At 37.4% G+C, this 144,179-nt stretch overlaps 1 protein-coding gene across 2 annotated transcripts; it reads right to left on the minus strand.

The window, feature by feature from the left end:
- Positions 1 to 12,179: 12,179 nt before the first annotated feature.
- On the minus strand, positions 12,180 to 105,505 carry KCTD8 (potassium channel tetramerization domain containing 8). 2 transcript variants are annotated; one of them, XM_066185679.1, is made up of 2 exons: positions 104,612 to 105,505; positions 12,180 to 13,496 (listed from the first exon to the last, which is right to left on the minus strand). In XM_066185679.1, the coding sequence occupies exons 1-2, from the start codon at positions 105,453 to 105,455 to the stop codon at positions 13,036 to 13,038; spliced, it is 1,305 nt and encodes a 434-aa protein (XP_066041776.1). In that variant the 5' UTR covers positions 105,456 to 105,505; the 3' UTR covers positions 12,180 to 13,035. The 2 variants fall into 2 exon arrangements, with proteins under 2 accessions (XP_066041776.1, XP_066041777.1); XM_066185680.1 differs by lacking the exon at positions 12,180 to 13,496 and adding an exon at positions 96,462 to 96,703.
- Between the last annotated feature and the right edge of the window lie 38,674 nt (positions 105,506 to 144,179).

Genomic DNA, 144,179 nt, shown 5'->3' on the forward strand with positions numbered 1-144,179 from the left:
GGTTCTAGGATTTAGAACTCATTACATGTACATACACTATATTTTGTTTCCTACAACAGGAATAAGTTTTTTCTCCATAACCCTAGGGACATGCCTTATGCTCTCCCTGTTGATAAGACTTTTTAAGTATCTGTATTTTTTCTTCTACCAGCTCTACTGCTTTTAAAAGTCAGTCTTAGCAGTTATATAAATTGAAGAGGGCAGAGAAGCAATTTTTTTTCTTGTTTCTCTGACAAACAGGTATTTCCAGAAGCATGCTGACATTTTATCATCCTCTGGACTATTGTATTCTGGAAGAAGGGCTGTATTTTGTGGGTGATTGCTTCCAATACACAGAGTTAGAGCTTCATTGCTGTCCTGTATTAGTTGAAGCACATAACCTATTTGTCCCAAACAAAATTATTATGAGCTGTTTCAAATGTAAGGAAGTAGAAATGAGCAGTAAGCAGATCTGTCCAAGGCAGATATTTGCACAGCTTCTGTTCCTTGACCTGAAAAATAAAGAAAACTTATAGAAAAGAGATTACTTTTAATCAACCACAACTGTAATGACAGACACACTGTTGCTGTTCCTGTATTTTTGTGAATATTCCTTTATATATATATATTTTTTTGTACTGCTTTAGCATTCCAATCTTATTTTTCTTCCTGAGAACATATCTAGTTGCTGTATGCATAGCCACTGTTAGGAATCATGGTGGCTCACTGGGCAATGGCAGGGCAGGAATGGGAAGCCAGGACTTGTCCCAGCATCCCAGCCAGGGAGCAGAGCAACCAGGGCATAGCAACAGCCCCAGCCCTGAGCAGTGTGCACCTCCCTGGGGATGCAGATGGACAGAGGCCAGGACAGCAGTCCACAGAGGGGCATTTGTAAAGAGGCAGACTTGCAGCTTTTCTTACAATCCTTGCATCCTAAGCTACTGTCAAACGCTAAATCACCTGCTGCCTAAACTTTCGGGTATCTGTCCATCCATCATCACCTACCTATCCAAATGCTGCAACCCCAGTATGCACCACACAGTCACACCCCAGGTCTTGTAGACCGGAACCATCCCCAGCTCATCCAGCAGAACATCTGGACAGTCACATCTGTCACATCCTAGAACTGCTTTGCTGCTCTGGATTTCCCTGAAAGCCTACTTTTTTAAATTTTTCTTTTCAATGAGGTGAATGATACAGCTATTATGCTGCTAGGAATGGCTCAGTTAGTCATGCTAGAGCTGAGAAGCTGTTCCCCATCATGAATCTGTGTCCAATTGCAATGCAATTGGTCAAAAGATGGCTGGCGAAGAAAGCACCATGAGCCTCTGGGAAAAGAGGGAAAAGGCAAAGTCTGTGCTGGGAAGCAGTTATCTGTGGAGGCCCAGGGGCCTGCCTCCAGGGTGGTTATGCCGCAGTCCTGGAGGGGCAAAGGCAAATGGGGAGAGATGCTCCTCTATGATACAGTGAGAAAAAGCCTCCCTCCCATGGGCCTTTGCAGTCATAAGTTAATGTATCATAAGTTGTGTTCCCTCATTGGTTTGTAAGTGCTACCACCCCTGTTCAGCCCCCATTTACCATTTATGTACCCTTTCCAGAATGTTCTTCCCTCCCTCATTCCTCATTGGCTTGTTTTTGCTGCAATGCTCCACCCCTGTTGCCCTATTGGTTCTCCCAACGTTTAGCCGCTCCCATGCATCATTTTTCTTTGCCCCTTTTGGCCATCGACCCTTAGATCTCCCCCTTTTTCCCCTTTTTTAATCCTGAGCCCTCAGATCAGTTGTAGTCCCTGAACCCATTCAAAGCAACTCACCTCCCTAGACCCCTTTGCTGTCCTTCAATAAACAGTCTTCAGATATTCACATGAAAACCTGTCCCTTTGCCTTGTCAGCAATTTTACAGCAGTGTGCTCTGGGCTCAGAGACACAGGTCACTTTCTGGGCCCATGTTAGGGCTCGTGCCGTAACAGTTATCAGTTCTGTGAAATGGTGGATTAATAAGAGAGAAAGCTTTCTGGACCAGACAAGGCTGGCAGAACTCAGAAATGCTTCCCTTCCTTTCCTTACTATTCAACTTTATTTCCTTTGGAAGGCATATTTCTATCCTTCACAGCTTCTGCGAGAAGAAATCACTGTTTCCGGTTCTATCCTCATCATCACCTTACTGAGCAGCTACTTCTTTTTTTCATGGCCTTGACTCCAGTCTAAGCTCCTTTTTGCAACCTCTCACAAATGGAACAGAGTTGCTCCTGGCTTCCCCACAGTGAATATGCTGATGATCTCCACCTGAGCCTAGGAAAATCATGGTTTCTGAGCACACTGTGCCGGCCTCTGCTCCCTCCACGATCCTCCTCAGCCACTGTCTCAGGTCGGCATTGTGGTGGGCGGGGACAGCCCAGACCCAGCTGGTGCAGGGGCTGTAAGTCCTCTCATCCTGCAGCTCTGTTCCCTGTAAGTTCAGGAAAAGCTGAGATCAGTTTATTGCCATCACCACCTGGGCTCTGCTTGGCAAGGGGCTGCACATCTGCAGGTGCCTGTGTCTGCATGGATGTTGTTTAAGGCTCCTCCTCTGGGGCAGCACCTTGCAGCTCACTGCATTTTGGGGCTTCATTGCGTGGTTGACATAAGTTGCTGTGTGATCTTCTGCTAGCGTCTCCACACTTCCCACTAGCTCTGTCTTATTTTTATTCAAGGAGAGACAAAGTTGGCTTCCAGCCCAGATTTGCAGCTGGTGTCTCCAGAAGAAAGCTTACAGAAGGGAAAAAAACCACAAACCAGTAAACAACCCAAATTCCATGCTGAATCTGCAGACTATGCAGTTGGCTTCATTAAGCCTTATAAGACAGAAGAGGTAAAGAGATAGACTGAGAGGAGGTAAAGGCTATAAGTACTTTTTCTGTGATGGGGAGAGCAGCAGTAGTTGCTCTCTCTCCTCCGGTGGTGTCCAATAAACTGAAAATGCCAGGTGGGAGCAATGCTTTTAGCAATGCTGTGCAGTGCAGGAGATAGAGCCTGTCAAAGGAGAAATGAAATAGGAATTTGCTGTGATGGCTTAGAGAAAATACACTCTGCAACTGACAGAATATATCCCTACTGCCAGAAATGGTTCTTTCCTTCAAAAAACTTAAAAAAAATGTAGCTCATTTTCCTGCCTGAACTGCATACAGAACAGCACAGCACAGAAGGTACAAGATAGGGTTATTCTCCAATAAGGAGAATGCACCTTTTCTGCCATGCAGTATTGGGTAACCACTTGGGTAACACAAGTGGACTTGCAGTGTTAAGGGTTGAAACAATTAATGGCAGTGATGGGTCAGCAAATTGTTTCAGACAAGTGCCTCCTGCAAAGGCTGGGCAGCAGCTCTTCAGGTTTTCCTTTGAGAAACTTAGGGTGGAACATCTGTTACAAAGAGCAGAAAAGTGCATCTCCAGCCACCTTCCCGAGTACTTCTGTCTGATGAATGGACTTGGAGAATTCAGATATGTGGCATTTAAGATGGAGAGACTCTGCCTTGAACCTCTGGAAGTGTCTGGGTCTCCATTCTTACACGTAGATGGGCTTTTATGTTCTTTTTTAAAATTGTTTAATCACTCTTTCTGAGGAACATGGTGCTCTTCCATCTACCCCTCTTCCGTGAGTTAAGATTCCCTGACTACCAGCTGCATCAGAATATTGTTCTGCACTGCTTGCACTTGAACAGACGGTAAACTTAAGGGCTCAGTTTTAAGGCAATAATCTTGCAATTGGATGCCCATGGACAAGGACCCAATTCATATGAACCTTTGACAAAGCACAGGATCTTACTTAAACATTAGGCTGCAGGGCCAAGGCCTTGGAGGAAACACCCTTGGCCATTCAGGAGCTTTCCTGCCTAGTAGTACACAATAAAACTTCTCAGCTATCAAAACACACCAACCAAAATCTTCTGATCTTCTGTAGGGGAATTGGTTATACATGAGAACTTTTTTTTTTTTTTCTATTTTGCATTCACATGATATGATTTCTAAGTTAGTTGATCCCACCATTGATGACCAAACAATAGGGCAAAGTAATTTGACAAGTCTTAAAAATGTGAAGGTGTCAAAAAGGAAGATGGGTAATTAGGAAGATTTGGTGTTGAAAAAGCATGCATGACTTGATTTAATTCACAGGGGGTTTCATTGATGTAAAAAAACACAAAAGAATATGAAGAGATTGTGATTACACCCCACACTGTAATAAAATTTAAACAGAAACATTCTAAGGAATAACAATAGGAATTACAATTTCTTTGAATTTATGTTACATTCGTTTCAATGGTCCTACTTCTTGTTTTGCCATTTTCAATTGTCTTGGGACAGGAGACAAGTCTTTATGCTTAACTGTACAGCATTAAACATGCAGCTCATGCAAAATAAATATAAATCATGACAAGCATTCTGGGATATTAAGTAAATCAGCACACACCTACTGCATAAATAGTTATTCCTTTTGAATATCCGTGGATGACTGAGGAGCCTGAAGAAAATGACACATCTTCAGAGCTGTGAGAAAACATCAACTGGATAATCATGTAAGCATGTGGCAACTTAACACCCTGGTATCTTACCAGCTGAAATGATCCTTTGATCATTTAATGGTTACAGTAAATACAAGATATAATTCTGGACATGGGCCCTGCATAATATTGCAGTTTTGCTGAAATTTTCTGTAGTCAAGATCATGATGGGATGTAGCACACATCCTAGAAACATATTTGTGGGAATAATACATTGCACTTGCACCATTGATAAGACATGAACTTATATCTATGCTTCCTAAGGTGGGGCATTGATGCGGTTCTGGAGATGAGGCCCTTGGTGGCTGCTATGAATTCAAGCAGGATCTCAGCTCATGAGCACCAGCTGGGAACAATTCAGTGATCTGGGAGCCCCAGTTCGCAGGATGGCTATCAGCAGATCATCAAGGTGGTCATGGGGGCATGATGAATTTAAAGCACATAAAGATTGCATTGCTCCCCAGGTACTTGAAGATGGGTCTCAAATCACTTTCAAAGCCATAAAGAAGTATTTTTTATCCTGTTCTTGACTTAATTTTCCTCTCTTTCCTCCATGATAGTTTTACTGTGTGTGAAGACTTACAGAGGGACAGAGAAGACTTTGGAAAATTTCTGTAGCTTTTCAGAAGCTGATGTACAGCTAATTTATTGAAGCTTGTATGTGTAAGAGTTCTCATTTCTGTACCTGACTGAGCAGCATCATTACTTGCCTCCTGCTGAGATGCCTATCACAGATTGGCTCAGGCAATTGCTGTTTACCACTGTGTGGGAATAAGACAGACTCATGACGAGTATTAAAACATAGCTCTTGTCAGAAAAACTTGATTCATTATTCCTTTCAAACACACCACAGAATTAGTGGATGAAAAGAATGGGACAGCATAATAATTCCTGATTTCAATGTCAAGAAAGCTTACTTGCAAAATTAATTCAAATTGATTTGGAGTGGAAGTAGGAAGCTGTGGTTAGAGATGATGATAGGTCTTATTGACATGAGGGGAAGGGCATAGGGATCACTGCAGAGATGACATGTGTTTTTCAGAAAAAAAAGGAAAAACAGTTACATGCTCAAATCTCATTAAATGCCACAGCGAATTTGGGATCTTTGTGTGCTTTTGAAGGTCTCTTTCATATGTTTCCTTTCCCATATTCTCAAAGTTAAAGTAAATGAAATGTTCATGACATTTGATTGAAAAAAAAAAAAAGACTCGAAAGTAATTAGAAGCATAGAGAAAAGTAAAATATGACTGAACATTTGAAGAAAGGTGCCTAGTTAGAAATAATTTAAAATCTGGGCTGTGTATTTCCAGGAAAAAGCAATGGGGGGGAAAAAAAAAAGGAAAAAGGTGACACAATTTGCAATATAAAAACAATTAATAATTCTATATACGGAAACATCCCATCACATTGCAGGAAGGGAATAATCTTTTTTTCCTACCTCTGTCCTTTCATTACTGACCAAAACTAGAATATGGCATCCTTTTTCCCAAAACACTACTGAACAGCTGGAAGAAGTTCAAGAAGAGTCATGAGACATATTTGAAACAACAGTCCTTAAATTGCCATGGAAGCTTCAGGTAACTGTTAACATAAATTTAGTGACTTCCGTGACAAAAATAGAAGTCTACGTCCTCATCAGAGAGCAAGAACGTGTTCTTTCATTTTTCCATGAGGATATTCAGGACTGGCATCATTAAACCTGTGAAACAGCAACTTTTTCCTGAAGATTGGTCTTAGTTCTGCAAGATGTTGAAAGCAAGCTTGCCCTTGGCAAAGGATACAGAAGAGCCCCTCATCCCTCCTGCTACAGAGATAGCATCACATGACATGACCTGGAGGGGCTGGGGCTTTCAATCCTTTGGGATGCCTCCAAATCCACAGTGGCATGGAGGACTACTTTATCCTTCTTTAAGTTCATTTCTCAGCTGTATGGCAGGTGTTCAATCACTCAGCAGTCACCTAAACTGCTCAGGTCAGAAGCTTACTAATGTAATTTAAATCAGGAATAGGTATAAATCAGAACAATTCAGGGGCACACTGTCAGTGACTATTTTGTGCTGCATTGAATCAAATGCTACCTTCAACAGAAAAATGGCACCTTGTGAAACACACAATTCACCTAAATGGGAAGAGAAACACGGAATAAAGCTTTTAAGGGTCATTGATTGATAGTTTTCACAATTCCTTCTAGGACGAACTAGAAAATCCAGAGCGATCAAAAATATTCTATCAGGTGTTGCCTGCTGTCAAAACTTTACATTTACTATGCACAGTATATATTTATGAAGAAAACGATCTTTCAGCAATATATCAGGAGGAATCTAAGTTTGGAGCACATTATCAATTGATTGGTAATAAAAGAACAAATTGCATCCATGCTAAGCAGATAAGAGGTAAAGTGATAGTATTTCAGAATTAAATGTTGCTTTTGAATCTGAAAAGATTCTTTATTGCCTATTTATGATTTCCATTCCTCTTATGCAAATTTAATTTACTTGTTACTGGTACTCATCTGTTCAGGGGTGACTGCTTGCTAAAAATTACACTGCACTGTAATTGAAACACTTAATGTGCTCACTGCTAGAACTTCATCTAATACATCTATGAAGGATTACATGAACTAGGGTCTTAGAACTTATTCCATCAAGCTATTTCTACATTTCCCTTTTATGTATATAAAAGAACATAAAGTAACATTAACACGGTGAAGAAAAAGAAATTTTAAAAGGCAATACAACACAGAGACATGGATATTCCCACTATATCTATCTGGTCTATTATTGTTTTTCACAATTCCTTTTCCCTATTATCTGAGGAGAAGAGATGGCCCAGTAAAAAGAGGAGGAGTCCTTAGGGGAGGAGAAAATTCTCAAATACTTTTTCTGTTATATTCATCACTAGCTGTATTAAGTCCATTTGTGCTTTTCCCCAATGTGCCTTACACAATATAATGCCTGCAGCTGAGGATTGCCAGGGTGCCAGGCTCCAAACAGATGGGAACACAGTCGGTGCTGAGTTTCTCTTCTGGGCACCATTTGCACTCTGTTTTCTCAGCACCTCATTTCATGCTGTCACAAGCCCAGTTTCAAAGAAGGAAGAGTGTGCTAAAGCAGGAGCAATTGCCATCTTCCTCTATGGCTCTACACATAGGAATTCTGGGATTTGGTTCCACTGAATGGCTGTTTTCTGAGCAAACTGTAATGGTCCACCAAAATAAAACAAGAATCCCACTTCAGATAGTGATGCAAGGTGTTCTGGTATGAAGGCAACTACCCACTATAGCAGCCTGCAACAAGTTGTATATCCCCAAGAATGGGTGTACAGTGTGAGAAGGAGCTCTCACAGCTCTTACTTGCCCCAGCCTTGTGCAGCCCAGCACCACCATCTCTGAACTGGGGTGTCCAATTTAGCAGCAGTACCAACACACAGCAGGTGTAGGCAGCCAACAGGACACTGACAGCATTAGTGGTTCATTTATCAGTGAATAATGTCTGTGGCTTGTTTCACTGGAGGACTGGTCTTTGCTAAAGCAATGCGCCACCTGACAGTCTGAAAGAGAGCACATGCTATAGGGCAATGTGACTTTGCCTTCCAGCTTGTGCGTTATGGCATCTTCTTGCCAGCAGTGCTGAAGTTATTCAAACCAGTAACACTGCCAGTGTGTCCAGCTTCCCCCACCAGCTTGAAGTGCAGTCTAGTCTCCTCTGAATTTGAAGATGTGTCTTCAGGCAAGGAATGGATAAGCTCTTGAATAAGACACTGTATGAATATGTCCATGGTAACAATGAAAAAGAGAGGAGCAGAGCGAAAAATATGAAGCAGGCTGAAAACCTTTTCTAGATAACAGATCCTGGAAAATGAGAAACTACTTGTTTGCTTGTAATATAAGCTGAAGTAATGTGGGAATGTTATTTTTATGATGAGCCACATCAGTGGTGCAATCCTGCAGAAACCTGAAGACTTCTTGATAATTTCTGAGCATCCCAAAGAGCCTGGTTCAGGACATGAGTCACTTGTCAGAGGAACCCAACTAACCCAACTCGTTACTAATTTGGGTTTTCCACCTCCAGTAGGAAGTATATTTTTAAATATCATTACTTGAACAAAGAAAACATTAGCAAGTCAAACGATATTGCATAAGCACTATTTTTTTACAGAAGGCCATAAAATTATTCATTTTATGCCATTTATTATATTTTATTCACTCAAAGGAAATCAAAGTGAATTCTAAAATTCTATTTTAGAATTAATTTTAATTATTCTAAGGCTTAAAAATTTTTGTTAATGGAATAATCCTTCAGTAATAGAGTAGTCCAGCATGTCATTCTGATCTTTGTTCAAATATTTTAAAGTGTAAACATCTCTGTATGGCAAAACTATATCTCCAGTCCCCATCATTCAGTTAGAACAATAAAAACTGGTGCATGCAACATCTGATGAGGGTTTAAAATTCACTTGACTAGCGAAGAAATATGGGCAATAATAACAACATTCGTTTGGCATCAGATGCTAAGACATTATTCTCATGAAATATTACCTTAACTGGGAGATTACTAATAAAGGAAGATTTTATTTTTATCAGTTTCAAATCTTTAATCTAGACCATACTATTGTATATTTTCGAACACATTAAATATTAAAAATTAAACTCATCGGTAAAACATAATGGGACATGTATTCCATGTTGGATTCTCAGTAAAACCATAATGAAAGGAATTGTGTTGACTTAGAAAGAAAATATGCAAAGATAAGAATTCTATTTTTTAAGATTTGCTTTCCTTCCAGAAATGTGCTTGCTTAATTTACAGGTTAAATTACTTCTTTGTATTTTTTCCTTATTTAAATTTTAAAATAAATTTTATCAAAGCAATTATCACTTAAACCTACCACTAAATTATTCACTCAAACCTACCTAGTATTTAATTACAGTAAACCAAATTTGCACCCATCTTTGAAAAGGATGGAAAGGAGGACCCTGGAAAGCCTCACCTCTGTGTCTGGGAAGATCATGGAACAGATTCTCTTAGAAGCTGTGCTATGGCAGACAGCCAGCACAGCTTCACCAAGGGAAAGTCCTTCCTGAACAATCCAGTGGTTTTCTATGATGGAGTGACTGCATCAGTGGACAGGGAAGAGCTACAGATCTGTCTCTACTTATGTAAGGCCTTTGACACAGTCTCCACAACATCCTCCCCTCTGAACTAGACAGACACAGATATGATAATAAGAAAATACAAGATTATAAGAAAGATGTGGACAAACATTTAGTAGGGCCTGTTGTGAAAGGAAAAGGCCTAATGGTTTTAAACAAAGAGGGTAAATTCAGACTAGTTATGAGCATGATATTTTTTATGATGAGCGTGGTGAGACTCTGGAACAGGTCTACAAGGAACCTGATTTAGTTGAAGATGTCTGTAATCATTGCAGGAGGGTGGAATAAATGACCTTTAAAATGTCCCTTCCAACCCAAACCATTCTATCACTATAATTTTGGATTGACCAAAATCAGTATTTGTATTTGTTTTGTTTTCAGAAAAACATTATCTTCATAAGCCTCAAACTGAGTGAATATTTAGTATACTGACTGTCTCTGCTGAAGCCCAATAAAAGGCACAATTCCCATGGTAGACTGTTCTAGTGTGTAACAAAGTGAATAGCTGAGAAGAAGAGAAAAAGAAGACTAAAATGAAAGAAGAAAAAGCAGCTATCATGGGAAAATAAGAAGAATGTAAGACAATAGGAAAAAAATCAACCCTCCAAGTGCTTCTAATACACAATTCTCTTGTAACACCTGTAAGCTTCCACGCAACCATAGCCATCTCAACACCCACAAGTTCCCCTGTTCCACTGAGTGTCTCAGCTTGTGTTCTCCCTAATTGTCTGAAAACTGTAGAATAATAACTACATAGGTAGGGTTGGAGCTCTTCCTGGGTGAATTGGATGAAAAGTGTGGTGGGAATTGGAGAATACAAATGAGGGATTCACATGACCTGTGGTTTCTCCCCTCTGTCTCTGACTACAGCACATTGGAATTTTTCACTCTGAAAGGAGGACAGTGTACACTGTCTAATTCCACAACCAAATCACTTTGTCTTAAGATGCCAAGTAACAGTAATATCATTCATCTGCCACATCACTCACGTGCCTCATGAACAAAAGGAAAGTGGTTAAGGTTATCAAAATTCTTACAGTACTCATGTATTAAAATGCATATCAACATAATACTCTATTCTCCTCAAGAATGAATCATTATGTTTTGAGAAATTTTAGGCAGTATAATAAAAGAAAAAAAAAAGCTCATAAAAATATTTATATACTGACAAATTAAAATAAATAGGTCAAAAAATCACCTGGGCATACCTCAGGCAGTTACTTCCTAGAATACTGAGAAGAACTAGGAAGGCAAAGTAGACCTCCAAATTCAGCAGCAAGGTTTACTAGGAATGCTCAAGATGCTGTTTGCATCTAAAATGTATAACCCCAGATAGAAACAAAGCTCTCAGTATTAGTCAAACTTTGGACTAAGTAAAAGTAGAATTGTATCCACTGGAGGATAAGGTATGATTAAACAGTTGAGAATTTCATCAGGTAAAGACTAGGAAGCCAAAGATTAGAAAAGATAGAAAGTAAATGCTAAAGTTGTCTAAGAAGCATTAAACTTTCAAAAGAAAGAATGGCTCTTTTGGAGGAGGAAGAAGCAAGGAAGGAACATAAAGGCAAGCCTGAGATGCCAAATGATCTCATACTGGTCTGCATCAGTTCAGACTAGACTTATCCCAAATACAGTCCTTCAAGTTATTAAAATGTTGTCAAAAATTAACTAAATAGAAGAACAACTAGTTCTAGATAGGTTAAGAAAAGAATTGGTGAATGAAGTGGCTTCTAAAAGACTACTAGAAGTTTTTTTAAAGGGGCCTTTTAGAGGACTAAAAAGTAATACAGGTATCAGGGATAACCTTGGAAATTATAATACAAGAAGTCCTCTTTACTTTAGCTAAACCATTTAAAATTACCATAAGATGTAAAACATCTCTTCTGCCACAACTGTGCAGTTAGTGCTATAGAACATATCTGGAGATTAACCTTTCTAAATGTGTATGTGTACATTTGTGTGCTCACAGCAATAATTTGAAATCTGTAAGAACTCAGAGGCTCTTTGGTGAACTCCAGCAGTCCTCACCGATTTCAGCTGTGGCTGTCTGAACCACAGTTGTCTTCTTGGTGTTTCTGTAATGAGAAAGAATTTATTTTCCCGTATCTGAGCTGAGATAACAGGTTTGCCATACAGAGCTGACTATTCACAGAAACTTTTCATTTGTAAATGTAGCACACTCTGCTGTGGTATTTTAAATCTTCTATTTCTAAGCTGATTTTTGTGAACTTGTCAAATTGGAACTGCTTTCCGCTCTGCTAGTAAAACCACTCAATATTTTAGTTCATCCTGTGCTGCTTCTTAGCATAATTCTGTTTTTTTAGGGTCTGTATGGCAGTTCCAATTAAATGGCACTGCCCTAAATATTTTTTCCCACTCTTGATATATGTTTTTGTTTTGTTTTGTTTTTTTTTTTATTTCCAGCAGAGTAGTTATGAAAATATTGAACAAAAAGTAAAACCTTGCTTGATTCTATTTAAAAAGGAGAGGCGATAACAACACCCAAGAAAATCTACCAGATTATTCTTTTAATAAATACATTAAACTCTCTTTTATTTTTCTCCATTTTTAGTGACTAACATAACAAAAACTTTCAAACCATCAAACCAGTTTTCACAATCTGCCATAAATTTGCATTTCACAGAAATAATCCTGACAAGCACTAATAGATGAACATTGTTGGTGCAATATTAAAACAATATAAGGCATATTTACACCATCCTTACATACAGAACACTGTACACACAAAAAAATCACAGATCCAGAACAAAGTAAATTCAATCCCGTAGACATTTTACGTTTATAGGCTTGTTATCAAACAAGTAATTCTCCAAGCAACAACCTCTTGTTCTTGTGTGATTTATTTGTAATATTGTGCTCATGCAAAATAGGTATTGGCTTTATTGCATTAACATTGAGAGAATGTTGGGAATTAGTTCCAAAACCAGTTCAATTGAATTTTAAACCCTGTTTCTTTTCATCCCTAGCAAGTCTGAGTCATTTTTAATCGTGACATAAAATGTGGTGTTAACTGATGATTGAGATTTTTATTTGTTAAGTTCCAAAACAATAATGAAGCTCAACTGACTGTGGTTTGAAAACCATCTTTCTTGACCATGCAATTTTTTTCTTTGCTATTATGAAGTGGTTTAGATGAGACACCTTTTGCATTTTTTAAGTTTCTATCTTTTTCTATATATATTTTTAAAGAAAAACATGTACTATCCAACATCCACTGTTCACAGAAAGAAATAAGCAGCAGGAATAGCTCTGGTGGCAGAGTCAGCCAGGAGGATGACATCAGTAAGTTAGAGGCAATATAACAAACATCAAATGCCTCAGAGATACGTCAGGAAAGAGTTGATTACTATAACCCATATTTCTGTAAGAGTTCAGACTGCCAGGGACGTTTGCGCTCTGGAAAGTAATCTGGAATGTGGATTTTTTTAAAATCTTGAATACATTTTCTCATTTCTTCCTCAACACTCAGCTTCTCACACACCTTCTTTTTGGAAAGATTTGTTTCTCTGGACTTGCTAATGAGAGTTTGAAAGAGTTCACTGTTCCTGCGTTTGTCTGGTGCTGGCATCCACTGCACTGGGGCCTTCTTAGAGGGACGATCCAATGTCAGAGTGTTTGGCTGGTGAGCTGTGGATGGCTGAGTGCTGGTGGCATTTTCTTGAGGGGTGCTCGCTTCCGAGTGGCTGTCACAGCTTGAGGTGGACAACTCGTTACAGGAAGTTCCACTTTCACTGCCCTTGTCCAGAACTTTGTCATGCTTCCTTTCTTCATGGTCTTGTTTGGGGGAAACGGTTCGCTGGGGGGGCCCTAATATAAAGCAGGAGAGAAAAAGTATTAAGCAAGCACAGTTTTACACTGAAAACAGATCAGATACCATTTAGAAAAACATGATTCAGAGTCTCAGCTGGCAAAAGTTGGTGTCATTTCCTTGCAGGCAACAAAACTACACCCAACTGGTACACAAATTGAAGGTCTGGTCCTCAAAATTCTCGCTCCTACAAATGTTTACAGCAAGAATGACTTCACTGCCTGCCTCAGAATCCAGGTAATGAAGCGTGCGTGGTTCTCACAGATTAGCTGCACTGGAAATCCTTGCATGCAAGTTTAAATGAACCAGTTTGCTATTACACTGCAAGAAGTTTATTATGACAAATTAGATTTTGTTGTATAATGGAAATACTACTTTACAATTTTCAAGCTCTTCATTTGAATAAAAATATTTCAATATTTCACTTAGATTTTAATTGTTTTTTGAAGCTCTTAAATCACCCTCCCTGAACAGTCTACTGATACTGTGCTCTGCAGATGTCAACTCTGCAGAAGCCCTGGACAGAAAAAGGAGTATTAAACGTAGGATAACAGAGAGATTGCTCACTGCTGAGAGTCTTTAGGGTTTTGTGTTTTTTTATCCTATAATGATTTCACTGCACTTCCTACTGCCAGTTGTTACCCAGACTTGGTGCAAACTCAGAATTCAGCTGTACACCTCCTACTGCACAGGCTGTCAGGGAAAAGGAGGTTATGAAGTTATGGGTAAAGAGGCACTCTGCCATGGCAGGGGGATCGGCCCACCAGACTCTTGGCAGGCACTGCTCAGCAATTCACATGCCTGAAAGTCAGATCTAGGCTCTTATTCCCTCCATATATCATTTTTGCTTTGAAGTGTAAGGCAGAATATGAATGTGAAATTTAAGTGGTAGCCACTAAATCTGTACGAGCATTTTCAGTTTTGAAGACTTATTTCAAAACTCCAGCTGTGAAGTGAAATGATGCTATGCTGACATCATATAAACATCACAATCTTAATTTAGGACACTAAAGATGACAGAAGTATCTATGGAGTTTAAGGAGTGTTGGACTGGACCAAAGGGAAAAAATTCAAAGATGTTTAAGGATCTAAATGAAAACATAGAGTGGGGATTCAGTGGCAGTTGTGTGTTAGATGCAAATCCTAAAAGCGTCCAAACAGGTTTGGTATCTAAATATCTTATGAAAACTAAATTATCCCTACAGTTTATCTAGACACCACCAGCATCAGTTAACTACCTTTGCCAGTACCAAAACTCAGAGTATGACTGTTCTACCTTAGGTCAATGGGACAGAGTTGCAAGATTTTTGATTCACTTAGCATTTCGTTGTTCGGATTTACAAATTAGAAATGCAATTACAATTACAAAGAATGAAAAAGCAATATGAACACCCCAGTGGTCTTTTTGACAGTGCAGTTCTGTGACTCAAAGGAACCTAAGAAGATTGCAGTATTTTATGAGACGGAGGAAAACAAAACAAAGCAATACACAAAGGGAAATAAAGATTAGTCTAACAATAGCAGCATTCAACAACCTGTTTTTCTTTTGCTTTAGCCAGCATCCCAGGACAATGTGTTCCACTTCTGTAGTCCATCTAGAGAAACCCATGAATAATCAAGAGCCAAAGAGAGACAACAGTCCTACAGGGCTTGTACTTACATTATGTGGAGTGAAAAGTAGAAGCAATTTTCTACTTCTTTATATTCAACCCAAATATTTAACACGTGGCTGCTGTGATTTCCCTCTTCTTTCTCTTTCTGAAGTATGATCACCTTCTTAAATAGATTTACATGCCTTCCTTCTATTGTTGTATCTAGCATTTCATTTCATACTTCAAACAATTATATGAATACACTAAATTGAGAGTCAGCTGGCATTATGGAACTACTCTGGCTTTGCAGCATGCAATTATAAAACTGAGTAGTTAATCAGACAGTGATTTCAGTATTGTTACTTTGATTTTCAGTAACATGATTAACATCAATATCTAATCTAGTTTACAATCTTGGCTTCTTCAAATATAACAACACACTCTATGACTAAGAAACTAAAGCTTTTTGTTTGCAGTACTCAATAGTCTTCAAGTCTCTTTGCCGCCCATTTCTTTTGCTGCAACTTCATGTATCAAGATGTTACCTCTTATTGGTTGCTTTGTACTTAGCTCTTTATTGGTACTCCTTGCTTCTCATGGGCTCAAACCTGCAATGTACTAAGGATCTATTTCAGAAAAGCACACTGAAATACACCTTCAAGAGTACAAAAAGATCCATTTCCTGCTATAAGATTATTCAGGAGCATGACAGTAAAAAGGTATTTAAATGCTTTTTTGGATCACAGCCCTGAGGTTCAGTATCTTACAGCACTGAGCTCTGTATGCTCCACTGAATCACCTAAATTCACAATGACTTTAATCGAAACACAAGTTTCTCCCACACCTCTCCTTTTAAAAATTAACAAATCCTCCCTCACAAAGAATTACTTATATGCCTCTGCACTGCTTTCTCAGTAGTGTGTTATTAACAGAAGCAGCAGTTCTGCTAGAGGGGAGGTTTTCCTCACAGTCTTTTCTGCCTGCTGAAACCCAGCAACATTTTAAAATATATACAATAGGATCTGCAAAAGATTTGTTTAATTTTCAACATCAGGGATTATCGGATAAATTTAGCTATATTTCTAATTCAAAAAACATCTCCTTATTGCCCTTTATGCTGCCACACTTTTCACTGTACCTCCTTCTGCCATTCTAGAATAACACCAAAGACATTCAAGCTGTTCAATCTACTTACTTTCCAGGAGTGCAGAATAGTTCTAAAAAAACTCAGAGAAAGTATATTTGCTCCACTTTATTTGCACATAGAATCATAGGATCATTTAGGTTGGAAAAAAATTAGTAAGATCATCAAGTATAACTGCTAACCTGACACTGCCAAGTCCACATTGTAATACTAAAAAAAAAATCACTGACTTACAACCTGTCTCTCCTGTTCTTGCCTGTTCCAGGACCTCCGCCAGCTGCTGGTTCTCCAACTTGGAGAGGCTGAAGTGAGTCACTGCATCTTGGTCCTCTCCAACTCTTTCTCCTCTGCAAAGATATGTCCAGTTGCTCTCTCCACTGCCCAGCTCTCCAAACAGCTCCCAAACAGCACTTCTCCTCCAGGCAGTTCCAGTAGACATTGAACTTCCCACTTCTTTTTCCTTTAATGCTCTTATATGGCTGCATCTCTCATAGAAAGTTAGAAAGTGAGCTAGTCTTTTACCTGGGCTTACTCATCACCTCTGCTATGGTGGTGTCATGGTTTAACCCCAGTCAGCAACCAAGTACCAGGCAGCCACTGCCCCACGAGCAGGATCCAGGAGAGAATCAGAAAGGTGAAAGCCAGAGAACTCATGGGTGGAGACATAGACAGTTCCATAGAGAAAGCAAAAGCTGTGCACATGAGCAAAGCAAAACAAGGAATAATTCCCTGCTTCTCAAGGGCAGGCAGGTGTACAGCCACCTCCAGAAAAGTAGGACTCCATCACACATAATGGTGACTTGGGAAGACAAACACCATCATTTCCAATATCCACCCTGATTCCTCTTTCTTCCCCCCACTTTATATGTTGAGATGATATCACATGGTCTGGGCTATCCCTTTGGTCAGTTTTAGTCACCTGTCCTGGCTGTGTCTCCTCCCAGTCTCCCACACAACCCAACTTCCTTACCAGTGTCGCAGTATGAAAAGCAGAAAAGGCCTTGGCTCTGTGTAAGCCCTGCCCAGCAATAACAAAACCATCTCTCTGTTATCAACCATGTGTTCAGCAGAAATCCAAAACACAGTTCAAGCCACTGAGAGGAAAATTAACTCTACCCCAGCTAAAACCAGCACAGGTGGCTACTAGACTCCTATGTCCAATAGACTTGGAAGAATATCTCGAAGATATTTCTCTGATCAGGAAGCCATATTACATTTCCTTTGATTGTATTTATTCCTCATCTGTGTTGCTCTCTGCACAGATTTTAGCCTGAGAGAACCAACTAATAAAAGGATCATTTTCAATCACTGGAAAATATGCATGAAAAATTATCTAGAAACTTAAAAACTTAATTCTCTGAAGTGAAAACCCGCTTCTATCAGTTATGACAACCAAAACAGAAACCAGAAGAATTTCTCTCTGACTCCCTGGTCAAACAATAACTGAGGAACAGAGTTCCAGTCAGTGAAAGAACAGGCCAAACACCACAGCAAATCATCCAGTGGCCAAAACCTACTGGCTGAAAATTGTAACCATGTATTTACATAAATTGCTGCAGATATTCACAAAGTGCAATGTGAATAGCTATTCAAAAAGTTTTTTAGCTCTATCTCCTGCATCAGAGAAAAATACCACACAGGAAACATTAAAAGCATAAAATAATGATATTCTGCTTATCTAGATTTCAAATTTTGTATATGCTTATTTTCTTAAATATTTGTACAACAAAGAAATCATATTCAAGCACTGTTACCACAGAAGGACTTTGCCATAAGCACAGCATGGAGTGAAAGGATGGTGCTGGCTCCAGGCCTGGTGGAGGAAGATCTGGTTAGCACATCCTGGGTAATGCATCCAGGCAAGAATTCCCGCTGTGGCAAACTCTGTAAAGAAGCAACTGCTCATATACATATCACACACCTGGAGTTTGGACTGTAAGATAAGTCACCACTGTACTCTTGTCCTGATGTTACCTCAGACTAAGGGGCAGACTAACAAGGCTTGGGGAGAAGGATGTATCACTAACAATGAACAAAGAGAATGCAGAATTTGCAGGTCACAGGGCAAGCCAATTCAGCAATTATGTTGAAGTCAGCTCCGATGGGGTAAAAGTTCTGGCAAGGGGGATTGCGACTGCCAACTCATGGCCCACTAACCCAAAAGAAGAACAAGACCGAGCATGGAATTAATTAGTATTAGAAATGAGGAAATCATTTAATCAATAGAATAAGAGAATTGTGTAGACAGTAAAAGGTTTTTAACCACCTTGGGACCCTGACCACCAAGAAGTCCAGGGTGAAGAAGGGCCAGCAGCATGATGCTGGATCTATGAGTGATGACTATCTTCTCTCATAGTTGGGATCAAGATAGCTTGATCTCTCTCTCTCCTCCACCCCCCCGCACCCCATTTTCTATTTATTTCTATCTCTCTACCTCACGTTTACTGTTAAATAAAATCTGTATTATTAATTTTGGCATATGGACTCATATGCATCTTAATTTGGGCAGAGGCATCGGATCTTAACATGCTTGTAGCTCAGAAAGTCAACTGTATCCTGGGCTTCATCCAAAGCAGCAAGGGCAGCAGGGCCAGGGAAGGAATTGTGCCTCTCTGCTCTGGTGAGACCCCACCTGGAATGCTGCGTCCAGCTCTGGGGCCCCCAGCACAGGAAGGACATGGGCCTACTGGAGTAAGTCCAGAGGAGACCTCAAGGATGATCAGAGGGATGAAGCACCTCTCCTAGGAAGTCAGGCTGAGAGAGTTAGGGTTGTTCAGGCTAGAGAACTGAAGGTTCTGGGGAGACCTTTGCCAGAATTCCAGTCCTGAAGGGACTACAAAATAGATGAGGAGAGGCTTTTTAGCAGGGCCTGTTGCAATTTGACAAAGAATAATGAATTTAAACTAAAAGAGGGTAAATTTAGACTAGATATAACAAAGGAAGTTTTTGCAATGAGGCTGATGAGGCACTGGAGCAGGTTGCCCAGAGAGATGGTCGATGCCCCATCCCTGGAAACATGTAAGATCAGGCTGGATGGGATTCTGAGCAATTCAATGTCGTTGAAGATGTCCAACCTTCATTGCAAGATGGAGTTGGACTAGATGGCCTTTAAAGCTTCCTTTCAACCCAAATAATTCTTTAGGATTCTCCTCTGTCTTTGGTCAGATACCTGGTTTCCTGTATGCACAGTGTATTAATTAACATGAATTAATTTCCCCACTCAGCTACTTTATTCCTACAGTGTCTCAAATATACTTTTTTTTTTTTTGTTTATAATTCAGTTTATTTTTACTGCAAAATGTAAAAAGTTGTGAACATATGCAGAGACTGCTGCAGTTACCTCTTTTAGTAACTACTGTGTTGAAATGAATAATGGAAAATCTTAGCTCCGGAGTACAATGGCTATAGCTGGATGCAAGACATGTAGATAAGAACTGAAGCTGATATAAAAATGGCCATTTGGGAAAAAATATAACTAAAACTTTATATGTATACAATATGCACCACCTCAATTAAGAAAGATGAAATCTGCTGAAAACGTGCTATCTTTTACTGTTGTTTCAGAAAATATGCATAGAAGAAGTGAACTGATTTGAGTTTTATGAATTCCCTTGCTAGCACTATAAAATAAAGCCTGTTTGTTGATTTAAGTAAAACCTAAACCAATTTAAAAAATCAAACCAAAAAACCCCAAATCCTGAGTCTTTCTGTGATGTAATTCTAGTGAAAAAAAGTTCTTGGGGGTATATTATCTTCATACTTTCCCGTTTCTTCAAATTACTTAAAACCCCAAACTCAGCTCTACTTGATGCAGTCTACTGAATTAATGAAATAATCCAATTAATTAAATCAGTTTATTTGAAATGATATAGCCATGAACAAAACTAACTCCTGCATAAGCAGGAGCAAACACTTGTACAAATAGTTTATTTTTACGTTTTGTAAATACTTCATATTATTGAGAACTACAGCAAACATCTTCACAAACATTTTTTCTTTCAAGAACATCTTCAAAAAATTGCAGCAAAATTATTATCAAGATTATGATGTAAAATACTGAAACGGTAAATAAATTTCATGTTTCTAGTAGATTTAATAAAAAATGAAAATAGGTGGGCAACAGGTTTTAAACTGACATATTGGATGGTTCAGGAACATAATAGCAATGAGAACAAAAGTTTTTTTATTTGTATCTGCAGAAGAAATTATATCTAATTCAACAATATTATTTGCAGTTTGATTGATAATTTTTGCAGTATGTGAGTTGTGCTTGACTTTGGTTAACATGCAATTTTTTCCACATTGTTTCACATAGTGAAACGTCCTTATTTTTATAGGCTACATATGATTTTTAGTCTTGAACACAGATATGTTAGCTCCTTAATGAACTTCTCCTTCCCCTGTTCTCTCAAAATTACCTTATAGACAGACTGAATTTAAGAGGAAACCTATTGTGTTTTATGATTTATTCTTTATAATCTAAGTAAAATTAAGTATAATTAGTATACAATCACAGAAAAAAATACTTGACTAATCTCACATTGATGACTTACATAATGTATCTCAGTTTTTTATTAACTTTCACCAAGACTGGAAGTATTACACTAAACTGAACGCTTAGAGAGAAGTCACCTGTGAAATCTGATGACAGATTATGGCTACTGTGGGAACACTTTCATTACCATAAGTTTGAGTACTTAATATTACACTTCAGTGGTAAATGATTACCTTTTATGTCTAATTTCACTTCATTTATAAAAAAGATTACTTTTAAGAGCTCTGAAAGGATAGCTCTAAACCCCTGACATTTACAGTGGCATATTAATAGTCTTTCCAGTTTTAGAAGAAAATCCTGTTCTTAGGAGCTCAGCTCAACACACGAATTCACTTTGAGACCTGCACAGGACTCATCTGGACTCTCACCACTAGAGCTGTAGGTTAAAACTGTACCTTTATGGTAGGCAAATTTACAAGGTGCTTCCTGACTACTGCACTCTGTCCTATTTATCAAAAATCAAAGCTAAATCCATTCCTCGGACCTAGCAGTAAGGGTTTATGTGGGTTTAACTCCATACATTTGGTGACAAAAAATTCATTACTAATTTTAGTTATGACAATTTACATCTAACTTATTTCTGGGGGATGGGGGAGGAGGGGAGAAGGAAAGACATTAAATGTCTATTTTAAGGCTAATGTGCAGGCCTACACATGAATTAAGTGATGTGCAGTCCTTGGCTGTCCCTTTGGCCATGGAGGAAATTCATCCATTATAAACATACCAAAGAAACAATACTAATAACTGAATATATAGTGTGAGAAATATCTAAGTGCTCTTGACAAGCTCTGCTCTAGACACCTTGCACTTATGGGAAAAATTGAAGAGCTCAGCATAGAAATTTCTCTAGAATGAAATTTTGTGTACGAGTCCTTATGCTGTGTGGCATCAAATTGCTACAAGTAAAAGAAAAAACCCCAAACATTCACTTTCCAAACTGGTTTTCATCTAGTACAAAATTTCAAACCACTTCTTGAATTAAAGGCTTGATCCAAAGAATGCATAGTCTATAATAGCAAAGTATTTTTGAGAAAGGATGATTGAAATTTCTTATTTTCTTCCTCCTTTGAGATGAGTGACACATTGTTATGGATAGCCAAATGCTCACATTTTCATGTTTTTTGACCCAACCGGGTCTTGGCTATAGTCAATGCAAAGTAGAATAGCTTCAAAAAACCTGAAAATAATGTCCCTTTCATTTTCAATTACTTCAAGGTAAAATATTCATTTGGAAGAAGTAAGTTGACTTTCCTCAGGCATAAGGGAGAATTTGTGTCTGTGAGGCTTTGACTTATTACTGTGCTAAGTTCTGAACTCTTGGGTAAAAGGCCAGTGCTGTTGACATATCAACTTCAGTACTTTGAGCAGAACCTGAATCATACGTGATTTAAGAAAGCCAAGCATGTTGGCCTGCAAACAAGACTGACACCAAGAGGCTTGTGAATCTCAGCAGGGCTTCCCTAACATGAAGAACAGCACTTAGGTTACTCTTACTTTATCAAAACAGTTTTATAAACATGCCCTATGTTCTGGCAAAACTTCAAATCTGTATCTACAGGCCATGTAAATTGGTTTGGCTTCACTAATAAGATGATTCTGAGCTGTGAGTCCAAAACTGCAAGAATTTTTAAGAAAGTTTTAGACATAACTGTTGATCCCATTTAAGTCAAAGACAACATACTCTGTGATCTTAAGTTACACAAAAATAATTTAAAAAATAAAGCCTTTTCATTCTAGTGTGAATGAAAAAAAAGACTTTATCAGAAAAGCAATTTAATGGAGAAAATAAGGTGAAAAAATACTGCCTTTTCTTAAAGAAAAGAAAAAAAAAAGAAAAAATAATTATAACTTTTCTGTACTCTACTCAGAGAGCATAGGTTTATTGGCATCCCTAGACAACTCATCTTTAGATGAAATGAGGCAAAATTACTGCAGATAGAACCTGAGTCCAAATATTTGAGAAAAAACATATGAATATTATGTTCTAAAGAAAACTTTACCACAGACCTAATTATCAAGTTTGATAGAATATAGAACCCATAATAATAAACGCAAGAAATTATGAGAAAATGAAAAAGAAATCATCATGCTTATAAGAGATGGAGGCAAAATATACTACTTGATTACTTGGAACTGTGTTACTACATTCAGAATTTAATAGAACATGCAAATTATCTGACAATATTTCCTGTCCTCTGCTGCCAAGCCAATGAAGCATCTTACATGCCTTGATTTCAACACAAAATTTCAAAGTGTGAGCTGAACACTGGAGTTTTCTTGGTAATGTTTCGGAGTAGTAAGATTTTTAGGAGTGTTTATTTTCTATTTCATGGCTATTTCAATAGGAAGAATATGTCTGTGATTGCACTTTTGATGAAGCCTTTTATTTAAATCTCCTTACCTGCCATGGAAAGATAAAAAGACACTGTGGAGACAGCATCTGTATCGGGCATAGCTCCCACAGGGGAAATTACCCTTTAATAGTGTTAAGCTTGATGGTGTGTGAATGGTTATGGGGTACTTGAAGTGAATGAACCAATTCAACTTTCAGATTAGGGCCACATGCCTGTAAGTGATAAGTGCTTTGTCTCAAAAGAAAAAAAAAGAGCACAACAACATAAAAATATTTTACTGTCACATTTACTACCACCTGATGTTAAACTAACTTCTAGAGAGGGTGCAGTAGAATGAGTAAAATAAATCAATGAAGAAAATTTCTTTGCTCCAGTCCAGTCAAGCTATATTTCAAATATTAACATTATTCATGACATAAAAGACGAATTAATTAATATATAGAGAAGGAACTATTTTTGTTATATGGAATGACAGAATAATAAATAATAAATTATTTGTGCCTGGCTTGAATTCATTAGATATTTCACCTGAATGTTATTTTGAACAAATAATCAATCCATGTTCTTTCATTTGTTACTTTTCCAGCTCAGTTTTGTGTTAAGCCAAACAGTACTTAAATAGGCGAGAGACAGGGAAATCCTGACATAGGCAATTTGTTGCATTCCAGTAAAACCAGTAAAGAGACCACAGTTTTTTTATTAAATACATTAATCTGAAAATTCTGAAGTCATTCTGCAAAGTGTCTTTTCTAGGCAGATAACCTAAAGATGACAGGAAAGACCACTGGTTTTCATATCTGACTGCAAACAGAGTCCAACATTTAAATGGTATTTTTATTTGTGAAGATAGAGATGGCTAGGACATTAAAGCACTGCTGGACATAGAAGAAGAAAATGAAAAGTTTGGAATAGGAAAGTTTGGAATACATAAGACAACCTGCATCTGTAGCAAAAGATCCAAAGTCACATACCCACCAATACTGCCAATACCCACCCACCAGGTATTATGCATGACAGATTAGCCATTTCTGGATTATATCCTTAGGTCAATATTTTGCAGCCAAAGATGTCAAACCTCCTGATTACCCTTGAAGACAGCACTGTTTAGCAAAGAGATTGCAGAATCTTCTGCAAAATCCTAGAAGCAAAATTTAAAAAGTCTATCCTAGTTACAGGAATATTGTAAAGTCACCTGCCAATTTCCTAGCAGGCAACACAAATTTCCAGAGTCAACCAGACGGTTCACATTTTCCATGTTAGGTCTGGGTAAATGATCACATTCTTCAGTGGTGGTCATGAGCTATATCACTCTCCACTAACAGCAGGGTAATAGCAATAAATACAAATATTATACTAGCAGCAGTATGACTGAGTGATTTGGCTATTTTAGAATGAGAGTAATTTGATATAGAAGTATTTTACGTGTAGAATGGTTGGGTTTTTTCTCTCTCCACCGATAAAAATATGTTTTCCCTTGCCCAAAATCTGAAAATGTAGGTACTTAAAAAAATTTTGATGCTTGAAGGAGAATCTCAGAAATTAATACATTGATATACATGACAAATGAGTGCAGCTTTTATAAAAAGCATGCTCTTTTCATAACTTTACTTGCTACAGTGAATAGGCCCAATTGCTTTATTTCAGTAGCATCTTGGCAACATCTGGCAGATGTGCTTGTCATTCATTTACAAACTGTAGTCGGTTCATGCTCAACTCTGATCTTGTCTTTTTTTGACTCATTATTTTTGAATGGTTATCAGTTAAGAACTAAAATATTTTGTTCTGACAATGAGAAATGCTTATTAGTTACCTATTAGATGCCGTATTTTCCCTAAAAGAAATAGTTAATTGATATTAAATGCCACCAAATTATAAATTTGGCCTTTGAAAGTCAGTAAGACTTACCTAATGATACTCTCAATACACCATAAAAAGGAGTTCAGGGAATGATCAAAGGTAGGATATTTGATCATGTTGCTCTTGTAAATTCTCTTAAGACTTTGGTGCTTCTTCCCCCTAACTAGTGCTGGCAGAAAGTTTACTTTGTTACTGCTGCTCACTGGAAGAGAGTTCCGTGACACAGACCCATCTTGCAGTTTCTACTCCAGCCTTTGTAGCTAAAAGCAGAGGTACTAGAGTCTAGGAGACTGGACATTACCAGGGAATCTCAGTGTCTAGAATGTTCACTGTTTTTAAGCTGTTCTTTCTGGATAATTTTCTTCACCTCAGATGCAGGCTTGAGCTACAAAAAGGGGGAAAAAAAAAAAGATTAAAAGCTAACAGCATACTTGCAAAAGCTCTGAAAGAGCAGAAGTGACAAAAAGAAAGACAATCACTCCACATTATAGAAACACATCCCAAATGCATCTCCCTCCCATGATCCACAGGACAAACTATAAATGACTGCTTAACCTGTAGGTCTAGATTCTCAGTTCTATTTCCCATTTTATCTGGTATTCTCAGATAACATTCAGAGAAAGTAGCTGTTGAGGTGGGGAGGGATACTGACTTCTGTATCCCTGTTTATCCCTGATATGGGCTCCCATTCCCTGGGGGTCCCTCTGAGGTTGCCTGCTATTATCATTCCCCTTTCTCACCTTCCCCTTTCTTCTAAGAACATATTTATCTTTTGCTCAGTCAGGCATTTCAATCTGTAGTCAACCACATTACTGGCTGCTGCATTCTGCTTTGTAAATATTAATATTGGTTGGGCATCTACTCAAGTGTGAAATAGTCTTTTAGGTACCAGGTCTGTGTTTGGCAAAGCCCTTATCAGACTTCTAGGCAACGAGACGCTGAATCTTTTTCCACTCAGATAAGCAACACTCTTCTTTGAGCCACTCACATTTCTTTTTTTCTCTAAATTAATTTTAAATTCTCAGCTGTCAGATGTGGCTTCCTGTGTGGCCATATAAATGTTTGTGCCAGAACAACAGGCACTGGAGGGAGGGATGGGAAAGTGTATTGACAGGAAAGGACTGCACTTCTCAGTGATGGCGCACGGCAATTGGAAACACGCATGGAGCAATTACTTACCTTCTTCTGACACACACAGAGATTAAATACATCCACTTAATAATGCCACAATCAAATACAGTTTACTTTCAATAAAAGATACATGGAATGTAAAAAATGCTATCTCAAATAAGGTCTACCAGTCATAAACATATTTCAGTGGAATTTCAGGGATTCAGTTAAGTCCAAAATCACTGCTTTTCTTAGAAGCTCCAGCATGAGTTAAAGCAGAGGGAGAGTGACCAACACAAAGTTTCAGGAATATTTGATTTGATAGGTTTCTTTGAAGGAAAGTGTATTCATAACTTATTGGTACAAACTCTCCTCTTTGGGGATTGTCAGTGGCCTTTGGCCTTTGGATTGTTCTAGCAGTATGAGCAAGAGGAAAAAACAAAACAATAAAAAAAGACAGAATTAACCATCATGTTTGTGGCTTGCTTCTCCATTCAATTTCAGATACTACACTAGCAGGTTTCCTTGATAATTTCTATTTCTGTTTTTCTGAGTATCATCTCACATAACTTTTCTTTGTCAATTACACTGTCAATTGCTTTAAAAACCAGGAAATCTTCATTGCTTCCTTCCAGCTCTTTCAATTTTCTTTTTTTTTTTCTTTTCTACTGGCATGCAAAAAAATTTAATGTGACTTTAGAGAATGTATATAAGCCATGCTACTAGGAAGCTGTCAAAATACCATGCACTGACTTTGGCCTTAGAAAAAGTCTCACGTAAAAGAAATATTTCAGACATCAGCCACCTTGGTGGCTGATACTGAATGATAACAGTCTATAAGCAAGTGCAAAACAATGGGAAATACACACTCAGTAACTTTCGGTTACCAAGAACTAGCAGTGGATAAATGAACTGGGCAAGAGTCCACAGTGAATTACCCTAAGTGTTCAAGCACTAAGAGTAAAGCAATTCAGAATATAATCCAGATCATATTTGTATAGTTTATGCCCTTCCTTGCTGCTCCATGGGATAACAGAAAGTTCTCAGTCTGCAAGAATTCTGTGAAAAGACCAGAGATATTTGCTGAAAGCTTTCCTTAAGTAACAGTGCTAGTCATCAGTGAGGTCTTTCTCACTTTGTTGTATGCAGCATGAAGCATGTTTGAGACTTACATTTCAACTACAGCAGTGCCATCTATTTTATCATTAAGGTCTGGTACATGAAAAATAAAGTAACACAAAATTATTTGTGTGGGGCATTCCATCCTAAACCATGTAAACACATGCCAATAATAACAACTGACTTTTTAAAGATCCAAATTCCTAGACTGCCCTAATGGAATAATTCAAAGCATTCGTTCAAAGCTACAGAAAATATGAATATATATGCAGAAAAAAAAATATTTATTTGGTATATATTTAAATTTAAAAATACTGAAAATGTAAGGGATAATGAATTCACTTTGCACAGAATACCTAATTTTTCTTCTGTAATAAGCAAAATATTTTGTAAATAATTTGTATATTAAAGTATTATGTGTATAGACAAACAGATAAAAAACTCTAGAGACTGAACTTATTAAATGAATTCTTCTTGGGAAACAGTGAAACAACACAGCCAACCAAACTGAAGTCTGTCTGTGATAACAGTTGAAGTGGTACTTCTTCTCTGTCACCAGTCAGAGGTGACAATAAAGACCAGTGTATGTGCATTTAGACTGGCAGGGGCAAACAATGGAACTTCAGTGACCCAGATTTCCAAGTGCAATCTGTACAGTGATTAATCAGGGAAAGGGATATCTGTGCCCTTCTCATTTTTAGTATTCCCCAGAAAGGAATCCAAGATCAAAATACTCCTCTCTTGCTATATTCACTGGCCTCAGTTTTCTTGTAATGTTTTGCTTCCTACATACTTGTTTTTCCTCTATCTTGAGTCCCTTATAAGCTGAAATAATTTAATCAAGCTTTACCGATGATAGTGTATCTTTCCTATTCAGCTGTACATTGGGCTTTCAAATTCAAGGCAATTACCCTGAACAAATTGGGGTTTTTTGCCTGAAAATGCAATTTTCTTTTGCTTTTCAATGTCAGTATTAAAGTCAGCATTCTTCTGTCTCACTCCCTGATTTTCTCCACCTGTAAAATGTAAGTCATCCCTTTCTGTAAAAAGCTTCAAGACCTGCTGCTGAAAATATTATATGACAACTGGATACTAATAATTGATAACATAAGTAAGTTAAATTGCACCGTTTTTTTACAAAATAAATTCCAAATTTATTTTGGGGTTATGGAATAAAGTACAGCTGGACCAAGAGAAACTAAAATCCAAACCATAAACTAGTTAACAGTTTGATCTCATGTGACTGTAAAAGATGTTGCCCTTTTATATTCTTAGTACTATTTCTGGTCTGCTAATGTGTGTGGTATGTCACAGTATTACTGTGGACTGAAAAATTTAGGAGAGCAAACAAAGTCAAAATCCTTAGTGGAAAAAATGAATGAAAGCCCAGAGATTGCAAGTTCAGCTCTTCAGGATGCTTCTGATAGACTTTGTCTGATTTTCACTCTACAGTCAAAAGCTTATTAAATTCTTCCTTCCATTTTTAAAAAATTAGACTTAAAAAGTGTAACAAATGTCAATTTAAGGAGGAAAAATATGCTATTATAGAGTCCTACATTCTTCTCACAAGATACTGTAACTTGCACATGTCAGATCTAGCTTTTATGTCATGCTTAGTATGCACAAATGGCAGAGCTTTAGAGCTGCCTGTGTTCCAGGCAAGGTCATAGATGGGAGATTTGCATTGGCAGGGACTTTTAGTGACAGAAGAAAAGCTTTGATATATCCTTTTATTTCCCCACAGCCAAGCTTAAGGGATCCACAGAGTGGGAATGATGCCTGCATTACGTTGCTATCCCATTGCTCTACCTGGGTGTGGTTTTGCTAATTATGCTAACATGAATTAAACGGCACAATCTTGGCTATAAGTTCTGTTTCTTTGGTGAAAGACTTTAAACTGGATTTTATCAACCAGTCAGGAAGGCTTTCTGACACAAATACCACCAACTGTTCCTTGTTTTAAAACAAGTTTTCTTCATAGAAAACGTAATAACTTTTTTGACTGTACTTTTCAACCTACTGAAAATGACACTGTTTATAATTTACACTCCTCAGTAGATGTTCATAATAAGAAAACAGAAAACACAGGGGTATTTTTTATTATCTACTCAGAGTTGAGATACTGCATTTTTAAAAATATATTAGGGTCTAGAGGACAATTGTCTCTTCTCTTGCTTAGGGTGGGTTTTGACTTCTGGCTTTTGTTTTAAGATATGTTTTTTCATTCCAGCAAGTGACATTCTTGTATTTTTATAAAATAATGTAAAATAAATGGGGAAATCTATGTAAGTTAAAAGAAAAAAAAAAAGTTATTTAATAGCTTTCAATACTTCTGGAAATCACCTGTTTCTCTTCTTAAAACTACCCTTCTTTTTTTAGGAAAAAAATTAGACCTATGTACTTAAAATACTTTAGCTTTTGATGAAATACATATTTTTCATTGAAAAAAAGTTACAGCTTTTTTTTTTGTGAACACAACTAGTTCTTTAAATATATTTTCCACATCTTACATCCCTTTACAGCAGTCTGTGACACAACTGAAACAATAGTTCCACAGATCCCTTTCATGATATTTGTCTGAAGCTATTTCAATGTCATTATATGAATGAATAGAAGGCAGAAAGGGACAAAAAATTGGAGTAATTTTAATGTGTATGATAAGGTAGTTAGAGTAAGGGTATCTCTGGATTATACAGCATCTGTGGTTAATACAGATGCAGTACTAGAAGTAAAGATACAGAAATTCACTTGTACTAATGGCAAAACACTATATAATATATCCATATTTCCTCAGCAGGTAGCGGCAGACAATTATTTCACAATCATCACCTCCTTTGTTTCCTACTGCTACTGTTGCCCTCAATAATGAGAATTTCAGTTCTGGCATTCATATGATTACATTTCTTATCGCATGGCTTGGATTCTGAACACAGGTACATTGCTGTGAATTCAGCTCCACGCCAGCAGCACTGATGAAGGTGCTCTGGTCTTTCATCATGCTCACACATAAGAACACAAGTCAGGTTGTGTTGTCTCTTTTATTCCTATACATGAACCTGAATACGTGCAAGACAGACATGCTCCTATATTCAGCGGTGCAACAGCTGGACCTGGAGGTTCTGAGCACCCTTTTCGCATCTGCTAAAACCTCTTGGTTTCCAAAAACTTGGAAACATTTTCACAATCATAATCGAAAAACTCTGTTAGGATTATATTATGTTAGGAACTATTGTGTTGCCCTTACAGTTCATTTTTTATAGTTTCTTTATTTAGATATGTTTTTAAAATATAGCTGTTAAAAAAGGATTCATCATTTTTAGATGAAGAATTATTTTCTGCCTTGTGGAACAACCTCAGTAGGCAGACCAGGCACACACATATGGACAGTGAAAAGCCTGGAAACCTGGAAATTCTGCTGGAGATTGCAAGTGTTTCCAGGGTGAAGTGATAGCTGAGTTGAGTGTCTTATGATGACATGCTGCACTTAGCTATCTAAGTTCAACCACATATGCGTAAATCTTCTCTTTTTGGTGTGGATTTCAGTTTTACCTTAGCTGGAATACAGCTTAGGGGTATTTGCCACTCTCCTGTCATGTAAGCAATGAAAAATTTCAAGGTTTATCCTCCTCATGTTTCTTTGATAAAGACTTTACTAGAGCACATCAAGCATTTCAGTTTAATGATAAAGTACAAGCAAAAGCTTATGTCTGGGAAGTGAATGAGTGAAAGACATTTGGAAATGGTATATGCAGTAGCTGATCAGAGACAAGGCTAACAAAAATAACACTGGATGAAATCCACACAAAAATCCTTCTTTAACTCATGCATAAGTATCCATAAGAGTGTGCCATGCTCCTTTTCTGCCCTGCCTGCCACTGCAGGTTCCTAATGTCACTGGGGGGTGCCTGTCCAACCCTGCTTTGACAGACATCCCTGCAGGAGAATGGGCAGCTGCTTCCTGCAAAGAGGTCCACTGCAGAGCTGAGCACGAGGGTGGGAACAGACATCCTGCTCATGTTTGATACATGGTTAAATGTGTCAGGACAGCACCACCCAAGGCAAGAGCCCTCAGGGAAGAGATGGGAGGTAACAATCCATGCTGACCTTCGAGATATGCTGCAAACCTGCTTCCCACTCCCTTCTGTTCAGGGACACAAGCCAGACAACCATGTCAGTTAGGCTCATTGTTTTATTTGAGTGTTTTTCAGAAATAAATGAAACTCTTGCTTGTATCAAGGGACACCCTGAGAATAGGCTCAATTTGTAGAGAAGCAAGTATTGTCTGATGTGCATGACTTCAAACATAAGAAACAGCGATAGTCACTGAATGGCAGTCTGCAGCATTAAGCTTATCCCCTCTGTGAGCAGCATGTCTTTTCAGGATTAACAATTTATGAAGTTAATGCACGTGTAAGTATGCAGCTGTCCTTTTCTATTTTTAATAACCAAAAAGAAAATGTCACCAAGTAAAGGAGAAAAAAAGCTGTTTCTCGGTTGGGACTGTACAGAAAAGAGTAGCAGAGTTATTCTCTGTGCTGTAAAATGGCACTAACAAATTTTGTCATGGAGTTTAAAAATACCAGATAGACCAAAAAATTTAAACTTCCTTCATTTTCCTCTTATGTTATTATTGAAGTGTTCTTTGAAAGAACTTATTTTAGCTCTGATTGTAAAATGAATAATACCCTATGTGTAGCTCTGTATAAACAAGCATTAAACAAAACTACTTGAGGTATTTCACTATTGCATTTTTTTTTCTGTTTTACACAAGACTTAATACAAATAATCTTTTACTTTTCTGGGCATTTATGTATGAAGAATCCATAAATGCTTTGCAAAACTACATACATGAAGGAAAAACTTTCAGTGTTTAAATGCAGTAGTCCTCTGAGGGAGTTTTTATGTAAACATGTATTTTTCATCTTGCCACCAGTTTCTTGGACTTTGGTAATGGATGTGCTATAAATACTTTGATAGGAATAGAAACTGCAGCTGCATGAAAAGATGAATTTTGAGCAACAAATATTTTGCTAGAATATCAGTAAAATTTCTTGCGCATTTGAAAAGCATTGTGAAACTTGTGCAGTAATGATCTGCAAAAAGCCGGACAAGAAGACGACTGATACAGGAATACAAAGGTGGCCATGGGCTTGATTACATGGGAAGTGAAGACGAAAATTGAATTGTTGAACTAGAGAAAAGTTGGTTCTTTCGTTCAGAACCATACTTGAGATGAGTCTCATTTAATATCTGTAGTAATGACCTTCAAGAATAAAGATACTGACCTTCAGATATGACCTTCAAAATAAAGAAGCATGCTGCAGAAATGTGGTGACACAAAGTTGTAAGATATTACAGAGTAAAAATCAAATGAGGTAATGCTGAAGACCTAAATAACAGAAACAGGATGGAAGGTAATGGTACAAAAACACATCTTGGAAATGATCAACAAGCTTTTCTTCTTTAAGCATTTGAGTGGAAACAAAAAGGAGAGCAAAGAATTGGTTGTTCTAATTGATCATAGTTCCCCTGAACAAAGTAATACGGTCATTAAGGAAGAAGTTGTATGCAATTCCAGAAAATAACAAGTGAGGAATACCCAGAAGGAAAAACTGTACTGCTCTGCAAGGTACAGGTAAGACCTGACCCAGAATACAGTGCTTAATTATGGCTTCTTACACTTACGAAAGACAATTCAAATTAAAGAAAGTGCTTCTAGCTTTTGTCCTCCTTTTTAAAATACATTTTTTTTTTTAATTTGAAAGCCCAAAAGAAGAAAAAGTAATACAAACAGAAATGGCAGTGTTGGTACAAAAATAAGTTGATTTTAACCCATTATGGGTTCAGTAGCTTTCTAACAAGCCAGAGCAACAAGGTTTTGCAGTTTGATAAGTTTATACATATGTGGTTGTTTGAGACAGTACAAATTCAGTAAACTGGGAATTGCCTTCTTGCCTTCCAGCCACATCTAAGATGAGATCCCCAAATTAACTACAGCTTTGGGTTGGATCTGCATAGATAACTTCCTTATAGGTACTTCTCAAAATCTTTTGATAAATTAAGGCAAAAAAAAAAAAACCAAAACAAACAAACAAAAAAACCCACCAAAATTAAAACCAGGTTTTTCCTGAATTGCTTGTGCTGTGGGCCAACAGATTTTCTTTCTGGGACTTGCACACTTAGCAGCTTTGCAGCTCACGTCCACTCTCAGTCAACCCAGTGAGGGCACCAGGCAGAAGCAATCTTTCCTCCCTTTGCCCAGCCTGCATAACAGTGCAATGCACCAGCTTATAGAAAAATTAATGCAACCTGCTTTCTGTCATGACTCACAATGAAGCTGTTCAGTTATACAAACCCCAAAATTTTATAAATCCTGCATTCTGCCCAGAAAAACAAGCAAAAAACCCCTACCCAGCAGGTCTTCCCAGGAATTTGCTCTACAGCCGGAAGTAACATGTGCATTGTATGCATGCTGCTACAAACATGGTGATTAATAGCCAAGCTCTCAGCGGACCATGTAGAATCAAGACAGTGTGCCATTCTGACAAGAAAGGGTTGCAAAATATTTTGAAGGCAGATGAGAATAATAATCCAAACAAACAAAAAAAAATTGCACAAACTTTATACTGGTAGGAGACAGGATGTGACTGTGTTAGAAGATCTAGATTCAAACAACTTTTATTTTCTATTTAAAACTATATATGCTGCTCTTGATCTTTTGGAAACTTTGTTAACAACTCTGTTTATGTGTAATGATAGCAGGTCCACCTTTTAGTAAAAACCTGTCATCATAATTGGAGAGTATGTACCCAGCATGCTGTTGATTTCATAAGACTTCATCACTTCCTTGGCTGTCAGTCTCAGCAATTGCAGTGTTATGTTCCTTCCTCCCACACTGTAATTTCTTTAGCACAGGGCAGGCAGTGGAGCATGATGTTTATGCTGCTATCTCCACTGCTGTTGCTACTTCACCAAATGCATCTGTGATACAAGTTGCTCAACCATTATGAGAATAATAACGTATTATGAAGTAGCTACATATTATGCTAGAAATATTCAGTAACAGTATTTTTAATGTATATTTAATTTCCATCATCACTACAATTTGCATAGAGCTGCCTACAAGTCTGGAACAAAAACAAATAATTGTAATCCAGAGTCATTAGTGCTACATTATGAAGTCAATTCATACACATATGAAAACCTTTATTGTTTCAGAAAGGTAAGTCTTTTGGGGTAGTGTTAATAACCTGTTCCCTTTTTTTATCTACATTAAGGATCAATTACTCTGTTTAGAAAAAACAATATACGGTTTACTTTTGGGACAACACGTAACATATTTTTCTCCTTTGAAGGTCTCAGCAGCAGCTGAATATTCACTGCCACCAGACCCTAAATATCTGTCCATTGAACAAGAACTTTTACGGTTTCTTCCATACTCGTCTTAAAAAACATACATTTATATTTATGCACCTGTGCCATGATTCCAGGAGGGAAACTTAAGACTTAAAATCCCTCTGCAAGCCAAAGCAATATATCTTTTTTTGTGATATATTTATAAGGCAGATATCTGGCATACATCAATGCAAGTGGTCGTCAACAGGAGCAGAATTCAAGGGACATATAAGCAGCAAGGGCAGACATCCTCTGATAAATTTTGCTGAAGTGCAAAAAAGATCTAAAGTTTAAACTCTCTGCTGTTCTCTTTGCACCTCTGGAAGAGGTTATTATCCCCTGAAACAGTAAAGAAAATAATGTGCTGGCACCTCTGGCACCTCAATTCACAGCCCGATAAACAAATCTATTAATAAAACAACATTTCAGTGTTGCATCAATAGATATCACTTTTGTTTAGTTCTGACATTGTAGATCAGAGATGTTCCTTTTATCACTGAGATACCATGTATTTCTAATGTAAACAACACTGCAGCCTTTTAATTCATATTTTAGAAGCTGTTTTGCTCAATAATCCTGTAGTTCATAGATAATATCCTTGGTGAGCAGGTTTCCTGGTATGTAGCAAATATTCTACCCATAACAGAATATATTTAATATGATGACTTTATATTCTCTATAATTTCATCATTAACACTTATGAAAATTAAAAGAAAATGTAGATAGGTATAGCACCTTATTAATTAGCATCACAGTGTGTGCAGAAAACGCAACATAAATGCAACATATCATACACTATGGAAAACTATTGTGCAGATTGTCTATTATGACTTTTATTGGGACACTAGATATAGTATCTAAGATGGTGTCCACATAAAGTAGTTTTCATTGATTTTACTGATATCAGTGCTGTTATAAGAAAAAATCCATTTGGACTTATTTTTCTTTTTCAAAATTTTATGGAGCCCAGTCCCACATTCCGCTACTCTGCACAGACATTTCAGTGTCAATTTTCTTCAGCCTAAAACCTAAATTAATGGAATACAGTGAAATCCTTGAATTGTAGCATAAGGCTGAACTGTGCAAAGAAAACCTGTACAGAAAAATATATAATAATAAATACAAGATAACTCATGGAAAACTCTACTGGTCAAGGATTGGCCAGATACTGTGTTTCAGCAGTGTTTCCTGAACAGTGATATGCAATGCTAACAAGCTCTTTTTCAGACAGTGTTCGGGCACAGCTTTAATGAGAATGTGGGTCAGGGTCTGTTCTCTGTGGTCAGTTGCACATGGCCACAGTGGTTTTGGGTGAAGAGAGGTTTAGTGTATAAGAAGAGAGGTTTAGTGTATATATGGGGACCTTTCATCTCAGAAATAGCTTGGGTTTTTTGGTACAAAGAACACGTTACAGATGGCCAAAATTGACTTAGCACTCACTTCTGCTTAGCTTTCTTCTATTCCTGTGCTGAGAAGCTTAAAAAATAGCTCATGAGGGATCAAAACCATACAATCTAACTGGTGTTGGACAAGCACTTCTGCCTGAGTCTGCTTTGCTGCTGTTTTTCACTAATGATGCAGAGACACAGAGCTAACAGACATTACATAACCCTACAGCAGCTCTGACATTAGGTTAAGCTCTCCACAACAGCACCCCATGCCTTCAGTGCTGCAATGTGCCACAGAGTCACTCTTCTGAAGTCAAAAGATACCTACTGGTGCAAGACACTGGGGACAAGAAGTGAGGGGACAGTCATTTCTCCAGCGGTATCTCCAAATGCAACACATGTGCATTACAGTTTAGCAAGACTTTACACTTGAAATCATTAGGAGTGTCTTGTTGCAAAATGATTTGGAACAAAGAAAGCAATTCTAGCTTGAAAGCAGATTTGCATACAGGAGCTTAATTTATCAAACTGTGGGATGTATTTTGGAAAAAGAGTGAATACAAACAAAGAAAAGAGAAGTATATTTAAGATGATTATGCCTTCCAATTACATACATCTTTACTCCCTGTACTTATCTTCTGACATGTAGAGCTTCTATTTTCCAAATAAAACACCTCAACACCTTAATTGAAAACAAATACGTTGAAAAACAGAGGAAGAAGCATTTCCTAATCCTGTAAAGTGATGCAAAGCCAGCAGAGAGCCCAATAAGAAATACAGCCTAATTGGTGATAAAATGTCAATATTCCAATAGATGTATACCAGCAGTCCATTAGATTTAATTAGGCTCTCCCAGCAAGCAATAAATCATGTAAAAGATGAATTGAGAAAGAAGTCAACTGACTGCTGGGAAACACTCATAAGTTGGTGTACCAAGGCTAATCTTTAGAGTAAATTAAGAACTAGCCTAGACATGTTAAACAGAGGATTTGAAAAAAAGAGCAATGTCTTCATATTAGTACAGGATTAAGAGATTACACAAAGGCACTGTTGATCTACTCAGGTTTTAATTATGATCTCACTTATTAATATCATAAAAAAGTATTAAGAAAGACTCAAATGAAAGGAAGCACTAGACTGCAAAACTGTGCTGGTTGCACACAGCCCCATTCTGAAAACTGGTAACAATTATTGTGCAGCACATGGACACTGCAGCTTCACCCTCTCTTCAGCAGGGCTCCATGGAGCTGACCCTCTACACTCCATCAGCTGGACTAAAACTCACAGTTGACAGGGTGTGCATGGAAAATGAAATGCAAATGAACTGGTGGTCACATCTGCAGGATCAGGGCAGAAGAGCAGCAAGTGCAACACACGCTGGCTGAGCACACAAAAACAATCAGGAAAAGGGGAGATGAATATGAGAAAATAAAAGCAGTAGTTCTTGTAGCACTGAAGAGCAAAAAATACAACAGAATTTTATGCATCTGTTAGAATAAAAGCTATGCTGTTTTTTTGCTGAGATCAATGATGGGATTTTATTTTTCCATGGCTCATCTCAGCTCTTCATTTAAAAGATGTCTGAAAAAAGCATGTGACATTTTAAAAAACTTTAAAAGCACCTGAAATACAGAGCACACAAAACAAAAGAAGGGGATGTTTTGGGTTAATTTTTGGTGGAGGCCAAGGCATGATAGAAATAAGATGATACAAGAAAACATATTTTCAGATTGGCTCAGAAAGTAAAAACTGATTTTTAAAAAATTATTTTGTTTTGGTTTTGCAACCTACTAAATCAAGTAAGTCAATTCTACTTATTTAAAATTGATCTGATGAAACTTGGATAGAACTGACATAAAGTGAGTGCCATTTCCCACAGGACAGACCTTCTCTTATCATGTGTAAAAAGAAAAAAATAGTCTTCTTTTATTCAAAAGTGATGCTATGACAGTTTGCATTATGCCTTGAGACAGGCATTTAGTTTGCATATTACAAATAGAATGGGATTCATGAGAGCGAAAGGTTGAAGACCAAGTTTCTATGATTTTTGGCTTTCAGGAAGAAATTCTACTTTTTTTTTTTTTTTTTTTTTTTTTTTTTTTTTTTTTTTTTTTAACTTCTGCTTCTAATCTGCCCTTGTGAAATTTTATAGTGGAAAGAAAGAGAGAGGAAAAGTTCTCCAAGTGTTTGTAGATTTAACCATCATTTCTTGTTTGCCATTTTTAACTGTATATCAATATTCTATGAAATTAGCTCAGTCGTAGGTAGGTAGATAGCCAGGAGTAGGGATTTATTTTCTTAACTTAGGTACAAAACACTCTCTACCTCTGTGCTACTCTTCAGTTTGAGACCATCCAAGCTACCAACAGCTAACACATTACATCAAGAATGATCCATGGCATATTTTCAGAGCTGCACCTGAGCACCAGGGCAGTACTAACATGCATCAAGTGTATCACTTCTGGCAGACAAGCTTCATCAGCACTTGCTGAAGATGTGCTCCACTGCCCTGTGTAGGCCTTTCCTGTGGGAGGTAAAGAGTGTCCACGATCCTCTATGCCTTCAGCAGCTCATTCTTCTTAATTTTATGTCTTATTAATTTGAAGATTAATGTTTTTAGTTTTTAAAAATTCAGAAATTTCTATTTTCAATTCTTAAAGATGGTAGAATATCCACGCAACACCTGCATGTTTGCTGTGTTTCAATGCACTATTACTGTGACAACATCCAATGAGTCCACACAGCAAGGGAAAATTTGCTCAATGATTTATTCACTCCTGTGCAGGTTTTGGAAGACTGGCACCTTTCCCTGGCATTTTCTGATAAATAAGGTCTGCTAAATGTCTATTTTTCAATAAATTTCCTGGTAAAAATTGGTGGGGTTTCCCTATGGATAAATATTTGAGAAAGGTTTAAATCTCCATGTAAATTTATTTGTTGGAATTTTTTTATTATTACCTTTTAGAATATAATTTAGATGGTAGATCATAGCCTTCTGGCAGTACTAAAGCACTTACTGTACAAATTCTTTAGTGAAAGGACTCTCAAAATCATTTAGGTAGTAACTGCAACCCAGACATGCAGCCACATCCTTAGACTCATGTAGAATACATATAGAGATAGGATATTTTTGGTAATAATTTGAAGATTTGTTTTATTAGCTAATTCCAGTTCAGGAGAGTTGACCTTGCTGTGACAGAGTGCTTGATATTTGCTCAGTTTAAAATTATGTACAGTAGCCTAGGTTTGCTGATGAGTTTTTGTGCTTTAATAAAACCTAATACTACCACTTTTTGTAAAATAAATAATTTGCTTTATAAATTTTGAGAAAAGAACATCAAGCTCTTACCCAAATCAGTCTTTGTTTCCTGCAACAACCTTGCACTGAAATTTTGAAGAAGCTACAGAAGAAGAATTAAGTATAATTTGATTCTTGCAAACCATCCTGTACATTAATTCAAAAAAATCAATCATTACCAATCATATGTCAAGTGGAAATTGGTTATTTAAGGGAGAATTTGACAAATAAATTTTGTTTTAAGCTTTGTGTAGAAGAAAAAAATGAAAAGAAACAGCACCCAACCTGATCAATACAGAATAAAGTAACCCAGCTGAGGAAGCACTTTGATGATAGTTACCCAAAACTGCTTACACTTCTGTTGATGCATACATGGAATATTTTAATAATCACAGGAACAGCCCAAAATAAATAAAGTTTATTTGATGTTTTCTGACACTGAGTCTGTATTTGGACAATGAACAGCATCTACCTCCCACATCACCTGTGTTGGTACCTTTAAAGTATTTGCTGATAATGGAAGAAATACTGTTTATGTTATAAAAAACTCTACACTGAATGAAAAGTGAGTCTGTATGACCCAGAGCTATCTGGATAACCCTTCAAAATCCCTAGCAAGACTAAAGTTAACATACAGGATTGCTGAGGTTAGAATGGATCTCTGGGGATCACCCAATCCAAACTCCCACTAAAACCAAGATCAACTACAGCAGGTTGTCTGGGGCCGTGCCCAGTCAAGTTTTGAGTGTCTCCCAGGATAGAGACTCCACAACCTCTCAGGGCAACCTGCTTCAGTGTTTAACCATGCCCACAATAAACAGGGGGGTTTGTATGCTTGAATAGAATTCCTTCTATTCCCAGTGGTGCTCATTGCCCTTACCCCGTCACCAGGCACAGTTTGGAAGGATTTGGTTCCATCTTCTTTACTTTTTTTTCCAAATATATTTATACACATTGATAAGTTCCTTCTTGAGTTTTTTATTTTCCAGACTTAACAGTCCCATTTGTCTCCAAGTCTCCCTATGAGACACTTAAATAATTTTTGTGTCTCCATATGTCCATGTCTTTCTAGCATTGGAGAGCCCACCACAAAACACAATGCTCCAGATGTGTCTCACAGGGCTGTGCAGCTGAGCAGTGCTCAGTACATATCCGGGGCATTCAGGCATGGAAGAAACTTGCTACTTTCCTTTTTCAAAAGAACACCTTTGACTCTCTTGATATCACAGGAGACAATAGGTGGCTCTGCAGACTGTGACACAATGCTTAACAAGGATGTGTGAAGATGCAGTCATTAATAGATTTGATTCTAAATCCTGCTCTTTCATTAGTTTTGCAGTTTCATTTAATGAATTTCAAACTAAATGACTGAAAGCATATTCTACTGCTTTTGCCCATGTTGCCAAAATTCCGTATCATTGTGACAAGAAATTTTAGATTCTCTGAACTAGGCAGTAAGAGTACAAGGGGGGCACTACTTTTCTTATATAAAATGGGAATCATCTAAAAGTATCATACAAACAACTTCCCAAAATTGATAATAACTTGTAACACCTGAATCACACAATCAGAATCAATGCTTCCCCAGTCACCTTCTGGATTAAAATATGACTTACTGAAGTTCTTTTTAGACAGAGCTTTGTTGTGAGAGGAGGGTGGGTGCACACTGCCCATGTGTCTAGCCTGATCTTCTGAATCACAAAGTGAGGGTTACTGCCTTGGCTGTAGCCTTGCTCCAGGCTTGCAGGGAAAGCCAGTGGCATTCAGTGACTTCCAGTCAACATCAGGGCCACCTTTGGCAGACAGCAGGTGCACAGACACAGAGCCTTTGCATTTCCAGTGCAGAAGATGCACCCAGAACTGGCATTAGTGTAAGAGCTTGGACAGGGGAAAGGAATGAGTGCTTTACTGACTACTTTCTCGTGGAGATTCACAACATAGTTGGTCAACAAAACAGCAGGTTTTTACCATTTGTTGGGTGGCTGGAAATTCATCAAACTTTACTATTAATGTATATTACTTTTGGGGAGACCAGGGAGAAGCAGGTTATTTTAGTTTCCATTTCCAGTACAGAACACAGGAAACGGTAGAAGATACAAGAGTGTTGTAATAGGTTATTACACTTTTGTACCTCAAGACCTGTACAACTTCATATACAGGGTCAGAGTTACTGTGTCTACTTCAAAGTTTTCTGTACTTCTGTTAGCATATGTTTCTACGCTGCTGTTAGTATTCTGTTAGTATCCCCATCACCTGTGATTTCGTTAAACTTTCCTTCAGATAAAGAAGTAAAATGTGTTGATACTTCTAATAACTAATAGTTATAAAGAAGAAAACTTCTTTCAATTTGTCATTTCTACCAAAATATTAAACCATTTGTAACAGCCATGCCTGATAAATACAAACATGAGGAAGATTATGTATTTTCCTACCCCTACATTTCTGTGTTTCACCAGAAGTTTGTTCTTCAGAAAAGAATTCAAAGTATCTCTAGTTTAGATACGTTCTTTCGCTATCTATCATACCATGTGTCACTGCATCACAGCCTATATGGCATTACTACTACACTGTGAAGTGATTTATTTACTAACAGAGGAACATGAGCAATAGACATCTATTTAGAAAATGGAAAATAAGTTACTCTTAATTCAGTGCCTATTGGAAACATTTTGAATGTTACACATAGCTATTCATTTCTTTCATTCATTGACTGTTCATCCAGATAATATGAGTATGTTCTAATGAAGCTAAATTTAACACCTATAAGTGTTCAGAAGGAAAGTGCTTTTCCTTTGGGATGCATATTCATTAATTTTTTCTACCTAACTAGTATCAGCATCCAGACAAATTTCATGATGAAAAATTGATGCTAACCATGTGTGCCATAAAGATGGTGATTTGTGACTGAATACTGATTTTAATTTTGTAGATATGAGACATCAATTTCTCAGTAGTCGTCTTTCTATAAGAAACTAAAGAATTCTGAAGGTTAGTACTTTCTGAAGTTCAGAAGATTTTAAATCTTAAAGAATATCGTGGTTTTTTAAATTGTAGGGTACAAGAAACCTGAAGAAAGATTTTTAGGCTGGATGACACAGATCAGGCTGCGGCCCATGACTTCAAAATTGTATATACAAGGTTGTAACTACTTAAAGATCACAGTTGCCTGTCTCAAAAAACTGCTAAGGCCACAAGAGGAACTGCAGTAAGATAAGCCACGACAGCAGGAACTTGAGATAAGCACAGATAGGAGAAATCTTCAACAGGAAGGCACTAATTCCAGGTCTAGCAGATGTGAGATCTGGTTGGCACATCCTGGTTAATGCATCAAGGCGAAAAATTCCCACTGTGGTGAACTATGGGAAAGAAAGCAAGTCTTTGTTTAAAAAACTGCTAAGTGGAAGAAGAAATCTCCACTCCTCCCAGCACAAATCAAGAAAAAATAATATTTAATAATAGCAGCAACTAAATCTTCTCTAAGGGTCTGATAAACTGTCTGATAATAGAAATTTATAGAATGAATCATAGTGAGCTTAAATTACTAAATTTTACAGTGAATACTATCTATGAAAAAAATCTAGTATCTAGTAATAATAATTTGGTCTCTTCCTCAGGAATTTTACAGTTACTACAGTTATATTGTGGATGCTGAAAGCAGCAAAATAATAAAACATGATTGGACTGAAAAACAAAAATGCTAAGTCTTTAAAACAGCTGAACTCAGGAGCCTGAAAAGCACCAACACACCAACATATGTTAAAGGCATATTCTAGGAATAATTATTTCACTTTTATCTAAAACAAAGCAATTAAAAATTCTTTTCAAATGATCTCACTTATACACACTTATCTATTTCATTCCTGCAAATATATTGTGCCAGTAATCAGCACTGGCAAACATATGTTTTCTGTTCCCATTTAGATGCAGAAGTACTTTCAGCCTATTTGATGAGATTGCGTGAAATACAACCTTTTCCTCACCTGACAACCATATCATCCCTACAGAGAAACTTTGTCACCCTCTGAAAAAAAAGAAATATGCTTGTCCATATGCTTGTCCTTGATAGCACATGGACACAACAGGATTTATTAATGAAGAGTCAGAGAACATCAGTCACCTTCTAGACCACAGCAGTGACGGGGAAATTAAGCTCAATAATCTCATGCTTTTTAGAGTCACCAAAATGCTTGATTCCATTTCTCCCCACTATTCTAGTGATTGCCAGAGTTCATTTGCAGCAAGTCAGGAAATAAGAACACCAATGGGAAGAGAAGTACTGAATCTCTTCCAGAAGACTGGCTACAAGTGAGAGTAAAAGTACTCTGCCTTCTTCAAAATCAGATCATTAATGCAGTACCTAAAATAGAGTTTGAATTTTCTGTACATAGCTTCAAATTCTAAATTTCCTGCTCTTTGAGTCTCATGAGCTCCAGTCATGGAACAATCTCTCCAGAACAGGAGAACACATGTTTCTTTAGCTATATTTGCAAATATATATCCATGGGAACAAAAAACCAACCAACCAAAAAAACCCAAAAAAAAAAAAAAAAAAAAAGAAAAACCCAACCAAAAACAAACCAAAAAACACAAAACAAAAAAACACACCAAAAAACCCCAAACCAAACCAAAAAACAAACAAACAAACAAAAAACCAAAAAACAAAACAAAAACAACAACAACAACAAAAAAAACTCCACCATTTCTATCTGATGTAACCTAATAGCAATCATGACCTACAGACTGAGCTGTCAGGCTGACTCAAGCAACTCTGCCTAACATACAGGTGATGCTAAACACTGCAAGGTTATGGGAAAGCCGCCATTAGAGATCAATACCAAAGTCAGTTGTGACTGCACTGTGGTTTAGAAGCACAGTTTAGCTTAGTTAAGTTAAAGCTGCCAAGATCCTATCCCACCAGACATTTAATTACATGTAGAGCTGAGCCCAGTCTCCCACCAAAGTGTTCCTTGAACAATGCTGTGAACCTCACAGCTACAAAACCTGTCGCACAGCCAGGGCAAGCAACAGCAAAGACTACGAAAGAAATAAATCCCATTCCTGGAAGAAGGCACTGAAGGTGTTAGGTTTACTAGAGGAATGAAGAGAGATATAAATCTTGCAGCATCATCTCAACATCTTCAGTTTGAGAGGCAGGAAAAAAAATTCATTTATCCTGAATTTCTTCCTGCTCTTCTTTCTGGTGTGGGAGAGACAACTATTGACTTCAGAGTGCTGATAAATGAACGAGTAGTTAGGTTGAAGTCTCTGAAATGACACTTTCTGAAGTAAATTCCAACTTTTATTGCAGTCAGAAGCAAAAGAGCTGCCAGAGAGATTTAACTCTCAAGAAGCAGTGTTTGGTAGGATGGTGCATTAAATTTTATGCTGTTCTCAAAACACACTAATTCAAAACTGATTTACACTTTAGGGACAAAAACTGATAGAGAAAGAATGTTTAAATTATCATAAGTAAATAAAACCCATAAAAGATGAATAATTCGGTTTCATTAATGCTTTAGACTGTCTTTCTCTTGAGAATTCATTCAGGAAGAATAGCTATTTGTCCACTCCCAGTACTACTGAAATTGGTTCTTATTATTCAAGCAGTAAGGAAGCATCCTCTCAGATCAGACAGTACAATCATCTGTCTTTTGGAAAAAAAAAAAAAATCATTAGTTCCAGTTTGCATAGGCAGGTTTTGAAAAGCAAATGACAAATTGATTATTTTTTTTCTAAATAATATTCTAAATAAGGAAATTATTATGTATAATTCATAGCCCAAATGATCCAGTACTTGGTAGACAGCTCTGAAACAGTGTTTCCAGGGTCTCTCTCAACTTCATTTTCCTGATACCCACTGTACCTTAACCCCAAACACATAACAGTCTTTCAGGTAATCAATACATTTTCACTCCTAAGTCAGAGTCTTCATGAATGCCTACTACTGCCACCTCAATACAGTCAATACATATTCAAATTATATTTAAAAAATTGAATTCTAATCCAATATTCACATAATCATGCAGTTATGCCATGATGGTAACAGGTACTGTAATCATAGAGTTCAATTAATAACTGCCCTTTTTATCTCTCACCAAATAATATTATGGCAATTTTTTAGCAACTTCATTCTAAGGAGGACGATTAACAGAGTGCAAGATTTTGTTAGAACTGGTGGATCTGTGACTTCTGTCTGAAAAGGAGATTTGTTGCAACTGGAATGAGAAATACTTCACATCCTCTCCTGTAGCATGAGAGGAAAAACATTTTAAGGGAACAACGTATACACAAGGAAAGAATTTCCTAAAGAGAAAGAACAAAAAATCAAAGATCTCAAACCATTAAAGAAAATAGGCATTAAGTGCAACTTAGACAGGATTATATTCATAACTCGTGAATGGATGATTCTGGAGTTCATTGCCTGAAAAGAAAGCAAAAAAAAACCCCCAAAACCCCCCAACAATTGGTATCTGCAGGCCTCCAGCAAAGCCAAAGCACTATAAATTTGTTAATAAGAAATACACCATTAGATATTGATTTTCAATACGCTATATGTATGACTTTGCCGATTTTCTCATGTGAAGCCTCCCTGTAAGAGATCAAGAACCACTAATGACAGACTGGCAAATTTCCTACTGATGCACAGTTGTGCACACACACAGAGCACTTGTCACCTGTGTTTTGAGACAAAACCAGGCAGGAAACTCTGGCATGAGAGGAGCACATGTTCCAGGTAAAAACCTTTGCTGAAAGAGTGTGCATTCCTGTTAAACCAGGCTCAGCAATACCAAACTGAGCAACGTTTGGATCAGAGCTTGTTGAACACTTGGGCTGGTTTCATCTGCATCAGCCTGATGATCTACCACCTCTGGCCTCAGAGGGGAAATTACCCTGGCACGGAGACCCCCTTCAATAGGGTGTGCAGACTAGAGGCTCTTTTTGCAGGGGCCTCAATGCTTCTACTCATCTCAAGTACCTGAGCCACCACCACCTGCCTTTGAACAGCTTCTGAAAATCAGCACCTCCACCTGTACAATTTTCAATACCAAAATACACAGTGGTAAAGATTTTTCTGTCAGAGCAGTTAGGTGAGTATCTCTTCACAGAAGATTAAGAACAAGTCCCAGCTGAACAGTAGTAAAAGCCATAGATGGCGACAAACATGTTAGCCCTAAAGTCTTCATATGCTTTACTGCACTAAAGTCCTAGTATTTTTCTCCTTATTTTGTAAGAAGATTTATGAGCACCCTTGAAAAATAGTATCACTTTCAGAAAAATTCTTTCTTTATCTACTGGAACCAGATGACAAATTTTAAAATCCTAATTACAGGCGCACAGATACTAGTCTAGATGCCAAATCAAACCCAAAAAAGCAATAGGGGCAGATGGCCTGAAATAAGAATTCTTTCATGCAATGAAAAATCTCTTAATCCTTAAAATGGAAAACTCCCAGGGTTTCTAGAAGTTTTTGGCCTAAAGAGTTATTTTTAATGTGTTAACTACTTCTGATGTTTTTCTTTATACAATCTTCAGTGTAGGTTGCAATGAATTTTCAAGTATTTTTTCTGCTGAAGTGGGAGAATACTTAAAGCATTTTCTCTGCAGTATGAGGTTTAACACTACTTCATAATATTACAAAAGCTCTGCCTCTGATAGCCTTTGTTAAAACTGCATTTCCTCTTTGGTAAGATTTCCCATACAACTTCTTTTTAACCTCTTCCATTTGGTGACATCATATTAAAATTGCAAAATATTTCATGAAGACAAGGCAAGATGCATTCTTGAAAATTTGGGATTTTCCCTAAGAAATGTACACCGTGGAAGGAGGCAAAAGATATGTCCAGCTTAGGACAAGCTTGGGAGAGGTAATTCATCCTTAATACAATGGAATAGAGCTGTGTAATATTTTTTTTAAAAGATATACATTGCTTGAAAATCATGGCCTAAAGATTTTCAAGCTTTTCAATCTATACCATATGGCTCTGGATTCCCCAAAACTTCCAAGAAAGTTTTAGATGAATTCAAGTTCTTATTGGGGTCTGAAGTTTATGACAGCAAAATCCTCATAAACAACCCTCAATTTACAAGTCCTGTTATATTAACTAAATAAAGTGAATAGTAATTACAACTGCTTGCTTAGCTAGGAACTGCTCTATCAAGTCCTTGTATTTCTTGAAACAAATGGGTGTGGTGTGCTAAATATTAATCAAATAGCTATATGACCATTTCAGATAATGAGACGGTTATAATGCTTAAAAAACCCCAACTGATCCCATGACATCAGGTATGTATCTTTGCAGGACTGAATCTAGCATGTCTAGAAAAGCTGATTCAACTCCTATCACCATCAGTTGGCAGGACTAGGTGAAAATGAATGACTGGAAGAGATGTTGTGTTTATTTGATATGATTTCCTTAAACATATATACATAAACAAATAATTCCTTATAATTGCTATGATCACCACAGCTCTGTAGAAAGGAAGTTTCAATATTGGACTCAGAAATTGACTTCTTTGACCTTATTTTGTAAGGAACAATCCAGACAGGGTAACCTTACTGGTGGCAGCATTTGAGATGAAGCTGATCTTAATTCCAGTTAAAGTCTTGCTTACTCTTTGATCACCTGAAACAAGGTCAAACTTACTTTACCTGAAGGTGTACCCTGTAAAACTCAGAGAAGTGCTACAAAGAAGCAATAGAATCATTCATAATTTAAATGACAGCATGTTTTATACAAAGGACTGTCAAGGAATATGATAAGGCTATGAAGTAAATTGAATAGAATTCAAGGAATCAATTGAAGGTGGTAGAGCTAAATGAGAAGATTAAAATCATAGTTAAAAGAAAGGGCATTGGAAATGAAAGTAATTAGAGATAGATGTAAAATCACTTTAGTGATTGCCTAGAATATTTCTAGTAATTTACAAATAAAAAAATAATTGCCTATTAGGAGGAAATAGTTATTAACGGCATAATAAAAAGAGAATGGAAAGAGAGAAATGTGAAGAAGGAAAACACGTAGTAAAGATGTGGCAGCCTGCAAATATACTTCAGTTGTAAGTTGAGGTGCTTTTAGTGATTGAAGTTTTCTTACTAATGAAAATATTTAGAGCCTCTTACAGAGCTTGCATAGTCTTGTATAAATGTCAGCAAAAAGATGCTGTATAAAGATATCATGTAAGGGAAAATGAAGTAGCTTAAATTCTGATTTTCCAACTAATTTCTTCAAAATTTTTTGTTGCAATACTGAGGGACATTGTCTCAGGTGTTCTATTTGACTTTTTAATGGTAAATAAATCAAATTCTTTTTCCTATCTCCAACGCATGCACATACACACAGCAGTGGTATAAAACATTAAAACAGCAGAAGAAATAATGTAATGTTGCCCAATTGTTTATCTAAATATAAACCTTTATGCTCTAATTACCAGCAAGCTTCATAAGAGATGAAACTAAAGTAGGGAAAATGAGAAGACCCACTGAAATGAAGCCATGTGACATCCCAGGTTTCTATCAGTATCCATGTCCCTGAAATGTTCTTATTGCCTGGCAGTATCTCATTAAGATGAATGGGTCACTTCACAAGTCTTTGGAGACTTTCTGAAAGGGCATACGGGCATGAAAGGGAGAAATAATAGCATTTACTTTCTGCATCATTTAATAGATATTTACTGGCATGGCAATCAGGTGCTTCACGTTTTAAAAAAATGACACAAAGAGACACTTGAGTTTTTTGAGATTTTTTACTTTTCCTGCACAAGCTTTCACACTTGAAAGACATACACATTTTTTGTGTTGCTCTGTTTCTTCTAGTTAACTAGCTTAATGTTTTGAATTCTTGGCAGTTAAAAGCTTCTATTAATATTGGTACCTCTCAAATATAGCTTCATGACAGGTAAGTGCTAACATATCTTCAGTGTGTATAGGTTTCTTTGAAAGCCTGTTAATGCAGGCCTCTTCCTTTTTAGTACAGGTGTACCTAATGTACCTTCTCCAGCTGCTCTGAAAGTTGTTAGTTTGTCTTCAGAAATAAAGTAATCCTTAAAGCAGCAGGATAAGCCTGCTGTTAGATTAACTTAACAGGAATTCCAGCCTCCTGATCAAAGACATGGGAGTAGGTAGAAAGACATGGTGGCAACTGAAGATCTGGTATACCTCTAATTAGGCCAATGTAATTTCCCAGGGAGCTGAGTAAAAGCTTAGAGAATTCCATGTCAATCTCCTATTCCAAATTTGCTGAGATGGTACGCTTCATCCACCACATGGTGAGGATCTAGCCAAGCTCCTTCCCCCTTGAACCAAACTGCCTCTTGACAAAGGTGAAGATTTCCTCACTGCCCAAGATAAGTGAAGCTTTCCTGATTCAAAAACCCCAAAAAGCCATTCCACAAAACAGTCACTACTGCATCTCCTCCTCATTCTTTATGGATTCTTTCTCTGCCTTCCTTCAAGGAGTTACAAAAGTCAGTCATGGTGCTACGCCTTCACTGCTAGTTAGTGGACAGGAAGGATTTTAGCAATACCTGCCATCTTGTCCAACGCCTGTAAAGGAGAAGAGATTGATTAACCCCACAGCTAGTTGATGGGTGATTTTAGTTCCATGTGATGGAACAAAACTCTTCCCAGTAGACACAGATAATGTAATAACATGATGTAATCTTGTAGCAACATGTTGGGACATTCAGGCTGGACATTGGGAGAAACTTTCACACTGCACAGGCTGCTCAGAGAAGCTGTGAAACCCTTTCCTTAGCAGTTCTCAAGACTCAGCTAAACAAAGCTGGCTGACCTCCTGTGAAGTTGGGGACTGTCCTGCTTCAGGCAGCAAGTTGAACTCAATGACCTTGGGAGGTTCCTGCCAACCAATGCTTACAAAATTCAGTGAGCACTGTACACTTGCAAAGGCCAAGCTGGATGCCTTAGGGCAACAAAAGGAGCTGAATCTGTAGAAGTGTCAGATGGTACAGAGGTATTTGAACCTGCTCCTTATCTGTGGGACCTTTGGGATTATGAATTTATCTCTAACTAGGTCCTTTAAGCATATCCTGATAGTCTTCAAAGAGTCAAAATGGTCTATTAACTTTGTTAGCATAATAAAGCTTTAGCTTTAAGGAATCTGTAGCTTCCTTAGTGACTTGGAGAACATGAGATCTATATTCCTTTCTCACATCTTTAAAAGCACTGCCAATGCCAAAGTGTGTTTAAATGCAAAAAAGTACCAGAAAAGCTTCATTATCCTGAATTGGAATTTCTCATACTCATATTTTAACAATTACTTAATATAACACAGCAGCCAAAGCCTCAGCTGATACCACCACCATTTGATGGCATATTTATCAAAATTTTAAATTTGCATAAAGACAATTTTTTAAATAGCTATATAAATAAGTTATTTGAAAAGGTTAGCTGAAATTTATCAACATTACTGGACAAAAAAGCTTTTCAGCATTTTCAGTCTTGCTCTGAAGGATCAGGTCTTCAACACCATAAGATTTTGTGACATACACTGCAAACAAAAAAAAAAGGAAAATGCAGAAAACATATTCTATATTTTATAATTATTTTAGCAAGTATTTAAAAGATTCAGATTTTTCTTGAAGCGTTTTTAGTTAAATGGTAGTAATTTTTAAATAATCTGAAGTAGCTAATATGTTATGAAGTTAGATGCTTCATAAAATTCCATTTCATAAAAAACAATAATCCACAAGATCACTTCTCTTATGCTAGTATTTTTTATTAATTTCTATTTTCCTTAAATCTAGTGTTACTTTTTTTTCTTAAAAAAAGTGAAGTTCAAAAATACTTTTTTAGTTTATTCTTTTTGAATAATATTTTTTAAACTGAGCATTAGTAAAAGGCTGTTTATGAAAACAAATTTCCAACTAAATTTATCAAAATTATCACTTGCTTTTATAAAAAATTTTTTTTTCCAAGACCTACATTCCAACAGTTTTATAAATACAAATTCACCTTACATAGACATAAATTTAAAAAAAAATACTTTTAAATTGTTTTGCATAGAACTTTATTAACAAATAGGATTCTTTCTCATCTCCCAAATATGATACAATATTTTTAATACCTATCATTTTTCTATTAAAATACAGACTACATGAAGTTTGCTCATCAGATTTTTTCATTTTTTAATCACTGCTTCTAATGTGTCAGTCTTTTCTGTAAAACAACTGAAAAAAAATTTAAAATATGCACATTAAGCCAGCTGGGTTTAAGGCACCTTTGCTTGATTAACTGGAGAAATTAGCATGTCTTAAGCAACTGAGGAAAACATTCTGTTTTAATGACACAAAGCCATTTATCTATGGGCATTAATTCTGTAATTAAAAGAAAGTGACAATAATATTGCAGAGCCAAAGGACACTGTTTACTAAAAGGGTGGTTTTGGTAACTGACAGATAAAGGAAGCAAAGTTGGCATTATCTTTTCTTCCCATCTTTTAAAAATTCTAGTGAAAAGAACAGCTCATATGGAACCATTTAACTTCTCTTTTCCTATGTTGATGTCAGCTTTGCAGTTATACTTGGCATAACAGCTTTGATTAAACATTTTATATAATTGTAAGCTTCCTGAGGGGACTCAGAATGGAACTATCAGGTGCTTGGGTGACATTCCAGATGGCAAGAGATTTGCTCAGCTTCACACTCCTCTTCCCACTGATGATACTAAACCACAGTGGAATTCATTTGCAAGTAATTCCAGGAACCATCAGGCTGAATTTCAAAGAATTTAAAAAAAAGTCAGCAACTCTGCTCTTAAAACAAAGCAGATGATTTGCAGTATCTGTTTTATAAACAATTCCAAGGCTTTTCCTTGAGTAATTTTTCAACTTGTGTCTGCAAGGGTTAGGTTCCAAAAGCTTTGCTGTTGCACTGTTACATGTGAACTGAAATGGCTTTCCAGAGTTAATCCTTTCCCACTCCAGATTCGATGTGTAGCTAAATGGATACTTGAGTCAACAACCTCTAGCAGCAGACAGGTTTGGTAAGGTCATGTTGAGAAGTCAGCCTATTGTCAGATTCATTTGGGCTACCATCACAAATGGCCACTGTCCAGACAAACTGCATTTACCACAGCAAGTTAGCTTCTGCAAGCAGTAAGGAGGGATCCAATCTCACCTGCAGAAATAGTGATACCAAGATACACCTTCAGGATGCTCAGGAACAAACCTGAGGACACTGCTGCTCTGTATTATAGAAAGCATCAGATGTGGAGGGCTTGGAGGACAATCACAATGACCATTCTCAGGAATCCCTAATATGCCTGGATCTGCTGTTTGCCATTTCCCTGTTTCCAGTGAGCTGTCAACTGTTCATACTTGTTTGTCACCTGCAAATAGAATGTTTTAAAGTGTGCTTATATATGCATAATGATCGAGCTGGACTGACTTCCGGAATTTTTTCTATCCCATTAAAGTGGACATCTAGAATGGGACTTGAGCACAGTAGAAGTATTTCCACCCAAAGCTTCATCTCAAAAATTCTCTCTGGGTACTGAATACTCCTAAGGTCACTATTCTGAGCTCAGACCCAAGACCAAAGCAAGACTGCTTCTTGTCATGCAGAAAACTGAACCAGGCTGAACTAAAATATCTATCACAATAACTAAATACTGAATTGAACTTCATTTCATTTTAGCATCCTAGAGGATTTTATCTGCTGGACTTTAGGCGCAACACTTTCTGCTTCCCATTCTCAGTAACTCATAGCTTGAGGATGCCTGAGGAAGAACAAACAGCCATTGGGAAATGAGTACTGTTTTGTATTTCATCAAAAGACAACAACAATAATTATGTGATTGTCCTGCTAGAAAACATTGAAAGAGTGGTTATAGATACAAAGTCAGAAGAGAGGAGTTTGAAAAGATAGTCTTTGTCTAACCTGGAACCAAAGTTTTGTTCCGTGTGTGGAACTAAATTGTAATGCAGAATGAGAACTGAAGTAATGCTAACAACTACAAGGAGTTACTGGCTAAAAATAAAGGCTCATCAGAGAGTATGTGCAGATTCACTCAAAGTTAGTGCAACAGCAGAAAAAGTAACTGCAGTGAAATTAATGCCTGATTTGTTGATCCCAATTCCTTTTATTCATCCTGTATTATCCACTTTTTTACTTCCAACAAGGAAAGGTAGAAGAGCAAATACACAAAATTGTATAACTTGATTCTTATCAAAAGTTACAGAGGAAATGAAATACTTTGGAAGGGGCTTCCCTGTTATGCAGTAAATCATAGTTTTCAAATGAAGATTCATCAAAATACTGTCAGAAGTCATCATTCTCTAAAAGACAATCAAGGAATTTAACTGTGGGTAGTAATTTGAAAAACTAACATCAGTAATCTAATGTTGCACTGTCTTAGGAATGTAAGGTATGATTAAGCACCTCTTGGATGTCAGGTTATTTCAGGACACTGTTATTTCAAACTCCATTTCATTCTGAATAAGGAGAATATAGAAACATTGCACTGGAGCATCTTAACATAACAACAATATAAACATGAACAAATTAATTTTGTGGAATGACCTCTGCTTTCTTATCAATAACATTTGCAGATATTACCTTTGACTGAAGGGATGTAAAAGTTAAAGCAGTATTTCACTATAAGGGATTCTTTGAATCAAAGCATTAAAGGTAATGTGAAACAGAAAAAAGGTCAGATGTATCTGACCTTGAAAGATAAGAATGAGCTGCAACTCTTTAAAGCTTCTGAAATCTCAAAAATAAATTTAAAAGGAAGGTCAATAAAGGATTTAGTCAATTTGCTTATGAATAACACTTTAATGAAAAGTACAGCTTCTGTTCTATCAGATGAGTAAAATGTCATGCCTGAACTATATTGCAGATCTAGCAACATAAATGAGAATTAAAAAGAACATTTTTTCATCTCATATATATAGGAAAACTATTAAAAAAAATTAAACAGTAATATATAGGTGTAAACTTTTTTTTTTTCATGAAAATAAGGCTTAGGAAATAACATTGTAATAATAGGAAAAGTCATATAAAGTTAATTTAAAAATCAATATATAGCCAAAAGATGTAACTTCAATTTCATTTTAAGTTTGAACTCTGTTTTGAAATTACCATGACAGGCATTTAGAAGTATTTGTTTATAGTACTGGTATTTTTGGTGTAGTTCCATTTAAACCTTAGTTCTGCAATTTTGATCAATCAGTGTGTTGGAAGGTTTTTTTAAATATTAAAATACCAGTCCTGAGTTTGAATAGAGTGAAGTCTTCAGGACATAAGCACCAATTATAAACCACTGTTCTTACTGTCCTATTGATTCAAAAATAAAAATGGAACAAACATTCAAGTAAGTCATAGCATAGCCTCATGGGATAGGAAGCAACACAACAGCAGTGCTACAAAAATTACTATTTTATGCCACTTCAGAGACCTGAACTTGTAGAAAATTCAGAATCCATTCAAGGAACAACTACCTGAATTTACATAACAAAGGATTATATGGTCTGTAGCTCTTAAAGAAATCTTTGTTCAAGAGAAGAGTCAAAAATGGACAGTACAACATTAGTCAAGAAGGAAATGTTCAGAAACACAATCACACATCACCTCTGCAAAGGATGATTTTGCTTATATTTCACTTGATTTACATCTACTCATTTCCTTTTCTATCCTCTACTTAGAAAATTCTTTACGAGACAAGTACTTTCAAAAGAATCTCTAAAATAATTCTCTTTCCATAAATAAACCTGCCAATAAGTATCTTATACCTACTAGAAATTGATGTGTAGTTATGTAACATCCCAAATTTTGGGAAGTTAGATTTCAGTGTCATAATGTCTGAGATTACTTGGATGTTCTTGGACTTTTAGTCTGTCAATAATATAATAGAAAAAAGTAGCTATTCTTCCTCTGTTCATGAAAAATATTATTCTCAATTCTTAATAGGGTACTCATAAGTATTCATAAAGTAGACACAAAAAAATAACTTTAAGCTATAGTAATTCTTCACATAAAGCTATTTTTGGAACCTGTGAATTATATAGCTGTTCATGGTCACATTTTGTCCCTGCCAATACTTGTCACAAACACCTAGGAAAGCTCACCTCAGAGCAATCTTTATAATTTTTATGAATTTATGCGTTTTCAATCTTCTAAAATGCTGTAAAGTAACAAATTTTCCCTGTTCTTCCTGAATGGATTAACAAATAGGTATTTTGAGAGGTTTGGGAGCATGTGAAATGCCAGGAAGTAAGGATGATAGGAAAAAATTATTTGCAGCTATAGTGATGCTACCATACTAACCTCTACTTAAGAAACAACTTTGTCATGCTGTTTATAGTACTTATTTAAATAATAAATACCTGAAACCCAATAATTTTTAAAACCTTAGCCACCTATTGGATGTATTCTATATTTTTAATCCAGGAAGGTCTCCTCTGTTCAGTTTTACAACCTTCTCCTTACTTCTGAAGCAGAAAATATGACTGTTCTCTACGGAGAGATAACATGGAAAGTCCCACCAAAAAAATTATTTATCATATGAATAATTTTATACATAGGTAAAAAAGATTTCTCCTTTCTTAGGAACTGTGAGAAATCTGAGGTCAAGACTGCCTGACTGACATGCTAGTCATTACAAGTAATCAGAAAATTTGTGGGCAAAGATGCATTGATGATGACACCATTTTAACGCTTCTAGATTTTGCTTTTCTTTTAGAGCAGACTTGTACTGCCTGTTGCTTTCAGATATTTCAGGCAACACACGTGAATATTTCAAATAAAAATGTGGCAGCTTAGAAATTTGCCTAACATATATGTTTCAAAAAGCAGTTATGGGTCAGATGGTGCCTAGCTGCACAGAGCTGCAGAAGGGAATAAATCCTCCTGGCTCCTCTTGTGCACCCATCTGGGAAGAACAGCGGCTCCGACACTGAAGAACACAGCTGTTCTTTCCGCATTTCTGCCCCAAGAGAAGTTTCTGGAGTGCTTGAAAAATCCTTGGGAAGGGCAGAAGGATGTGAATTTTCTGGTCTCTTTTAGCAGATGTTCCTTAAGGTGCATATTATCTGCACACTGTGCCTTTCTGAGGTCATTGAAAGGACATGGATTTTTCCGAAGGAATCTAAAGAAAAAAGGGAAGTAAACCAGCACGCTTGATTTGTTAAAATACTGTTCCTTTTAACAGTCAAGTTATTCCTGATCTTCCCCTTTAGCTTGTTCTTCTGTAAAGAAATGAGAAAGAAAAGTAAATTTCCAGGTACATTAAAATAGGGAAATTTGGAAGATGAGGAAAGAAGCAATTTCTTGGTTTCTGAGTAACAGAAAAAAGGGGGAACTCATCACTTCTAAATATTAGCATAGTATTTACCCTCAAGGCAAATGAGACAGCTCAGATCGACAAAAAAAAAACCCTCCCACGGCAACCAGTAAAAACAGGTTTGGCATTTTTAGGACAGAGGTTCTGGGACTGCCTACACAAAAGATTCATCAAAAATTTACTGAAGCTAGTAATAGGGCAGCTTTTTTCCTCAAACAGGACTAGAGTGAAAACTCACAAATATTCAAACCTTTCTAAGAAAAGCAACAATGTATGTTTGTTTCTGAATGGACTCTTTCATCTGTATCACCTTCATCTGTCAGAAATAATTTGATTATATAAATACAATGAATAGAAAGACTTAAAAACAAGGAGAAAATACAGTGAAGTGTAATGCAGCCAGGAAAGGGAGAGCAAGGCACTCTGGGATGCTATTTTAGGGCAATGTTTTTATTAATTAATCTCACAATCACATAGCATCTGTCAGCTATGAAAAAACACTAAGGAAGAATGAATGAATATTGTACTATAGAGAAAAAAAAGAATGCATAATAAGCTGATTACAAAATTATCTCCTGAAGACCCTCAGAAGACTAGTAGGTTGAATCAAGGAACAAACTAAATGTGTTCATACAACCTGTGTTGGGAATGAACAGAGCCACTACTAGCTGATACAAGGGAAAAATGCTACCTCATGCTTTTATTCTCATGGGCAGAGAGGATTGACACTTTGGGTGGCTGAAACCACAGAGCTAAATATTCATTAGAAAAGACATTGCAAATGCAGGTAAGCCTCTTTAGAAACAATGAACCATTTGGAAATGTGTGTTTCTCAAAAGTATTAATTTTTTTCCTGATTCAGACAATTTAGCTGGATATACATTTGCTGGAAAACAATAAAGAACAGACCACCTGGACTGTTTTTGCCCCCTATTTTTGGCACAATTCTTGGAATCAATAATGAAATGAAGGATCAGAAAACAGAGAATGGTTTTCAAGAGGTACCTACCAAAATACATAACATTAACAAATACATGAAATTAAGGTTTAAGACATGCATGTTCCCCTGTATAGACCTCTCCATACAGTGAATAACAGACACAAGTAATGTGATTTTGATATGAATTTTAAACAACAAACGTTCTAAAAAATATTCTCAAGTCCCAAGAATTTTCACATGCAAATGGAAATTTTCTGTGTAATCATATATAATGAATATTTTGACACAAAAATCACAAGAATAAAGCTTTAATTTATGGAGGTGTTTTAAATTTTACTTATATGTCTAACCACATAACTATTCCCTGTGCATCCCAGAGGTCTCTACCTTTTAATTACTTCTCATTTCCTAAGAACTAAAAAAAAGGTTAATGGTGCCCTTTCATATTCTGTGCACTTCTTTTTCCAGACTAGACAGTGATTTTAGTGATTTTCTTCAGCTGAGTCCCTGGCCATATTGCTTTGGTGTATTTGTATTCACGGTGCAGTGCCAGAAAGACTTCCACTGTCAGTTATACCATGTGTTGATTCTGTACCATTAAAAATACATAGAACCATTGTCAACTGAAGAAGATAATTAACTGAAAAGTTCCAATGCATTCTTAAAGGAGTGTTCTAGTAAAGGACCTCTAAATCTCAGTAACTGCTATGTGGCTATGACCAGGAAAGCTACTTCCATGGACTAAATCCATGGTGAATGGGACTGCCCAACTGGCTTCTCTTTTCCTTTCTGCCTGTTAAGAACAGCTGTTTTATTTTTGTATTTCTATTCTCTTTATTCTCTAATACATTGGAGATCAAAACATCGGGGAAAACATTTCTTTAACAATTCCAAATCAATTATTAAAACTGAAGTTGTTTCGTCCTGGCCTCAAATACAAAGCAGATGAATTTCCCTTAATTGCACCTGAGGAATTAAAACTGTGCTGCTAATGTGCAATTCTGCTATTAATATACTTTACCTAATGATATTTAAATGAAATATTTGGTATGCACTTTGTTCCTAAAAGTCAGGCTTACTTTTTATTTTCCAAGATAAAGAAATACTAGTTTTTTTAAAAGCAAGCATTGTAGCAGACAGTTTCCAGCTGAATACTTCCTTCTCTGCCTAGGTGTTTACATGTCCCTTGGCATATGTCTCCTTCTTGTAGCAGCTCAGCATTTCTCCAATCTATGGTATATGTCACAGCAGGTTACCAAATACTGTGACTTGAAGCCATGAAGGCAAAAAAGTAAAAGATAAGGAGGTTCTCATATGTATTTATATTTCTTATTATATTCTTTCTGTATTTCTTCTTTCCCATCTCACAAAATCATAACAAACTCATCATCCACCATGGGCCCACAGATGCTGGGAAGCAGATACAAGCAAACCAAGGAGTTTCAGGAGGGGCCATTCCCAGACACATGATCAGTGTGTTTGCCCAGAAGGCCAACACTCCACAGTACTAAATGCTTCTGAGCCGCTTCTCATAGGAGAACTCTACATTCAAAATCCCTCCCATGAGCTCTCATGCAGGATTCACTGAGATGCAGAAAAAATATAAAGGAATCTCACTTAAAAATACTCATGCAAGCAACTTGTGGCTATGTACAATGTTCTCCCATTCAATCAAGCTTTCTCTACAGATTTTTTTTTTCCATATAGATGAAACATCTTCCATTCCTGGCATGATTTGTTTTGAACACCTTATTATATATGATTAAAAGTTTAATGATGTTTTGATACAAAAGAGCTTTTGCATAATTACAAGAAAATGACATGAAGCTAATACTAAATATAAAATTTTGTCTCTCATTCTATACATGAAACTCAGTTAAGCTTTTACAGAGCATCTGCAAAGGTTTCCATGAATTCTCCCAGTATATTTGCTTTGGTGTGAACAGGGTTTATCCCTCTAAATTATGATAGCTGCCAGCAACTTTAAATTATTCACAGCTAATGAGGTAAAGCCCTCTGCACTCCTGAGGTTACAAGGACAGATGTGTTAAACTGGTGTTCTGTCAGCTGTGAAGGCATGACGCCTGTATGGCCACCAAAACAGCCTTAAACTGCTAATATGCTACTACAGCACTGAAGAGCACTGGTTCTGAACCCCAAGGTTTAGGTCATAATGTTCTGAGAATCCTGTAAACAGGGAAGTGGATATAGTTCCTGCTACAAAGACAACACTCTAATAAATTAACAGGTTATTATATGCAGCCTTTTAAAAATTGACCACTTTCTGGTCTCAGTTATATTGCTACTGAGCACCTGTAACTTCCCTGTAATTCATTTATCACTAGTTTGGGGTTTTCTTACAAGGTTCCAGAGTAGGTATGAAATACATATTTTATAGTCTGTTATGTAACAAGCAAATATCATCAATTTCCTATTAATTCTCATTAATTTCAAACACAACTATTTGGTTTCCTACCAAAATTTGTTTAGAAAGCATAATCCTTCATATATTTAGACTGACCTATCCTCTTTTAAATCAATTAGTTCAATTTTCTGGATTTCAGGATGCTAACAAGACATCTTAGACATCCATAGCAGAAAAGAAAGCGCTCATTGCTAGACTTGAGTTCATGCTAGACATGAGTGCTCTGGTAACAAACACCTCATGCATGACATCAATTACTGGTGACAGTGTCCATCCATAGCTCCGGGCTGCAGATTTAGTGATCCCAATTAATTTACAAGCTTTGTATTGTAACGCAAGACTATGAAGATACTATGATAATTTTCTATTCCCTGTGTGCAACCTTCAGTGAACAGTGTCTCAGTCATCTACTGTCTCCCAGCATCTGAGCATTTTTGTAGGGCTTTTCCCACATTTCCCCTTCTTCCCTTCCCAGAAATGTGCATTTTCTACAATAGTTCTTTTCCCCTGAAATTGTGAAACTGTACAGTAAAGGAAAAGTATTCTGAATACATGACACTACAAATTCACTACAACCTAAAAAAGACAAGTGAACTGAAGACAAGACACTGCGTAAAGAAAGATAAAATGATTGTGGGCCACATTGAGAAGGAAACTGCAAAATCATCTTTTTCTTGGTTCATCATCGTCTCCACATCCATGTGGGAACACCTGCTGGAATAAGTAGACATAAAAGTAAGTGCACACAGGATTGTTTGCAGTTCCTTGTAAAAAAAACTTTTGTAGTCCATTCTAAAAAAGTGATGACCAAGGAATGAAGTACATGATTTTACAGGTAACACTTTTTCTGTAGTAATGGAGATTTAATTTTTTAATTTATTTTTTACTTGTCCTGCAACTTGCAGTAAGATTGGCAATTTCTGTTAAGGAGAATCCTTAGTGTGTCATGTAGGATACCTTGACTATCTAAAATGGCCAAAAATCACCCTTTTTCAATTAGGATTGTAACAAGTTCTTTGCAATATTTCCATAGATCTTGAAATTACAAGTATGCATTAGAGAAAGACTGTAAAAAAGAACGTATATTTTCTATACATGAATCATGGATTGAAATAGATTTTTTGCTATAGAAGTTTAGCAGCAACCAGCAGGCTGAAAACTTATACATTAAGAAGAAACTAAAAAACCATATGTGATAGCACCAGCTAGTAATGCCTATTAAATCATGTCCCCATGACAGCAACATTACTGCAGAGTTCCTCAACACACGCCAAACATTTCATTAATAACAATGAAAAATCTCACATTCCATTTAATCTTACTACACTTACTGTTATTATTAATACTTTTATAATAAAGTCATTTCCTTTTGCTATAATTTTTCTAAAGAAGTGAATAATGCTTCCTTATGATACATTAGATAGATGCACTGTATTTTTGTTTTCCATTATGTTAGTATTTTATTCTGAAATAATTCCCAAAGGCCTGCTTTCAACGGACAGCAGATGTAACTTTATTCTTTTTAGTGGCTGCAAAACTTTCAAAAATAATATGTCTTGTTCATGTATTCATCACTCAGCTCTGATGTATGCTGACTAGTTCTCAAGTTAGAAACATACCTACACAGAAATGGAACTGAATATACATTCCCTTTCTAGCAAAGATTTACTCTTCCGAGAGGCTCAGGGGAAGCCCTGAGATCATTCCTTCAGCACTGCTGAATACAGCCTGTGAGGATGTGAACTCAGTGTCTATGAAGATGCTCTAGACTTTGAAGTTAAAATAGACCTTTATAATTAGTCAGAAGATGAAAAAAAGAGAAATCTATTACATGCATGAGTAACCTAATATTAATTGCCAGCAAATGAAACCAGCTTTTTCTTTTAATGCCTCAGTCTTCTACACGTTCACCGCAAAAAGCTGAATTTGTGGTACTTGCAGGCAACTGAAGGTCAAAGAAACCAATTAAGAGCAGTAGAACCAAATGGAAGAATTTTGATTTAGGCAAGGACGAACAGTGAAACAGTAAATGCTTTGATGGGAACCTCAGCTGGAGTAAGAGGATATAGATTCTGACATGTCATTACAAAGCACTGAATACGGCACTAAAAGTTCCAAGAGAAGGAGACTGGGTTCCATTCACCTTGATAAGAATGGGAGGATCGGCATTGTGTCAGCTGGAGATTTTGGGTTATTTTCACATTGGTCTCTAGAATGAAAGGTGCTAATTCTGTGACATTAACAGAACGTTCAAATAAATTTCAATTAATTTGGAAAAGTCCTATTTTGACTTCACAACCTGCCGGTTTTTCTGCATTTTTCACTCATTGCAGGAGTTTGTGACAACTTGGGTTCCTCTGTGCTCTTTCATAGGATTGTGTCTAACGGCCTTGATTTTGAGTAGGGTTTCTGGAATGACATTTTTTAAATTTCAGATTTCTTTTCCAAGAACTCTTCTGAATACCGTTCTCTTCTCTCTATAAATCCAGTTCTGTTTCCATGTGCATGCACGCCTTCCTGAAACCCCTGAGTTTCAGAAACCACATGAATATGGCTGCTTTTCAAGTAACTTTCAGTTTAGTAAGAATTAAAAAAAATTAACAGCAGGGTTTACTGTTTCAGCTTGGGGCAGGCTGTTGAACTTTCCAACACTGACCTCTTGGGTGAATACTAAACTATAGTTAGGTTCTCCATCCCCTTAAGTGAGGAAAGCCAGAAGCAAAAAGAGAAGGGAGAGACATAAAAGAGAAAAAGATGCCTGCAGCTAAATTTTACCTCTTGTTGCTTTCAAGCAACCCAGCATAATTTCTCCAAGGTTTTCAGTGGGTGACAGGTAGCTGGTAGCACTCACAGCTCACTACATTGCCAACAAAGCAGGGGGGAGGATGAAAGCCACAGAACTGTAGCACTAAGAAAGGTTAATAACCTGACAATTTTTCAGAAACAAAAAACAGCTCTAAATTTTTACTCCCTTTGTTGCAACTTAAGACAGTTTGCCAATTCTACAGAATGAGAGACATCACTGAACACATGCCTCCTCATCTGTTCAAGTAAACTTGAAGAGTTTCTCCCTGAAGGTGTAGCTACTCCCTAATAACTATTGTTCTTCCATGGTGGTTTGCCAATTTTGAATTACGAAAACATTATGAAATATTTCATATCTCCATACAGTGTCAATAAATGATTTAGCTATTTTAGTATAATTTAACAGATGGACTTAGTCAACAGCTGAACTTTTAGGTTTTATCTCCTTTATGACACATAAGGGGATACAAGTCCACAAAGGTGAACTGTACTTAATGGCTATTCCAGGGAGACAAAGAAGTTTTAAACAAATAATACTAATTCTGAGCATTCAAATTCAGAAGATAAACCCACAATAATAACACTGGCTTTAAAGCCTTGAAAAGAAAAAGGGAAAAGGATTTGTTGTCTTCATTTCATCCTACTGAGGTGAACTTGTCAATCACTTCTTTCTAACTTACAAAAGCCAGCAATCCCTTTAAAATACAGTAACAATAATAACAGTAGTAGTAACAACAACAACAAACAAAGCTTAAATTCTTAATTCTAAGGTAAACCCAGGAGTTTCATTGGAATTTTTTGAGAAAGAATACCAAAATGGAGTGGCATATGAGGATTCTTGGTAAATCAAGGAAACTGTCATAGAATTTAGGGTAGGTAAAATGTTACATTACTTTTAGTAAGGAGATACATTCATGTATGTTATAGCGTACTAACTGTATGTGGCTTTTAAAGACATCATCTCATAAATAGATATCAAAACGCTTCTTGACAATAATCAGAATCAGTACAGCTACTTTACAGATGGAAAAACTGGGACAGATGGAAAAACTAGGACACAAAGGACTGAAACTACCAGACAAAGGGAGCAGCCAGCAAAAACCTTGTATTGACCTTATAGCTCAAAAATACAACAGAAGTATTCCTTACCCAACAATATCCCAAAAGAGGCATTTCTACATTTACAGATTTTACTAGTAGACAATAAAATGTCCAAGATGAACAAAATGCAGCTTATTATTATGTAGTGTTTTGCAAATTTTCTCATCCTTTTCTTAATAAAAATCCTATTTCTATGCTTAGCATAACCACCTGACAAGAACCATTTTCTGAGAGCTTCAGATCTGATCTAAATATAAATACCTGTTCATTTTGCCTTTCTGAATATGTAAAGCCTTCAGGTCTTAAATTAGAGTGAAAACATACCAAATAAATTCAAATTGCTTTGACTCTCTGTCTCTGACACCCAAAAAATTAAGTAAAGGCAAAGTATAAAAAGAGAAAAGAAGAAAGGATGATTTCAAGGTAATATCAATGTTTTTGCCCTAAGCATGGAAAAAATCAAGGGGTGGCACATGATTAAAAATAGTTTATCAAGTACAACACTTTCGTAGCTTGGCAATCAGCACCTATATTTTATTATTTAATCTTGGGAATACTTATGTGCAAACCTAAATTTACTTCAATGCTTAAAGTTTATTGTGTACATAAATCTTCAGGGTCACATCTGAGTCATCCATTTAATCCTTGTGATATAAAACAGTGTGTCACCATATAAAATTATGCATCACTCATTAGTTTTGGAATTAGGAACTTTGGGAAGATCACTATGACTACATGGGATAACAAGGCATCATTTTCAAAACTGCACACAAACTCTCCATAGGGGAAAAGCTGGACATGAAAATAATCAGATTTTCAGAATTACAGCTCATGTTTACAAATCTCAGAGACTTAAAATATAAGATCATTTGGCTGATTATTCACAGATTACAACTCTTGCCTCGTTTCAACCTCTCTCACATATGATAAGCTATTAAGTTCTGAAAATGAAGAAAAATTTGAAACAAAGCACGGCCCTATAAAATAAAGCATAAAACTCAACTTATAGTTGCAAGCACTCTGAACTGGAAAAAGGCAGCATTCACCAACAGCTTCCGTTCACTGTGGAGCATGTTTCTAATTTCCTACTGCTGACTCACAGCAATTAAGCCAGAAAACACAGTCAAGATAGAATGACAGGCAATTCACTATTGGCAGATAAGCTTATTCACAGCGTGAATTTGGCTCTCAGGACAAGAAATGAGGTGTCACAAAATCCTAGAAAAGCAAAGATTCTGTGTGCTTTAATTTAAAAATTAGAGCAAATGGAAAGAGGTATATGGAATAATTAGACTGACAACATTATAGTTTTAGTTACAGCGGGCAGCAAAAACAGGCAGCTGAAAACAGAAGGAATATAAAGCACTGTATATTACTTTAGTGATGGAATAATATGTCACCTACATCAAAGAAAATGTTTGAGTAAAAAATTCATTGTTCTGACAATATTAAGCACCACATGCAAACAAAGAAATAAACAAACCAAATGTAAAGTTACAGTGGTCCAAAGAACAAAAGAATCTGAGTCATAAATGGGGCAATCTCATGAGCTAAGTATTCAGTGACAAGTTTTCAATAGCAGGGCAAACACACATCCACAGAGGCTTGGTAAATACTCTACCATAGTAATATCAAGCATATTTCAAGCCTGTAAATCTCAATCACAAGTTTTTATTTCTTTTATTCATTTAAACCAACTGTGAAACTGACTGTGCTCAGTACCAAATGAGAGCTCAGAACCAAATGAGAGCTCAGAGAAATTTCTGACAGTCACTTGCAGCCCCTCATACTAATGTTTGCATCAAGCCATGTCACACCTGGCTGTAGCTCAAGAGAGAATTCCAAGATCCCAAGGGAACTGCTGGTAACCAGAGAACTGGGATAAAAAACTGGCACTATCTTCATCACACTCTCACAAGCATGACCATGGCAAGAATAAATAACGGAAAGAGCTACTTCAAATTTTTCAGCTATCTACCCAAAAGTAACTTGTTAACTTCTTTACCTGTATCTGCAAAGGGCGGAGGAGAGTGCATGATCTTTAAGGTTCATTCCAACCCCTTAACATTCTGCATTTTAATATCTTCTCATCTGAATCCAGTTACCAAGGTATGCACTTTTCACTGGAAAATGTCTTTTAAACTGTGAGAGGGGACACCTTGCTTAACTTGCTTCATCCAGCTAATTCTTCGAAAGTCACTTGGTCTTCTATTTCCAGAGATGGCTTTTTAAAAATAAGTTTAGTTTTCAATGAAGGGCATTTCACAAAGGAGCAAATGCCCTGCATGTTACTATTATTTCAGATCACCAGTAGTACAGCATATTTGATGTTATAAGATCAACATTTTGAAGAAGACTAGGATTAAATTGTGTTACAATTGTTCTTGCAAGAATTGCTGCTGCATTCATTATTAAAGCATAAACTGCAAACTACTCGTCTGGGCAAGCCTTCCAGCACAGATGGGCTGCCCCAGAAGGCAGGGATTTTCAGCTAGCTGAAGCAAGATGAAATTATTTTCCACTTTGCCCTTGAGCATTTAGAACCAAAAAAAAAAAGAATCAATCTCTGATTGGTAGCTAAGTGAAGAAAGAAATACTCAGTGCTAGTGGAAACACAGGATAGGAGCAAACACTGTGGCTAGTTTTCTAAGTATAAGTAGGTGTCTGAAAAAAAGATACATAAAATTTACGTAACTACATATATAAGACTAGAGTTTAAAAGCATTTTTACAATGAAATGAAGAAAGGGTCATAAATTTTCTTCTGATGCAGATGATGTTAATGTCCTTCCCCATTTTAGTGCCATTTAAAACCTGAAGTACACAGCAACATTATTTAGAGCTTGGCAAGTATTTTCTCATTCTCAAGGTCAGATGCTTATCTACAATCATAAGACTTCAATCAGCACCACTTCTCTTTAAGAATAATATCTTAGACTATGGATTATCTTTCATAAGATGAAGAAAACCTGAGAGTGGGAAATTCCATCTCTCCTGCATTCTATAAAAGCACTTCTATCACCATCCTTTGAGTATTATTTTTTCTCTTCTATTTTTCATGTTGTCATTGGCCAATAAATTAACTTATTCCAAGTTTATAAACATATACATTTAATACTCCTTTTCATTGTCACAAACCTTATAATATTTCATTTTTAGGGGAAATTAAAATATATTCTATTTTACATGAGCATTCTCCAATGAAAGAATTTCAGTACCAGGGGTCCTCAGAACTCCAGACAAGAAATTACAGACAACTGAAGACTGAGATGCTAATGTCCACAAAAAAATTGTTATTTATTCTTATTCCTTCTGGAAGATGGGCATAGAGAGTCACGACTAAGGGTCAAAAATATCCTATTAGTCCAAACGTACCAAGCATTTGTAAATTCAATAACAGTTAACAAAAGAAAGCATACTGGCTCAAAATTATGAACTTAAACCTAACCCAGTTACCACACCTGAATTTTGACACTGGGAAAGTGTTCTATGTGAAGTATTCATGAAGGAAAGAAAAAAAAATTATAAAATCCTGCAGATAAATTATGAATTATTTTCTCAGCTCTTTTTCAGGACATCAAGTGACGTTCTTTGGTGTCTCCAAGTTTCCTCTGCTTTAAACATAAAACATTATCATATTTTAAAATTTAATGATCATATCATGAAGATATTACAAAGGATCTGTGAATAATAGTTACTTCAAAAGTATTTTAGATAGGTAAAGTTTAATGTCAACTTTAAAATAAAGAGCTTTATTATTTGTCAGCAAAATTGTCTACCTTTTCCTGGTCAAATTTCCTTTGGGCAAGATGTATTAAATTCTAGGGAAAAAAAGATAGTTTGCAAAATTATTTCCTAAATAATCCACACATCTATTTTCAAGGCACATGCTTTGATGTACCAGCATCTAAATTCCAAATATTAGCCACCAAATATTTTTGCACATTTATATACAAGTAGAGAAAGTACCACTATAGGATCACCAGAATCCATACACCTTTCTGGGCATTTGCTATTGGACATTGATCTTACCTATTCTTTATGACTCCCTCTTTTGTAGCATAAGCTTTAAGGCCATGTGTACTTCATTTTACTACAGGACACCTTCTGCCAGCAGACCTTAATTTTGATACTTTCAAACTCTGTTTCTTATAAATGATTAAACTGCTCATTTGCATTGCAACATTATAATTAGCTTCATATCATCACTTGAAAACATTTTAAACCCATTAAAAAGTTACATTTTTATTCAGATGAAGATTTAATTTTGAGGGCATGAACTTAGCCCCCTCTGAAATCAAGATAACACTAAAGGAGGTCATGTCATTATCTTAAAATAGATTGTACCGGGTTTGGCTGGGGTGGAGTTAATTTTCCTCACAGTGACTGGTGTGGACCTGTGTTTTGGATTCGTGCTGAACACGGAGTTGACAACAGAGAGATGGTTTTGTTATTGCTGAGCAGGGCTTACACAGAGCCAAGGCCTTTTCTGCTATGGCCACACTGGTGAGGGGACTGGGGGTCCAGTCTCAGCATGGGAGGCTGGGAGGAGACACAGCCAGGACAGGTGACCCCAACTGACCAGAGGGATATTCCCGATCATGTGACATCATGCTCACTGTATAAAGTGGGGGAAAGGAGAGGAGGATGGGGGTAATGTCTGAAGTGACAGCATTTGTCTTCCCAAGTCACCATTATGCTTGAGGAAGCCTTTCTCTCTTGGAGATGGCTTGAAATTACTAGTAAAGAAGGTCTTATGTGAAATGTGATGTAAACACAACAATATCATAGCTGCAAGGACATCAATTTTCACTTGGAAATGTTAATTTCAATTCATTAAAATTGTATCTGTGTACCTAAAAAACAAGTTATTGGGATGTAGTTGAGAAAGTGCTTCTGGATAAATATTTTAGGTATGAATAATATATTTTGACTTTTGTTTAGATTTTGTATATTGTGTTATACATTATTATTTCTTAATTATGTTTTGTCACCAGCAAGTAATTAATTTTCCTCATACTTTTCTACTTGAAAGACTTCAAGAACCTTAAGGCATTCTGTGAAAGCTTTGAACTTTAGACTTCCTTTGTACTTTCCATTTCTCTCCCTATTCTGCTGGTTCATACTTACATTTTGAAAAACACTGCGTAAAAGTGTCACTTTTTTCTGAGTGAAAAAGAGAGCTGTAGCAGTACTAAAACAACACAGCATTTGAGTAAATAGAATGGAAAGTAAATCTTCATAAACATAGTTTATGAAGGCAACAGAAACTCTTGTTGAAACAATTTAGAAAATTGGTTTTTAGTGTCACTGTTATCACTAGAATTTACATCTCAAAACTGATGCTACTATAGAATTGGGCAGCCTTGGTATTCAAGTTTTCTAAACCATGAGTCAAAATAATTTTTGAGTCATCAAAGCCCTGATGTTTTTCAAATTTTCCCAGGTATCTCATACTTTCCACACAAGACCCATTTTATTTATTATAGACCTCCTGGAAACAGAAACCATTAGCTATTCCCAACTAGGACTGTCATTTCATATACAGACAAGTAAAATCAGCCAAGAACCTTGAGTTTAGTCTTCTAAAAGGAAAACGTCACTATTTCAGAGCATTTCCAAACATTCATAAGTACATGATTCCCAGGTGGAATAATCAGCTTTCTGTAGCAACAATTCAACAAAGCATGTGCAATGTCTTCCCAAAATATTGTTATTTAGGATCATGGTGTAGTTTTGAAAGACCAATGGCAAGACTTGATATCTGCATAATTTATTGTAAGGATGCTGCTTTTGTTACACTTAAGGTAACATTGTGTACTACCTTAGGTGTATTTTGTATCTTTTTTAATTCTGCTGTGTTACTTTTCATGCAGAGCATGTGTTCAGCTATAGCAAAAACCTTCTGGTGTTAGTCAAGCATCTAAAAAAACCAGTGTCATTAATATTAACAACATTAACTTTTTTTCATTAATTTATAGAAGTACTGTAAAGTTTCAAAAATTACAAAAGGCAATTAGTAACCAGAAAAATTATCTATTGCAAACTATCTATCTTTTCAGAGCCAAAAATGCCATAAGTGCAAAGGAAGGACATATGGTCATAAAACCAGACAGGCTGATAGCTGGCAACTGGGTAAGTGAATAGTAAAAAGGAAAAGGTATAACAACCCAAGTCAGCACTTGCCATGCCAGGCTGTCAGTTTGGTTTCTAAAGAGATGCAATGACTAAAGAAAGAAAGCTTACGAAAAATCTCAATATTGACAAATGCAAAGAAAGATGCAATGGCAATAGTGGTCATGTTGGACTTGTTGGTTTTCTCTCTGAAAAAGACACCAGATTCCTACATAGTCATAGAAAGCAGAAGGCATAAAATTTTATGTATGCAAAAAAGACCACTTAAATTATATGGGGTATAAATATCCAGATAAAATGTCATTACTGCATATTCAAAATACTGGTTTTGGCCCATGAAAAAATTATATCACACACAGCTCCTCCCTTTGAAGGTGATTTTGTTCATACTACTAACCACCAGATGTCACGCTTGTTTGCTTGCTGGCTTCTTCATCAAGACATGTCCCACAAATACTTCTCTGGGGTTCTGGAAGGAAAGGAGTAATCCTGCAGAAGAATGAGCAGAACCAGCAGGAGTGTGGCACTGCTCCTTGGAGAAGGAAGCAACAGTCCTGAGAACATGCAAGAAGCACTCATGGCATCAAGAGCTGCTCCAGTCACTGAAACAGAATGCTTGGAAATCAGATCAGCATACCTGAGATGCACTGAGCAAATCAATATAAGTGCTTCTACAGCATGGAATTTGATTTCAGACTTCTCTGAATTCAATAATAATTTTGAAACAAGAGAGATTGTTCCCAAAACAAAATACCCTGTTCTTTCAATTGGTCATGTTTGCCATTATAGGCACTTATTTCCCCTGATGTATGGAGGAACAAGATATAAGATGAAATCATAGCCAGTTTTCTGTCTAGACATCTCTGTCTACATCCTCTTTCATTGACTGGATACTTCAGTTCCACAATTTCAGCACATTGATACAAGTACTTCTGCTTCTACTGTTGAGTTCTGAGGAATCTCTGAATGCTGCAACACTGGCCATTTCTTCAACCATGTGTTGGGGGTCTGCACTTCCTCTGTGCAGTATTTCATTCTCCATCCTTGTGATGTGCCACTGCAAAACGCTGCTGGATTGTGCCATTCCCACTGTAGCAAGTCTGGATACTCATTTCCCTCCTTCGCCAATCAAGTCTTAGAAATGACCACCACTTAGCCACCACCAGAACATGTTCTTCTGAATATTAAGAGAAAAAAAACTGTTTAAAAAATTATTCAGAAGAAAAAATCATGCCACTGTATTCTTGAAGAGATGGTTGTTGAGCAGCACTATGTTACACCATACCCCAAAAATTCTGTGTTTCAAAGTATATCCAGGAGAAAGTGTTAAATGAGTGAATCACCGGACTGATTACTCTGTGACATGTGAGGTGCTATCCAAGAAGCTGTTGTCTCAAATCTGTATTGATGCCTCTGTGTTTTTCAAAAATGAACACCCAGACTGTGGCAGACTCTTACTTGAAATGAGTCAAGATCACAAACAATTACTGCAGTAGTTTCTGCTTTTTGACTGGTGTGACTAATAAGTTATCAGGTCCTGTCATATCCAGCAACAGACCACCATTTCTAACAAATCTTAGGACTTTGCTAGGAATCTCATCCATTTAAGCTAACACCACCAATCAGGCTGAATAAATGATGTAGACAGTTAAAAGTGCCTTACAAAAATTGCCGAGGGAGACCAGCCAACAAGACTTGTCAGATCCCACAGCTGGGCAAAGACAATTTCTGAGCAGCAGTACTACAACACAGACTGCATCTATGTCTCTATTGAAGGTGTGGGATTTTATTCCACCACCAAGCAGCCCCCATTCACAGCCCAACTCTCCTCATTCTTGTTACTCAAGAAAGACACAGTGCTGCTGTGCTTGCAGTACAGGGGGACTTGCCCAAGAAAACTTGCCCAGTTGAGGGAGTTAGATATATCACAGATATGTGCTACATGTCCATGTTGTAGAGATGGGTATTTCATATAAGGAGAAGGAATGTGTATGTACAGGAGAGACTACAATTTTGGTGAATAGAATGAAAGTTTACAAGGCTTGTAGGGAGATAATACAAATAGAGATGAAAGAGTAAAATCTGGATTTAAAGATTATCCCAGAAACCTCATAGACAGACCAGGCAGTAGAGGCAGGAAAGGGGAAAACATACATACCTGGTATGTATATTTTTTCATGCTGTGAGTAGTTGTACAATTGCTAACCATCTCAGTGGTGGGTGGTGTAGAGCATGGAGTTACCCTGTGTTTGTGGCCCATAGCATGTGGGTTAATCATCAAGTTGCTCTAGCAAAACAGGTCTTTGGATTTATTGCAGAGACACTCTGTCATCAGTGGACAAGGTCCTGGGCAAGAGATGAGGAGGTTTTATTCTCACTATTGAAGGAAACCTGTCAGCATGAGCACTGCAAGTTTCAAAGAATCTAGGAGCACAGGGAAAGAATTTTAGGAAACTTAATTTCTTCACATAGTTTGGTTTAGAGGAATGAAAGACTTCCAGATGATTTTTATTCTTCTTCTGTACTTGTGTTAAGTATGGGAATACTCAAGGCAAGGATAGCGAGAATGTTGTCCTCTCCTAGTCCCACATGCTTTTCTTTCAGTAAAGGGCCTCTGCCAAACACACTGGTGAGAGATAGCTTTCAGCACATAGAGTTTCAGAGCCAGGAGGGATGAGCAGAGTTGAATGCGTCCCTCTTTACCAGCTGTTGGCAGGCAGAGGATTTTTGCATGCCTAAGCGGACAGAAACAACAGACAATCGCAAATCAAGTCCACTGGGCAGAACCCTGCAGCAGGCTTGAGAAGTTGCAACTAAAGGTGAAGATATGAGTACAGAGAGCAAGCGCAAGAAATAAGGAAGAAAAGTCATTGTTTGGAAGGCTTGATATTGATGGTAGCTTTTGATAAAATTTATTTCTTCATTCATTTTATCTGGGCTGCTCCTAAAGACTGGGAAAATGGTTCAGGGTCCTTAGAGCTCATATTTCAACCCTGCCTTGTCCCTTCTCTTTCTCTGTCCTGTTTTCCCTATTCCTAACAGTTTGGCCATATTCTGTACACTTCTGGTGACATCTTCATGGTGTGGAGCTCACCAGTCTGCCAGGGCAGTGTCCAATAGGTGAAGATGATCAGTAAAAACACAGTCCAACCCTCACTACCTAATTGCTGAGACAGAGAACTCCACCCTTGCTTCCTATGTGTTTTGTGCAAACTTTACAGGCTCATAGCTGCTTCTGCATTTTGGTGCTTCTAAAGGATGAGGTATTACTCAAGATAGATGCCTAGGTCTCTCAAGTACACCTTGTGTACAGTGAAACTGGCCTGTCTGGTCTTGTCTGAAGCAGCTTTATAATGATTAAATGTAGTACTTGGCTTGTGTGGATTTTAATTGCATATTAGACATCTAATTTCTCATCTTACAACATAGAGATATATACAGGCAACAAGCAAGAAGTTGCAAATATTCATGCTGGATGGGTACTGTTGAGGACAGTGCTTGGAAATTGATCTTAATGGGAGGGAAGAGCACAGGAAGGTGCAAAACATATCAAAACAATTTTTACCAACAACGCATGGAATGGAAGGGCTGAAGATAGAAGAGTAGTCACTAATGCTGACAGACTGTAAATAGAGATGGAAAAGGCAGATTAAATAAATGGGCATAGATGAAAGGCAGCTGGTTGTGCCTGGGAAGGATGATGATTTAACAACTCAGTGCTACTCAGCAAGAGACAATCTTTGTGAACGCACAGCTAAAGTGAACTTATTATTCACACTGAAGTTGCTTGAAACAAGTGTGAAAATAGGTAACAAATGCAACAGCCTAAAGTAATACGGGAAAAATGAGCAGAGCATGTTCTGCTGTGAAGTCTAAAATCTGAGCAATTGTATGAGTGAGAATTACCAGGGAAGTACTCTCAAAAGATGGATCTTCACTCCATTCTCCTTTTTATATACGGTAATTTGCTAAAGATCACAATGGAAGCATCTAGGAAATCGAAGACAAACACATCATTTTAAGGGCAGAAACTTTACTTGTGGTTGTGTGCTGTTAATGAGGAATCCTGAAAAACAAAGATTTAAAAATGAAACACCTACTTATCTTTATTGCCATATGTTTCAAAAACAAATCCTACCTATGGTGCTATTACCAACATCAAAGCTTTTGAAATTTTTCTGGAAATATTACATTTTCCATTTGGCTCAAAGACACAGAGGAAGGCTTTTCAAAGCCTTTGGGAATATATCACAAGAACAGTTACATATATTAATAAGAAAATGCCCTGGCCTTTTAACAAAAAGACCAGCTTGCACATTATAACCAAGTCCAGAGGGACATATGCAGGTGAGTTGAAGTACAGGTGGACTAATAAGCAAAAACACTGATACCAGCTCATTTCCATTTCAACAAGAGCTTGATATTACATATTAGATGAAAAAGGTTGGAAATCTTTCAAAGAAAAATGTGCTTGGTATTTCAAAAGCAGCTATCATTTTAGCATATTGTGTGAAACTAAAGGCCAGAGGAAAAGATTACCTTTCAAAATGCTCGCTCTTATTTTTTTTTTTCTTGCTCAGCTACTCCCCAGCAGAAATAGTGAAAATGAAGATTTTAACCTTTCATATACGTATTTCACATGATTTCACTGATCGTAATATTAGACTTTCATATTTCTCTGTGAGGCAGTTGATGATAGTGATGAAACAAATGGCATTGTATGATTACAGACATCATGCCTTTGACTGACCAAGAACTCAATTATAGATATTTCACAGAAAGAGTATGAAAGATTCCAAAGCTTTAACCTGGTAGGAAAAGTCATCATGTGCAGTGTTTTGACACACTTTCCATCATGAAAGTAATAAAAAAATGTAAAGTTTTTTCCATGAACTTGGTTAGATCTTAGATGCTGGGCTATAACTCAAACATAAATGGCCATACTAAGCATTTGAAATGTTGGCTTTAGCTAGTTCAAATCCTATATAATATTAGTAAAATACACAATTTCATATAATAACAACATAAATACTTCTCATAAGTAGATTTCCATTAGACTACTCCCAAGTGACTGAGTCTATTATAGTCTATAAACAGAATGCCAACTCATAAGACAACCACTGGATTTTGTGGTTGAGAATCAATTGGTCTGACAGTGTCAATGATGCCAATTAAATATAGTTAACAGACAAAAATTACATACTTGAACATATGTGTACAATTTGCACTCCAAAATGCACCACGTGTTATGGCTGAGCATTGGAAACAGCTGATGAGAAGTTTTAAATTCCGAATGTAGATGTGGAAATATCGCAAAATGGGACTTGCTGTGTGTCTTGGTTTAGATAGACAGGTATCTTCCAGGGAGGGTTGGAGTCTCCCTTGAAATGTAAGTCCCTCCCCCCTTTTCCAAATTATTATAGATTTGCAATTAAAAGGCTGTCAGGCAAAGGTTTTGGGAATAGGTATAGCAGTTCTTTACTAGGGACATAAAAATACAAATGTTGTAGTACAGAAGAATAAGCAAACAAATAAACAAACAAGAAATCCTAGAAAAACCCTGACAGAGTCAGAAATACACCTGACACCCTGTTGGTCAGGGTGTTGGAAGCAGTCCAAAGTAAGCCCTCCTGGAGTGGCAGATGTGGTTCTGTTGGAGTAGAGATGGTCCTGTTGAAGAAAAAAGGGTCCAGTAATGGTGAGATGGGTCCGGTCTTCCTCCAGGGATCAGGTGGACAAACTGGACACCTAGTGGGACTGTGGCTCCTTTTTATCTAGGTTAAGATGGTTTGGCTACTCCTCCCTGTGTGGAGCATCTTACAATAGTACGATGTAATGTGTCATGTCATTGATGAACTCTTAATGGTCCATTAGCAGAAGATATTCCCATGGAAGTAGTGAAACAATGAAGAGCGATAAGTAGCACTCCACCATCTGATAAGCGACACTGACCCATTTGGGCAAAGATAAGCAATTCTGCTCCACCCAGATGAAATAGAATAACATGTTCTTTACAAAACCCACGACACTGAGAAAAATTGGTGAATAAAACCCTATGAAATTTAAATCTCACACTACTTCCGATTCATTGCAGAGTGCATCTACTCCATGCAAAGTTCTGAAGTGGACCATCATGAATTTTGTGCAGAAGAACTACATTGCAGGAACGCTTTAAATTCACCATCTACCAAAAGCCAAAGGCAAACAAAACATCTAAATAAATAGCTGTAGTAATGTCTTTTTGACTCTAGAAGAGATAATGAATCCTGTCACTAAAACACAGCAGTAAGCCTAATTTAAAAGTCACATGTAAGTTATAACTTTGAAATTAGCATTTTTTATTTCATTCCTACTTTTAATATAGTTTCCTAGCAAATTGGTACATAAAAAATGTCAAGAGAAAACAGCAGGCAATCATCAGGTCTTCATTATACACTCTCAGACTCTGAAGGGGTTGGATAACCTGGGTAACTCAAACTCAAGGATAATGCAAGACAAATGTAAAACTTGGTCACAAGAACACGCTGCAAGGGTGCAGTGGGAAAAGGGCAGTGTTGCTGATGACTGTGGAGTGGGGAAATCCCCCGGCTGGCATTCGGCAAGCAGTCAAGAACATACTGTGCACTCAGCCTGGGCATGCCTGCACTGCTCCTGAAATGAAACCAGCTCAGGCAGAGCCAGCTCTGGTGTCTCTGCATCAATGGCACACTGAACCCTGAGCCTGAAAGATTCATCCCTGGATAATCAAGAGTTGACTCTATCTGGATGAGCTCAGCTCATTTATTAAACACGTCACCTCTAACAGTGGCTACAACAAGCAAAGGGAAGTTTTTCCTTGCCATATGCTGTTTACTGAATGAGGTTCAAGTCCTTGAAATCTCCAGTGTGTTAGCTGCTTGTTCAGCTAAGATAACACTTCTCATAATGACTTTACCCAGTACTATGGATGTTGCTTTAGCTTGTCATTTTGCTACTGTTAGTTTTTGATTTTTTTACAAAAGCTTAGCATGGAGAACTAGTTTGCACTGGAAAGACTAAAATTATTTTTCTTCTTTCTTTTTTTTTTCTATTTCGAACACTTGAATTTATTAATGTAACTCCTTACCTGTGGTTTGATTCTGCAAAGCATTACCATTTCCAGTTTCTCACATGCTTAGTGTAGCCCTTAAAAATGTTTTGCAGGTTTGTATTTTATTCTCTGATTGCATTACACTTTATTTAAAGGAAATGGTAATCTCATGTGTTCTGGAGATGATATGAGCACTAAATCATATATTTAAAGTGCATTAAAATCTTCAACTGTGAGGGACTAAACGAGTCTGAAAATATTATTACTAATACTCACCAAGAGAAATAAGACTAATTTCTGTTTTTTACCTTCTCATACCATTGCACTTTCATAGTCTCTGAGGACACACATTGCTGTCAGCCTATCTGTTTTAGCTTCAATCATCTAGAAACATTTTTACTACAAACTTTGGGAACCACTATGAAACACACAATATGACTGAAGACTGCTGCAGAAGTTTCTTCTAATTTGACTAAATAGTTTTTAATGTTTTTATTTACTCCTGGGAAATGTAGAATTCTGACAGACAACCCAGAGTGCTCATTCCACTCTAACACATACTAAATTAATAACTTCTCCTTCAAAATACTAATGTCTAAAAAATAATGTAATTAGTACTATTCTTTAACCTACCAAAAAAAGCATACTTTGCTTTTAAAACATTCAAATGTTCAAGAATTCTATGCAGCTAATTTTCTTGAATCACTAGAATAAAGTTCAGTAACAACAATATCCAAATCCAAGGCAACAGGCTATTACGTAAAAATTTAAAAATATATTTGAATCCAGGACAATTTAGATCCAAATATATTATGCAAAATCATTTTAACTCTAATGTATGTAGTTGTATGGCTACCATAGATAAAAGCACAGTTAAAAACATAATTAGACCAATCATTTTCTACAAAAAAATACGCTGCTGTTATCTCAGTAGGAGATAACCCTGGCCTTTAACTTGAAATAACCCTGCAAGTCACCTTCCTGATAAACAATGCAATATTAATATCACAGCTGGAAGCAGTTCTCTGAACACTCACAGCAGGTATCAAATTTGTCGCTTAATTTTTGTAGGAATAGTAGCATCCATTTCTAATGGATATCTTCAGCAGCAGGTAAGAGGAAAAAGTAGAGTCCAAGATATAATTAAAGTAATTTCATATTAAGCTAAGGGACAAAATTATCCACAGAGTAGCAAATATTAAATCATGAAAAGCATGAAAGTAGCAAATTATTCAAGCCACATTTTAATGGTATGATTAAAGATTTTTAGTTACCAGTAATAGAAAAATAAGCATATAAAAATTGTAAAAACCCAAATACCAGGGGAAACCCTTGTGTCTCTGTTCAGCTTACACTGAGATTCCAAGTCAAACTGCATGATTTATCATGGTGTCATGGATAAACTTTTAGGAGGGCCTGTTACGATAGGACAAGGGTAATTGTTTTACACTGAAGAAGGGTCAAATTAGATTAGAGATATGAAAGATTTTTTTTATATTGAGGGTGGTGAAACACTGGAGCAGGTTGCCCAGAGACGTGGTGTATGCTCAACCCCCTAGAAACATTCCAGGTCAGGTTGGATAGGCTCTGAGCAACTTGATTTGGTTGAAGATGTCCCTGCTCACTGCAGGTGGGTTGGAGTAGATGTCCTTTAAAAGACCCTTTCCAACTATATTATGATTCTATAACCCACCTTTTTTTTTTTTTAAGGAGATCTCTATTAAAAAAAATATGTATCAGTAACAATATTAAGCACTTTCTAGATTCTTAGAACACAAGAAACACTGTTTTCACTAGAAAAGGGCAAAAGCCTGACAGCTATTTCTTTGACTTTCAACACCACTAATGGCAAAATAACCATTCCACACCTTTTACTATGCACCAAGGTGAGAGGCTCTCTTTTTGACAAAAAGCACATTATTTGGTGACAGACTAAAAATCAAATGTAACAGAGATGTATAGCAAGCCATTTTGCTCAGTTACAAGACTATTCCAAATTGTATAGCCAAGGAATTATCTTGAAAAAAAACCCCCAAAAACTGTACTTATTGTAAGATTTCTATAACTAACATAATCGTCTGTTAGGAAGTTGTGATGAACGACAGCGAGTGTTATGCTGCTCTTTATTCTCAGCTTTATCTTACCTACAGTTCATTCTGGCATTCATCATGGCTTCTCTTACCTCCTGTTAACACTTGAGACAAAATCAGGGATTTGGTCTAATGAAAAAAAAATCAAAATAGAAAACTACATTTCCCAAGGAAAACCAAAACTGCTCTCAAAATTTGAAAAACTTGTTTCATGTTTCATGTTTGTGACAATCACATTGTAAGGAATTTTCTTTTACAGTATTTAGTTGTTTGGAAGTTTGTTGGGTTTTAAGTGTCCTCTGCTTCGTTACTATAGTAGCTCTTGCAATTTCAAAGAGCAAGGAGATTTTATAGCTACAGACTGCTCAGCAGTTTATGCACCAGAACAGTCAAAAAGAAACTTCTGAAATCCCATAGTCAGCAGCTCTAATCTATGTTTGCTTGTAATTCTACATAAAATAAAGTGAGATTAATGAGAATGTCAGCTGTCGCACCTGTCAGTGTTATATACTGATGGAATAAAAAAAACACCAAAAGTAGAGCCTGTGTGTTATAACACAATGATGTTTTGCTGCACAACCAAAAAATGCCAGTCAGTGATTTTCTGTTGCCATTCACAGAATCCTTCGTCCCAAATTTCTTTTTTAATCTTGGGTGTTGAGATCAGATACATATATGTTTACATACACACACACAAACACACACATACACATATATCATGTCCAAAAGTTATTCTTAAATGTATTCCCCAACACTAAACTTATATTTTTTAACAAACATAGGTTTATATTCTTATAAAAATAATGCAAAAAAACCCCAGTGAAGACTGACTGTCAAAAAATCTGCACAGTATGACAAACAACAGTGGATCTAAAGCAATACAAAAAGTGGGCTACTTGGCCCACTCAAGTAGCTACTAAAACCACATGTTAAAGAATAGTTTATAGGCAGGGAAGTGCTGGGTCCTGCACCTGAGTCACAACAACTCCCTGCAGTGTTACAGGCTGGGGGCAGAGTGGCTGGAAAGCTGATTGTCAGCAATGTGCCTGGGAGTGCTGGTTGACAGCAGCTGAACATGAGCCAGCTGGGCCCAGGAGGCCAAGAAGGCCAATGGCATCCTGGCCTGTGTCAGCAATGGTGTGGCCAGCAGGACCAGGACAGTGATTGTCTCTCTCTGCTTAGCACTGGTGAGGCTGCACCTCAAATCCTCTGTCCAGTTCTGGACCCCTCACTACAAAAAGGACATTGAGGGGCTGAAGCATGTCCAGAGAAAGGCAACAGAGCTGGGGAAGGGTCTGGAGCACAAGGCTTGTGAGGAGCAGCTGAGGAAGCTGGGGTTTTTTGGCTTGGAGAAAAAGAGGTTATTTTTACCATTCTCTACAACTACCTGAAACAAGGCTGTAGCCAGAAGGGGATTGGTCTCTTCTCCCAGGCAGCCAGCAATAAGATGAGTGGACATGGCCTCAGGTTGAACCAGAGGAAGTTAAGGTTGGACATCAACAGAAATTTTACAAAAGGGGTTTTTAAGGATTGGAATGGACTGCTTAGGGATGTGGCAGAGCCACCATCCCTGCAGGTGTTCAAGAAATGACTGGATGTGGCACTTAGTGCCATGGTCTAGTTGAAAAAGTCAAAGGTTGGATTCAGTGATCTTGGAGCTCTTTTACCACTTAAATAATTCTGTGAATTTATATTAAAAAAAAAAAAAAAAAAAAAGCAGCTCTGCATTTACCTGGCCACGCTGCCCTGTATCTATGGACTGTAGGGGCTGCAGCACGATTGCAACATGGTGGTAAAAAGACACAGCAGCTTAGAGACAAGAGAAAACACCCAGAAACAGAAGAGATCAAGAAAAATCTTCACAATAGAGGGTTCAGACAAGTTAATAAGCTAGGACCAGAAGATCATGAAGGAATCAAAGCAGTGTGAAATGTAATGGGGTGAAATGTAATACTACTACCAAGTGAACTGATTGCTGCACTAACGACAAGAAATTTCTCATCTGAAGAAAACAAGGCATGTGAAAGACATGACTATCTAATTGGATAAAATAATGTCTGCATGATTTGGCTTTGTGAAAATAATGAATGTTATCCTAAAATGTGTAAAAGCCACAGCAACAATAAAAGCTCATTAAATGTAATTTATATATACAATTCTCTCTTCAGAAAATGAACAGTTAAACAGAATCAGATGCAGAAAATACATCTACTAAAGATCAGTGGAATCAAAAACTAGCACATGACAAAATCACATCTTGTGCATCCTAGCAAACCAAAACACACAAAATATCTGATTGTTCTTTTAATGGAAGAAGATCTATGTAAATTGAAGCAGTAGCAGCACTTAAAAAGAATAAATTGACTAAAGCGAAGGCTGGACATTTTAAAGTGTTTTCTAACAAACAAAAGTAGTGATAGTGAACACAGTAATAGTTCCTAAATTCATGCAGATGTACATTTAAATTGATATAGGATGATGCACATTTACTTACAAACGCAAAATATTAGCTCTTTAGAATCTGGAACATCGCTCCCACACTTGCATCCTACTTTCCTACAAGCCAACTAGTAAAGCTGGAAGTTGCACAGAGAGAACAGTAAAAGAAAAAGCTAAAGGTCTCTCACTGGGTTACTAGAGAAAATCTGTTATTTTATCTTTACCCTTGGCCTTAAGATACAGAATGTGTTCCTAAATGAGGATTGAGAGAAGAAATATCCCATCTCACCCAATTCATATGATAATTGATTGCTTTCCTATAAAAGGAGATTTAAAGGAGATATATAAACGGATTATATATAAAATTGATCCACTACTAACCTGCAGAAGGGAAGACCTATCATGTGATAAGAGGAATATCTATCACTCCACTCCCACACAGCCACACTAGAAGGACCTGAGAATCTCTAATCTTTGCAGACCACACTACAATGACACAATCAATTATATTTTAGCTCACAGAAATAAAATTATTATTGTATCCCATTAATTTACATACTCTTTAAAGCAAAAAATTAATCAGACTGAGAGTGATTCCTAGCAGACCTCAGTTGGAGCTAATCCTTCATAGTCCTCCTCAGCAGAACTACTTGAACAACCATGAATGTGTGGGTTTGTGGCTGCTCTATTTGCAGGAATTATACCAGCTCCAGTTACTACTTTAGAGGGATTGCACTTCCAGAGAACAGAATAAGGAGCATCCTTACGTCATCAACTGGGCAACAAATATCACAAAGATTTACAATACCAATATTAAGAAAGAAAAATAAATAGGTTTTTAAACCTTACATACTAAGCTATGTTTTTCATAAGAGAACTGTAACAACATGAAGCTAAAGGTTGCTGCTCTCTTCACTAGGCTCTTCCATTAAATAAATACAGGAAATTAATAAAACTTCTGTGACAACGAGAAGTTAAACTGCCTCCATCTGTATGTCACTGATTGCTGCCTGTATTGCCATAAGGAGTCAGAACCCAGTAAAACTGAAGCAAAGTTCATTATGCCAGACTGGTCTACTCATACCAGAAAACAGAAGCATGTAATAAAATCAAACTTTTGCAAATATTCTATACATGTTACTATGGAAAATTAATAGGCAGTTTGTTAGGTTTTTTTTCCTTTTTCTTTTCATACATTTTCATTTACTAGAAAATGAAACAATGTCATAAAATCACTTAATCATTTTGGTTGGAAAAGACCTTTAATATCATGAAGTTAACCTGACAATGCCAAATTCACCACTGAGCTAAGTGTTTCAGGAAGATTCAAAATCTCTTGTAAAGTGAGGAGGTATGAGTATTATTAATTCAGTATTTATTTCCCTAAAAACAATCATACTCAGAAAGAAGTTCCACCCTCCAGTCAGGGGAAGGAGAATGACACACTCAGAGTACAAATTCAGCAACCCTTGCCTAAGGACTTTTGGCAAATGCTTCAAATAAAAATTAACATCACCCCCAACTTAAATGATTTTAAATGAAAACAAAAAGGAGGAAAAATACATGGTATGTGGTTTAAGAATGGAAGAAAATCTACAATGTGATTTGGAAAGAACATGCAGGAATTGGAGTTTTGTCTCTTCATTGTGTCAAACATATCTTCTCTAGCTGCTTTGAAAGATTTTTCAATTGGTCTCTCTGATGCCGTAAATAAATAGTGACTGGTACTAAAAGGTATAGATAAAAGCTAATGGAAGAGAATGTTTTAGGGTGGATGTTTCATTTTACAAGATTTAATTCCACTGATACTTTAAATGTCAAAGAGGAAAGTGAGTACACTAAGACCCAAAATGATAAATATCAGGCATGTCCATCAAAGTCCAAATTCCACAAGGAATGTGCTTGTGACTCCACTGTGTTCTGAGTTTTGTATAAGCAGTTGATCAATTAAGTCATTCTTAGCCATTTAGAAAATAAAAATGCTTTCTCTCACCTTGCCCTACTCTTGTTTTCAGCCTTCTATGTCTGCTGTGACTTTTTGTCTCTAAGAAGTATCTCACCACCCCTCCTTGGACACCAGCCTGCTTTGCCCATGCCCACCCCAGGCAACCCACTGCATCAAGAGGTCAGAAATAGAGAAGGGGGGAATGGCACAGCCAGTGCCAACATGCAGCATCCTAAACTGTAACAAGCTTCCAAAGGAAGAAAAGGAATAATTTTAATAGTGGTAAACAAGTTCCACAGGACCAGCCATTTTGGATATTTAAATTAAAATGACAGATCTGTTTTTGCCTTCTGTCTGTATACACTGCTGTGATCATTCAGATAAATATCCTGTGTCTTTTGTTGTTGACTTCTTAAGAAATAGCATGATGGAATATGATGTTCCCTTCCCCCTCAGACAACTCCTCTTGAATTTTAATGCTTCATGATTCTCTTGTCATCTTTGTAGAGAACAGTATTTTCCATAAACACTCACTTCAATATAAAATTTCACAAAGCTAAAATGACAATGAGGCAATGCTAAAATTACACACCTAAAACTGGAAAATCAAGTCCACAGGATACAGTACAAGTAATAGAAACAGCCAATAGATATTAAATTTTTAGGATTGCTTTTAAAATTCTTTTAATAGAGTAGCTTTCAAGCACAGTAAAATTGGCCATTTCCCTTTTATTTCTTAGAAGCTTTTTTAAAGATAAGAAAATTCACTACATAATGATGTAACAATATTAGCACAGATATTATTATATGTGGGAAGGATATCTACCTCAGTACCTTTGCTCCTATCATTAGACAGTACACTTACATAAGTTCTGATGACTTTCTGAAATAAGGTAGAAAGTTAAAAAACAAACAAAAAAAATGTACAAAAACATAGACTCCGACATCTTATTTAATCATTTGACTACTTTTTGTATGCCTGTCTGTCTTAAGAAATAAAAATGCACAAAGCTTTATCACTTGTGCACTGCAAGGCCAGCCCAATTTACCACATGCACCAACTTTTGAGTAGTATGCTTTGTCAATCCTCAGGTCTCCATATTAAAGAAGTGACATAACTGCTCAGCATCTGAAGGAAATAGGCATTTGCTAAATAAACAAAAATGACCCCTACACATAGATTTCCATAGTAGCCACAGCCTGCATGGGAAACTAGAGGGCTAAACACTTGCCTTGACCTACCTGGTGCAGGCATCTGCCTGTGCAGCAGGAAAACATTCACCAGAGAGCTGGGTTGGGGGGAACTTGGATATCCCAAGCCATCTTGCTGCCCAAAATCTCCTTTTTAAATTTTTTACAGAAATGGCTGCATCTGATGGGAAAGTGTCCTTATGCATCAGTGAGGGACCTGCACAAGCTGCTGACCAAGTGTCCTGACTGTGAACAACCCAGGGCAGTTGAAATGACAGCCTGAAAAATGCTGATCTGGCTATTGTTGTAGATCCCCCAGCAGAACATAGTCACTGAGCTCTGCAGACTATAGAGGTTTCTCACTTTTCCAGTTGCATCTCAATCTTCTCTCTAGCAAACAATTCAGGTTTTTTTAGCTGGACTGGGGATTTGTATCAGCAGCAGCAAAAAAAAAAAGTAGTAAATGATTTGGAGTATGCTGCAGAATTTTACTCATTAATGTAGTAAATTAAGAAAACATAAACAGTGAAATTACATAATTCAGCCCCTGTTTTTAAAAAACCCTATGAACTAAAAGTAAAAGAAGGAAGCATAGCATTTTATAAAGAAAATACCAATCTTTAGTTTCTATTGTGGCACACAAAGAACTTGCAGTTCTTCAGACCAGCACGTGACCATAAGAAGTTAACATTCCACTTAAGGAATGCCAGCAAGGGAACCAGGTGCTTTCCCTATGTGTGGCATGATGGAAATGAGAAAACAAAGACAATTAAGAAACAACCAAAGCTGATGTCTTCTAAAGTTTTTAACTCTGCTACAAATGAAACAGAATGTGCTAGAGTGGACTAAATACAAAAATCCCACAGTCTTCAACTGCTGGTAGAACATATTCCAGACAGAAAAAATTGTAGGAGAAAACAGAGCTTTTTTAAATACCAGTAATAAAAACAAACACCCTGCCACCCCTCCCCCCCAAAAAACTGAGAAAAGAAATGTAAAAGAAAAACAGCATCACAGTGGAAAGCATAAAGAATTAATTTATAAGCCTCTGAAGAGGAGTATGACCAGTATGACCCAGCAATGTGCATTCACAGCCCAGAAAGCCATCCTGTACATCTTGATCCTCCCTCCTCTTGGGATTTCTATCAGCTGAACACAACTGGAATCATGAGTGGTAGTTAATGTTCGTTCTTTTCCGTACCTTTTCTGCTTTTGTTTTTTTTTCTAACTATGTCTTCTCAGAATTTTGAGTAACATTTTGAGAAACTTGAAGTTAGATGGGCTTGGAGTTTGCTAAATTGAAAGGGCTAATCTAATGTTTTGTGGAATGTTTTAAGTTGATTGAATGCTGCTCAAAAGCTTTTTTCTGATTTTCTAAGTTGCCACTAAAGGGGTTTTTTGTTGTTTTGACCTCTTGAGAGTATCCTGTTGGTGCTTCTCCCATGCATCTAACTCAGAATACATAAAAAAAAGTAAGCACTTTTAAGTGTCTCATCAAGTGAGGTTTTAGTAGCCTTACTGCCAGTTGGGACAAGTCCAAAATCAAGCTGATCACAGGGCTGAAGCACCTCTCCTAGAAGGACAGGTTGAGAAACTTTGGGGGCCGTTCAGCCTGGAGAAGAGAAGGCTCCAGGGAGAACCTTATAGCACCTTGCAGTACATCAAGGGGACCTGCAGGAAAGCTGGAGAGGGACTTTCTACAAGAACATGTGATGATAGGACTAGGGGGGATGACTTTAAATTGAAAGAGAGTAGGTTTAGATGAGAATGAGGTATTGAGGAAAATTTTTTCACTGGATGGTGAGGCACTAGAACAGGTTGCCCAGAGAAGCTGTGGATGCCCCACCCCTAGAAGTGTTAAAGACCAGGTTGGATGGGACTTTGAGCAGCGTGGTCTAGTAAAAGGTGTCCCTGCTCATTAATGTCACTTCCAGTGCAAATCATTCCGTAATGGCAAGAGAAGAAAAAAAGCTGAATATGTCCAAGTAAGGGAGAGGAAAAAATCAGGAAGACAGCAGGAGTACTTAATGAGCATTTTTCAAGAGTATCTGACAAGAAAAGCCATTCAAAATTGAATTTATGATTAAGATGCTTCTCTGAAGTCCAGTGAGTCAGAAGGATATCTTCCAGGCAATGGTTGAAGTAATTCAAGTGCAATCCACAAGATTGTGGAAAATGCATCCTTGACCAAGAGGATGGCATAAAAGCTGCAATGAAAAGCGTTAACATTAATTTGGCAAGAGTGGCAGCTCTCTTATTCCTGTGGTGAAGTTACATTTTTAGAATCAGGAGGCCAACAAAATAGTGGGATAGGGAAGCAGCAGTACAAACCCATAAGCAGCACTAGCTAAAAAGAACATCTTGAATGTTTTCTTCATGAATGCCTGATTATCAAAACTAGACAGAGTTGGCATCCTGTTTGGGTTTGTTTTTCAGGAACACAGAGTAAATCCAAGAAAACAATCTAGAAGAGCACAATCATTTTTTTATGAAATAGAAGTTTTATTCAGAGGTGTTTACATTTAACAAACAAGAGTAATCCTTATGGCTTACAAAGTCCAGTTCAGGAAGACAAACCTTCTGCTTTCAATTAAATCATGAATATGGGTAAAGAAAAATCACTTGGGTGGTTCAAAGTATGCTGGCATTCGTTTGTTCTTCAGATTCAATCAGATTCAAGAATGTATGAGCAAGATAAAAATCTTCTATTAGAGTGAACTTCTCTCAGCTTGCATGAACAGCAACAACAACAAAAAAAGATGTTTCCTTCTGTTTTGCAAAGTGCTGGGCAAGGCTGATTAAAAAAAGAAGAGGAAAATGGCTACAGAATGGCTACAGGTATCCCGTGGGCCTCCCTACTCTCTATAATCCAGTCTCAAAAACTCTGTGCTCTGGAAGACTGAAACTCCTTGTACCAACGGAAAATCCCAGCTTTACCATCCACCACAAGATGAAAGAGAACCAACCAAAACAGAGCACAAAAAAAAATCAACAGTAACATCCCTAAGTTCAAATTTCTGCATAATACTGTCCATATAAATATTTTTTTTCTCAAAAAAATCTTTGTCATTCTTTCTACTGATGTGAAGAAGCCTACTTAGAAGGCAAGTTTCTGCTTTATGAAAACCTCTGACGGAAGATATTTATATTCAAATTCAGAAAGAAAAAATCCCTTTTGCAAAATGAATAGGTACCTCCCTTGACAATCTAACCTGGAAGTTAAAAAACTCATCTGGGAAGTGGGAAGTCTATATTCAACCATTTGTTCTTTCTGATTTAAAGAACTAGCAACTTCTACCTCCCACATAACTGCCCCAAGACTGAGGCTCATTTTCCCGCACCAAATTCCAACTTAGAACCATTTGTTGTTTCCCCTAACTAGCAAGGAATCATCTACGCAGTACTATCAAATACAATCTGAATTGCACTTTTATAGTTAGCCATCTGCATCTTCTGCTCTGGCAGAGTTGTGTAATAAATTATAGACAAGACTATCACTTTCTGTGACATGCAAAAAGCGACAGCAAATAGTAGCAAATTTTGAAAAAATATTCCGTTTCTGTGAATGCTGCAGAGGAAGACTGATAAACATTTATTTGGCCTGCCTTCCTTCCAGCAGCATTAATTAAATTTCAGCTATGACAGATACAGTAAAAAAGTAAGAGAAAATTTGTTTTCCTGTATTTCGATTTGGTTTTATCCAGCTCATTCAGAAGTGATGTAGCAAAAAAAAAATCTGAATAAATAAGCCAGAAGCTGCATGCAGTGAAGTCCCAGGAGACACCAAGTTAAGTTAAATTTTCTTTAAGAAAATTTATTCATGGCAGTATGCTTCCCAGCCTCAGGCAAGAGCCTTCCAGATTCTTAAATGTTTAACTCCAATGAAAAAGGTGAAGGTATTGCATCAAATTCACCTTTTTGAAGTATAAATTGGACTGAAACTTGAAACCATCTTATTTTTGAACAAACCATACAATGAGAATATTCTTCATAAATTTTATAAAGAGGAAATGTCTTTGACAACTCTCAACCTTATAATTTTGGGGGTTTTTTTCAGGTGCTTTGATACCTTCTTTCAGCTACTTCTCACATAGTCAATCAATCCTATGTCAGGTCTCTTCTTTTTTTTTTTCCCTACTCTTGTATTTTAAGGTATTTAATTTCTCCTGATAATGATACATCTATTACTTTTGTCTTCACTGCAGAATCTCTTGGTATTTATTGTTTTAAAAACTCCTGTCTCCTCTTTTCAGAGGATTAACTGGAGGTTTTCTTTCAAGAAGGTTGAAAATATGAACAATAGAGTCACCTGCTTGTTTTAAAACCCCTCTGTTTTCAAATACCGCATCCATAAATTTTAAACATTGTTTCCTAATTTAAAATTGAACTCCAACTACAAATTTCCAGCTTTTAGCCTTCACCTACTCCTGCCACATTTACTCTTCCAGAGCCCATTTGTTTCTAATCACGGTGTCCCCTCATTCCAAAGACCTTTCAGTTAAAATACATCAAGTCAGCAAACTTTCAGTCTTTCAACTAACACGCAGTCCAGGATTGCATCCCAGCTTATAGGTGGAATTATGAGACCAGGCAGTGTTCCAGCACTAAAACAGCAACATCTAGGTGCACCCCAGCACCTCTCAGCTCTACACTACCACCCCTCCAGCACCTGGTTTTCTTGGAAAGAGAAGGAAGCTGTGTTTTCTCTCACTGACTTCTCAGTATAGACAACATATGGCTCAAAACTGTGAGGCAATCTGCTCAGAGTCTGGCTGCACTCTCAGCTCTAACTCAATACAGCCTTTCACTTGAAGTTTCTATGAATGCAATTCCTTGGGGACAGCATTGAAAGACAGCCCCAGTTCATCTCACATCCAGCCAATGCAAGCCTGGATCAATCAGCTTGAATAGACTCCCATTTGTACAAAGAAAAAGGGGTAAAAATTTGCATTTTTCTTGGCCCATCTATATGTAGTTCATCAAAATCCAGTCTCCCACCTGCAATTCTTTAAGCTACATATGTAGAAGGAAACAGAAGGATTTCTTCCCCCCTGGATAAATTAAATCAATTCCCCTGTCATGCACTAGTGCTAAGGCACTGCCATCTAGCGTGGAAAATCAATATAACAAAGAAAGAGGAAAAACAGAAAAAAAAAAAAAAAAAGATAAAGAGCATTTACAAAAAGGCCGATGAAATTCTACTGACTTCCATCAATTTTGAATACTCACTCATGATATTCATAACATTCATCATTCCACTTTACGGTAAAGCACAGAAACCCTCCCTTTTAAGGAAAATCCCTGACCTGATAGGCTGCCAGGAATAGATTCCATTTGATGGTACTGCATCATGTCAGACAAACTCAGCAGAGCCCTTAGTCCCAGTAGCCTCATTTGGTGTAACCCTGTGAAACTAAAATTCTGCAGCATTTAATGGTAGGAATCTCTCGGTAGAAAAGAGCTTTTTCTTAATTGCCACATATTTCACTGCAAATTTACAGTTTCAAGACTTGATTTTCTAAATCATGTTATATGGAAAGAATGGCAACGTAGCAATCTGCAAGACCAGAAAATCAGAAATTTTTGGATTTTGCCACTTTGTGTACTAGCTGAAGATTTTCTCTTTCCTTCCAAACGTTCCTGTCCATTCCAGTCCCAGTTTCCTTTGTTTTATATCCTGCGAAATTACCTACAATTGCTCAATGAACATGCAAAGGATTTGACCTGTTTCGCTTGGACCAGCTTTGCACAGATGAAGTACACATAACACGTGCCAATGGAGCACAGATAGGATAAATTTACAAAAGTTGCAGAGCCTTCATAAAGACCAGTGATTATAAACACCTTTACATTATTTAGTACTTCTACAACTTGCTGTAATCTCTGTATTACAACCGTTATGATCCAGAATTTTAAACACTTGAGTGACACTGTTGTTGACTTCTTTCTGTAGCAAGATAGTTTTGTTTGGCTGGTGCAGATATTCTCTATCATCCTGAACAAAACCCCCTTTAGAATACAAGCTACATCAATGACTGAAAGTTCACACAACACAAGCCAAAGGGGTTTTAACTCCGTGTCACTTGAGTTTTGATTTATATCTAATGTGGACATAGAGGGACAGACCAGCTGACACCATCAAGACATCCAGATGTTCTCTAAGTGGATGTAGGTGAGGTCATAACAAGGGTAGCTCTACCAATCTGCCCAATCCCTCTATCGCAATAACTAGAGATGGAAATACACAATGTCTTTAACAACATATGCCCCATCTAGAAGAATAACTTTTGAGAAGAAAACATATTACTCTGGGCATAACTGACACAATTTCATTGATGTTTTGACAACCTACAACTGACATAAGAACTTACTTAAGATCTTAATTATGCTGCTTCTCTAAGACCATGTATCTATATTTATCTATTAGGTGTCACACAAAGCAAGCAATATTTCTGTTTTAATTTGTTGCCATAAGGGAATTTTTAACAGCACAAAGAACCTTCAGCTACATCATTTAGGCAATTTTTCAGTAATGTGGGAAAAGCAAGAGGAATATCCAACATTTTTTTATAATCCTAGTTACTAGAGCCTTATGTTCTCTTCTTACATTAAAATTTCAAGAAGAAGATAATTTAAACTGCTGAAATATCCTAATAATTAACTATCTTGTATTTACTCTATGCATCCATTCCACAGTGTATTGCTAACAAATAACTCCATATTTTTCATATTTCCTTTACCATTATTTTTAATAGTAAAATAAGGCTACCAAAATAATCCTCTTCAGCATTTTTGCAGTTGCTACATAAACTGATTCAAGCTATGCTAGGGGAAAAATAGAGAGGCTGAAAAACAGCAGCAAAAAAATATGTCACAATAAAGGAACTCAACACTGATTAAAACCATCAAAATGGAGAGAAACCCAAAGAAATACAAGGCAGTCTGTCACCTTTGTAAGAGACAGCACCAGAATCTCTCTAAAGAATGACAATAAAAATTATTAGTTTTAAACAGTGGTGATTTTCTAGATTTGTGAGAATTCTTTCTCGAAGCAACATGTGATAAACAACTACAGTGCGATCCAAAATGCAGGGGTTTTTTACTTTTTCAGATACTTTCTTAACTGTGGCCTGCCTATTTAACGTTCTGCGGTCTTGAGTTTGGGCCAGAAAGTCCTATAAGAAACTTTGTCCTGAAGCTGTTGTTTCCATTCTGATAGGACACACTGATGTAAGTAAAAAGACAACACAAAGCTAAAGCTTTGAAGTTTTTGACTTTGAGAATAATCAGAATTTATAGCTTCCCAGCTTCTACTTGATTTACCCGCAGCAGTTCACTTCTCCTTTTCTGAGAAGTGTTTTCAAATAGCCAATGTCAATGTAAATCACATCAAAGAGAGCCACAAGGTAACTTAGGAGCAGTCCAACCTCCTGCTCAAAAGCACAGTCAGTTATGAGGTTGGATCAGGTTAGCAGGGCTTGATCCAGACAAGTCCTGAAAGCCTCAAAGGATGCACAACATGCACAGCATCACTGCACAGACTGTTCCAACACCTCCTTAATGGAGGAAATGTTTTGCCTTTTATCAAGGAACTTTTAAGTCTATTAGGAAGCTTGAAGGCTGAGTGTTACGTGCCTGCCACACGTAACATTTAACACTTAATTTCCTGATCCACAGTTTAAAACCATATACCTTTTTGAACAGAAATTATGGTAACATGCTCTGGACCAGCAGTAATCATCTAGTATTATTATCAAGTGACTGCTTGATAATAAAGTAAATAGCTTTTACTAGCATTGCTTTTACTGTTACACACAGACTTAATTGAGCAAATTAATGAATGAGAGCTAACCACTGCTAGAAATCAAGGTGAACTTCAATAAAATATCAATTTCTGGATTGCTAAACCTATGCTATAACCACAGGATAAGGAAGGAAAGAAATAAGTGTGGTTTATTGCTAGTCACAGAGGTGATAAGAAAAACTAAATTTTCCAAACCAGCAGTATAAATTCAAATTTGTCTATGCCTGCTGCTTGCCTGGTACTCACAGTGCAGATGGAAATTTTCATTGAACTTGACTGGCTTTTCTGAAAATACATTCAAGATGGAAAGCATTGATTTGGAGGTCAATTTTTGTCTCATATTATTCTCAAATGTGATTCATTACATGGTTCATTAAAAAGATTAACTATTTTTTCTCGTAATCCCACTATGATGATACAGGATAATCCTGATTTCAAAATCATGTATTAAAATATTTTAAAAAAATAAAGGATATCTTCTCAATGTTCAGAATATTTTTACTGTGTTCAAAAAATGCAGCTAAGCAACTACTCTGGGTTCCTTTGTACATTTATGCATCCTGTGTGACAATACAAAAAGTCCTGCATACAGCATTAATATTAATTATAAATGAAACATTCTGCCATAATCTAAAAAGCAAATAACTTTCCCCATTTTTTAAAAAAATTTCAGTTACCTATTGCTTATAACAACTGCTTCTGTCCTTCCATACTTTGCAGACAAATAAAGAATATTCAGATTAACTATATTAAGTTTGAGGTTGCTATTGAATTTAAGCTGATTCAGCAGCATGGTTGCAGGAACACAAAGGGTGTGCCATACCACTGCAAAATTATTAGTTAGATGCAACTCTGGTCCTACTGTTGCTGCCTTTGACCAAGAACCCTTTGGTTTTCCTGCAAAAATATAACTCAAGGAGTTATTTCTCATGTATTTTGTGCTCTAACAAGTTTTTAAATTGTGGAATGCCCCACCCTGACTCATTGCTCTGGCACTGAAGCAGACCTGTGATTATGGCACCTGGCCAGAGGTCCTTGGAGGATGCAGCTCTTGCCTTATTTGCTGCTATTCACAGAGGGCAGACATGGCCTCTGTGAATACCAGCAAATATATATATATACACCCCTGGGACACCCTCAGGGCTGCACCAGCCCTGACAGACCTGCCCAGGACCCATTCCAGCTGTGACCCCTGGGGATGGCACACCCCAAGCAGCAGCACAGACACCCTCCAGCTCCCCTCTCCAGTTCCCCGTGGCCTTAGAGCCACCTTGCCAAGTCCACCCAAAAGCACCATGAGCACACACCATAACCTTTTGGCAAGGGTGACCGATGTTCAGCCTTGCTCCTAAGTCCATGTCAGACCCCTCAAATCAGAAAAGCAAAACCATCTTCTGAAGACAAGGACTTGCACAGGCCACACAGCTTTTATTCATGGCATCCCTAGAAATGGGATTTAGGAAGGAAGCACTGCCAGGAGACAGTCATTGGGGAACTGATTAGACAGCATTTAACCTAATCTTCTCTGCCATGAGCACATTCTGCTTCCTGTAATCAAATGTGATCACAGATGCAATTATTTAGGGGCATAATTCCACCAATTTAGACACCAAAGTACTTCAGCTACAAGTGGAAAAATAAATACTGAAAGTAGAGGAATAAAAATGTGCATTGTTCAGCTGGAGGCTGAACTACTAGACCACTAAAAGTTATATGAAGATATAAACTTAGCAGGTTATGAAGTAAAACTTCAAAAATTCCAATAATCTTCAAATATCTAAATAACAAACAGTTCTGAAAAGTTTGTCCCTTCTATCCTAAAGAATTGCAAGGTTATTCTGAAGGTAAAGTATGTAATTATCTGCTACTCTATATGGTTTGGGGGGAACAAAACCACGCAGACTGTGTCTCTGTCTACAAGATTTAGAGAGGTTATATTCATTTCCTGTATCCCCAGAAACAAACTGACAGTGTGAAGGTGATAAATTTATATTTGCAAGCTATGGCAACATTAAGAGAGGTAAACAAGCACAGCTTTCTGAGGGACTGGTAACAGAAAACTGAAGTCTATGGGTCCTGGGAAAGTAAAAATTCCAAGCAGGATTGCTAATTACAGTGCTCTTAGCTCAATTTCTTAAAGATTTTTGTTTTACTCTTTAAATGTGATAAGGTTTAACTACACATACAGATTCTGAAAACTCCTTCTCCAAAGAAGGGGTATTTCAAATGGCTAAGTCATGCAGAAAGGCACGCGTGGGATTTGATGCCAAAATTTTGAAATTATAAGAGGACAGAAACAACCTTGCTTGAACAACAGTCCCATTCTCTCTTGCATCATATATAACCAAATTAATTTGTTTCTTCTTTTTTCCCCCTGAAGTGCATGTAGCTTCAGCAATATTGATCACATTTCTACAAAGCTGTATAATGGTATTTTTAGAAGGACAGAATGAGTGATATTTATATTACCAAACACTGCAATGAGACAAAAATAGATGGAAAGACAAGAGTAGCCATGCCTCTGCTTTGTTTCAGAACTGCTCAAAAGCCACAGTAGGCATTAACAACAGAAATAGTAACAGCTGTCTGAAAAGAACAATACTGAGAAGTGGCTGCCCATAAAAGAGTGACTGTGAGAAAACAGGAAAAGAAAATGTGTTTACCAAAAGAAAATAGCAAAAAGTGTTGTTTAGTTTTAATCTTTCTCCACTGTATTATCTACACATTATACTGATTAAATTGTTGGCACTCAATTTTACTGATTTATTTTCTCTGCCTTCCAGCCTTTCTGTAGCTGATTTTCATTTTTTTTTTTTTTTGTACCATGAGTTTCAATGAGAATGAAAAAAAAACTTGGATTAAGAACAAGAGCGTTAGAGAATACTTCTGTATACACAAAATGGACATTTGTCGTTACTCTCATGGTTTCGCAGGTATGGTGGTTTTAATGATGATTTGAGTAACAAAAGGGGAAATCTCATTTAATTAAACTGTTAGTAAGAGGTTATGAAAGTAACCCTTTTGCAGAAAAATTATTTATATCATCATGAATATATGCAATACTGGGCCTTTTTGCTCCTATCATTAAATAAAGAGTTTCACAGATCCCTGTGACATATATAAAATACTGACTGATACAAAGCTGTTGGAATGATAGTACACTTTCAATAACTTCCATGGAATACACTGACATAGTTGTAATCTTTGAAAGAACCTCTGAACATCTTCATTCAATAAAATATAGAACAATTTCCCTACTAAGTTAAGTTGCAGGAGAATGTTTACAACGAAATGTGACAAGAGTCCCTGAGCAGTAGCACTTCTCTCTTTGGGAATATTTGTTAATACTACTACAGGGTAAAACCCAGCAAGGATGAAAGATAAAAGATACAAATGCATCTGAAGGTTACTGTTGTTTGCTTATAGAAAAACAAAATATACTGACTTAGTTTCTGAATAATATCCTTCTGCTAATGCAAAGAGAACACCTCTCTAAATATTAAATACAATACAACTGAATGTATGCTAAGCAAAGACTTGAAATATTTACTTTCACATATAAAAGTCAATGATGACATTGATTTTTCCCCTCAGTTTCCCAGCCCACACCTTCTGCCCCTGAAGAGGTGTGCAGAATACCTTTTCCGGTACACTAGTTGCCATGAGTAGTTGTACTTGTAATTGAATTGCTGTCTCTGGATTGAGTTATTCACAGAATTTTTAAAAAACTGCTGTACCATTCCCTTCAAAAGGAAGCACTATTATTTTTTTTTATTCTATAAGCCACTCTAGTTTTCTTTATTTGCTAAGTTCATGTCATTGGGAGAGAAAACAGGTACAGGGTACGTGGCTGGAGCAGTACAAAGCCAACTCAGAGGCAGTGGCAGTCCCCAGAGGCAGCAGCCCCTGGCTCTGCACCTCTTTCTCAGACTCTGCCACAGGGCTCAAGCATGTTTGGAACAGTGAGAAAGAGCACAACTACAGTTGACTCAGCTACTCTCAGCTGCAAGATATTGATGAAGGAATCACTGCACCAGCTGTAACTCAGAGCAGTCTTCACACTGCTTAAGGCCAGGCAGACCCCATAGCACAAAGAATAGGCAAATACACAGGTCCGTATTTCTGGAGGCATATCTCCTCTTTTAAGAAACCCTGGGAAAGACAAGATACAAGTAATTACACGGATAGTATTTGCATAGAACTTTTTAAAGCATTGTGCTCATCTTGTTCCTAGAACAATGAAACTCATTAACACCACTGTGATTTTACTGGTAAGGTCCCCAAAATATTTAGAGCTGTGATGATATGAATGGAGCTGCACCTTGCAGCAGGATTGCACCCTTTAGTTTGTCTTCTGAAGCTACACTGTCAAAATGTAAGAACATGATAAGTTTAGCTCCCACAGTGTAATAAAATGCAACCAAAATGGAAAGGCACTAGTTTCTAAAGTTGCCGTAAAAATTACAAACCATCACTGCTTAACTCCTGACAGGATTTTGTGTATTAAAAACAGTTATGAAGTGAAATAACCACTTGTGTAGTTTGAATTTTACCCTTATGGAAGGGACTAGCACAAGGCTATTTGTTACTTCAGCCCCAGTGAAGCTGAAATTTTGAATGGAACTTAATTGTGAGTTTCACACTGTTGGTCCTTATATATATGATTAGTTCCATTTTGGTCAAAGAAAAAAAAAAAACAACAAAAAGAAATTAATTCACTGAATATTCCTGAATTTATTTGAGGTAAAAGCCAAATGTGCAATTACTGGCTTAAAATCAAAAATAAAAATAATACAAAACATTTAAATAAAAGTACTTCATCTGTGCTGAGAATGATATTTTACATATAGGACTTTTCTTCTCCTAACGTTTATTCAATATATGAATTTTAAGTAGAGTATAAATTACTTCTTCTGAAAAAGAACATGCAGTTTGATCAAGCTGAAGTGAACAACCTACCCAGGAAATCCATCATGAAGCATTTGATTTGCTAAAGCAAAATTAAATTTGCCTAGTAATTTTTTTTAAGGATTTTCCACTGGACTTCGAGTGGTTTGGTTTATAGAAGAGCTATGATTTGAGTGGCATTAGTACACCACATGCTTCAGGAAACAAAGGTCTTGTAAGGAGAAGTGAAACAAAACCATCCTTGGATATAAAAATAACATCAGTTTGTTAGGTTAGGATCTTAGCTGGTACAGTGCCTCCAACTTTTTTTCAATCATAGTCAAATAACCACCGACCAAATAAGCAGTCCGTAGCGTGAAAAAGCCCTGCAAACACAACACTGGCCAGCCTAACTCTGTAATAGACTCCTTACATGACTCTAGCAGTAAAGTACTCCAAAACTGGGGACAGAAAATCTTAAGAAAAATCTGGGAGCAAACGCAGAGCAGGGCTGCACCGCTCGCCTCTCCCCCAGAGAGTGACACCCGGGACCTGCCGAGCTGCTGCGACAACCAAGGACAATGCTGAGCTCCACTAAGCACCACCACACCAGTCTTGAGCTGCTCAGGACTCCAGAAGGGTGAGATGGATGCACACCACCCTGTGCCCTTTCCTTCTTGACCCATCTGGGCATTCTGAGCTCATCCTTAAGCTGGTAACACAGCAGAACGCAACCGATTACTTCTGGCCGCCTTGTCCAGGCCATGCCGGGGCTTAGCTGGACCAAGAAGTGGCCCTTCCCTTGCCTCTGCTCTCCTCACACCCACAGCATCTTACTTTTGACCTCCAAGAACTCAGCCTGAACAGTTTTTAATTTCTCGAGACCTGTGTTTAAATGTGGAACTACAGCAAGAAAGGGGATAATGTCACAATCAATGAACACACTCTTGGTGCAAATCTCAGTGAATTTTTGTTTGCCACACAAATTCTCACCACAGTGTAACAAATGTGGTATTTGCAGCAAAGGAGAAGACCAGCCCTAGTGAAATATCAGCCATATCATCCTGAGAAAGGAAACATTGCAAAATGTATTTTATTAGCAGTAATGTTTTAATTTTAAATCATCTGCCCGGAACAATATTAAAAGGAAAGCTTGGATATGCATAACTTTTGTGCTTGAACAGTAGATAACTAGAATTTCATGTTGACACTAAACAAAAAATAAAATATGATTTGCTCGCTCATCTTACTGTGGAAAAATAAACATTTCCCTGCAACTACTGTCATAAATCCTTGAAAATCTATGAAATGATCTGACACCAAGAAGTGGTTCTCCTGCAAAATATTACAGATCCAGCAAAGTCAGCTTTTCTAACACTGTCATTTTTTTCCCCAAGTAATCCACAAGAAATACCAGCCTGGGATAATATCAAAACCAGTGTGTTTCCATTTCCTGACATCAGAAATAGCAGCTGCTTCCATCAATTCTTGCTTATTCTTTATCTAGCATTGATCCTGGCATATAATATCTAGGATAGTTGATTTTCTTAGTTAATCTCTAACTCTATTTTTAAATACCACACATTTTCAACACCCAGCTCTAAATATTAAAAAGGCTCCACAATACCTAAAAATATGATTTTACTGTAGAAAAAAAAAAAAAACTGGAGACAATTGACAAAATGTGATCACAAATCATTGTACTTTGTTATGCATATTTTGATTGAGGTGTAAAAAAAATCAAGAGGTTCCTGGCACAGTTTTTCTCTGCAGCAGTGTCTTTATATCAGCTGTAGAGGAAAGCAGGTTATTTTCATTTTTTATTAAAAAGTTAAATCTGTTCAAAGTTCTTTTTAATCTCATATTTTAAAATAATTCTGAGATAAAGTCTATTGGTTGAAATGGTGACTAATATCAGAATACCAGTTTCAGTAGACTAGATTATCACATGCTATATCAAGTGGCAGCATAGGAGTAATATTCTTTTATTCTTAATTATGACTGAACACTTTGATTCATCCCTTTGCATTCAGGAACATATATTTTGGAAGAATGACAAGGTAAGGAGCAGCCTATTATTTATTTAATTTTAAACTGCATTAAGAGTTGAGCTGAAATCATAAGACGGAACATCCTAAAGTTCTGCATCAGTTTTCCAAAGTCAAAGGACTGCCTAAAAAATCCCTTTAAAGGGCTTTTCTCAATAGTCCTGTCAGAAACAATATTTCTAGATCTTGAAACTGTTAGAAATGTGAAGCTTTTCTACACTGTGCTTGTGATACTGATTTAATCCTTCACATCATCCCACCAAAAATTTGGACCCTATAATCTTTGAGGGTCTGATTCAGGTTCAAAGAAAATTGTCCAAATTTATCTCCATGTGTCACAGAGATGTAATACCCTTCTCTTTTGGTTTTTTTTTTGGTCTCCATTTTTTTCCTCCATGTCTCACATATATTTATTCCAGATTAAAAAAAAAATATATATAGCAGAGATACACTCCACATATTAAAAACTCCACCAAAGATGCAGCGATGGATGGAGAACATCTTGATGTGGTCACAGTAACCACTGGATGGATGGCTCTCACACCACTCTGCCCTCAAAAGAGCAGTTTAGGGTTATCTGCCAACCCACCAACCCTCACTATCCCACCGGGATGCTGAACTGGATTTGGTACTTACAGAGCAACTAACACCTCAAAGTATTTTACATGCAATGACACAATCGATGTTAGTTATGTTTTGTTGTTGTTGGGTGGGGGGTTTTTGAGGGGTTTTTTGGGGTTGTTTGTTTGTTTGTTTTTTGGGGGGGTGGAGTTGCTGATATAATTTTGTTTGAATTTGGGTTTGTTGGGTTTTTTTAAATACCATATTGCCTCCTAAAACTTCATTGCTTCCAACCACTTACTCCCCATCTGATTACAAAATTATTATCACTTGTTTATGACAATTTCCACAGCATCCAATGTAATCTCAGAGTGCTGTGACTTCAAGTGGAAAATAAGCACCATAAATCCATGCTAATGTCACCTGCTACAAAACAAAAACAAAATAAAAGGAAAACAGAAACTGTCATATGTGAAACAGGAGTGTCAACATAGAAAGCATGTTAAAGTTTTCAGGAAATATCACTGTATTCTTCTTATAATAAAGATGTCAGTTCAGCACAGTAAGCTTTCAGCTGAGCACAATGCTCTCAACACCCCTAAGTCACACTGCATAGCAGATGTTAAAAGTAAAATCCATTAGGACTAATTAGATTCTACAGAAGAAAAAAAACACTAGTAATAGCATACACAGGCAATCTTGCATTACACAACAGTACTGAGATAACATGAACCACAAAAAAAAAACCCCATCCCCCAAAAACATTCAACAGGTAAAATTTGCCCTTTTCTCACAAAGATGTCCGCTAACAGAAGACATGTTACAGTGCTTGCAGCCACAGCAAGAAGCAAGGTCTCCTGTGTCCAGTTAGAAGCAACTTTTTTGAAGGCCATAACCTATTGCATATGAACAGGTAATTAATTAATCTGTCATCTTCTATGGCAGTGTGAAACTAAGCAGTAGAAGAATTTCAGCATCCTTTTGCGTATGCATTTCATGTTACACTAACCTGACCCAACTCATCCTCATGTGTACTAAGGTCAGAGTGTTAATAACATGGAGCAAAAAAAAAAAAACAAACCCAAAAAACCAAACCAAAACAAACAAAAAAACCCAAAACCAAAAAACTTGAAAACCAAACAATAAAAAGTAAAAAAGACTATCCAATAGAGAGTCCATGTAGGAGTTTCCTCCTTTAACTGACCATTAAGAGACAGAGACAGGATTTGTAATGGACATGTGGAACAGATGTATGAGCACTTTTCAGAATTGAGCCACCAGCGCAAGGTACAGGCTAAATTCTGGCCGTCTACTAACTGTGTAGACAAATGAATCTGTCATTGCATACATGATAGCTAAAACACCACTAGGGAAAAAGAACTTAATATTTTTTATAGGACTTATACATACTACAAAGGAAATCTGGTTTTGTATTTGTCATGACACATTGCCAAAGCAGTGTCCAACAACCTCTGGTTCCTCAATCAGAATTATTCTGCAACTACTCCTCTATCCCCAGATATTAAGCAGTTCATAAACAAGCTAAATATATATGCATTATTCCAGGTGAATTTTATCTTCCAGAATGTTTAAGAATATAAAGCAATTTCAATTTTTTTAGGAAAGTGATAGATGATAATTTCAACTCAAAAAACTTACCAAAGTTTGAAAGATCCTAGAAACAGACCTGAAATATGTTTCACAAATCACAGATTAAACCTTTGTCTTTCTTTAGTAGGTCTTGGGGAGAAACTGACTCAGTTACTTATAACCTCAGAAAATGGACAGAATGAGTATATCCTCATGTATGTTTCCAATCACTTTACTATCTACCATTACGGGGAAACAGAACTGCCCACGATCCTCAGGAGAAATGGTGAAAAAGAAGTTTATGTGACTGCTATGGACTTACAGACCAACAAATATTACAGTTGCTGCTGGTTGCAGATGCTCATGCTGTGAATAACAAATGCAAATGCAGGTACAGCTTTTTCCAGTGGGATATAAAACAAGGTTTCTTCTTTGCTAGCACCAAATTAAGTCTCAGGCACTGTCCAAAACTGGAATAAGCTCCCTGAAGTCTTTCATCTTGATATCCAGTGTTGGATATGAGAGCTCTTGAAATCAGCCACTTCCCACCCTAAAACTGCTTCCTTTTTGGGGTTCATGGGGATATTTTCCAAGGAACAAATCAAAAAGCGACTGCTCTTCTCCTTGTGTATTAAGCTCTGCTCATGAGCAAGGAAGGAACACGGCCCTGGCTGATGTTGTTGGAGAGCTTACGGCCAGTAGTCCTGATCCCTCTTCCCAATCCTGGTGCAGAGCACAAGGCTTCCAAGGTTCACTCTCCCTTTTCTGGAGTCTTGTGCAGCTGTCAGGCAAGGCAGCAGCACACACACAATCCATCCAGGGCATATTATAATTGTTATTATAATAAAGTGCTGTTTTATCAACAGTCTCCATCAATAGGACATCTTGTCAGACTTAAAAAAAGACAGGGAAAAAACTGAAGCATTTACTTAAGGCACTGTTCTGTATGTTTCTCTTCGCATTTTGGTGATTTTCTTAAGTATTGTTCCCATCTTGCTATATTTCAGAGAAATGTATCTGATCATAAAACAAGTTGTTACACAAAAAAGTTTCTGAATGCATAACAAGCAACCAAAATTAAAATATGCTCAACATTTCTTCAGCCCATTTTTATCTTTGCCTTTTTTTTTTTGCATTCAGAAGTAAAACAGAGCTCCCACCCAAAAAATTAAGCAAAACCATAAACTTTCAGTTCACTGCATCAATTTAAGTAATTAGCTATTTTACTTTTCACTACATCAGAACCTTGAAGACTAAAAACCAAAACAAAACTCGTGACATACACCATACAGTTCATCCCTGGCATTATTCCAAATAAATCAGTGATATTAAACTGGGGATTAATTTGGAACATGATGTGAATTAGAGGACTATTCTATACAGCAACCTCATCATAACATACACACAAAAAATAGCCCAGAACATTATGAGCGCCACAAATGTACACAAAAAACTATGCACATATAAATCTATTTCTAAGCAAACAGTATGTGCTATTTCAAGAAGGAAATTTTACTATTTAGAAAATAATTGTCAAATTTTCTGAGAAAGAAGATTTAACACTCATGTAAAATACATGACAGAATTCCACCCAGGAGAATGTGAAGCTCCTCTAGAGCTCAGTTTTGACACATCCTATTCAAATATGACCAGAGATAAGTTATGCAATGAATCTTCAAAAACTGTTTTGATCCAGTTTCAAAGATTGATCTGAGTACTCAAGTCTGCTCAGCAAATGGAAGTCACCACCTATACATTACAGAGCAATATAAATTTCTCCGCCCAGTGGAAAACCATTCACATTTCCCTCCTCTATTAAATACCGTGCCTAAGTCCAGTTTTGCAGGGCAAAGAAGTTGCTTCTGTTCAGCTGTCTTACTGGTGAAGTTAGAGGCTGCATCTTCCACCTCACCACAGAGGCAGGCAGATGCTCTGCCAATTCACCCCTCCTTTGCTCAGGGAGCGTGAGACCACACAGAGGCAGGAGAAGAAAGAAGTGAATGCAGAACACCTCTTTCTTCCGCCGGCTCGCTCGACTCTCAAACACATCTGTAATGTTTAAGGCTGCCTCTGCCTTTCAAAGACAAATCTCTGCCAGGGGATCATGTTCTCCATCCAGCTGCGGTTTCATGACCCGAACCCGCTGCTCAGTCAGTGCCCTACATAGCACTACATACTTTGCCAGATTGAAACTCATTCGTCATCGCTCGGTTTTCTTATCTGCGAGTGACCCGAAACCTTTAAGGCTACCCACAGCCGACCAGCCAAGTTGCTTACGAGCTGCATTATGGCTATGGAATGGTTTATTTTCTCTTTTCCGATTTTCGTCCACCTTGGAGCTAGACTCTTTCTTGCTCCTTGGGAAGTTGGCTGTGCCCACGCTGCCCCTTCCCTCACGGGGACCGTGCCCAGGCGCAGTGCGCTCACTTGAAGGAAATGCAGCGATAAAATATTAAAACCCTTCCTTGCTCGGGAATCTCTGCGTCGCCTGCCTGGCGGGGAGCACCGCAACCCTCCGCGCCGGAGCCGGAGCCGCGCCCGCCCGCACCGCGCCCGCCCAGCGGGGCAGGGACACCCCCCCAGGGCCGTAGCCCCTCGATCCGTAACCAGTGACCCTTCCCCCGGGACACCCCGACACGTGGGGTCTGCCTCTCAGCGCTGAAAGGCGGGATAAGCCCGGGCTGCCCCACGGCGGGTGTGTGAGGAAACGCTCCCACGCCGCGCTCCGGACGGGGCATTCATTTTAGGCAGTCCCGTCCCGTCTCGCCCCCACAACGCACAGAATGAAATTTGAACTATGGCGGTGACAGAGCGGAGCGAGGGGAAACGGGGCAGCCCCCATTTCTCTCCAGCTACATGTTGCTTTGGGACAGGAAGGGCTCTGGGGCTGCAGCGGTACTTTAGGGGCACACCGCCGTGCACCCGCCGGGGACAACGGCGAGGGGGACGACAGAGGGGCGCGGGCAGCACTTACTGAAGAAGATGTACTCTGTGTAGCTGCTCCAGATCTTGTCGTCCCTGTACTGGTTGATGAAGGCGGCGGTGCCGGTGGAGTTGCAAGCCACCATGTGGAAGCCCGCTTCGGAGAGCCGGTCGAAGGCTTGTTCCAGGTAGGTGAATTTGAGGTAGAAGCGGGAGGTGTACTTCTCGGGGGGTCGGTCGGGGTCACGGCTCTCGTTGAGGGTGTCTCCGAAGACCTCCTTTGCCAGGGCGATTCTACCGCACACCATGATGCGGGCGACGCGGCGGAACTTGGCGTCCGCCTGGTTGTCCCGCACCGTGGTGTAGGAGCCGCGGTAGCCCACGGTGAGGAAGCCCGAGCGCTTGTCCAGAGCCGCCCGCTGAAGCCGGTCGCTGCTGCCCTGCGAGTTGCTATCCTCCAGGTCGCTCTGGCAGCCCTCGTCGTTGAGCGAGCTCTGCTTGGTGACCTTGGGCGACAGCAGCTTCACCAGGTCGCCCAGCTGGAAGTACTCGGCCTCCCGCAGGAGCCGTTCCTTCTCGGGGAAGTGCTCGGGCAGCGCCAGCTGCTTGTCCCGCAGGTAATCCAGCACGTATCTGAAGAGGAAGCCGTCGCGGTCGATGAAGAAGCGCGCCCGGCTGTCCCTGGGCAGCTGGCGGGCCGCCGCCGGGCCGCCCCGGCACGGGGAGAACATGGTGGCCAGCGTGCTGTCCGGGACGCTGAGCAGCGTGGAGTGCCTCGTCACGTACACCTGGCCCCCCACGTTCAGCTCCACCACCTCGGGGAACGGCGAGCCCGACGGCCCCGATACCATGTCGCTGATGGGCAGGATGCTGCCGCCCGCCTCCTTCAAAGCCATGGCTGCGAGCGGGCGGCCGCGAAGGAGGGTCTCCCTCCTAAAAAAGCCGGCCTCCCTCCACCCCTCCTTCCCTCCCCTCCTCTCCACCCACACCTCTCTTCCTCCTCCTCCTCCACCTCCTCCTTCTTCTCCTCCTTCCCCCGCCGCCCGGCGCGCTCGGAAGCGCCTGGAGGGGGCCGCTGCTCCGCCGCCCTCCGGCGCGGCAGCGGGCGGCAGGACCCCGGCCCGGGAGTCCCCTCGCTGTCCTGGCGCTGGGACGGCCTGGGCTGGGCTCTGGGCTGGACTCTGCGCTGGGCTCTGGGCTGGCTCTGGGCTGGGCTGGCCCGGCCCGGCCCGGCGCTACCCGACCCGAGCGCCCCCCGGCCCTGCCTGCTCCGCCCGGCGGGGCGCGGGGCCCGCAGCCGAGCTGGCCTCGGGGCCGAGCGCCCGCCGGAGCCGGCTGCCACTTGGCAAAGCTCTGCCGCGCTGCAAGGCTCGGCCCGGGAAAGAGCCAAGCCCCTACCCGGCTCCTCCCCTCGCTTCGGCTGGCTGGCTTCGGTTTGAAATGATGTTTCCCCCCCTCCCCCCCCCCCCCCCCCCCCCTTTGAAAATCTCCCAGCCTCCACCAAATGCCTCTGCCTCTCTTACACTGTCGGTCCGGTCGACACTTGCCGTGCTATAATGATGGTCGTTCTTCCAAGAGTAGCATCCAGCAGGATGCACATGACAGCATTTTTCCCCATCTTCCCTCTATCAGCATGCTTATAATATGAGTGAAGAGGGCATTTAATTGAGGGCACGAAAGAAACCAGCGTTCAGCTGTGCTGGTGGCACAAATCTAATGGGTCCTGGTGGGACACAAATGCTGTACTTGATGTTGTGAGGCTTCACTGTGGCAGGGCTCACTGGGATCTTGATTGTCAGAGAAGCTAAAGCATGCTCTCTAGATTGACGATGGAATTGGGGTGATTCAGAGCAGAAAAAAGAGTCAGCTGCCTTTAGGATCCAGATGACTGACACTGATTTGCAACATTAGTGTCTGGATTCTTGGCTGTGAAGCACCTCAATTTGCACTCTATTTAAGCAGTAGAGTTTTTAATTTTTATCTATTTGTTTCTAGCGAGAGCCACAGCTCACCTGCATCCAGATTTCTGATGCATGTATTTCCAGGCTGTGCTGCCGGAATATGTTAGAGCCCAGATTTGTGCTCATGCATTGGCTGAGAGGTGTACAATTGTGTTTGCCAGTAAAAACCAAGCCTAAACCTGACTGTGTTTCTCTGACTACCAGCACCAGGTCAAAGTGTGACTGTTAAGCTGGGTGTTTCATACATGGGAACATTTTAGCTTTGTTTTTTTATAAGCCTTTAAATGGTGAGGGTTCAACCATTAATTGTGCCACATAGGCAGGAGCCCAACTTGGTCTTCATTTAAACAAGAGTAACTTCAGGCCTGGGGGTAAAAATCAGCAGTTTGCAGGTAGATAGATAGCTGTGGTCTGTCGCTTCCTCACTAGTGTGCTGTGGTCAAGACGACCAGTCATTCAAAGCTTAGTCTTTAAACCACTAAGACTTCTCTACTTTAATGCAGTAACATACGCATCTACAGCACTTCATCTGACCTTGTCTTAGTTCTCTTTTTCAGGGTGGAAGGAATCTGTCCATGGTGCTACTTTCCTCACTTCATTTGCTATAGACTAACACTAAATCTGTGTTTAGAGAGAACTCCTTTAGCTTTTACATGGCTAAACTGAGAAAAGACTCCTGGAAAACTAGATGTGTTGTGCATCAGACATAAGAATTTTGTGGAAGTTAAAAGGACATGCAAACAAATGTGGAGGAAAGATTTCAGGAAAGATTTCTGCAGTGTCCCTCCTTGACCACTTACTGAAACCAATTATTAGTTTTTAAAAAAGAAATAACTGTAAGAAACAAAGTAAAATGTTGTCTCTTTCGTTGTTTATTTTGTTTGAAATTGTCTTAAAGGCCAGAAAAAACATTCAAACTGCAGGACAAGAAAGCGGGGCATCATTGTTTATTGACAATTTTGCTGCATGGTTCTGTAGGTTTAATTCCTTGAGGTATGAGAGGAGTCAGTTTTCATTGCCTTGCTCATTTCTGCAGGGGATATTGTTTCTCTTGAGGACACAGATGAAATGTTTCTGCTGATTTCTAAGAGGACAGATTTCCTGTCCACTGTCTTCTGTGTAATATAGAATAATCGTTTGCCCATGTCTGAGACAACTCATGCCAGAGTATTGCACAGCTGTGACACTGCAGCACTGCACTTATGAGCAGCACTGAACTGTTCCTATGGTCAGAGTGAGGTCATTAACAAGGAGATAATTGCATTTTATTCTCCCCTCCAGAAGCCCACAGCTGCAGCAGAACTGTATCTTAAACATTCTCGCTGGTGACTTGTGTTTGCAGGGATGTCTAATCCAAGAATACATAGTTTGACAAGATAGAGTGAGATCACTTGCCACACAGAATTTACCAGAGTTTGTCAGTTTGCATAGAAGTCATGCATAAAATAAATATTAATGTATTACTTATGGAAGTAAGAAGATTCTTCTCAGGATTATCAGTGAAAGAAGAGGATCCGTGCTACATTCTTCCTAGGCTCAACGGCTACTGTGATACTTGAAAAATCCACACACCAAATGTTAAAGTCACTTCTGTATTGAGCTCCTGTATGCTGCCTATTATTTGGTCAGCTCCTGGTTTCTTCTGTGAATAAGTATATGCTAGGCCCATCAATGTCTTTGTTTGAGTTAATGAAAATAGGCCATATAAACTGCAAAGGTAATTTTTCGTGACAATGGACAGAGAGAACTTGTTTGTGCTCTGTGGAGTAGGAACCATCTTCTTACAGGTTTACATTGCGTATTGTAGCAGCATCCTGCAGTGCTATTTGTGTGAAGTCTGAGGGCATTACAACGGAAAAAAGTAAATCTTTAAGTACATAGGTAAATATCCTTAAGCTTCAGACATGTAATGGCTTTTGATGCTTAAAGCAAAGAAAAAAAAAAAAAGCAGGTGAAAATTTGTCATGGATTGTTTCTTTATCTGTTAGGAATGTTTTGAGATTGGGCAGAATTCCTGTTAGTTGGAGATTCCCCTAGCTAGGCACACTGGTGCAAGCAGCAGCAACAGCGATCCTTTTGGAAGTAGCCTGGAGGGGCACCGTCAGGATAAATTCCTCAGATAAAAAACTTCTTTTCACTCTAGTCCTTCCTGCCCTGGAGTCAGTTGGTGTGCTGGTTTCACCAGTCTAAATGATAAATCTCCACTAACCTGAGAAGATCATGTGGAGAGAGGGGGAAAACAGAAAAGAGGATGAGGAAGATCATCTGGACCACATCTTGTCGAGCAACCAGGTCATTCTAAGAAACATTCATGTAGATAAAAGTATGCATTTGCTGCTGCTCAGACAGTTGTGAAATGGAAATTAAGATATTGGCAATTAATACATTTTCTTGGCTTACTGCTCAGCCAAGTTTTGAACTGATTTACCCTTTTTACATATAAAAATGCTACACTAATCTCTTGTGAAACTGTATTTGGTAAAATTGTTAAATAAAATAGCATTTCTGAGAAGGAGAGAGGTGAGAGTTGTCTTCATGAGGGTCTTGTTTTAAAGACACTCTTGAGTATGATTTAAAAAAAATCATTCACTAATACGAGGTGATTGGATAACATGAAATAAAGGATACATAATCACTTTTCAAATTAAATTGGAAAAAAAATCTTATTTCTCTATGAAAATTAACCACAAAGTAAAGGATAATGTGTAGTAAAAGAACAGATACTCCCTTAGAGAGAGAATCATAAAACAATCTGTAGTCTCAGTAAGGGAATAAATTAAGTGAACTTTTCTTGTAAGGAAAAAATTCTTCTGGTAGGCTCCTGGTGAAGTCCTTTAGTCCTTTGTCCTGAGTTGCAGGATCAAGAAGGAAGGGTTCCTGAAAAGAAGTTCCAGATCATTACTGTAAGCCAGTCTGCAATAATTACAGAAATCACCTAATAAGCATTTAAGATCATTATGTTGTCTTTCAAACAGTCATCAGCACAAAAAATGATATTAAAATTGTAGACAAGACTGTGAAATACTGTCAGCAGAATCATATTTCCAAAACTGCTGTACTCTGGCTCAATAAGCCTACGAGTCTCGGCCACTTTCACAATTCCTTCTTTCCTTTTGGTTGTCATTTCTGTCATTTTCACAGTTATTAATATTTTCCTGTTAAGAATTCCTTCTGTTAAGATCTTACTTTTTTCTTTGTTAGCAACAAAACATCATTCCAAAGTACTGACTTTTTAAAGACTTTGTTTGTCTATTTGCCATCCACCTACCAGTCAACACTTCAATACACATGTTATGTTTGTTCCTTATTAACTCATTCAGCACATCTTCCTTCCAGTCCTTTTTAAACCTTAGATGTATTTATATGTGACATTTCATTATTCTGAAATTATTGGAGTTCTCTCCTACAAGAATTTAGAAGTGTTTGTATTCATATAGTTAATTATCAGAGTTGAAGAGAAGCACTCATACATGTTGATGTGCTGTGGGAATTTGTACATTGAGAACCTAAACAGCATTGTATACATTTATGTTAGGACTATAGATTATTTAGCTGCAGTCCTGGGACTTAAATCAGAAGAAATTAGCCTGCACACCTGATTCTGGGAATCTGGGAACTTACTTTACAGTCCTTTGTAATTCATAGCTCTAATTTAAGTTGCCTTTGAAACATAGCAAGTAGTTGTTGAAGTTTTAGAAATGATGCATTCTCAGGGGAAAAAAAAAAAAAAAAAGGCCTGGTGAGAAGTTTTGCTAGCCAGGTTAATCAAGAAAGAATTTAGCAACTTTAGCTTCCCAAGGACTGGAAGTTTCAGACACTAATAGTTATTTTATCTGTTTTCTGACAGTATTTACAGAGGTTACCACTGTGAAGTCAGCTCCATCATACTGTGGCTGAACTGATTTGTTTGAATAATTCATGACAACAGTTGCATTAGCTTTACCTGACAAGTTCTTTGGGTACAGAGTCACTTTTCACTTATGAAATTTAAAATGATGCCTGTGCTTTCATACTGTAGCAGTTTGCAGTATTCCCTAGACTATGCTACCAGTACCAAAGCAAAACTAAAAGAAAGAACAACCCCAGGAATTATAAACCAGTCTACCTTTTAGAATATTTCAATTGTATTTTTCCCCCAGATATATATAAGAATAATTTTATATTTTATATTATTTGATTTATTCCATGAAAAGTGCATAATTTCTTTTTAATTATTAACATTAGCACTCAGAACTCGCCTTCCAAAAATATTTAGTTCATATTTCCTTTTCAGAGCAGAAATGTGTCTTCTATGTAAATTTACACTAGCCTAAATCTGACTAAATTCTAACTTCAATGTGTCAAACTCTGCATTTAACATATTCTGCCTATAAACACCCCCACAGCAAGAATCTGTTCACTTGCTGTTAATTAGGCCTAATAGCCTGAACAGTTATGCAAGCGTATTCCAAGTATGACAATGACATTTTTCTCACTTTTTTCATTGTAGACTGTATTTAGGATTTGAATGTACTATTTTTTCCTTCTTCATTCATTTATCTTTTTGAAAAAAACATCTTTTAAATGTTGATCAATGTCAAGTCATTTCTATAGAAGTGCTGCTTATTGATGTTCTGCTCAGCTGCTCATTTCTTTCTTATTCTCAAGCAGCAATTTACCAGAGCCTGCTGAAATGAACAGCTTGACAGAACAAACACACACACACACACACACACACATATATATAGTATCATATGGTTTCCTTATAGTGAAGTTAGGCTGCATTTCCTTCATACTTGGCTCCTCATTATTAAGATATATAATATGGTCATATGCTATAGCAAAAGTGTTTATGCAATTACACACCTTTTTGCTGTCATCAGAACAGGGAATCTCATATTCCCTCTCTGCCACTTCTTTATCAACCTAAGTTGAATGAAATACGGAAACCTCAGGTAGTGAGGACATAGGTGTAGTTGTACACACTTGTGCTGGTGCAGCTAGTCTGACTCTGTTTTGTGAATAAAGGTTTTGTTTTTCCTGTATTTTGATGGAGTCTACACAATCACAGCTCCTTTTGGTTTCAGCTTGTGTTTACAGTATTCAGGAGTTCTGACAAGTAGGCACTTACTGTCTGAGTGGGTATGTATCTAGTCTAGCACACAGAAATGAATGCAGAGTGTTTATTTCAGGAACTCCCTACAGTAGTGCATATTATGGCTTCTCTAAATTCAGTATAGATTTTTCCTGTTTGCTCTACGTTATCTAATTTTGGAAGAGATGATCATAACAGTCTTTTCCTGCTTCATTAAGGGGGAAAATTTCAAAGAAAATAAAAAACACAATGCTTTTCCAGCTTAATTTTATGCTTAAGTTTCTAAATGCACAAAACCAAAAAAAGTAATTGTTCTGGTGTCAATATCCTAACTTGCCATATTGCCTATCAGTGTTTCTCTTGGCTAAGTTAAAAAGGAAGAAGACATGTCCATCAGTGCTCTGATTCTGCAAAACACTTCAGGCCAGATTTATAACAGAATATTCAAAAACCTTTCCTGATTCAGTAAACTTAATATGACTGAGGTGCCTAAACAGGAGGTACTATCGTGACACTGGACATATAAACACTTCTGCAGTATCTGAAGAGCCCTATTGCTTATGATAAAAGTAATGATTAATATAAAAAGTATGCATGTGCAATGCAGGATTAGAGATTATACTAAGTCTTTGCTTCTGTGTCAGTTATATTGCTGTTTCGTTGGTATATAATAGTATCTCCATAAAGCTTAAAACAATAATTCATAATGTTTTAGAACTTACTGTCTACTCATGTCATTCACAGGAGACAAAATAGCATAATAAAATATGATTATTTGTTTGTCATTTCAAGAGACAAAATAGCATAATGAAATATGATTGTTTGTAATTTCCATATATTTTTATTCTTTCTTTGTGTACTTGATATTTTCTTCCTGGTGTTCCATTGTAAAACCAAATCAGAATACAAAAATAGGATTTCTTTGTCATGCAGGGGGCTGCATTGACAAAAGAAAGCTGCAGAAGGTGTTATAATGATAAATTAATGATAGCTTTGAAAGAAATAAGTGTGGAAGTGACAAAGCTCCAAAGAATAGCACAGTAAATTAACACATGAGAATGAAAAAGTCAGTAGTACTAATAACAATGTGCATTTGATTTTACAGTCAACCAAATTGTTATCACTATCAAAATAGTATTATGCCACAAGGAAAAAATAATGAAGAAAATTCTTAGAGGTGTCTGCCTCTCACACTTTAGAAGACAGTAAAAAAGTCAGGAAAATAGACAAAAATGGACAAAAACACATTTTAAGACATTTTGGTTCGGATGCTGTACCACATTATTTTCCCTTACTGTCATGCTGATAGCTTGAAACTGTTCTGTGTTGTAATTGGCAGACTTTTTAAGGATATAACTATATCTTAAAAGGAAAGAAATCAAAACTACAGAAGCTTGGCATACTTGGTTGCAAAAAATGAAAGCTGAGGAGTATAGTTACTGTACATGACAATGGTATGAGTTCTGAAATCCTGAATGCCAGGCTGGCCCAATGCCATAAAAGCTGAAACTGATCCTAGATACATTTATGCTGGAGACAGGAAGGAGGTCAGTTTCAGAATAGGGCGTTTTTGACCCTCATACTTTATTGCTAGAGTTAAGGGGGGGGGGGGGGGGGGGGGGACGAAAAAACAAATTTAAAAAAAAAAAAAAAAAAACAACAACAAAAAAACCCAACAACCCACCAAAAAAAGGAAAAAAAACCAACCACCACCCTGAACCAAACAACAGCCTCAACAAAGCAGCCTTAATTTGTTTCAAGATGTTTCTAGGAAATAATGAAATAATATATTTGATTTGCTTGTCCAGTCTCATATTGCTGGTTTTTCTGTTTGAATTAGAGCACCATTTGTGGATACAGAACTACAATGTTCCTGACACAGCTGAATTTCTGGTCATGGGGACTGGTTCTCCTGGCACCTGCTGCAAAGGAAAGGGCACTGGGGAGTTTTCTGAAGGGTGTCAGGGATGACACAGGTACTGGAAGTACCAGCCTGGGGTGTTGCTGTCCTGGATGTAAGAACTGTAAGGGCTGGAAAAGTGACTGAGACCCATCATTGTAGTGATTTTATCACTGACATAAGTATAGAAGCTTTTCTTGTTGCCTTAGATGCCCTGGTCACATTTAATTTTGTCGGGACGTTATCTTTCCTAAGCTCATTGCTGGCTGGTAGGGCAGTCTCTGGGTCCCTCCAAGGCTACTTGTCCTTGCTTCCACCCTTTACTTGTGTAGCTGTCTTGGCCCAGGTGGTCTGTTGCAGACTCCCACTATGAAGTCACCTTTCCCTGCCCTGTACTTCATCCCATAAGCTTTTGCCTGGCTCCTCATCCACCCCCCAGTGAAGCTCCATGCACTCCAGCTGGTTATTGACACCCTCTCTTGCCCTGCAAGATCATGGAGCAGATCCTCCTGGAAACTGTGCTAAGGCACTTGGTAAATAATGAGGGGATTGGTCACAGCCAACATGGCTTCAGTCAGGGCAAATTTCTCCTGACAAATCTGATGGCCTTCTACAGCAGGGTAACAGTTTTGCAGTATAAGGAAAGTGCAACTGGCATCGTCTGCCTGGACTTGTGAAAAGCATTTGACACTGTCCTGCACAACATTCCTGTCTTTAAAAACATGTGGATTTGATGGATGGACCATTTGACTGATTAGGAACTGGTTGGATGGTCACACTCAAGGAGTTGCAGTAAAAGGCTCAAAGTCCAGGTGGGAGCCAGTGTAGTGTGGTGTTCCTCAGGAGTCAGTATTGGGACTGCTTAACATCTTTGTTGGTTACATAGACAGTGGGATTGAAGCACCCTCGGTAAGGTTGCTGACAGTACCAAGCTGAGTCATGTGGTGGACATGCTGGAGGGAAGGGACCTTGACAGATTTATGAGAAAATAGAGGATCTTTAGGGTCTCTTCCAGCCCAAACCATTCCATGTGAGTCAACTTCCCTGTCTCTTCTAAGACTCTTTCAATAGCTGCTGACCCCTTCTCATTTAATATATCAAATGGGGAGGAAAGACTTCTAGAAATTATCTGAGTGCATCAGTAACTCTTAATTCCTAAAGTATTGTAATGTTAGAAGAACATCTTATAGTCAGTTGACCCTATTCAAGCAAACTGAAGTCTTACCTCAATGTGGCCTCTCTAACAAATATATACATAGAGAGGATGAAAACAAAAAGAGTAAATGTTAGCAAAGGTTTGGGTGGGGTTTTTTGTGGTGGAAATGTGCTATGTGATAGATTAATGGGGAGGTTGTGGGCATTAATATACAATAATGTAAGCTCAGTAATAAAAGGATGTTAAAATGAATATATAAAAACAGAAATATGTTTAACCAAGTACATAGGAGAGTGAAAGAGCTGGTCATATGAGGAGAAGTAGGCTATTATGGGCACAACTTAAATCTGGCTTGAAGATTACATTAGCTGGGCTATTAAAAATAACAGACACAGATTAGATGATATCAGCAGAAATGTGAAATGAAAAGTTTGTGAAATGGGGAACCTGTGCCGTCCTTACAAGGAGCACCCATAAGGAATGAGACCACTTCATCCCTTTGGGGCAAAGGAGAAGGGTAAAATAATGTTGTAATACCAACTTAAATGGCCCAGAAAATTCAAAGTGGAGAGGAACAGTTTGGGTTTTCCTTCCAGCTGGTCCAATCCATGCTATGAGAAAAGGCATAGAGGAGTTAAAACATTCACTAATGGATTTTCTCCCATGGCTGATTTTCGTATAGTCATTGACTTTCTTGTTACTTGAGTGAAAAACAATCGTGACCTGGTCATTCCTAAGGCTGGAGTGTCATTCAGTGTTGAATCTGAATTGGTCTCAGAGAATAAACTGGTTACACTAGTGTGCTCTATTTTGCCTTCTTCCAAAACAACAGCTGAAGTGTGAAATGACTGAGTAAATTAAAAGGCATATGGAAAGGTCAAGAGAGCTGTAGGAGTAATGAGAGATTTTCTTAACCTAGTCATAGATTTGAGAGACTCAAGTGGAAGAAATGAAGCTGGTAGTATATATGTGGCAATAAAGCACAACTCACTATTTTCCTACATCATAAGTTTCAAAATACTTTTAGCACAAATACTGCTGAGAATGACAAATCCCACAAATAAGGAGAAAGAAAGCTTGGAAGATGTCAAGCATAAAGGTGAAATTAAAAGAAAAAATCGAGGTGAAACAGAGATGAGTCCTATTAAGCATCAAACCAATGTATTTCAGGAGCTAATAATTAAAATCCACTGGCTTGAGGTACTAGGGAATACAAAGATATTTCAATTATTGAACATATTAAAGGTACTTAGTGCTTCAAGTTAATAAATGTAATATAAATACCAGCACTAATAAAGCATTAACACAGAATTAAGAACATGGCCTACTAATTTTAGATTTGACTAATAAAATTTGTCTTAACATTTGTTTCAGTTTTATGAAGCACACTTCACATTGTAAATCACGAAACATTATAGGTGTTGCTCATTTCTCCATCTGCTGGAAATGGAGATTTGAAGGATCATATTTCTGAAGTTTTACTCTTTTTTTAATACTTAATTTATTTATTATTTGTGTATATTGCAAATACATCTTGACAGCCTGTGTTCTCTCAGCTCCTGGGGTCAACACCGCAAAATTACTGCTATGAGGTTAAAGTTTACTAAATATTAGGACATAACCCCTTGCAGGTGATGCTAATCAAAAAAGTTTGAAATCATGACCTTAGCTGAATATAATCTCAGAGCTTTTTATAAAGAAAAATTACCAGGTAAGGCCTTCAGTTCTGTTGCAGTAACTGAATTGGGGATGGAGGCAGAAAAAAAGTCAGTATAATTTTGTGGATTATTTTTTCAAACTGTGACCTACATGATTAGTGACCTACATGAATAATTACATGCTTTTTTTTGGTTTAATTTGTATCTGGCTAGCTGATGACAGGTTTTGCTGGCTTGCACAAGAGCAACATCACCTTCCCAAAGTGAAATATATCCTATTTCTATGATGTATGATTAAAAAAGGGAATTTTTCTAAGGCACAATAGGGTAAAGGGGCATATTCTAATTGGTTAGCCCAGAGAGTCTGCATTGCATGTAAATCATAGGAGAATTTCGCCTATGGAACCATGTTTATCTCTGGGAGAAAAAGCACATCTTCATCAGCAATGTCAAACAAGCAATGAGCGAGACCAAACTGCACGTGTGGAGGGTGTGTTCTCAGCCAGTTTGCTCATCTTTTAGGCACTATGTTGTAATATATTATTAGACTTCTACTACATAGGTAATCATAGAGGCTGGTTTTTTGTATGAGGTAAAGAGGCTGGCTGCCATCCAAGAATTTTTACTGCATTAAAAGAAAATTTGATGGTAGTGCTAAATTCCTAAATTCATATTATCTGTAGCTGAGAGCATCCTACCTAGGAGCACACGACACTACATTTCAACAATTATTATCCAAAGGATCAACACCTTTAAACTCTTTTACTTGGAAGGAGGTAGAAACAAAATCCTTTTTTTTTTTTTTTTTTAAAGCTTTTCAGTTTAGTTTTCTTATGGTTATGTTTAGTGTTACCTGTATTAGCTCAGTGATGATAATGGGCGCAGGACATACGACTTAATGGACACTATCCAGAGCTGACTCTTGAGGAGACGTAATAAATTATGTGTTGGACCAGATATATTCCTAACAGAGGAGTATGTCAATATATTTTCATACTGATGAGTAGTAAAACTTCCTAAATAATTGATTGAGACTACCTGATCATTGGGAGGTATATTTGTAGGGAAGAAAGTGATTGCTTTCAATAGCATGGAAAGTCACCTTGAAAAAAAGCACCTTTATAGTCCACTGATCTATATGGCTAACTGTGTAGAAAGAGAAAAGGAGAATGCAGCAAATTAGATCAAGAGAACAGAAATTTATATCTTAGAAACTTAAAAAAGCAAAGAAATCAAGTGAAAGCCTAGCTTCCCTGAAATCACCTGCAAACCTGATGGAGTTTTGCTTAAGAAACCTAGAATTTATCTCAACTAGAACTCTAATTTAAAAAAAATCTAAGTAGATTTAAATGTAAAAGAAATCTAAGTAGACAAATTCAATGTTATTATAATGCAAAACAATAATCAAAAGTCTCTAGCCTCGTATGAAATAACTTGCTTTCCCATCCTCAGCCTTTTCTAGACCAATGCTGGCTTGAGGGGATTTGTTATACGTGGATGAAATATGTGAGACAAAAAGCTAAATGAATCATGCAAAAAAACCCCCAAAAAACAGTGAAAGTGCTAGGTGGAGCAGAGGAAAAGATTTCCTGTTAGGGAATTAAACAGAAAGGAGAGTGGAAAGGACTCATTTTTTTGTACATGTAAAAATATCACCAGAAACAAAAACCTCCAGTTCTACAAAAACATACTCCAGAGACTTTAGGAAAAACTAGTTTTAAATGTAAAGTACAACATGGTTTTTTTATGGAGGTTTATATCTGATCTATAGCTATTAATGATGAAATTCTCATATTAAGAAGCAGTACTGGACCTGTGTACTCCTTAAATCTCACTTAAATCTTCCAAATTAGCTGTGAGACAATAAAATGCTGTGCATTTTGTGAATAACGCCATAGAGCACATTTTCCAGTTTTTATAATGAGATTGAATTGCAAGCATTTTTTTTCTTCAAATGAGCAGTGAAATGCTTTCTCCATGGGTCAACCGTGTCCCATTGTTTTGTTATCACCTGCATGCTTTAGGCAAATATTGAATTTCATATTGAGTTGCTATACTGCATAGACTCATTATACAGAGCATTAGGTTACATTTATATTTAAATGACAAGTTATGATTCATGTTTTAAAAGTTTGTTTGATAATGCTAAATAGGCTGATTAGAATATATATCATTATGGTACATTATGTCAACTAAATCTTTATAAGGCAACAATGAAAGTGCCTTTAATGTTTATCTTCAGTGACGTCCAGGAACAGAGACTGAAGCCAAGCATGATCATACCGAGAATGGGAATCGGAGGAGTTGTCCTCATTTATAATAAACACGCCCAGCTGGGTGCACAGCTGCTAACTAGGGAGCCAAAGCACTAGCTTCCTGCTACCTTGGGGGGTCTAATTACAAAACCCAACTGGACTGACTTTGAAAACTGCAAACACAGGGTCAGGATTAATTTAAGTGTGGACTGGAATACTGTCAAGGTAAGACATCTGAAAAAACAGCATCATGTCACTAAGTGGAGATATTTTATACAGATCCAAAGGGCTATTAAATGAAAATAAAGTCCTCTACTTCCTGGGGTACTTAACTTCAAAATCCTAACTAACCCAGTTTGCTCAATCTCCTTTTACAACAACATGTGGAAAAAAAACAAAAATAAAAAACAAGAAAAAGCACACCAAGGCAATCCTCCAGATTCTTATTCACTTCTTCAAAGTGGAAGTCCAATTCATAAACAGAAAATTTACCCCTTTCAGTCCAACTTATGTAGCACATCTCATTAAATGAAGATCTAGAAAATCAGATAGAAAAATACAATATATGGGTCCATTTTCCTTATTCTTGTTGTATAAACCAATGCTATGGTGAACTAGGAAGCAAAACTGTCTTCACTATATTTAGATATTATTGTAATTTCACCACAGTTTCCTGCATTTTGGAAGATTTTAAGATAGCACAGGAAAAGGATTTCATAAAAATTAAAAAAAATTAATTGAATTAGTGTCTAGTGAGTTACTAACAATCGTGGACTAGCTGTTTTAATGGAAGGTCCCCAACTATAAAGTCTGCAAAAGGTTTCCTTTGCTTTGTGTGCATCACAATATTTTGACATGGGACTTAATATCTGACAATAAATCTGTATTTTAGATAAAATTTGTCTTCCAGATTTGGTGATTATATCACTTCATTTTACGTTTCCTCTTTCTGATAATTTTTTTAATTAAAATTTTTCCCAGTTTAGAATATTGTTTTTCATAAACACTTAAAAATGAAAAGTTCAATTATTGTACATATATTGTACTGTACAGAAGAGTGGGCAAAGCAATTTAAATCCAAATATGTCACTTAATCATATGAACTGAATAAATTTTTTTCAAAGAGTATGTGTTCTTAAAATATTGGTAAATATCAATTTATCAATCAAGTTCAAATACAAAATTCATCAATGATGTGATGAATGAATGGTGTAAGATGGTGACACAACAGGAGAATGTCTGAAATAATGTGCAAGATCCTTTCTGCATTTCCTCTGATATCTGCCTTACCTGTTCTCCCACTCTGCAACTTAATCTGCTGTCAGTTCCTGCCTTACCCCCTGACTGTCTTCCCTTCTCTGAGTTTCAGGGACCTCCCACTTTTCCATGGAAGTGTCAGGAGGCATTCTTTAGAAGCAGCTGGTGAGAATGCTTTGTCTTGCCTCTTTGCTTAAAAAATTGAAGCAAGCTGCTATAAGAAGGGCAAATCCTTCCTCTGTCTTGGCACTTCCTTTTGCCCCTGCATGGAAAGGACAGTTGCCCCAGAAGAAGAATGTAAGTTTCTCTTTTCTTAGCACAGACTGGTAACTGCCTGACAATTGCTTGGGAAGTCTGAAAAACCAAAAGCTTTCTCAGATGCCTTTTAATGCTCTTTGGGATTACTTTGTCTTTCACCCAACAGTGAAGTGGTATTTCAGCAAACAGTGAGGCATGCAGAATTTCATGGAAGGAGTGGAGAGTTTTCTTCTTTCTTTGTCCTTTGGAAGATTTTGATCACTTCTGAGTTCTTTGACTTCAACAGTCAGATGGTTCACCACTACAAGACGGAAATCTTGTGGGAATTAATGAAGTGCTATTGCCCACACTGTCACTTTAGCATGACTTGTAATGTGCTTTTCATGCATTCTGCTCTTGGGCAGATGCAGAAGAATGTCACATTCAGACAAAGTAAGGTAATGTTTGCCTGCCAGAGTTCTGTTTAAATGAGGTTCATATACCCCCAATAACTACGAGTCACATCCAAAGGATAACTTGATCCACATGGATTTTGGGTGTGGGGATTTATAGTCACCATGGTTTTGAAAACTGGACAGCACTATGATAGTATCTTTAATGTGCTTGTGTTGTTTTCCTTCATGTTGTATCATAAGGTCATGGCAGACAACAGCAAAAATTCAGGCATCTGTCAGACAAATTAAATCCTTTCCTACAAGTACAATTTTGTTTTCATTCCAAATCAGTTAAAGTCCAGATACTTGTTAATTTGTGCAGCTATCATTGAAGGATACAATTTTTTCTTGCAGTCTGCTTCCCAGTGTGTTTTTCCTATGTTACAGGTACTAAGAAAATAATTTTCTTAAGTACTGTTTTAACTTCAGTTCTCCCCATCTTCCTGTTCTTGAAGATACTCCCTGCACATTCTGGAATGCATTCCTGCGGGTGCCTCCACTGCTCAATGTGGGACTGCTGGAGGCTGGACATGGCTGAAGAACATGTGGGGAAGCACCTCCAGACTCTAGCAGCTCTGATGAACAGCCTGGAAGTGAAAGGCAAACAATTAAATGGAGGAGAACATTATTTACCCTTCTTCCTGCATTTCTGCCATCATACATATTACATTACAAAAGGATTCAGGACTCAAGAATAGATGCTGACCTGTGAGAATGCAAGGCACAGATTGTATATGCATTTGCAAGTGTGTTGCATAGGATCAGAGGATAAAAACAAGTTTAATGTTTTTTATTAATTAATTAGCTGCAAATCTGTTTTTTAAATGTGTGTAAGGGCTCTATTATCTACTCTCTATGCATCATCTTCCTACTGACATTAGTGAGAATTATGTTAACTTAGTTGTGATGACATTAATTTAGTTATAGAAAAACATTGTTCCAAGTAATGTAACAGCGGTTTTCTAGGACATACATGTACCCTTTTTCATCAATAGATCTTCTTTTGGTTTAGAGAAACACTAACTAAATACAATATGGACAACATGGACAATTTTTTTTTCCTTAGTATTTTCATCATGTGGAACAACTTAATTCTGATAATGTGATACACTTGTATCTCACTGAAATTTTCTCATATTGAAAATTTTCTTCTATGGAAAACAGAACTACAGATGCAAAGTGGTTGTTTTCAGTGACTCATCTATTGCTACTGATTTCTAAAACTGTCAATTTTTTATTATCTAGAGTTACAATTCCTTAACCACACTTTATACCTATGTTGTCCTAAAGTTCTGCTAATTTAGAATCTTCATTTCTTCTGTAGATGGATAACTGTTAATTGTGCAGCAGGCTCAGATAAATTTCTATCTGTTGTTACCAGCATATTAATGGAATAGGGGAAAGAAGAACTCAGGATTGCACCAAATCCTAACCATTCAAATGTTTCTTGCTTATTTAATGCAGGAAATAACACCCTCAAAAAATCAGTTTTGTACCTACTGTCAGATGATATTTCTCTGGTCCATGGAGGAAAGTCCAGCTCTTTCGTTCCCTCTTTCATACAGGCACATGCATGGCAATTTTCTATCTTGGTCTTTATCAGAGGAAAAGTCAGGCAAAAAAAAAAAAATGCAAGGCTAATTATCTGTTTAATCACTACTGCAGTGATTGAAAGGTGAAGTCATAGATAATGGTTCTTCGTTGGTTCTGAGAAAGGTTGTTACAGCAGCCAAAAGACATATGCCTATATATCATAAAGCAGTGCCACATCTAGCAAAAAAAGCTTGATGCTGCCAGGTTCCTGGTAAAAGTCCCTTTTAAATCACAATAAAAGACTAAATCCCTAGCATAATACTTTCTGAAAAGAAAAATACAGCCTGCCAGTATCCTGCCTTAGCTGGGAGGTAAGGAAGATTTCATTCACTGTTTATCAGTGTTTATGCCATGCCCTTTCTGTGCAGATGGAAATGTAGTGAAGCAGAAGCTATTTGGGAAATAGAAGCAGGCTGGCAAAAACTTACAGCAAGATATGAAAATAAAAGGCTCAGTACTATTTGTTAGAAATGGCAATGCAAACTAGCTCCATATCTGGAATGAATGTTTAACTTTTTCAAGTGCTGTTAGCTTGTTGGTTGTTTGTGAGTTTTTTCCAGAGTTTCTAGTCTTGAATACTTATTAATAAGTGTTCTCAATCAAATGGCTGGTTTATATTTGAATTAGATTGGAATGGATAGCTGAACAAGTCGGAAAAGAACGAAGGGGTCAAATTATTGTGTCTGAAGTTTGTTGAACATTTTTTAAGACTGTTCATGTGCCACTGTCAGTTCTGGGTTCTAGCATGTATTCTTCTGGCTGCTGTACTAATAAATGAGCTTGATGTCTCCTGAGGGATTGACACAGTATGACCTTGGATAAGAGGGCATATTGTTTTTTCTATTAAATATAGGATAGCTCTGAAGTATTCAAGCAGTGTGTGTTTCAAAATATTGGAAGCAATAATTGAAATAATTAAATACTCATACCCAAACATACCTAATACTTTTTCTTGAAGGCTAAACAAACCATGGATCCATAAAATAAGTGCAAGAAGAAATCCCTCAGACTCCTCCACACAGGTATAGTGTCTTGAAGTCAGTGCTTAGAAAAGGCAGCTGAGCTTGACAGGAAATCAAGAAACAAAAGAAAATATATGGACATGCTTCAATCCTCAAGGGATTAATTTTTCTGCCCTTCCTCCACCTTACCTGTACTGCCAGAAGGCTTACCCTTGTGCACTGCACTCTAGTGCTGATCCAGGACTCACACTTCTTTTTTTTTCCAGAGGAAAGCCTACTTAAGAGAGGCTGCCTTTGCCCCTGGCATAGAAACTCTTGTCATCTGCTTAGAAAAAGTGAAGGGTTAAGCTGAAGTAGTTAAAGCAGTCATCTCATTTGTTAAAAGAAGATGAAAAGCAAAATGAACAGAGTGAAGCATGTGGAATAGAATATCTCTGGAGTCCTTAAGCCCTTCACAATTAAAATATCATGAGAGATTTAAATATTTTGGAATCTCTCCCTTTCTCTTACTACTTCCAGTAAAACCTGGATGTTCAATATTAGGAAAAGTTTATGGGTAGTCTAGTCTGTCCCATGCCAGGATTATGTTCACTGGTATTATGCCAGTTTTCTAGCCACCTCCTGAGCAGCAGCTTGGTTTTCTTGTTTTAGTCAAGGATAGTGTTTTACTGGCAAGAATAGTTTGAAAAAATACTGCAGTATTTTCTGTGGATGCCAGCCAAAAAAAAAAAGAAAAAACAAAAAAACAAAAAAACAAAAAAAAAAAAAAAAAAAAAAAAAAACTAACCAAAAAACATAAAATACAATGGAGAAAATAATAAAATAGAAAATAAGGAAAGAAATATGGCAACAGCATAAGAAATTAAAAAAGACATTAGGAAACAAAAAAGATTAGCAGAAACTATAGCAAATATCCAAAGCCAAAAATATTAAAAGAAAATTATTGGTGAAAAAAAAAGGGAAAATAATTTCTTTTAAATCCTAAAATAGTGTTATGTTGACATATAGGTCCTAGAAAGACAAAAACATAAGATAATTTAGTCAATTTAATTCTCCTCCTATTTTTTTTTCTTTTTTTTTTCCAGTTCCTTGGTATTTTCTTGCACTGTACCAATAAAAATTTTTGCCACACTTTTTTCCCCCCTTGAATAACTTACTGCTTTTACTTTTTAGCCAGGTATCTTAAGCATTTTTTTCTAGATTACTGAGTCATCCTCTCATTTCTACATTTTTGCTGTGGTGCATCAGCCTTCGCTATACATCAGTGCAGTGTTTTATTCATAATACAATGGCCACAGTCTCTGGCTATCTACTATCATCAGTTTTAATACATCTCTCTTAAGTGATTTCTTCTTCCTGATCAAATAGGTGGAAAATAATAACAGGGACTCAAAATACAAAAGCAATTACAATCTGTATTTCAAATAAAATGAGAATTACTAGTAACACACTTACTTTCGCATATCTGAAACTACAACACAGTTTTCATTGACCTGGGAATATGAGGACAGCCAAGGATGAGCAATAACTCTGAATCAAACCTTGTTTGTAAAAGTATTAATTATTGCAAGAGGGTATAGCTATAATCCAACTTTGTCAATATATACAAACATATTATGAGAAAGAGGAAATATGCAGACCTTTTCCAAGATATTCAAGATTAAATTTCCACATCTTATTTCTCTTAGCTATCTTCAAATACTCTGTGCTTTGTAGAAATATATCTATAATCCTGTACACAAGAGTGACACTGTGACCATGAAAATTTTGGTAATTCTTTTTCTCTCAGAAAACTTTGAACAAACTACATTGTATTCAGAAGTGTAGGTGTACTTCTGTATTGTCCTTCACAGCATATGTAGATACAAAGAAGTTGTATCTTAAAGGCTAAAACAGAACCCAGAGAATTACCAATGTCACAGAGTCATGTAGTGACTTGGAATTTATCAGGTGAAAATTTCCAGGATATTAATTACTGTTGCTTGCAAATACAGAAAAACACATCACATCAAGTCATTTAGAATCTTCTCACAGATAAATCTTCCATTTTCTTCTTCACAGCAACAAGATATTGGCATCTTATCTGGTGGCATGCAATGAGTTATTTAACATGAAAGCAATTACTACTACTACTCCTCTTTCATTCTCATCAGAAAAGCCCACTGTCTGTAGAAGAAATTCTTGCTTTAAGCCACTAAGGTCATACCCTCACCTTTAATATTGTAAATTTTCAGGGTTTTTTTAGCCTAAGACCAGGTTTTGAGTACAATATACTAGTCCTTCTCTAAACTGAAAATATTTACATCTGATGTACTCACATTTTGTAGCAAAAACTGTGGAAGTACTATCGAAGTTGCAATACAATCAGTATGACTTTTCTGATATAGATGGGATCTACAAATGGAGAATTTTTTTTGCTGCTTACTTAATTGCTGCAGGGTTTTTATTCTCTTAAAAAGCAGTGGCAACTGAATTCAACAGAAAATACTCTCACATACCAGGCTGATAGTTCTTTTCAAGTCTTCTTTCAAAAATTTTCCCTGTTTTATTTATCAAAATTGGTAAAAGTTCAAGATGGGTCATCCAAATAACTTTCTTACTATAGATGGCTTGCTGAAAGTGCTCATTTTTTCCTACATGACCCTTCTAGGTAAGAAAGTCAAATCTGCCATGGTACTGAGGACCATGCTCTCAGATTTTGGTGGGTAACGGCACAAATAAACAGAAACTGTGAGAAGACTTCCAAGAAACACTGAGTTACAGGCAATAAAATACAGAAACTCTTTGAAATATATAAAGTAATTCAAATAACATCTGAAGCTCTCAAAACTTATTAGCTTTCTTTGAGTATCTGAAAAGTAAATTCTGCTAAATCTCATATATGCCTGCAACCACATGCAGAGACTATAACAAAATGTAACACTGAGTTTTCAATTTTTTTCCCCTCCTGGGTTATTTTGCTTCTAGTATTGTCTTTCCCCTAGCATTTCTTTAGGTTAGTATCTATGGGGTAGTTTAGTGGTAACAGCAGGGAGAGTGCTGTCTCAAGGTGGAAATAGTAGCCATTTAAATAACACACTGTTTACAGCTGCTTAGCACAAACCAGGTAAGATAACATAGGGGTTAAATTCCCCATAGCTATTACAACTTGCCTGCATTTATGTTCCATTCTAAATGCTGAATAGAGTCCACAGGACAAAGCTGAAATGCTCAGTCTGTTGCTTAGATACTACTTACGCAGGCTTCGTATGAAAAATCTGTGTATACAGGCAAATAAATAGATAAGTTAGTAGACTGAACCCGCAATGGACAAACATTAATCACTCCTTTTGTACTATATTTCAGTATGGAAGAAAAAGGTGTGAAATGCATAGACTAACACAATGCAAATGAAAATATCTATGCTTTGCTGGGATGCCTCCTCCATGCATAGATATTTGGGGCCACTCTACGCTAATAAAATAAGTTACATGATTCTGCATTCATTTGGGTCACTTGACTTATCTTTGTGTATTCTTGCTGTATAGGATACAGAAATTCATATCCCGTTTGTTTACTTATGCAAGAGTCACTTATAATTTGTGACATTGCAACAACAGATCAAAACCAAGATCGCATCCTAAAGTTAGAAAGTCACTTTTGTCAAATATACTATGGGTGTTATTCCATAACTGAGAGGAGTTAAATTTGAATTGGTTCAAATATTCTATTCAGAATGGCCAAATTATATCTAGTGAAAACTGCTTTACTAAAAATAGATCCTGTTCTGCATAAGCATTAGATTGGTTCCTGCTATGCCATTTCCTCAGTGGAAAAATAAAGAAAAAGCAATTTTGGTATGTGTTCTGCTCTGCTAATATTCAAAAATTAATTTGTTAATTTTTTTAGCACCAATAATTTATGACTTGGAGCAACTTGCTCAACAAACTGGGTGTTATGTAAAAGCTGACAGTTACAACATCACAATACAACAGCACTACCTATTATGTAGTTAATGTGATACGTACTACTCTTGTGAAACACACCACAAATTATAAAGCACTTTGGAGCAAATCCATTCTGCCCTGCTCAGCAAAATGAAATGGCTACACAAATTACTGGGTTTTGCCTTTTGTTATATTTTTCGTTAATCCCCTGCAAGATAAGTGTGTACTTTCACAGGCTTTGCATTAAGGAACAATTGTGAAAGCAACAGAAGCAGAGCAGAATTCAATACCTAGATTCAATGCCCAGTACCTCTTTGCTGGAGGGAAGAATAGATAGCAAAATAATTGTGAATAAGAAAACAGTTATGGTTTGTAAACAAATTTTCATTCCTTGAACTAGATGTAATTGGTTATTTAGTTCCGCCTTAAGCATTGTTTTTTATATCAGTTTGTCATTTAGTTCATATAATTACTGTAAAGATTTTAAAAAATCAGTCAAGATATTTAAAATGACAAGTCAATCTAGCTATCCACATTAATTGTACTTTCCATCAATTTCCACTACGAAATAGTATAAACACCTGCTAAATACCACTTCTGTTTCAACTTCAGGTTAAATAATTATGTAAATATGCCATTTTTTATATTTCTTAACTTGGATATTTTATCTGGCAGGGACATAGTAACTACTGACAGAATTACTGGTCTTTAAAATTCTTCTGTAAAGAGTTATTGTAACAATAGTGATATTCCTTACATTTTATACTGTCTACAGAATTATCGTATAGTAGATTATAATTTTCCAGGCATGGGTTTTGGTGAGGGAGACTGAATTTTAATGATTGATTTCTATGTTTGCTATTAGGAAATAAGCCATGCTTAAATATTACCAGTATAAATATGTTTATTAAAAAAAACCAACTTAATCTTCTCACCAAGAATCATGTTTCAGTAGAGGTGATCATTTGTTTGGGTTAATTTTTCTTTAAAAGAATATTATTAAATACTGTATTTTTTTTTCACGTTTTCCCTAAAATGTGTTTACAAGCCTTTTTTGTCTACAGGAATCGGTGGTTATTTAACATCTATTTTCCACTAAAAACAAAGAAAACAAATTGTATAAATCAAGAAAACAAAGAGACACAAGCATTTAACCAAATCTTATGACAATCTCTAACTTAAAATTTATAAACAAATCAAAGTCGTATTACAAATTTTCTGCTGTGAAACAGGGAACATTCTCTAATTCCTTCCACCTGCATGACACAATATCTAACTTCTTTTTGTGTCCCAGCAGTCCCTTAATTTTGCAAAGGGATGCACATTGAAAAAGGGATGAGGGAATGTTTTTACAGCAAACCAGATCAACTATTTGATACCTATAGGCTTTCCAGAATTGAGAGGAGTAATTTAGGTACCTAAATTCCTCACTGGGAGGAGCACAGAAATGGGAGGGAAAAGTCTAGTCAGCCTTCAGGTCAGATGGTCCTGTTGTGCCATCGAGATCCCTGATGGTTTGGGTTGGGCACTCACCAGGGCAATTGACAGCTCCCTCCTGGCCAGTTCCTGCAGAAATCAAGGTATTCAAATGCAGGGAACATGTGCTCAGGTCTTATGGAGTCAGAAATCCTGGAGGGCAGCTCTGACAGCATGAGGGCTGGGCAGGGTTCCCATACCCCACAATGCAGAAATTGCCGGAGATACCTTCTGGAGTCTTCCTTCTTCTGAACTTCTCTTTTCAGCCAAGGGCTGGATCCTGTTACACTATAAAAGCATCTATTTCATGATAAAAGGTGACAAGAAGTAAAATCATCCTTATGGAAGTTAATCTGATATTTAGAGTATGGCAGGGAGAGGGAGCAAGCTCATTACAGCATGCCCTCCCACTGCAGGCAGAACCAACATGGAGAAGAGGCCTTTGCAGAGGAGTGACCTTATGCCTCTCAATGTACTGTTTTAGTGATGGTGTAGAGGAACAGTTGGATAGAGCTTTTAGTATTTGAAAGAATTACACCAGACTGTGGTTTCCTTTACTGTAATTAAAGCACTTTGATGCCTCAGGGCTAGATGATTCCTTTCTGGTTTTAATATAAGTGATACAAAATATAATACTGGAACTATCATAAATACAGGTACTTCAATTCATAACTTATAATCAGTAAAACTCAACTTTTGTTCATAAAAATAGCTGTCCTTCAAGAGCTCATGAAATGGTCATGTTGACATAATGAGAGGCACTGTAGATTATTCTTTTATTTGAACATTTATTCATTCATCTGTTCATTTAGTTATTCATTCATGATTTTATTCTTATGATTCTTGCACTCATCATGAATAATGTAGTTATAGAATACTGCAGTTCAGCAAAAGTATGTAAACATTCAGCATGTGAATTGTCACTTTGAAGTCACATATATTACTGGTCAAACCATAAGGTAGTACAAGTGATCTCAGGAGAGCTTCACCGATGGTAGAGTTTGCTCAAAATGACTGGGTAGATCTTTTAGTCAGCCCTTCTGTGGCAGGACAATAAAAAGCTGACATGGCATGTTTGATATAGTTTATTTTGACAAATAATAAAAACTATTTGAAAATGAATTTGTTTCTACTGTTATGAACAATCTGTTTAGAAACTCTTATCCTTGAACACAAGAATCTTAAGAATTCACCATATGGGCTGAATTAGCTGGATTCATGTGGAATAATGTGAACTATTTACATTAGTCATCTGCTACAGGAAAATATGTACATGCATATGACCGAGATATATATATTCTACCAGTGGAGCTATACATCAAGACTGACTTCTGAAAGGCATTCCAGCATTCAGGGAAGATGTTTGAGGGTGACAGTCTTAAGGCTTGAAAGAATGCAAACATACAATGGTGAGGAGCCACAGCCAACAGCAGTAATTTTCCAAGCTGAGAGAGTTCAATGAGGAAAGAGACGGCTGATAATATTTTTCTATCATTATTTTTTATTTATTTATCAGAACAAAAACAACAACAACCCAAAATTAAACAAAACGCATACAAGGAAACAAGAAACCCATTATTTGCAACCAAACACAAGTGTTAGTTAGTTGGGGGTTTTTAGTCCCCAAATTAACCTAAGAGCTTTTTTGTCAATCTGGGGAAATCTGGAGGAGATTTAGAAGCAAAGTCAATGAACTTTTGAATATGATTTTCTGTTATATATGATTTAGTACTCTGACTCCATATGGAAAATCAAGTTAATTTCAGTATATCATTCCAACTTATATATAACCTTCTTGTCTCCTGATAATGGGTGCACTGACATCTCATGTCTATGAGCTGGTATGGAGTCAATATTCCTGGTGTGGTGACCAAGAGTGAGAGATAATAATTCTGTTCATGTAATAGGGATTAATCTTCCACTGCATTAAGGAATGCATCTAAATTGCACAAGTTTCACCATGCAGACCAGCCTGACACTTGTAAGAATATGCGCGCAGGTGGGCAACCCTGCCATGCAGCTACACTAACAAAACAACACCACAAGAAATTATAAGAGTTCTACAAAGAGCAAAAGGGGGGTAAAGCATATGTAGACATCTAATTCTTATATGGTTACATTAACAAGATATCAACATAAGAAGTAGTAGAAATGAGAACAATGATTGATATCAGGAGGGGATCACTAACTTGAAGGAATTAAGTAGAAATTACCAGTGCAAACATATCAGAAATGCTGAAGTGATATAAAATTAGGGACAACATTTGGTAAAGAGTAAATACAAAAAGTGGTAGTGGATGAGTGGTAAAAGGAAAAAAATGAGAAATTGAAAAGGGTGAAAAAGGGTTTATAAGCAGAAGTGTGTCCTTTAACCAGCAGTTTAGCAGTATCTGTTGGGTAGTCTTCTGTTGATCTCACTTGGAGAAGGTAAATAAATCTGTTATTATTCAGATAATATGTGTCTGACTTTTTCTGTGGTCAGTAGGGTTACTTGAGGAGTTTTCTCCAAAACTGGTGAGGCGATATATGAAGGGGGTGGACCAATCCTGGTAGCTGTGATACTGAACTTTTAGCAGAATCCATATTCATTGTTAGGCATTGAAGCTCATAATAAACAGACTTTAAAAAGCTAGCAAGGCAAATGATGCATTTCTAAATGCTGAGAAACACTCAGCCCTTTATGCTAAGTTAAATTCAGTATTCAGTATGTCTGTTAGCTGCCGAAACGCTTGTCACTTACCTCTATTAGCATGGAAGTAGCAAGGGCACATATTTACTCAATCCTGTAATGGTTATATGGGATGGGTGAGACTCAGATTCAGTTCTGTTCCTTACCTGAATTAGACCCACATCTTCCCCAGCATAGCAAGAAATTATCTCACATGGATGTCTCCTGATCTCTTTTGGGATATTTTCTGCAAAACACTTCTAAAATTACTGGATCATAATTGATGTTTACCAGTCTTCTATTTATGCCTAGAGGCTTAGATAGCCTTACCAGGGTTATAAGGAAATTTGGAGTTCTTAAGATCTGAATGTGCAAGTGTCACTGTCAAACCTCAAGCACATGTGTGGGTTTTGGATGTGTTCCAGTTGTAATGCTAAAGCCTCCAGATACCTTGTCTTGAGTACAGCTAACTTTTAGGTTGGGTTCATAACTTTTTGGAATCTGCAGAAATTTTGCTGTAATTTTATACTTTGCTGATCACAGCTGAATGTCTTATAATCATTTTCTGAAACAGTTGACAATGTACAACACAGAAGTTTCTCTGCTATACAGAAGCTCAGCATATGCTGTTTACAGTTTTACATTACCTTCAGTATCATAAGGCTGCAGTGGCTGATACATGCTTTAGAAGCACTGAGAATTTCTGCAAGTTTGTGGTTTTAAGTGTCCTATGATTGGCCTGCTGTGAAATTACAGAAGCAGCATACTTTGTAACAAGTTCCATTTTAAGTTTTCCCCCTTCCGCTTGTAAAAACAACCAAATAACACTTCATTTATTGTCTACTAAATTAAACAGTTGTAGAATTACTATAATGTTCCCAGTGGCTTCCATGTTGCTGTATGCAAGCTGATAAAACTGAAATCTGCTCATAATGTCCTGCTGGGACAGAGGCTTGGGTTTTGTTTTGATCTGAACATTTTCTATATAATTCCTCTCTTGCTTTTTATTCTACTAACAATCTTTTGTGCTGCTTGACCACTTCCCATTAGAAAATCAGACAGTCTAATTTTAAGTGTTCACTAAAATGTGGTAATCCTCGACTCATTAAAATTAGACTTCTTCAGATATTTCAGTGTACTTTACAGGCCTTGATGTTAAACTCTTATATCTCATCTCAGATATTTACTTAACTCAAGTTATTGGCAGTTGCCAATAAAAAAAAAAATTGCCAATAAAAAAGAATTCACAGCAAAATGTTAAAAATTATCCTGATGTTAGAAAATAGAAGATGTATTCACAGGCCTACAGTATATGTATCAGGAAGAGAAGCTGAGACAGCATAGTCTCACAAAGACAAGGTTAAGGAGCAACATAATAATAGCTTACAAATCTCTGAAGAACAGATACAATAATGCAGAGACAATCTCTTCTCAACTGTGGCAAATGGCAGAAGAGGCAATAGCCAAGTTGTGCATCAGGAGAAACTTCACAAAGGGTTTTGTGCAACACTGGAACTGGTTGCCCACAGATGATGTGGGCACTCTAGGAAGTTTTCAAGATCTGACTAGACAAACCAATGGCTGACAGCTCAGTTCTGGGAATAGTAATGCTTTGATGGGGAGGCTGCACATCATACCCCTCTGATGTTCCTTCCAAACATCATTTCTCCAGACCTGTGATGTAATTGTGTCATTCTACCTTCTTAATTTAGTGGAAGTGCATGTAGAAAAGTTTTGTGGATTTTTCTTCTAAAAATGGATTAAGTTAATTGCTAAAATAATTTACCAGAACTGCATTGTTTTTTCTACAGAAAATAAGCACATACATGAAGAGCAACAAGGCCTCATTGTACAGTAAAGCTTCAATCCATTCCTTTCTTTTTCCTGTGAAGAACTTGGTGATGATGGAAAGTCAGAGACTATAAATTACCCACATGGAGCCTTAGGTTCTAAAGGGGATATGGACTGCAACTCTTAAAGTCTTAGACATTTATGAGAGATGTTTTATTCCCTACCCCAAAACCTCTTTTGCTTCTTATCCTCCCATTATTCAAGGAGCATGACTGAATTATTAGCCAATATTATAATTCCTTTCTTATCTAAAACTGAAATCTTTATGCCCCCTATTAAAGAGTGCAGAGAGACAATACCAGTGAAGGAGCATTCAATGAAATCCTTTCATGCACATTCACACCCAGTACAAACTACTGCAGTAGACAGAGCATTGCCATGAGAATGTATTCTCCCTCTTTTCTTGCATCCACTTCCTTCAGCTATATAATGTAATATTTGTTTTTTGTCATAGAAGAAATACCTGCAACAATGCAGCCAGGGGTATCCTAGCACTTATTGCCCCGGCTCTGAGCCCACACTGATGGGAGCAGTGTATATTTGCTGCTGTTTGTGTTGTACAGAGAAGGTGTGCATATGATGCATTATTTTTAAGATTCACTGGAAGAATGAAATAAAACCTATGGGAAGACATCAAATCCTGCATTTACCAATACAGCAAAAGCTATCAGATTAAATAATTATTTTTTCATTGGACTAAATCGATGTCATTTCTGCATCAAACCTTGCTTGGGAAAGTGATTTTACAGGCATGATTTAAGGGATCAGTAAACAGAGATTACCTATCATGCTTGTCAATCTTTACATTGCATTGATAGTTTACAAAAATAGCTTTAAAACTAAGTAAGGTATACTTCATAATTAGCTTAAGAAAATGTGTAAGGGTAGACATCTCCAAGAGACTTTTCAGAGCTTTAGCAAGGAAAAGCTTTTGGATCCCAGTTGAGTTTTTCAGTGTATAAGTCTGCTGGGCTAAATATGCATCTCATGAAGAGGAAGTTGGGTACTGAATAATGAATTCTGCCCAAGCTTCAAGCTTTGTTGGACTTTTTCCTATAAATTTCTGATGAATTGGTAATGCTGCACTAAAGAAATAGATTACAAACTGACTGATCCCCTTCACAATAGTGACCTCAATTTTGTAGATGCTAAGAATCACAAACTAATCAAGCAGTCTCCTTTTCATTAGAGACAAACATTTTATTTTACTTCTGATTTGTATTTTTTTTTTCCCAAGGACGTTTTTAGATTCTATCAACAAGAAAGACCATTTTCCCTAAGGTATATTGTGATTTCTCAGCTTCTGAAGCAAAAAAGATATAGAGAAGACAATGGCATGAGTTTATTTACATGTACCTGCTTCTACTGATTAATGTTTTTCTGAACCAGAAGGAATCTGCTTTCAGGTTTTGTCATTAAAAATGTGAAAGCAATTCTGCTAAAACAAACTTTTCATGCTCTGGCACATCACAGCTATTTTACAGTCCACAGAAAGTAGCAAACTGTCTATTTTCTGTCCTTAAACTTAACCCCTGCTGTTGACCAGCAGTATGATGATGTCCAGACATTTGAGGTCTTGATATTCCTACAATCTGCACATTGATATTTGCTAATTATCTTACTCCAATTTTACTGTAGTGCAACTCAGAGTGAAAGCCTATCTTTTTTTGCATTGTTTTCCCACCCTAAGCACCAGATAATTATCATCCTTGGGCTTGTAGAGAGGAGTAATTCCCCTTTCTGCAAGAACTTGTGGACAAAATTGTACATTCTGCATCAGCTTGGAGGACAGCCTAATCAATCAATGCTCTCCATTACTCTAAAATGTTAAAAAAAATTAATTTCATTTGCATTCAGCAGCATCTGGTGTTTTTAACTTTAGCATGCCCACCTCCCCAATAATTTACCAGAAACAATGCCAAAGTGAAGCCAACTTCAGTTCAGATGGTTGTAGAAATTCAGCGTTGTGAGAAAGCTGTGAGGAAGCCTATAGCAGAGTCATAAGGAGAAACATAGAAGCATATAAAATCCTAAAGGAAACACAAGGAGTTGGAGGGCAGCAGCTGGAGACTGGGAAAGACTGCCAGCAGAAACTCTGTGTGTCTCCTTGACATAGCTCTGCAGCTCACTGAAGCCCTTTGATAACTCTTACATGTGTTAGACAATGAAGGATTGCTTTATACTTTGAAACCAGATATGTTTTGATCACAGCATCTCTTTGTGCATGCCTAATTGTGCCTGAACAGTATGCCAGAGTTATGAGAGTATGATGAATCATCGCCAGTATAAAAATCCTAAGGGCTGGTCCCAGCCTATCTGGCAACCAGACTGATTAGCAAGTGGGAGACAAAAAGAGAGACAGATTTGTCCTTTGTGCACTTTTCCAAAAGCTTTAGTAATATTGGAATATATGTTGATATCATTATACTCTATCTGGTGTACAATTTACAAACAGCTGAAACGCTATCCACCATCACTACCAGGAACTTATATATTCTCAGTTTTCATCAAGAACAATTAAAGCTCCACCCTAATGCCAGTGAATCTAGGGAGAGAGTTTCTATTGACTTGTATAGGGGATGAAGCAGTATCCAAACGAGGTAGAAAATTATTTTCTCTGTTTGCTGTCTATCAGGAATTAATCTGAAGAACAGCTGACTTTTAATAAGAAAATAATGAAAATAGTTAATTCAGTCTAATTGCTCTGATGATATAGAAATATTCCAGCCCATGATCTGACTAATTAGTGTGAAAGAAATATTTTGGACTGATTGAAAATCTTCTTTCATTTTCATTGCTATTAAATTTCAGTTCACATTCCTTTATAATGGAATGTAACTTTAGAAAATGCCCACTGCAAGAGAAAAGGGATAAGCAAAATGATACAAGCACTTCTGATATTTAGGCATTGACCAAGTTCTCTGTGTTTGTATTCAAAAGTATAAAGAATAGTGCAATTTCTTCTTCTCCATACTTCTAACACTAAGCTATGCAATGTTATTTCAGTGATCCAAGTTAACTGAAATTTGAGACATAGCAGCTTAAGTCACCTTTGTATTCCTGAAATTGAAAACAGCCCACTCTTGTCATTTGATTCTTTCTGGATATCTTATCTACTTGTGCCTATACCAGCACCAAATTTGCATTCCACCCGTTATTAGTTTTTAAATGTCATACGCTTAAGCACATCCTGGACATACTAAGGTAAAACAGCAAAATGGTTTCTACTTCCTCAAAAGTTTTATGACTGTTGAGATCTAAATCTCCTTCAAATTTCCAGCACTAAGGTTGTATTGCTGTTCATTCAGATGGAATGGAAATTTGTATTTCTTATTTGAATAAATATGCAGACTTGTAAAAAAAAAAAAAGTTATCTGGGACAAAAACTTTACACTAGATCTATATAAAAAAAGCCATTGTGCACCTCTTTGCATGGAATATGCCCTATCAAGGACAAAGAAGTTACTATAAATAGTAATAAACAATATCAAAAGCATATGATGGATTGTAAAGAGTTACTGCTGACTTGCACATTGTCTTGTCACCCTGGACTGCAGAATATATAGTACTAGGTGGAGTTAACTGCAAAAAATATTTCTGGAATGCATTGGACTGATTGCACAGTAACAGATTGACCAACAGATTTAAAGATATTTGATAACTAAAACATCACCGTTATTTATAAAATAAAGCCTTTTATTGAGTCTTCTCATAACTAATATCCTGTTGAGGTCAAAGAAGTAATTTACTGAGCTCCATCTAATGAGGAACAGTGTGCTTAAACTAATTCTGTCAACCAGGCTGATTCTGCATAGCTGTCACCCGTGGCTGTGGACAGTGATTGTGAATTGAAAGTCCGAAAACATGCAGAACATTCTGAATTTTTTATGAGAAACTAGGGCCCATCAGATATTGAAGATACTGAATGTCTGGGTGAGAGTCACTCAGTAGCCCAGACTCAGTCTGGATTTCAGCAGTACTGATTTTTGGTAGAGTCCTTTTTCCAACAGTAGTTGTGGGAAAGAGGAGCTAAATGTTCCTGAAATTCAGCCTACCTGAGAGTACAGTGGCCAAGCTACACTGGTGTGAGTGCTGGGTGTAGGTCTGGCTCAAAGACCTCTACTGCTCTGAGCTGCCTCACAGAGGATGCATCCCTCTTGTCAATAAACAGTGTAAATATCTCCTGGTTCTGCTGTAGTTTATGTCTCATATTTTAAAGAGACTCCTAAGCAAGGAATGGGAATTGTCACATTTGCTCCCATCTTGGTCTCAGAACAGCTGTGTTTTCCACTCCTCTGATTACTCCATGGAGGTTTTAATTAGGATCATCAGAGGAAGACACACACTGCCCGACGTCTTTTTTTTTGCCCTCCCCACGCTAGGGAGATGTCCTCACTGGGAAGATGTGAGGTGTTTTACAGTGACAGGGAAAAGGCAGAGAAGAAGAATATGGCAAGTAGGAGAGAATCTTGCTGGCTGGAGGCTGCCCATGTAACTCCACCATATTTTGTCATATTTCATCTTTTGTCATTAGGGCCACCCCATCTGATAGGAAGGGCACTGTGTTTAAAGATTGGGGAGCATGCATGTGGAGACTGTGTGTCAGAGTGAAAACTTGCTAATTTGGGAAAGGATATTTCACCTGACTATTTTTGTGAGAATTCAATTTAGGCTCCATCATCTGAGTGCCTGATTTTTTAAGAATTTTTTTAAGAATCTAAACTCTCCTCACAGCATGTTTATGAAATGTGAAAGAATCATCATCCTTGCTGAGAAGTCTCCAGGCCAGATGCTGAGAGATCCTTGTACCTAAAGGAAATCAGTGGGATATGTCACTAAGCACCTTTAGGATTCACAGCCCAAATGTCTGCCCAGAGTCTGATAGGAAATCCAGCAAAGTGCCTGAGTTGAACCCATGTCCACCATGTCTCAACGCAGTGTATTAGATGCAATTCCTTTTTTTAACAGGAAAAAACTTATCCCCTTAACTCCTTGAACTGCTTGAAAAATTTTGGTAAACATATGTAAACAATTTATGTAACAACTGATGCTGTAGCTTCACAATGCCCAGTTCATTCAAATCTGAACACATGACATTGCGTACACAGGGATTTGTAGGCACAAAGGATATTATTACTCCTGCCATGCATTGTATTTGCATTGTGATTTTCCTTAAATGTGCAGCATTGTTTTGTTAAGCAATCAGAATGCAAATACCACTGGCACAGCTAGAATACATTCAAGTGGCCGAGTTCACAAAGAATGCAAACTGTGCAGTAAAGCACACAAAGCCCAACAAGCTCATTAGTACCATACTGCAGTGATTACAGAGCAAAGTGCCTTCTGAGGTGCACTAGGCAGGCTATACAGAGGGAAAGCTTTGCAGTGTTTTAATGCAATGATATTGTTAATGCAATTGTGAGCTGCCATAGTAGTCATATTTCACCAGCATAAGCTGCTCTGGGAAAGAGGCACTAGTCTCTGCTTGTACCTTGCCTAGGTATCATTCTTGATTAGCCATTAGGCACTGCATAATAGTCATGAGGATGAGGGTAATAATTCTAAGGATAAGAGCTATGATCAGCCAGAATAAAGCCCCATCTAGCTCCGCAACCCTTTTCTGATAAAAGTCCGAAGTATATTTTTAAGAAAAAAACAGGAGAAAACAGGCATGTATAGAGTGACTCCTTCCCTGGTACAGCCTTTGAGATTCCAGAAATCAGCAGTAAGGATGTGAAAACTGGAACTAGACTCCATGGGGATCCTCTAGCGATTTGATTTGCTTCATGGTCTCTGTTGTAACTTAAAGACTCAAAACCAGATAACCAACTGTCTATTGTCAGTGCACCCGCCTTCAACATCCCTACTGTATACACATACATGCATACACATACACATCCCTGTATACACATACATGCATACACACACACACGCAGAAAAAACAACCATACACTGTCCTGTATATGCCACCTACCACTAAAACATGGTGCAGGTCTTCAGTATAGTGATTTGAAAGGTCTACTGAGAGAAAGGTTAAAATTTTAAAGGAAAGTCAGTGTGTGACTGTCATGGTTTCAGAAACCATGTCAACCCTTCTTTGAGACAGAGGATGGACTAAAATGTCCTCTTGGTGCTCTTTCCTGCACTGATATTTTTCATGAATCTATGATTATTCAGGTGCTATAACAGCTAGAAAGTTCAGTTTTAATTAGTCTGAAATAGGAAAATGTCTTTCATTCTGCTTGAAAATGTAGCACACCTAAAGTTTCATCTGGTAGAACCAGATGAAGACCTGTAAAAGCTGTGGTCATATAGGGACCATAGCTCTCCAACAAGCCCTAGCCATCGTCTAGGAACTGAACACCCGTACATACATCTTCTGGCCATGAGCAGAACAGAGAGAGGCATGATTTATCTTAGCAAAAACATCTCTACATTATTCGCTGGACAAAGGTTGTGGGTCTGGTGGACATTTCTGTGGAGCTTTTTTCTGCACTGTAGGGTATTGTTAGCAACTGACCTTAGCAACTGATCTGAGCTTCCTCCTTTGCAGCAGGACCCAAGCAATAAATCAGACCGGTGTGCTGGAATAAGAGAATTTAAGTACACAGGCAGGGATGGTGGTGAAGCAAACTGCAAAGTGCTCCATTAAACATATCACCTCAATGTCTGCCCTCAGAAATTCACGTCTCCAGGGTGATCTTCTCTTTTGAGAAGTGGTCCTTTTTATAAGGCAGGAAGAATTAGGTATGCTCATATCTCAATCAAAGAGTTTCCTACGCAGTGCCAACAGTTATTCAGCAGTACTCATTATGCAGGTGAGCTACATCACAGTGCTGCTACTCTGCAACACTCTGCAGATCCCTATGCACCATGTGCACAATGTCTGAAATACAAGCAAATTTATGCTGCACTCATCCTTTTTGTGGTTATTAGTGTCACTTAGTATCATCTTCCTCCAGCAAATTGACTCACCAAGCAAAATGCACAAGTGCACTTTAAAGCGGATCACATTAGCATGCCTACTTCTTCTGAAGAGCCAAGTGTCATTACTACTTTTCACAAGGAATAACTGCCTAAACTGTTTCACATTCTGCAGTGCATCAACAGTGCTCTTCCTCCACTCAGTTTGCAGTTCAGAAGAGTGATGGAACGGTAATGCATGTCTATCTCATTGTTCTACATGGAGAGATAAAATCTAGTACTCACTTTATGCCTCTTTAAAAGGTAGGGTATTTGTTTCTGGAGTCTTGTCATCAAGATATGCAGTTGTATATCACCTCTAAGGCCCTGATAATATTTCAGGTGTCAACAAGGTATTTGCATTAAAATTACTGTGGTTACTCAAAAAGCTTATTAGGGGTTTCTCTCTCAGCACTGCTGATTAGATGACATATCCCAACTGCACAGTTAATTCCACAGTCAGGTGTAGACAAAAAGGACTAATGATGGCCAAGTGCTGATTTTACTTCCAAAATATTTTCATATTATTCACTAGCACTCTTTCTTCCTCTTTGTGTATTTTCTAGAAGGTAGATGGAATGTCAAAGAAATACAAGGGTGCAGACTCTTAAATGGTAAGATTATGACTAAAACCATGAACTTGGAACCAGAAACTAGGAAATAAAATATCAGAAAGAAGAATTTTGGCTAAGAAACAGAGCAAGAAGAGGTGCCACGGGTAAGAGCTGAGAACAACCAGAAATTTACTAAGCTGAAGAGCAAAACCAGAGCCTAGTAAAACTCCATATTATACATTTAGAGATGAGATGAGAAGCTGCCAGTGCTTGAGCTAGAAAAACTATGGCCACTCAATGTCCAGAGATGAGGGTTAAATAATCTAGAAAATAACCAAAGGAATAAAGTTGTAGCCTGGGTTTACATTATGCAACCACACATTGAGAGGGTTTCTTACACTTGATTGGTACTGCTGTGTTTACCGAGAATTTTATGTGGGCCACCAGCCTTCTGAGACACTGCCAGTGGTTTTCTGGTGGCTTTTTGCACTTTGCTCAGGAGTGTTTGTCAAGAGGTTGTCAGGAAAACCACCAAAGTAGACACTGAGCTCAGACCTCAGTGGCTTTTGATGGGATGGACCGAACTTTGTGCTGTTAAAAATCCACCCTTGTTCTCTGCAAAGTGGAGGTTTCCCATGTGGTCTGTTATGTTTACAACTATGAGTGTTTGGCATTTCGTGACCTCTTCTCACTCATTACCACTTCACTTACTGGCATGGCAAAAGAAGGGTAATGATTCTTTTTTTTTGCAATTGTAACTAAAATGCTACCAGAGCAGAGGGTACGTTGGCCAAGGTCTTCATTATGCAGCTGTATGCAGATCACTGTGAATTGCATCGTCCATCTAGTTCAGTGATGCAGCACCAAGGTCACTGGGCAGCTTTAAGCTAATGATGCGACCATAAGTCTAATAAATGTGCTTGGTAATCACAGCAAATATATTGTCATTGTCGCAGATGTTATTCTTTCAAAAGCACTTGGCAAACAACTAAAACACAGCCCTTGTGTTTGCTCTGACCTCTTCTAAGAATGCACCATCAGGAACACTGAGGAGATGAGATTGTTTAAGAAGACAAGTCAAGGCCTACAGCTACAGAAAGTGTACTGCTCATAGCACTCTTGCAGTTTGCTCAGAATAAACAGGCAAGAGGCTAACAGAACATGAATCAGTGAAATTTTGATAGAGAGTAGATTTTGGAAAGGAACATATCCATGAGTGATAACAACACATGTAGAGATCAATTTCTTATTTCAATGATCTAGGCAGGTTGACATTAATTATGCAGTTGATTTTTTAGCCATCATGCTGCAGTAACCCATTACTTGCTGATCCAGTAGCCTTTTGTTATCTTTCAGGAAATATATTAACCAGTAAATGCATTCTGTCACCATGAGCTTTGTCATTATGTGCAGTGATTCCCCACAGGGCTTATCAAATGCTGCAATTGCTGTTTCTTTGGAAGGATATAGATCATATCACAGGCTGGGTTCAACAGATGGTTGATATAATGCCCTGAAAAGTGGAAATCTACTGTTCAGAACTTGTTGCAACTTCACTGTCTTGCTCCCTATCATATATATGCATAGCTGTATTTTTACATATGTATATAGATATCATATATTCTTATGTACATCATGTATTATTTTCTGCCAGGTATGAAGAAGCCCACAGTGGTCTGACCACTAAATACACTCTTGAAAATAAGGGGGAAAAGGAAATTTTAAACTGGCACAGTTTATTGCATTCTTGCTTCATGTAGACCGATTGTTGATAGGAATAAAGATGAGTAATTCAGCCCTACTGTAAAATTCACTTAAGATCATTCAGTGAACAGAAAATGCCAATATGTGAAGATGGCTCTTTAGCAAGGCACTGAAATAAAGTGGTGGGAACAGAGGTCTAAGCCAAGACACAGAGCTGTCTTTTCTCATTCTCAAATGACATAAACAACACAGTCATGAAATGAGGTCACTGTTTTGTATATAAGCCCTCTGTGGCTTGTAAGCTAAAAACACTGGAAAAATATTACCCTTTGCTAATGGAGCTTTTCACCAAGAAGTACAACACGTGCCCAATTCAACGTGTCAGCAACTTTCTGCCCTCAATTCAGTTTACCAACAGTTAAACCATTCAAGGTCATATTATAACCTATCAGAGATGACATGTGACAAGATGATTTTTGATAAAGAGAGGAACTTTGGTACTACAGAAGTGGCCAGGGAGAGGAGGTCTCTGGATGCAACCTGACATTTTGTCAGCAGCTGCTAGTCAGACATAAAACCATTTTATTGCCCTTGCACAGTCAGCCAGATGCTATAGCTTCCTCTCACTCAGAATACGTTCACTTTCATACCCCCCTGCATTTAGTTGCAATAGAACAGCAAAATGTTTATATTACAGCCGAATGCTGCATGCTTTTTTCTGAGGGTGACCTTGAGTATGCCTAGCACAGAAGAAGTGCAGTGCAAGGCAGGCACACACTTTTTCTCCTACACCTATGCCATACTGCCTGTGTCCAACACTTATATCACCATTTGAATTAAAAGAAAGAACCTATGTAATTGCCCATTTTTGCATGTGAATGCACATTCAGAACATTTCATGTGCATGCAATGAAGAACAAGAAACCAAAGACAGATTAGAAAACTTCATTCTCCAAAACCATCTTTATTTTTCCCTTTATGTTCTGAAGATTCTTTGTAAGTCTCATGAATTTTTTTAACTCTTTGGGATGGTAAGCCTGAATTAAAAATCAGTATGTGACCCATTACTATTTTGTAATCCTTTATTTTGCAAGTTGAAAGCAACGGTTTGCCAACCTTGTATTTTAACTATCATGGAAAAATATGAAGGAGTTAAATATGAGGGCCCAAGCAAGAGAAAGTACAAGAAAGCTGGATGGTATTGGGAAAGTCTGTCCAGAAAGTTAGAACAGGTGCTTATTACCAAATATACATGTTTTAAACTGATCTTAGATCAAAAAAGCATTTATTTTTTTGATGAACCAAGTGTTTGCGATAGTGACCATAATATTTTTAGATTTAGGAAGTACACACAAGAATAACATGGTCAAAAGCATCACCATGGCTATGCTGACCTTCAGAAAGGAGAGCTGGGTAATAATGAGGAATCTTGTTTCAAAGAAGTAGAAGGACATAAAAGACAGTTAAACCCTCCCAGTCAGCACAGAGACTCCCGAAGGACACCATATGGGAGCACAACACCAGCATGTACCACTTACTGGAAATCCCTTGAGAACAGGTAAAAGGAAATTGGCACAGAAAAACAGTAAAGCAAGGGAAGTAACTGGAATTAAGATCTTAGCATTCAAAATTATGAAGATGTGTCTCAGTGAAGAAAAGGAAGAAGTTACAAATTCTAAGAAAATAAACATAAAACTATAATTAGACTACCATTTGCTTTGCAAATGTTGTGGCAAAATTTCAAGGTGTTCATTTTTCCCATAAGTAATTTGACTTGTCTATGACATCAAAAGACAAATTGATGGCTCAATTCACTGCTTCCCCTGTCATTCATATAATGCAGGTCAGTATGAAAATGAACATAAAGTGCTGCAGAATAGAGCCATTTTATATTTGTTTTAGACAGTATGAATGATAATAGGAAGTGTAGGACAAAAATGGATCTAAGTGTTTCTAAACCATCTTTTCTG

Source organism: Chamaea fasciata, unplaced genomic scaffold, assembly GCF_029207755.1.
Source record: "Chamaea fasciata isolate MVZ Bird 193981 ecotype frontalis unplaced genomic scaffold, bChaFas1.0.hap1 SCAF_6, whole genome shotgun sequence".
Lineage (NCBI taxonomy): Eukaryota > Metazoa > Chordata > Aves > Passeriformes > Sylviidae > Chamaea > Chamaea fasciata.

Bases quoted from the DNA above. Each gene is read 5' to 3' on its own strand.
- KCTD8 (XM_066185679.1), bottom strand. From the start codon at position 105,455: ATGGCTTTGAAGGAGGCGGGCGGCAGCATCCTGCCCATCAGCGACATG. The intron at 13,497-104,611 runs GTAAGTGCTGCC...GCTTTATATTAG, and splicing joins CACAGAGTACATCTTCTTCA to GGCCCCCCCAGCGAACCGTT.